Below are 136,084 nucleotides of genomic sequence, written 5' to 3'. Positions count from 1 at the left end.
CTGCGTCCAGGAACGATTTGGTGCAGCTATCTGCACATAACTGCAGGTAATCGCAGTGCACTGTTTCAGCTGCGTTTGGTATGAATCATGAGGGGAACTCCACGCCAAATTTTAAATAAAAAACCGGCATGGTTCCCCCATCCAGGCCCTTGGGTCTGGTATGGATTTAAAGGGGAACCCCTACTCCATAAAAATGGTGTGGGGGTTCCCCCAAAAGCCATACCAGACCCTTATCCGAGCACGCAGCCCGGCCGGTCAGGATAGGGGGTAGGGATGAGCGAGCGCCCCCCGCCTGAACCGTACCAGGCCACATGCCCTTAACATGGTGGGGTGGGCGCTTTGGTGCAGGGGGGGCGCCGTGAGGCCCCCCCACCCCAAAGCACCTTGTCCCCATGTTGATGAGGACAAGGGCCTCTTCCCGACAACCCTGGCTATTGGTTGTCAGGGTCTGCAGGCGGGGGACTTATTGGAATCCGGGAGCCCCCTTTAATAAGGGGGCCCCAAGATCCCGGCCCCCTCACCCTATGTGAATGAGTATGGGGTACATCGTATCCCTACCCATTCACCTGGGGGAAAAAGTGTCAAGGAAAAAAACACTAGACAGGTTTTTAAAGTAATTTATTAGGCAGCACCGGGGTTCGTCTTCCGACTTTGAGGGGTCTTCTTCTTCCGACTTCTCCGCTCTCTGGTGGTGGCCCGGTCCTCAACCTTCTTCCGACTTCGGGGGTCTTCTTTTGACTTCTCCACTCTCTTCTCGCGCTCTCCGGTTCTTTCTGCCTTCTGCCGGGCTCCTGCGCTATCTTCTTCCAGCTCTTTTACTAACGGTGGCCCGGTCTTCTCCTTCTCTGACTTCAAGGGTATTCTTCCAACTTCTCTGGTTCTTGCTGCCTTCTGCCGGGCTTCTCCGCTATCTTCTTCCAGCTCTTTTACTAGCGGTGGCCCTGTCTTCTGCGTCGTCTTCTTCCCTCTTCTCTCGATGTTGACTCGACGATCTCTCCCGCTGTAATGCCGTGTGAATGGTGCGCAACGATTTATATAGGCCTCTTATGACGTTGCAGTCCCATCATGCTCCGGGTGGCAACGACATAAGGGGCAGGGTCACCGGGTGATATCACCCGGTGACCACGCCCCATGCCTATATAAATCATTGTGCACCGTGCACCTGGCATTACAGTGGGAGGAAACGTTGTGTTAACATCGAAGTAAAGAAGATTACAAAGAAGACCGGGCCGCCGTTAGTAAAAGAGCTGGGAGAAGAGAGCTGAGGAGCCCGGCAGAAGGCAGAAAGAACCGGAGAGCGGGAGAAGAGAGTGTAGAAGTCGGAAGAAGACCCCCGAAGTTGGAAGAAGGGAGAAGACCGGGCCGCCGCTAGTAAAAGAGCTGGAAGAAGATGGTGGAGGAGCCCGGCAGAAGGAAGAAAGAACCACAGAGCGGAGAAGTCAGAAGAAGACCCCAGAAGTCGGAAGAAGACCCCCGGAGCTGCCTAATAAATTACTTTAAAAACCTGTCTAGTGTTTTTTTTTTTTTCTTGACACTTTTCCCCCCCAAGTGAATGGGTAGGGGTACGATGTACCCCATACTCATTCACATAGGGTGGGGGGGCCGGGATCTGGGGGCCCCTTAATAAAGGGGCTCCTGAAATATGATAAGCCCCCGCCCGCAGACCCCTGACAACCAACGGCCAGGGTTGTCGGGAAGAGGCCCTTGTCCTCATCCGCAGCTCTCCTGTCCTCCTCTGTCATCTATCCCTCCTCCCTGCCTGTCAGCTTGTGACAGTGCCGCCCCCTCCCCTCCTGCTGCAGAAATAAAATTTATTGTGTCATATAATGCTATGTGTTTTATTATACTATGTGCCCCAGTGTCTGTGTTTTATTAAAAAAAAAATGCAGACTATACCTGATTTCAAAATGCTGTTTGGTGCTCACGTGACTGGTCGCCTCTCTCCTCCTCTCATCCCTACTGACGTCAGTGGGGGATTCTCAGCCCCTCTCTAGATCTAGAGGGGAGAGTGGCGGATGGTCACTTGAGCGGCGTTCTGAAATCGTGTATAGATGGCATTTTTTTTAAAATAAAGCACAGAGACTGGGGCACATAGCATAACGAAAACACACAGGATTATATAAAGATGTCACAGGGGCTTAACAACCACTGTAAGTTACCTTTTAGCAGTTATGTATACCCACGCTGATTGTTTAACAAAGGTACTGAAATTATTTGCATCATTTAGAAATCAAGCTTTATGAGTTGATCTAATCTTCAGACATGACTTGCATGTTCACAAGAATATATCATCGCAAATGTAAATTTAACTGTATGAGTGATGTCTTTAGCATCTAGATTATTAAAAACATGCAGGTTTTACAATACACAGTGGGCATTTGGCGCCTAATTAAGCTCAAAAATCAATCAATCAATCAATGATTACATTGTATTACAAAGTAGAGGTTCTAGAAAATTGCATGTTCGATCTGGTCATAATAGGCAATAATTCAAAGCATCAGTACATATCTGTATAGTAATTGGGAGTTGATAACAAATTCTGACCTGATTTGATTTTCTTTCTGCAAGAGGGGTTGTGGGTGATCCTTTGCTATCATAGCATAAAGTTGAATGCTGTTGGCCCTGAATTGTACATGGCGACATCATTGTGTGACCATGGCCCAAAATTGGCGTATATTTTTGATTTCCCACCTCACTACCTATCACCGTTTTGGAGGCCATGAAATGCCCAGATAGCACAAACCCCCCCCCCCCCCCCAAATGACCCCATTTTGGAAACAATTTTCTGAGAGGCATGGTGAGTATTTTGCAGATCTTACTTTTTGTCACAAAGTTTTGAAAAATAATATATTTTTTTTATATTTCTTAATTTTCAAAATACTCGCCATGCCTCTTAGCAAATACCTTTAGGTGTCTACTTTCCACAATTGGGTCATTTGTCCTATCTTGACATTTCAGGTCCTCCATAACTGTGATGGGTAAGTGAGGAGTGAAATTACCATTTTACACCCTTAGAAAGCCTGAAGGCGGTGATTGTTTTTTGTGGTCCTGTACGCAGCTAGGCTTCAAAAATGTCCCACACATGTAGTATCCCCATACTCAGGAGATGCAGCAGAATGTATTAAGTGGTGTAATTTCACATATGGCATGTTTGAGCAATATATCATTTAGTGACAACTTTGTGAAAAAAAACTAAAATATGTATTGTCATTTTCCCAAAACTTGTGGCAAAATATAAAATATTCCATGGACTCAACATGCTTATCGGCAAAAAGCTTAGGTTGTCTACTTTCCAAAAAGCGGTCATTTTGGGGGGGGGGGGGGGGGGGGTTTGACTTGTCCTGGTATTTTATGCACAACATTAGAAGCATATGCCACACATCACCCATGTGAAATTGGGGTCTATTAGAGTCTAGATCTCTCCTCTGCCCTCGAAGCATCTGACCAGTGACCACACCAAGATTGGTGTGAACAGATGCTTTCCCCATTTAACCAATGGCACCGTTTATATCCGGCAAAACCAAAGTCATGAAATGCGCATAGCTTCCAGTTTCTTAAACCATATAGATGATTGGAGCCATTCTGGTTTTCAAACAGCTCTATGGTCAGCTGGTGGAACCACAGGCTGCATTCTTGGGTTCCCTGGTGGGACAGAAGAGCCAGAGAAAAACATCGAAGACGGCGAGAGGGGGGACGACAATGTTCCCTCCAATTACTTGTAAAAGCAGTCTAGCGGCTAATTAGCCGCTAGGATTGCTTTTACATGAAAGCTAACCACTGGCATAAAAGAAAGATACCAAGATGATACCTAAACCTGCAGCCATCATTCTGATATAATGACTCAAAGTCCAGCAACATACCAGTACATTGCTGATCCTTGTTGGGCATATATTGTAATGTTCTTTTTTTTTTTTTTCATGCAGCCACCCACTTCTAATGATGGGCATACATGCCCCATTTTGTTTTTTTTAACTGTGGTGGTGAAATACACAAATCAGCGACTCCAGCAATGTAAGAGGTTATCATAAGAGCAAACGCTGTTGCTGTCAAGATGAATAAATCAGAGCTGCAGCTGAATGGTGTACCTGAAAAGCAAACAATGGTAACAATAAAACATTAACTCAATAAAACAACAATCTGTGCCAAAAAAGAGTAAAAATAATCGCCCCATGCTTCAGCATATATGCTCTTCTTTTCTTTCTTTCTTTTTTAACTGTAATAGGGTGAAATCACTTCCTACAACACGTGAGTTGCTGATTTTAAGTTTCCTGAGAACAAACACTGTTGCTGTCAAGATAGATAAATCAGTGCTGCAGCTGAATTGCGTACCTGAAAATAAAATAATGGTTAACAATAAAACAGAGTAAAGTATAAAAGAATTACATACCTGAAAAGCAAACATTATAACACATAGTAACAATAAAACATTGCAGTTAAAAAATACAGTAAAACAGAGAAGAACATTTTTTTTTTTTTTTTACTACACTTTTATTTGTAACTGTAACGGTTACAGGTTTGGGTCTCTCAAATTGCGATGGCATCTTTGGAGACCCTGTAAAAGTGTGCCCTAGACTGTACAGTGCTGTACCCTACGCTAATACTCCACTAGTGTGTGGTAGTGTTCGAAACATTCACCGATGCAAAGGCAAGGTTGGCCAGGACATGAGGACAATAATAGCGGGTGTTATCCGCATTTTCCACAGACATTACATCTTTTTTGGTTTTATTGATTGGTAGGGGTAACAGGGAGGAAATAAAGACTATGCCTCTCATGTAGCCGACTCACTGCATTTGCGTTGGGATGTTGGGGCACAGCACCGTCTGGAAACAGAAGGGCTGTGGTGATCTCTTCCTGGAATTTAAGGAAGGATACAGTTCATCCTGAAGCTTTGTATAGAACATAAGCGTTCAGCAGAGTCAATTGAAATAGTTATACAGACACTTTTATACCAGCGTCTGGCCTTGTGGGCAATTAAGTACGGCGCCATCAACTGGTCGTTAAGGTCCATCCCTCCCATATTAAGGTTGTATTCATGGACACAGAGGGGTTTGTCCACAACACCAGTCGCCGTTGGAATTTGGACTGTTGTATCTGCGTGAAGGGAAGACAGAACAAAAACATTCCGAATATTACTCCACTTCACTGCGAGCAAATTATTACTTTTCAAGCAGGCTTTCTCCCCTAGTCTGTTGGGACTCTACAAGCCGCTGGTGTAAGCCCCGGCGATTAGATTGCACGGTGCCAATTCCATGATCAAGCAAGTGACTAAAAAGTGGCACGCTCGTGTAATAATAATTGTCCACGTACAAGTGATAACCCTTTCTGAAGAAGGGTGACACCAAGTCCCAAACAATCTTGCCATCGCTCCCTATGTAGTCTGGGCAGTTCTCTGGCTCCACGTGACTATCTTTTACCTCATAAACCATAAGGCCAGGTTCACACCTATGCGAATTGAGTGCGGATTAAACCGCATCAAATTCGCAGGACATTTCAAAATACATTGTTTTCAATGAGGCTGGTTCACATATGTGAGATGCATTCGCACTGCGCATTGCAGTAAAAACGTGTGCGTTTTTTATGTCTTGCGGTGCGGCTCAGGTGCGAATTCAGTCCCATTATCTTCTATGGGTATGCATCTAATTCGCAGATGTGTTCAGTTCTCTTCAGGAATTTCTCTCATTCAGCTCAATACACTTCTCCCCCACTCTCCTCTCACCCGGAACTTCTCCCAGGTCTCCAAATTTGCATCTAAAACATTGCTAATCTGCTGAACACTTCTCTTATCTCTCTGCAGAGATAAGAGAGCTGAAATTTGCACCGCACTAGTGTGATTCCAGCCTAAAACTATATGTATAGCCTGTTGCCCTGTCACAGCGCTTATACATCTTGACCCCATCTCTGGCATGCTTGCTGGAAGATACTGTTTGAATGACAATGGGCCAGAAAACGTAATCGGGGACTCATCAACGCAGACAACTTGATCGGGAGTAAACAAGGCTGCGAACTGTTGGTTGAAGTGGTTTTACGAGGGGCTGAATTTTGTGGAGCCGATTGTATCCAGGGTCACCCTGAGGATGAGAGAGTTCATTGTCATTAAAATGCATGAACCGCAAGATCTGCTCGTATCATGTCATGAAAAAAAATAGGTACCGTATATACTCGAGTATAAGCCGACCCGAATATAAGCCGAGGCACCTAATTTTACCACAAAAAAGGGAAAACGTACTGACTCGAGTATAAGCCTAGGGTGTTCATCTGCATGCCTCTCTGTGCCTCACTGTGTCAATGTGCATGCCTCACTGTGCCCATGCCTCACTGTGTCCATGACTAGACTTACGTTTAACATGGGAGTATATAGAAGGGGTACCCGGGTTTGAAAAATCGGTGCTCCCTGGTCGTAGATCCCCAGACAGCAAACTTTGCATACTTGTAGAGGAGAAGTGTGGCTACATGTGTGCTAAGTTTTGGGTCCAGGGGACCTATGGCCGGCCGGTACCGGGTCCCCAAATTTACCAGAGAAATTACCATTTAACATAGGAGTCTATGGAAGGAGTGCCCGACTTTGAAAAATTGGTGTTCTCTGGCCGTAGGTCACCTGGACAACAAACTTTGCACACTTGTAGAGGAAGAAGGGGGCTATATGTGTGCCAAGTACTGGGTTCCCAAAGTCCAGGAGATCCGGTGCAAAAAGGTGACTCGTGTTTAAGCCGAGGGGGGCATTTTCAGCAACAAAAAATGTGCTGAAAAACTTGGCTTATACTCCAGTATATACGATATGTTTCCTACACAGTGATTTACATTATAGAACTACGTTTCTATACATAAAGAAGTTATGTTGACAACACAGCTTATGTATTTAACCTTTTGCCGACCGCGCCATAGCAGAAATACTGCTGCAGCGCGGTCGAGTTATCCCGGGAGGACGTCCGCGTGTTTCGCGCGCGCCCTGCGGCGCGCTCGCGGGAGTGTGCGTGTTCGCCGGGTCCAGGAGACCTGGCGCAACACAGATCGCGGTGAAGAGCCAATGATAGCGGCTCTTCACCACCTGATCGCTCCCTCCAATGAGGGAGCGATCAAAAAGTAAACAAAGTAAGGTCATTCTAAGGTCTCCATTCTCTCCTCACACCGTTACAGAGTGTGAGGAGAGAAGACATTTTAAAGTGAGTGTCATTATTTTCTTGTGCCCAGCAGTGCCTAACAGTGCCACACAGTACCCATCTGTGCCACACAGTACCCATCTGTGCCCTTACAGTACCCATCTGTGCCCCTACAGTGCCAATACAGTCCCCACCAGTGCCAATACAGTCCCCATCAGTGCCACCTCTGCCACTTCAGTGCCACCTCTGCCACTTCAGTGCCCATTGGTGCTGCTAGTGTCCATAAGTGCCACTACAGTGCCGCCAGTGTCACTACCGTGCCCAGTGCCACTACAGTGCTCATCGGTGCTGCCAGTGTCCATCAGTGCCACACCAGTGCCCAGTGCCACTACAGTACTCATCAGTGCCAATCAGTGCACCACCAGTGCCACTACAGTGCTCATCAGTGCCACTAACGTGCCCAGTGCCACTACAGTGCTCATCGGTGCTGCCAGTGTCCATCAGTGCCACACCAGTGCCCAGTGCCACTACAGTACTCATCAGTGCCAATCAGTGCACCTACAGTGTTCATCAGTGCCGTCAGTGCTCATCAGTGCCACACCAGTGCTCATCTGTGCCACACCAGTGTCCGTCAGTGCACCATCAGTGCCACTACAGTGCCCATTTGTGCCACCAGTGCTCCATCAGTGCCACCAGTGCTCAGTCAGTGCCACTACCGTGCCCAGTGTCACTACAGTGCCCATCGGTGCCATCTGCACCACTACAGCGCTCATCAGTGCCACTAGAGTGCCCAATAGTGCCCATAAGTGAGTGCTCATCAGTGGATCCTCATCACCGCCGCCTTATCAGTGCATATCAGTGGCAGATAATCAGTGCACCCTCAGTACCCATCAGTGCACACTCATTAGACCAGCTTCATCTCATCAGCACCCATCAGTGCAGCCATATCTGTTCCAGTTTCCCTACCATAGTTTGTCACCACAGCCCACAGTCACCAGTATGGCAAAAAGGTTTTTCACCACTCAGCAGGCATACGAACATATGTGCTTGACCGACGAGAGCAGCGGGGAGCTCTCTGGTTCAGAATATGAACCGGTTGGAAGCAGTGGGTCTTCTACAGATTCAGAGGAAGAGCAAAGTGTGCCCATGAAACGAAGGCGTTCTGACATGGGGCAGCAGGCTACCACAAGTAGCGCTGTGGCATCAACCAGCAGCTCGTAGCCATCCACCAGAAATACAGTGGCATCAACTAGCAGCTCAGTACCATCCAGGAGAAATGAAGTACCACTGCAGCAAAGGCCAATAACCAGCAGAGTGTCATCTCAGCCCCAAAGGGTTAGGACCCATGCCAGCCTTCCCTATGCCCTTGAAAACCCTACGTGGCTTCCCCCCAATTCCGGAGCAGCAAACATCCCCCCTTTCACCGCCCAGCCAGGTGTTAAGGTGAACACAAAGAACTTTACCCCTATTGATTTTTTTAATTTAGTTTTTACCCAAGACCTATTATCCTCCATCGTGGCCCAGTGCAACCTCTATGCACAGCAATTCATAAGAGACAACCCTGATTCATATTACGCCCGTCCCTATGAATGGAAAGCATTGACAGTGGAGGAATTTAAATTATTTTTAGGCCTAACGTTCAACATGGGGCTCTCAAAAAAAAATTAATCATACTCATATTGGTCCAAAAAACCCATCCACCATATGCCAGTCTTTTCATCCACTATGTCAAGAACCAGATACCACATGATAATGCATTTCCTCCATTACAACGACAACACCCAGTGCCCTCCCCGAAATGACCCATCACATGACAAATTATTTAAAATTCGGCCACTTCTAAATTTTTCTCAGAGAAATTTCCCCAGTTATTTGTCCCCGACCAAAATATTTCCGTGGATGAGTCATTGGTCCACTTCACAGGCAGGCTTGGCATCAAGCAGTTTATCCCAAACAAAAGGGCCCGATATGGGGTTAAGTTCTACAAGCTATGTGACCGGGTCACGGGGTATGTCTACGCCTTCCGGGTGTACGAAGGGAAGGACACCCAACTGCATCCCCCTGAATGTCCAGAATATATCAGAGCCAGCGGAAAGATTGTTTGGGATCTTGTATATCCACTACTTGGAAAGGGTTACCACCTTTATGTGGATAACTTCTATACTAGCTTGCCCCTCTTCCGCAACCTTCACCGGATGGGCACTCCAGCGTGTGGTACAGTGCGACCCAATAGGAAGGGTTTCCCGCAAAGGCTCATTATGGAAAGACTGCGAAAAGGGGAGACGGCGTCTTTGCGGAATGAAGAAGTTTTGGCTCTCCGGTGGAGGGACAAACGAAATGTACACATGCTCTCAACGATACATAATGACACCTACGTGGAAATCCCCAAAAGAAACGGCCCTGTCCAAAAACCGGCATGTGTTCAAGACTATAATCTGTTCATGGGGGGAGTCGATTTCAATGATCAGATGCTCGAACCATACCTTCCCACAGGAAAAAGCCGCTATTGGTACAAAAAGGTCTCCATATATCTTTTCAGTTTGGCCATTTACAACACTTATGTCGTTTACCGTAAATCTACAAGGAACCCCTTATCTTATCTTTATTACCAAGAAGAAATTTTCTCCTCCCTTTTGTACCCTGAAGACTCACCAGATGGCATTCGCTCTGATTGCGTGAGCAGACTCCATGAACGACACTTTATTGATAAACCCCCCCCCCATGAATCAGGCCGAAAACGTCAGAAGAGATGCCGTGTGTGCACCAAAGCAGGAACTAGAAGAGACACTACATATTATTGCCCGGATTGTCCTTCCCAACCAGGCCTTTGTTTCAATCAATGTTTCCGCCGTTACCATACTTTACTAGATTATTAGGAAAGTATGGTAAACGTAATTATCATTTACGGCCACACCTCTTATGCCACTGTACATACCGCTGCCTGCTCCTGAACTGACCCTGGCTTGTTATACGACTACTCTTCTGCCTAACGATAAACTGTACCTACTCTGCCTGCTCTGGAACTGACCCTGGCCTGTTATACGACTACTCTTCTGCCTAACGATAAACTGTACCTACTCTGCCTGCTCTGGAACTGACCCTGGCCTGTTATACGACTACGCTTCTGCCTAATGCTAAACTGTACCTACTTCTGCCCGCTCTGGAACTGACCCTGGACTGTTTGACCACGCTTTTTGCCTGCCCCTTGGATTGATCTTTTACCCTGCTATGCTAGTGGGAACACAGGGGTCTCACATATGTGAGGTGCTCCAGAATTGTTTTTCTGGATGAAAAAACTAAATCTTTAGTTTTCTCATTCCCAGATTAGGGTCTGGTTGCCCGGAGGCTTCAAAGAGATTTGGGTGGGAGAAGCCTCTACCCCTGTCCCCATTCTTTCCTGGCCTGCTACTTGGACCATGTTCCTGCTTACTACCAGGACCAATATTTTGGCACTGCTGGCAATGTTTCTACTTGCACTGGCCCTGGACTATATATGGACAGTATACCTGCCTGTACTGACTATGGACAATATTCCTGCCTGCTGCCTGGACAATTCCATTCACTGTCGCTGACCACGTCCCTGCCTGCTGCCTGGATCAGGGCTCTCCTCCTGTGGACAATTGCACTACTAAAACCACAGGTAATCCTTTTTTTTTTACCCATTACTCAGCAGAATGTATTTTAGGGTGTAATTCTTGGTATGTACATGCTGTGTTAGAAATATGAAGGGCCTTCAAAAATGTGATAGATTGTAAGGAAATTGGATGTGTAATTTGTGTCCCTACAACACCTGATGGTGCTTCTTGGATGTTGGGTCTCTATGTGGCCACGCTATGTAAAAGTCTCACACATGTGGTATCGCCATACTCAGGAGGAGCAGGAGAATATATTTTGGGGTGTCATTTTTGCTATGTACATGCTATGTGTTGGAAATATCCTATAAATGGACAGCTTTGTGTAAAAAAAATGCATTTTAATTTTTTTTCCACATTTTCCAAAAACATTGGCAAAAAAATTAACTGTTCAAAAGACTCATTATGCCTCATAGATTATACGTTGGGGTGTTAGCTTTCCAAAATGGGGTCACTTTGTGGGCGTTTCCATTGTCCTGGTTCTCCATGGCCTTCAAAAGTGTAATAGGTGGTTGAGAGATTAGATGTGTAATTTATGCTCCTAGAATGCTTGAAGTTGCTACTTCGGTGTTGGGCCTCTGTATGTGGCCACGCTGTGTAAAAGTCTCACACATGTGGTATCGCCATACTCAGTAGGAGCAGCAGAATATATTTTGGGGTGTAATTTTTGCTATGTACATGCTATGTGTTGGAAATATCCTATAAATGGACAACTTTGTGTAAAAAAAATGCATTTTCATTTTTTTCCCACATTTTCCAAAAACATTGGCAAAAAAATGAACTGTTCAAAAGACTCATTATGCCTCATAGATTATACGTTGGGGTGTTAGCTTTCCAAAATGGGGTCACTTTGTGGGCGTTTCCATTGTCCTGGTGCTCCAGGGCCTTCAAAAGTGTAATAGGTGGTTGAGAGATTAGATGTGTAATTTATGCTCCTAGAATGCTTGAAGTTGCTACTTCAGTGTTGCGCCTCTGTATGTGGCCACGCTGTGTAAAAGTCTCACACGTGGTATCGCCATACTCAGGAGGAGCAGCAGAATATATTTTGTGGTGTCATTTGTGGAATATACATGCCAGGTGAGAGAAATAACCTGTTATAATGACAATATGGTGTGAAGAAAAAAAACAAATCCTAATTTTGCAAAGAATTGTGGGAACAAATGACAACTTCAAAAAACTAACTATGCCTCTTACTAACTACCTTGGAATGTCTACTTTCCAAAAAGGGGTCATTTGGGGGGTATTTGTACTTTACTGTCTTGTTAGGGTCTCAAGAAATGAGAGAAGCTGTCAGTATTCAGGTGTGATCAAATTGTTCAATTTTCAGAAATTGGTACCATAGCTTGTAGACCCTATAACTTTCACCCAGACTAAATAATTTCCCAATTTTTTTTTTTACCAAAAATATGTAGCAGTATACATTTTAGGCCAAATTTATGAGGAAAAATTACTTTTTTGCAAAATGTTATGATAGAAATGAAGAAGAATTAATTTTTTTTACAAGATTTTCGTTCTTTTTTCATTAATAGCAAAAAAAATAAAAACCCGCAGAGGTGATCAAATACCACCAAAAGAAAGCTCTATTTGTGGGAAAAAAAGGACAAAAATTTCATTTGGTTACAGTGTTGTATGACTGAGTTATTGTCATTCAAAATGTAAGAGCACCGAAAGCTGAAAATTGGTCTGGTTAGGAAGGGTGTTTAAGTGCCCAGTGGTCAAGTGGTTAAAGGGTCACTAAAGGATTTTTTTTTTTAGCAAAATAGCTTCCTTTACCTTACTGCAGTCCTGTTTTCGTGTCCTCACTGTTCGTTTTTGCTATGATGTTGCTGTAATCCTTCTCTGTTCTGAACAGTCTGTTTCCTGATGAAAAAAGTCATGGGAGCTTTCTCTCTGTGGCACTAATCAAGGAGGTGTGATTACTGTGTGTCTTAAACCCCTCAGAACCAATCACTTTCGATTTACAAACCATCACTGCCCTCTATTGGCTCTGTGTCTCTGTACTTCACAGAAGCATGAAACTAGATGCATAAACGAAACTGAAAATACAGGTACATTATATGATTGATTTTTATCTATTTTTGATCATTTTTAAAAGGAATCGGTTAACTATTATGTCTCTATACCCTGTTAACAGTTATTTCAGCAAAAAAAATGTTTCCTTTACAACTCCTTTAAGTGGCACCAATATAGAAAAGTGGGCTGCTCAGGGTCATACAGATTGTTGAAGCATAAACATGTCCACTGCCCCCGTCTATAGCTGGCCATAACAGTAAGTAGCATTGGAAGGCTAAAGCAGATAACAACAAAAACCTGGGGAATGCCCAGGGAAAAACCAAGCCTACTTACCGACCAGCTTCCAATGCTACTTACTGTTATGGCCAGCTATAGACGGGGGCAGTGGACATGTTTATGCTTCACCTGTGGTGTTTATATTGGTCCATCAGTGCACCAACACCTTTGCAGCCATTGTGCTATATGCTGGGTGCTTGGTGTGCTCTTGTACCTTTAAAGGAGGGGTGGCTTCCCTTCAGTTCACCTGCCCCTGTCTATCCATTAAAATGCATGTGCCTCCACTGTGGGGACGCTCATTGTTTAGTGTTAGGACCACAGATATTACAGGGTGCCTTGGCGCGGCTCTGTGGCTCACGCATGCGTTTGCAAATGCGTGCGGACTGAACCCCTGTTTTTAACGCATACTGTAGACAGGTTAATTGGTTTTCTGCAAGCTGGTCGGTAAGTAGGCTTGGTTTTTCCCTGGGCATTCCCCAGGTTTTTGTTGTTATCATACAGATTGTTGTCATAGTCGAAGAGGACATTCTTGTCTATAGCTGACCATTTGGAACCCTCTTAAAAAAACAATGTGGATGCTTACCGTATGTTGCATGCTTTTGCATGTAATAAAGTCTATTGGTGCTTGTAATGTCACAGGTGGCAATGCCACCAGATGTGTCCATGAACAAATTTGGCAGCCTTTCTACAAACACGACTATTATATTATTGTAGGTGCCTTATGGGTTTTCATTAAGAAAAATGTACTCTCTATAATGGCAACCTTTGCTAATTGCAAAACAACAGGATGTTGCAGGTTACAGAGCATTTCCACGTCCCTCTAAAAGCACAAGGTTGGGATCACTGCATTGACTTTCTTTGTTTTAAATGGAGTGGGAAAGAATTAGAACTCATCCAGTCAAGTTTTCACTGCTATTTGCAGCTCACTTACTGACCCCAAGAAAATGGTTTAATCAGACAGGAAATTAGCAGAATTTATTTTTTTGTATTACTGTCTACCTGCTTGGTGACACTGTTGTCACAGAGACTGTAAGCGATCTCTTTAGATAGAGTCCTGAATTGCAGTAAAAACAGACAAGGGTTTTAATTCTGCAGCAGCATAACACAATTAAGCATGCCTTCATGCAGGAGCTTTATCAAGGCATGCATCTAAACCCAGGACATCTGCTGTATATGACAGTAACTGTTTTTGTTGAGCCAACTGAGATGCTGGACAGCTCCCCGTCTGATCCATTAGACCAGTGGTTCCCAACCAATCTTTTTTTTGTGGGCAATTTATCGGGGGAATAGCTGGTGTTGGCGCTTCAATTATCAAGGCACCATGGTTGGTATGGTGTCAGGATGATTGAAGCGCATAATTTCTATTATTACATTGTAATATAAATTTAAATAGTTCAACTCACCATAATGCAGAAACAGTGGGAGCCCTGAGTGTGTCACTTGCCACAACGCCTGCCACCAGATGAGGAATGTCACTTGTCACGCTGCCTGCCACAAGATGAGGAATGTCACTTTCCATGCTGCCTGCCACCAGATGAGGAATGTCACTTGCCACACCCCTGCCACCAGATGAGGAATTTCACTTGCCATGCTGCCTGCCACCAGATGAGGACTGTCACTTGCCATGTTCCCTGCCACCAGATGAGGAATTTCACTTGCCATGCTGCCTGCCACCAGATGAGGACTGTCACTTGCCATGTTCCCTGCCACCAGATGAGGAATTTCACTTGCCATGCTGCCTGCCACCAGATGAGGACTGTCACTTGCCATGTTCCCTGCCACCAGATGAGGAATGTCACTTGCCACACTGCCTGCCCCCAGCTGTGGATTGTCACTGCTGCGGCCTGCTCTCAGATGTGGATTGTCACTTCCCCCCCCCCCCCCACGGGTGTGGATTTTCACTGCTGTGGCCTCCCACTACTGTGGCCAGTCACCAGATGTTGATTGTCGCTGTCACTCGCCCCCCTCTCCCCTGCAGTGCAGAGTACACTGTACAGTAAAACCTTGGTTTTGAGAGTAACTTGGTTTGCAAGACAAGCTAATTTTTTTACAAGCGATGTCTTGTGTAGCAATATGGTTACATTTAATGAAGGTACAACATTTAGAAACTCACATGGTTGATGATTAAAACAGGCACATCTAAGTATGCAGGCATCAGGGGTAAAGCTGTCCACATAGACCAGGGATAGACCATCCTCCACACCACCACTGATGTCGTACTTTCCACGAGCGGTTCAAGCCTCCCTTTCAGATCGCTCTACTGCAGGGTAGTCTTCCAGGTCACAATTGCAGACTGACAGTGATGAGAGCTGGCGGTGAGGAGGATGGTCTATGTGGATCGCTTTACCCCGGATCCCTGCATACTTAGATGTGCCTCTTTTAATCATCAGCCATGTGAGTCGCTAAATGTTGAACCTTCATTAAATGTAACCATATTGCTATACTCAGGCCTTGTACACACGGTCGGACCAAACCGATGAGAATGGTCCGACGGACCGTTTTCATCGGTTCACCGCTGAAGTGGCACGATGGTCATATGTGTGTACACACCATCGTTCCAAAAACCAATCGGGTCAGAACGCGGAGACGTCAAACACACGACGTACTGAATAAAAGAAAGTTCAATGCTTCCAAGCATGAGTCAACTTGATTCTGAGCATGCGCGGGTTTTGAACCAATGCTTTCTGTACTAACCATCGGTTCGGACCGATCGGGCAGCGGTCCATCGGTTCGGTTTTGAAGCATGTTTTAAAATTTTGGACCGAAGGAAAACAGACCGATGGGCTATACACACGGTCGGTTTGGACCGATGAAACTGAACCTCGGTCCATTCTCATCGGTTTTGTCCTTTGGCCTTAGAGGTGCCTCTCTTCTCTTTTATACTCTGTAGCTCCTGCTGGATCTTGCTTCTAATCCCCTTGGGGAGGCTGCCGTTTGTGGATGGACATTTTATGGTTACACAACTTATCACATTGCTATATTCTTTTTATAAGGACTATAGACTGAAGGACTTATGAATAAATGGTTGTGGAATGAATCATGTGAGTTTCCATTATTTCTTATGGGAAAATTTGCTTTGATATACAAGTGCTTTGAATTACAAGCATGCTTCTGGAACAAATTATGCTTGCAATCCAAGGTTTTACTGTACTTACAGTCTCTCAGTGTGGATCTCAAGTAAAGGTAGCTGAGCACATGGTTTGGTTGACAATATTATTCTATTAATCTTCCTCCTTGACTCCATGTCCGGATTCTTAAAGCCGAGATCCGCCGAAAAAAACTATTTAAAAGTCAGCAGCTACAAATACTGTAGCTGCTGACTTTTAAAATAAGGACACTTACCTGTCCAGGGCGCCCGCAAAGTTCTTACCTGAACCCGACTCGTCACTCGCCTCCCGGGTGGAGGCGCCGGCATCTTCAGTAAGGGAAACAGGAAGTGAAGCCTTGCGACTTTACAGCCTGTTTTCCTGCTGCGTATGTGCGAGTTGCGATGCGCGTCCTTACTGGTCTCTACTGTCTTCTAGGACATTTGTGGCTCCCAGAAGACAGTGGGCGGGGGGGGCAGAAGAGGGGCAGGACATGGCATAGATAGCCGGAAGTGGGAGAAAATGCCTGTATTAGACAGGTATCTGCCCCCTCTGAAAGGTGTCAAATGTGACACCGGAGGTGGGGAGGAACAGATAAGCGGAAGTTCAATTTTTGGGTGGAATTCCGCTTTAACTCGCTTGCTTTTTGGATTCTCTGACATCTTATCTTCAGTCAATACAACACACACATTATACTTGTATACCATCCCTGGTATGGTCTTTTTTTTTTTTTTATAATGACTGATAAATCATCAATATTGCTTCTGTGAATGAAAAACGATCGATGAATGGTGGACGGACAGATAAATGAAAGTTTATCCTCCTTCATTCATAGATAGCTTTTTATTCTATAGTACAGCTTCTATGAATGGGGGAGCAGGTGGCAAGTACAGTATATTCGGCACTCTTGGTCTTTTAGACCCTGCAGCACTGAAAAAAATGACATAAGGAGGGTGGATAGGAGATTTACAATGACACAGGAGCCAGCAGCACAGGGGATACTTTGGATTGCTTGATCAAAGTAATATCCCTTGTGCTGATTTTTCTTTAACTGGACGTAGACTTTAAGGGGCATTAAAAGTAAACAGTAAAATAATAGTGAACAGCTCATGTGAAAAACAGGCACATGAATGGAGCTCTCACTTCACATTGCAGTGGGATCTGTTTTGTGTAAACAGTAGAATAACCATGTCTGACTCCCTGGCTATTCATTCCATTGCTGAGCCACCTGATGATTTTTCATTGACATCAACATATTCCACAATTTGAACAGCAATCTAATTGAGGCAGTTCATTTTTCATTTCTGGATAAGAGGGTCAAGAAATGGGCATTGCATGAAGGTGATCTGATCAAGTTTCAACCTAGCCTGAGATTATAAATATACATTATTTAAAGGCCTAGTATTGCAAAAATATAAATTTTCCCCCCAAAGGTAAAGTGAAGGCCCATTGATTGATTTTAATATTTCTTTACAGCGCCACATACACCCTGAAGGGTGTGTCTAAGCGCTGGAAGGAGGTCCGCTGGTCTATTCTGGACCAAAAAGCAATCCAAGAGAAGAAAGAAAAAAGACTTCGTAGACGAACTGATGGCTCGTGTACAAATAAAAAGAGAAACCATATAAAATATCAACAATAAAAACAAACGGTAGCAAGGGGGTTTGGAGTGAGGGGGACATAGGGTGAGGGAAGGAGGGGCCAGGTCAGTTTAATTAGGCGTGGTCATAATCAACTTGCCCCAAAGAGGAAGGTTTTTAGAGCCTTTCTGAAGGTAATAAGAACAGTGTACTTCCTCAAAGACAACGGGAGAAGGTTCCAAAGCGAGGCGGCTCTGGCTCTGAAAGATCGGCCACCGAACGAAATCAACCTTACTAGAGGGATGACAGCAAAGTCCTGATCGGCCGATCTCAGTGCCCTGGGGGGGTGGTAATGTATGGCCATGTTATTAATGAACAGTGGGCCATGTTGTTTGAAGGCCCTGAACATAACACACAAAGCCTTGAATTCAATCCTCCTTGCGCATGGGAGCCAATGAAGTAGTCTGAGAACGGGTGATATATGGTCCCATCTTGAGGTCCCCGTAATCAACCTAGCTGCCTGGTTCTGCACCAGCTGCAGCTTGGAGAGCCATTTAGTATGGAGTCCAAGGTATACCACATTGCAAAAGTCAAGACGTGAGATGACTAAGGCCTGTACTAGTGTATTTCTGTGTGTTTGGGAGAGCAGATGTTTTACCCGTCGCATCATCCGAAGATAGTAAAGGGCATTCTTGGTACAATTCCTCACCTGTGGAATCCATGAAAGTTTATTGTCAAATATGACGCCCAGGTTTCTTACTTGGCTGGATGGAGTGGGGCACGGGCCCATTGATACGGGCCACTCTGCAAGCAGGTTTAAACTTTGTGTTGGACCTGTAAGAAGTACCTCAGTTTTAGATACGTTCAGGGCCAAACGATTGTCCTTCATCCATGTCTGGATAGATGAGAGGCAGCAGGAAAGAAGGTGGGCTGCCGTGGGGTTGAGAGCATCACTGGCCACAATTTGTATGTCGTCAGCGTATACCTGAGTGGCCAATCCCCATGAAGAGATGATATCTACCACGGGCCTCACATAGCAATTAAACAGCCACGGTGAAATTGCCGAGCCCTGAGGGACCCCGCAGAGAAGGGGCACCCTCGCTGACCTAAATGAGCCCAATATTACTTGGAATGTTCTGCCTGTCAGGAAATTGCGTATCCAAGTAAGGGGTACGCCTGTAATATAGAACTCGTCCTGCAGCCGAGCCAGGAGGATCTTGTGGCTGACAGTATCGAAAGCCGTGGAGAGGTCAAGCAGTACCAAGGCCGCCGACCCCCCCGCGTCTCTCGACTCCAGCAGCCTTTCTCTAGTGGCCAGGATGGATAGCTCGATCCCTCTTTTGGGCCTAAACCCCGATTGAGCATCGTGAAAGAGATTTTGTAATTCACAATGTGCTTGAAGTTGCATAAGAGCCTCATGTTCCACCAGCTTAGCCAGAAAGCATAGTCCTGAAATGGGGCGGTAGTTGGACATAACTTTGGCATCCAGCGTGCTTTTTTTCAAGATTGGTGTGACCAGGGCATGTTTCCAGTTATCTGGAAACTCTCCAGTTGTCAAAGAGAGGTTAACCATGATCAGAATCTCATCGATGACTGTGTTGATGTTATCCTTAAGCAACCATGCTGGGCAGGTGTCATCGGCATAATAAGAGGGTTTTAGATGTTTAATGGAGCTGAAGAGCTGAGTTTTCGTTACTGGCTGAAAGGAGCAAAAGGGAATGATGTGATTGGGCCGGTTGATCTTAATAGTGAGGTTTGCTGAGGGGACAAGGACTGGGGGACCTAGGCCAGCTTGGATGTCACAAACTTTGTTGACAAAGGCCTCAAGTAGATTGTCACATAGAGCTTGAGAATGGACAATTTGTTGGGAGGCCAGTGGTGGATTAAACAGCTCCTTACTGATTTTAAATAGTTCCGCTTGGCTATTGGCCGCTAATTCGATGCGGGATGCTAGGGCTATTCTCTTATGCTTCCTTACTAACTGGAAGTAAGCACGGGCCTGTATTCTATAGAGGATTTTATTAGCCTTAGTTTTATTTTTTTGCCATTTCCTTTCTAGCTTCCGGCAGTTATTTTTGAAGGTGGCTAATTTGGGGGTGTACCAACGATTGGATTTGTACATTTTTGGCCTGAAGTTCGATTGGGTGAAGGGTGCCACTATGTCCAAAGTGGCCTTAAGTTTACCATCAAAAGCATTGAGTTTCTCATCTAACTGCTTGATGCTTTCCTCGAAGTCGTCAGGTAAAGCCTCATAGCTATCTTTCTCAAGAGGGTTTGTGTAGGATTCGAGGTTCGAATAAGTATTGTGGAATAAATCAGGTGTGATTTTTTTCAAATTTCTGTACGGGAGGGAGGGTTGCATAAGGGCTCCTTTTGGTTTATCCGTGGTGTTTAGGGTAAGAATTTGAAATTGCACTAGGTAATGATCAGACCAGACCACTTGCTTGATTGTGGGAATGGTGGATTCTCCCACTGCCGAGAATACTGCATCAAGCAGATGCCCCTTTTCATGTGTATGTTCCCTTACTATCTGTTTGAGGCCTAAGCTGTCCATGTCTGCTAAAATCTCTTGAGCTGATAGATCGAGAGGGTCCTCAAACCAAAGGTTGAGGTCACCCATGACAATTAATGAAGGGTATTTAGTAGCACAGTCGGTAATAAGGGTCATGAACTCGCTAATAAAGCGGGAATCATAGCCTGGTGGACGGTATATGATAATTACCAACATGGAGTTTGTAACCTTTGTACTGCATTTAATTGTCAGATGTTCAAAAGATGGTATAGTATGTGAGGGGATCACAGTACAGGTAAGCTCCTCCCGATGGACCAATGCCACCCCCCACCTTTTTTAGTGGGTCTGCTGTTAGATGTGATATTATATCCCTCGGGAAGGAGTTCGTCAATTATGTCTAGACAGCCTGGTACAAACCAAGTTTCCGTAATGGCTAGAAGGTCCAGCCCTGTTTCCAAGATAACATCGTAAATTTCCGTTGCATGCTTGTTAGCGGACCTGGCGTTGATCAAGCCAGTGCAGAGACCCTGCTTCGACCCAGTGGGCCTACCGAGAGACATCCTTGATTTTTTAACAATATGTAACACTTGACATATGTCAATGATGTCAGGGTGTAGGGTAGTTATCGGATTAATTAATTCAAGTAGGCGATCTTTAGTGTAGAATAAGTGTTGAGACTTGATGGCCCCCCTACCTGTAGGACTGATACACAGCCTGGGCGGAGATGTTATCGTGAGTGGAGCAAGCTTCCTGGCCCTGGCCCTGGTCCGAGCCGACGGGCACAGACGCGGGGCGTCCATGTCTGAAGAGCAACCCATGGGTGGGCGGGGCCTAGCCAGCCGGTCAATCAGCACACTGGAGGAGGGGTTGCCGGGTGTTGCCGTAGCAAGTGCAGGGTCACAGAAAGTCACAGAGAGCAAAAACGCACAGCTGTGCAAAACAATCCAGCAGGCTATTTAGGAACAGCAGATCGGAGCAGCAGATCAGCAGCACAGTCCTTCACTTCCTGGGTAGGGGGCGCGGGGCGTCCATGTCTGAAGAGCAACCCATGGGTGGGCGGGGCCTAGCCAGCCGGTCAATCAGCACACTGGAGGAGGGGTTGCCGGGTGTTGCCGTAGCAAGTGCAGGGTCACAGAAAGTCACAGAGAGCAAAAACGCACAGCTGTGCAAAACAATCCAGCAGGCTATTTAGGAACAGCAGATCGGAGCAGCAGATCAGCAGCACAGTCCTTCACTTCCTGGGTAGGGGGCGCGGGGCGTCCATGTCTGAAGAGCAACCCATGGGTGGGCGGGGCCTAGCCAGCCGGTCAATCAGCACACTGGAGGAGGGGTTGCCGGGTGTTGCCGTAGCAAGTGCAGGGTCACAGAAAGTCACAGAGAGCAAAAACGCACAGCTGTGCAAAACAATCCAGCAGGCTATTTAGGAACAGCAGATCGGAGCAGCAGATCAGCAGCACAGTCCTTCACTTCCTGGGTAGGGGGCGCGGGGCGTCCATGTCTGAAGAGCAACCCATGGGTGGGCGGGGCCTAGCCAGCCGGTCAATCAGCACACTGGAGGAGGGGTTGCCGGGTGTTGCCGTAGCAAGTGCAGGGTCACAGAAAGTCACAGAGAGCAAAAACGCACAGCTGTGCAAAACAATACAGCAGGCTATTTAGGAACAGCAGATCGGAGCAGCAGATCAGCAGCACAGTCCTTCACTTCCTGCCCATACACAAATTCGGAAGTAAAATTTCGTCCGACGAACGATCTGACGGTTTTCGGATCGTTAGTATGGTGCTTTCGACAGCCGATATTGGTTATTCGTCCCATATAACCTGGATGTAAAGACTATAAAACTCTAGTTGGACATGAACTTAACGTCTGATTTTCATATAATTAGTACGGTTTTCGTATGAAAAAAAATCGTAAGAGCAAGACTGCGCATGCTCCGAAATGAAAGAACACATACAAAACTATTCATCACATGATGTCACATCTGAAGTTGTATTCTGTCGTACGAGAATTTTTGTATTGTGAGTAACCTCTTCACCCTCGACATGAGACTAGCGTGTAGCAAAAAACAGACAAACGTTCGTCCAAAAATCTGATCGTGTGTACAAGGCTTTACACTTTAAAGGCACAAAACCTTTATTCTTTAGCAAAGTGTACTTTTAATACATCTGAGGCCCCGTACACACGACCGAGTTTCTCGGCAGAATTCAGCCAGAAACTCGATCGGAGCTGGATTCTGCCGAGAAACTCGGTCGTGTGTACACTTTTCACCGAGGAAGCCGACGAGGAACTCGTCGGGCCAAATAGAGAACATGTTCTCTATTTCCTCGTTGTTCAATGAGGAAAGTTGGCTCGCCGAGATTCTCGGCGGCTTCAACACAGAACTCGACGAGGAACTTGATGTGTTTGGCACGTCGAGTTCCTCGGACGTGTGTACGGGGCCTGACACAGATTCCTGTCATCTGTTGTGTAACCAGTTTACAGAGCTTGCTTGGCATGCTGATTCGACATGTTTGCAATTGCACAATTGGCAACAGTATCTTGTATTTACGTTTACAAGGTGTTTTTCCACACTGGATCAAGCACTCATTTCTGGATACAACTTCCTGAAAGTTTAATTTATAGACTAGCTTTCTGCCCGACTTCCATAATGACTTTCCCTATTTTTTTATTTTATATTGTATCCTGTGTATACTTTAGTTATGCTGAAGAGAAATTCATTGCAGCAGTCTACGAGCATGTGCCCTTCTTTCCAAATTCCATACAGGCTCCTGTATCGCAAGAGGAGGCTTTGTCTCTTATGAACAAAAATCTTGATGTTTTGGAGACTGCAGTTATAAGTGCAGCACAAAAGGTAATGATTGATTTGAATCAGTATTAGTAGTAATACACGCATTTAAGAAATCTGTTACTTAGTTACTTCTAAAATGAAATTCTCTTAGTTGTTCCCTTTTTTGTTTCAATCCTTTTTATTACGTTTTGTTTGAATATAAAGAATTCTATATATCAATATCTCTCTTCTCTTTCTCTTCTTTCTCTCATTATCCTTTTTCTCTTGGTCTTCTCTTTCTCGCTCTCCTCTCCCTACCTCTTTTCTCCCTTCTCTCTCTAAAAATGTATTCAAATAGGCTTTAAAGAGGAAGTAAACCCTCACATTAAAAAATAAATAAAAATACACCCTGTAAGACAAAGGCATAATGAGCTAGTATACATAGCATACTAGCTCATTATGAATTACTTACCTGAGATCGAAGCCCCCACAGCAGACTTTGTTCGCCTCCTCCAACGCCGCCATCTCCCGCCGGAGCCGCGATACAAGGAAGTCACTCCGGTAGAGATACGCGGATGCCGCCACTGACGGCATGATAGCGGTTAGAAATGGCACGCTCAGTGTGTCTGCGCCCGATGTCTACGGCGCATGCGCCGTAGACATCGGTGCCGCTATTTCTGCAATAATCTCCTAAACCTTTTAATCTAGGCTTACCTGTAAGTTAAAGTGGTTGTAATGGGTTTACAACCACTTTAACCAAAAGACCAAAATATTTGGCATTTCTATAGTGATTGGAGAGCTTGTATGAACTGGACGGAAATGGAGTGGGAGGTGGTGGGATGTTAGGAGTGGCTTTTAGGGCAATCTAATGGGGGAAGTAAGGCTTAACATAAAGGGGATGGAGGGTCCTTGTAGAGGATTTAAAAGTCCAAAGTTGTACATGTCCCTCTCAGTCTGTGACATGCTGTGACATATTGTGCATACCATTGGCTCCTCTTTTCTCAGGAGAATTTGAAGTTTACGCTTTTCTATAGAAGTGAAATCCAGGATGAGAGCAGAGAGCAAGTTTCCCCCCTGCTGAGTACTTGAAGCACCGCAGCAGGAAGTGGTTCTCATCTTCCAGGACCCTCTGGACACTTTGCTAGCACAGTCTGCTCTGCTTGGGTTTGTAGATCTTACTGTGCCATCCTGATTCAATATTCAGGTTCTGGGCACTCAGTCTGTACAGGCTCAGGGTCTGTCTGTCTTTGGGGTCTTGTAACACCTCCAGGTATGGGGCCAGTTTGTAGTTACCGTATTTATCGGGGTATTGCGCGCGTGGACCCGACATTCCTGTAAAAAAACATTTTAGTACTTACAGTTTTGGTGTCTTGCGCGGCATCCATCGGCGGCCTCGTGGGGTCCGGCGTCCGTCTGCGGCTTCGGGTGTCCTCTTCGTCGGGTCCGGCATCCTTCTGCGGCGTCCTCCCCGCTCGATCCCCGCTTTCCCGCGCCGAGTTTGAATACTGCGCCGGCATATACCGAGCGCAGTACACTTGTGTATAGTTGGGCAGGCTTGGCTACTCTCGCGCTCACGTCCTGTACGTCCAGGACGTGAGCGTGAGAGGAGCCGAGCCTGCCCGACTATACACGAGTGCACTGCGTTCGGTATATGCCGGCGCAGTGTTCAAACTCGGCGCGGGAAAGCGGGTATCGGTGTATATCGCGCACCCACGATTTTGCCCTGATTTTCAGGGCAAAAAAGTGCGCGGTATACGCCGATAAATACGAATATATATGAATTTTATATTTATTCTAGCGCTACACTGTTTTATATAATAGAATACTGCAATCACTGAGCAGCAAATGATATCACCTGTGAAGTATTTCAGTTATCTTGTAAACCTGGCCTGTTCGTGGGTCCTGAGGACAGGAGTTTAGAACCTCTGGTGTAAGGAAACGTGCTGAGGGGTGTGGCTTTTACTCAGCTATACTAGCCTAGAACAGTGGATTGAGAGGGTAGAAATCAGAAATGTTACTGGGTGAAAAATACTTTAGGGCTGATTCACACCAAAATGCATTGGAAAGGGCATGTTTAGTGCATGTTTCTTGCACCATGCTCAAAATGCACTGGCTTTTTGATCTGCTGTGGGTACCAGTACATTATTAATAGCACCCCAAGTTCAGAATGTAAATGCAGTGAGTTTGCAGGCACCAGATTTTTACCACAGTACCGTGCGATTTGGTGCTGAGCATCTTTCGAAATATAAAGAATTATCTGCCCTGCTTCAGGGACCTCCCCACCCAGTATACCATAATTGTTGGCTGTGATTTACAATATACTTAGAGAAAAAGTCGACAGCTGTAGCTGTCAAAAAAGCAATCTGAACTAGGTGTGTATAAACAACACTACTTCAGATGTGATTATACAAATATACAAAGTAACATATTGTTTCTTTTGTATCTTTCAGTTCATTGAAAATAAATCATGAAAAGAAAGCCTTGTTTGTTCTTAACCTCTTTCCACCCGTAGGACATCATATGGCGTCCTTAGGTTAAAGTGGTGATATCTGAATGATGCCTGCAGCTGCACGTATCAACCAGATATCTCTGTTTTCAGCCGGTGATTCCCTCACTTGTAAGATGCCGTCCTAGCAGCTCTTCAGCTGCTAGATGGCTTTTACAGGCAGTGGGAGGGGTCATCCCCCTCCCCTCCCGCCGCCTTCCGAAGCCTCTCCATGCTCTCCCGTGCGATCAGGAAGCCAGAGATCTGGCGGCTGCGGTTTAGAGTTGATATCTGGGATCTTATTGACCCCTAATGTCTCCATAAAGAGGACCTATCATGCCTTACTCCCATTACAAGGGCTGTTTATATTTCTTGTAATAGGAATACAAGTTATAAAAAAAATATTATAGGGACAGTGTAAAAATAAAAAATAAAAATATTTTTTTTTTTAAAAGCACCCCCGTCCCCTCATGCTTACACGCAGAAGCGAACGCATATGTAGGTCACATATGTAAACAGTGTTCGCACCACACATGTGAGGTATCGCCACTAATGTTAGAGCAAGAGCAATAATTCCTCTGTAACTCTAAAATGGTAACCTGTAAAAATCTTTAAAGCGTAGCCTATGGATATTTTTAAGTACTGAAGTTTGGCGCCATTCCACAAGTGTGCACAATTTTAAAGCATGACATGTTAGGTATCTATTTACTCAGCGTAACATCATCTTTTATATTTTACCAAAAATTGGGTTATACATTACTTTCTTTAAATTAAAATGATTTAAAGGGTATTTGAAAAATCACTGTGAAAATACCATGTGACAAAACAAATTGCAACAATCGTCGCCATTTTATTCTTTAGGGTCTCTGCTATAAAAAAACACTGTTTACGATATTCCCATTCCATCAACCACGACAGCTTATCTGACACTCCACAATCCGACAGGCACGATCCATTCCATTCCCCAGAATAACCGAGACTCACACAGCTCTGGTACTGGTTTCAAAATGCATGAACGAACTTTAATGGTATCTTAGCTCTCTTATATACAGTGCAGGCATGTTTACAGTAATCAAAGGAACAAATTAACTCTCCACCCACACATCACACAATGGGGGGGCTTCAATCACATTCTTTTAGAGAATGACATTCAGAGAAGTTAATTATTCCCCAGACGTCCGGACTCCGATACTAAGTGATTCACCTGCATAATACATATTTCTATGTCAGACGTTTTGGAACCGATTTAACATGACCTAATTACTACAGCTGAGAAGTCACATTCCTTTTACTAAACATAATTGACATGCTAATTCCGTACCCCTGAAAGGAGACGTCTGACCCTTAGACTGCTAACTCACAACACATAACTATCATCAATAGCATCTTCACACAAACAGTGTTATTAGCATACATAATGAAAGGTCTTGGAGCAGACCCAATTAAGACCTCAAAAGCATGTGTCCTCACATTGAAGGAGACACTCCACTGACCTGGTGTGGGTTAGAATAACCACTTGAATATCTCAAGATATCCTGCAATATGAATTATCAGTTATCAGTCACATCTCATGTAATTTATAATTAATATTTCTCAGTCACCCTATGCCCAAAAGGGGCACAGGGTGAACCTAGACCCAAGAGTTATTAGTGACGCTGGCACAGGAGTACCCCCTCATCCTTCAAAAGTATCTGGGTGTCATGGGTCATTCTGTTACAAATATATATATATATTGTTTTGGGAGTTCCAAGTTTTTTTAGCAAAAAAATATGTTTTTTTTACATGTAGGAGAGAAATGCCAGAATTGGCCTGGGTTGGAAGTGGTTAAAAAAACAAACAAAAAAAAACAATATACTGTATGTATTACCTTGTTATCTGTAGTATTGACAAAATGACGCCGATTAAGCAGATCCATAGAAGAAATGTAAAAATTGCTCCATAGGGGTGAATGGGTGTGAGAGGTGAAGTGAAGTGGTTACACAAAAAATAAACACAAACAGTTGCAATGTGTTGTAAAGGTTTTGATTCACATATTAATTTGCATATTTGCAGAAATCACACATCATTGTGACTCCTGAATATGCTATATGTTGTTTTGGTTTGAGCCGAGAAGCAGTGTATCCTTACCTTGAAGATATACCAGAACCTGCAGTTAACTGGACTCCATGCAATGATCCACAAAGGTGAGCCTTAAAGTGATACTAAAGTCTTGTTTTTTTTTTTTTGGGGGGGGGGGGGGTTAAAAATAACAAACATGTCATACTTACCTGCTCTGTTGAAGTGGTTTTCCCCCGAATCCTCTTTTTCTCGGGTCCCTATTCCGCGCGCCTGGTCCCTCCCTCCTGTTGAGTGCCCCCACAGTAAGCAGCTTGCTATGGGGGCACCCGAGCCGAGCCACAGCTCCCTGTGTCTATTCAGCCCGGCCCTGCCCCCTTCTCTCCTCATTAGCTCACTAGAAAGAGCCAGGAGCCAATGGTGCAGCTGCTGTCTTAGCCAATGAGGGCGGGAGTCCCGGACAGCCAAGTCTCTCATGCATAATTGCTCGATCTAGATCAGGGATCTCAAACTGGTGGGCCTCCAGCAGTTGCAGAACTACAAGTCCCATCATGCCTCTGCCTTAGGGAGTCATGCTTGTAACCATCAGCTTTGAAATGCCTCATGTGACTTCTGGTTTTGCAACAGTTGGAGGGCCGCCAGTTCGAGACCCCTGTTCTTGATGGATCTCAGGTAAGTATTAGGGGGGATGGGGGGTGCTGCACACAGAAGGCTTTTTATCTTAAAGCGTTAGTAAAGGAAAAATATATATTTTTTTAAATAACAAACATGTCATACTTACCTCCACTGTGCAGTTTGTTTTGCACAGAGTGCCCCGGATCCACGTCTTCTGGGGTCCCTCTGTGGCTGTCTCTGGTCCTCCCCACAATTAGTCACCACAGTCATGCGAGAGCTCGCATGGTGGTCACTAATTGCGGGCGCGCTCCCGTGATACAGCGAGTGGCCATAGCCGCTCGCTGTATCACTCGGCCCTGCCCCTCGGCGCGCAGTCATGGATGTGATTGACAGCAGTGCCAGCCAATGGCTGCACTACTCTCAATCAATCCGCTCCTGCCAATCAGCGGCCAGGCTGAGTGGCAAAGAGGAAAGCGGGACTGCGCACGGGACTTTCGAGGGGTCAGGTAAGTATAAGGGGGGCTCGAGGGGGGGGGTGGTAGTATCAGATGTTTTTTCACCTTAATGCATAGATTGCATTAAGGTGAAAAAACATTTTCCTTTACAACTCCTTTAACGCATTGAATGCATTAAGATAAAAAAAAACTTCTGCCTTTACAACCACTTTATTTCAACTAAGGATATTATCAGAGCTTTTTTTCTCAGGAAATAGGTGCAGGAACTCAACCACGACCCCGTTCAGATTTCACAAACAGTAAAAGGGTCTTAAAGGGGCATTAAATACAAGGTTTGCATTACATACAGAGTGCAGTGTTCAGGGGAGTTACACACAGAGTGCAGAGCTGTCACTTGTAAACACAGAAGCCAGACTTCTGTGTTTACAAGTGATTGTGGTGAGCAGGCACCAAAGGGTCTGAGCCAGAGGTGGTGGAACTGAGTTCCCCAAAGTTCCCCCTAAAAAAAAGCCCTGGATATTATTAAAGAGAGAATAAAAGCATTGGATATCTCACACTGAGTGATACAAATATGTGAGGATTATATATAGTGACCACTAACAGACCATGTTTTGTCAAACAGGCTTCCAGTTATGACCACAGGTGTGTTCTAAAAGTACATTTATTATGTTTCATTCTTCTGTAAAGAGAGGTGAGAGAACTGTTAGTGGTTTTCAAGGATATGATTAGAAGATCTGCAGTATGTACTGTAGAAGCATGAAGAGGCATGTGTAAAAAAAATTATAATAACTGCTAAACTTCACTCATCTGGAATTGCATTGGTGTTTATAAGTCTGGATAATTTCTAATGTAACTGAGTCTAACACAGCCTTTTATATGTGAAATGCAGTCCTTGATTCAGAATATTAAAGAACGCTTGTTTCCTTCTATTCGTACAATGATCTTGTTCATCCCACAGACTAATCATGTGGGTACTTTGGATCATCAGATGACAATAAAGCTTTGTCTTTTTCCATCAGGTGACAACAGACATCATGGCTTTGTAAGGCCCCTTAAATCTTGTTTTGACAAAATTTGCTACTTAAATAGTTTGTTGCTTTTAGGTATCAGCCTTGCTTTACCCCTTCTCTCCACCCCACAGCTCATATATATCACCCTCACTCCTACCCTCTCCCTATTACTGCACATATCACTTCCTGCAAATACTGAACCCACATGCTGACCTGAACACCAGGACAGTGAAGTATGTGCACTCATATACATTCCACTCCTAGCTTACTTTGCTCACTCTCTTACAGTGATGAAAATAAGTATTTGAACACCCTGCTATTTTGCAAGTTCTCCCACTTGGAAATCATGGAGGGGTCTGAAATGGTTATAAATTGTAATCGTAGGTGCATGTCCACTGTGAGAGACATAATAAAAAAAAAAATCCAGAAATCACAATGTATGATTTTTTTAAACTATTTATTTGTATGATACAGCTGCAAATAAGTATTTGAACACCTGAGAAAATCAATGTTAATATTTGGTACAGTAGCCTTTGTTTGCAATTACAGAGGTCAAACGTTTCTTGTAGTTTTTCACCAGGTTTGCACACACTGGAGGAGGGATTTTGGCCCACTCCTCCACACAGATCTTCTCTAGATCAGTCAGGTTTCTGGGCTGTCGCTGAGAAACACAAAGTTTGAGCTCCCTCCAAAGATTCTCTATTGGGTTTAGGTCTGGAGACTGGCTAGGCCACGCCAGAACCTTGATATGCTTCTTACAGAGCCACTCCTTGGTTATCCTGGCTGTGTGCTTTGGGTCATTGTCATGTTGGAAGACCCAGCCTCGACCCATCTTCAAAGCTCTAACTGAGGGAAGGAGGTTGTTGCCCAAAATCTCGCAATACATGCCCCCGGTCATCCTCTCCTTAATACAGTGCAGTCGCCCTGTCCCATGTGCAGAAAAACACCCCCAAAGCATGATGCTACCACCCCCATGCTTCACAGTAGGGATGGTGTTCTTGGGATGGTATTCATCATTCTTCTTTCTCCAAACACGGTTAGTGGAATTATGACCAAAAAGTTCTATTTTGGTCTCATCTGACCACATGACTTTCTCCCATGACTCCTCTGGATCATCCAAATGGTCATTGGCAAACTTAAGACGGGCCTTGACATGTGCTGGTTTAAGCAGGGGAACCTTCCGTGCCATGCATGATTTCAAACCATGACGTCTTAGTGTATTACCAACAGTAACCTTGGAAACGGTGGTCCCAGCTCTTTTCAGGTCATTGACCAGCTCCTCCCGTGTAGTCCTGGGCTGATTTCTCACCTTTCTTAGGATCATTGAGACCCCACGAGGTGAGATTTTGCATGGAGCCCCAGTCCGAGGGAGATTGACAGTCATGTTTAGCTTCTTCCATTTTCTAATGATTGCTCCAACAGTGGACCTTTTTTCACCAAGCTGCTTGGCAATTTCCCCGTAGCCCTTTCCAGCCTTGTGGAGGTGTACAATTTTGTCTCTAGTGTCTTTGGACAGCTCTTTGGTCTTGGCCATGTTAGTAGTTCGATTCTTACTGATTGTATGGGGTGGACAGGTGTCTTTATGCAGCTAATGACCTCAAACAGGTGCATCTAATTTAGGATAATAAATGGAGTGGAGGTGGACATTTTAAAGGCAGACTAACAGATCTTTGAGGGTCAGAATTCTAGCTGATAGACAGGTGTTCAAATACTTATTTGCAGCTGTATCATACAAATAAATAGTTAAAAAATCATAAATTGTGATTTCTGGAATTTTTTTTTTGATTATGTCTCTCACAGTGGACATGCACCTACGATGACAATTTCAGACCCCTCCATGATTTCCAAGTGGGAGAACTTGCAAAATAGCAGGGTGTTCAAATTCTTATTTTCCTCACTGTAATTCCTGGGGACATTTCCCCCAACCCTGACTGCCTGTTTTCTAACTGCAACTCCCACATCCAGCAACCTTTCTCCCCTGGCAACAGCTGCAATCCACTCAGTTTCTATACTCTTGCTTCCAAAAACCTGCCCCCATCTCATGTGTCTTCTGGGATGCCGGCTCTGTCTGTAACCTTTTTATCTCGCATTGCTTTAACATACTTGCCATTACTGAAACCTGACTCTGCTTTTCCTGCTGCCCTCTCCAATGGTGGTCCCCACTGGACTCACCCAGACCCAGTGGATGGAAAGTAGGTTGAGTTGGATTCCTTCTCTCCCCACTGAGCACCTTTCAAGTCCTTCCTACCTATCTCTCTCTCAGGCCCGTCGCAACAGGACAGGCAAGGCAAGCAATTGCTTGGGGCCCCGAGCTAGAGGGGGGCCCCCAAGCTGGCTCGCCTGTCTGCCTGCTGCTATGTTCACAGGCTCCCCGCGAGCCCCCCTCCTCCCCCACGGAGAGCCGCACAGCTGAATCCTGGAGTTCAGTGCCGAAGCGTGCAGTTGCACTGAACTCCAGGATTCAGCTGTGTGGCTCTCCGTGCGGGAGGAGGGGGGCTCGCGGGGGGGGGCGTTTCTCCGCCCCCCGCAAAGTGGCGCGGTCACCGGGGACAGTGCAGCCGTCCCTCTCTCTCCACTGACTGCAATACATTACAGTCACACTTCGGCTCCTCCCCCCCTCATGGCTCAATGTGTACACAGCCAGGAGGAGGAGCCGAGGAGAGACACGAGTGCTGCACAGTAAGCAGGAGGTAAGGGGCCCCCCTTAAGCAGATTCGAGGTGAACTATTGAAGTGATGGGAGAGGAGAGGGTGGTATGGTGATATGTGCTGGGGACTGATTTGAGAGGGAAGATGATATGTGCTAGTGTGTGTGTGTGTGTGTGTGGGGGGGGGGGGTCCGATTCCCCCCCCCACTATCACATATCATCTTCCCTCTCAAATCAGTCCCCAGCACATATCCCCATACCACCCTCTACCCCCCCCCCCAAATTAAGATGCTCTGTTCCCCTGTGCCCATCCCACCCTGTCCCCATCCCACCCTGTCCTCATCCCACCCTGTCCCCATCCCACCCTGTGCTCATCCCACCCTGTCCCCATCCCACCCTGTCCTCATCCCACCCTGTGCTCATCCCACCCTGTCCCCATCCCACCCTGTACCCATCCCACCCTGTCCTCATCCCACCCTGTGCTCATCCCACCCTGTACTCATCCCACCCTGTGCTCATCCCACCCTGTCCCCATCCCACCCTGTCCTCATCCCACCCTGTGCTCATCCCACCCTGTCCCCATCCCACCCTGTCCCCATCCCACCCTGTGCTCATCCCACCCTGTGCTCACCCCACCCTGTCCTCATCCCACCCTGTGCTCATCCCACCCTGTCCCCATCCCACCCTGTCCCCATCCCACCCTGTCCTCATCCCACCCTGTCCTCATCCCACCCTGTCCTCATCCCACCCTGTACTCATCCCACCCTGTCCCCTTCCCACCCTGTGCTCATCCCACCCTGTCCCCATCCCACCCTGTCCTCATCCCACCCTGTGCTCATCCCACCCTGTCCCCATCCCACCCTGTCCTCATCCCACCCTGTGCTCATCCCACCCTGTCCTCATCCCACCCTGTCCTCATCCCACCCTGTATTCATCCCACCCTGTCCCCTTCCCACCCTGTGCTCATCCCACCCTGTCCCCATCCCACCCTGTGCTCATCCCACCCTGTGCTCATCCCACCCTGTCCTCATCCCACCCTGTACTCATCCCACCCTGTCCCCTTCCCACCCTGTGCTCATCCCACCCTGTCCCCATCCCACCCTGTCCTCATCCCACCCTGTGCTCATCCCACCCTGTGCTCATCCCACCCTGTCCCCATCCCACCCTGTCCTCATCCCACCCTGTGCTCATCCCACCCTGTCCCCATCCCACCCTGTCCCCATCCCACCCTGTGCTCATCCCACCCTGTGCTCATCCCACCCTGTCCCCCTATGCTCACCCCACCCTGTCCCCCTATGCTCATCCCACCCTGTTCCAATCCCACCCTGTGCTCATCCCACCCTGTCCCCTTCCCACCCTGTCCCCATCTCACCCTGTCCTCATCCCACCCTGTCCCCATCCCACCCTGTCCCCATCCCACCCTGTCCCCATCCCACCCTGTGCTCATCCCACCCTGTGCTCATCCCACCCTGTCCCCATCCCACCCTGTGCTCATCCCACCCTGTGCTCATCCCACCCTGTCCCCATCCCACCCTGTGCTCATCCCACCCTGTCCCCATCCCACCCTGTGCTCACCCCACCCTGTCCCCCTATGCTCACCCCACCCTGTCCCCCTATGCTCACCCCACCCTGTCCCCCTGTGCTCATCCCACCCTGTCCCCCTATGCTCACCCCACCCTGTCCACCTGTGCTCATCCCACCTTGTCCCCCTCCCACCCTGTCCCTCTGTCCTCATCCCATGAAAATGACAGGACGAGTCTTAAAAAGGAAGGGGTGCGCGAGTTTCACCAGGCCTAGGGCAGCACAAAACCTAAATACACGAGTGTGTCCTGCCTGGCTCCCTCTCCCCTCCTCCTCCCTCTCCCCTCCTCCTCCCTCCCTCACAGTCCAGAGCCGCCAGTAGGAGGCCGCCCACCGGTTCCTGTAGGCTTTTGCTTGGGGCCCCCAAATTCCTTCAAACGGCCCTGCTCTCTCTATCCCTTTCCTCTTTTAAAATCCAATGTATTTGTCTGTTTTCTCCAAATTCTCTGAGAATTGCAGTGATTTATGGGCCTCCTGGACCAGTATCAAGCTTTTCTGATGACTTCTTTGCCTGGTTGCCATACATTCTCTCCTCTGAAATACCCACTTGGTGACTTTAACATCCCAGTCAATGTTAATAGCCCAGCTACATTTTAACTTCTCAACTTAACCTCCATCTTTTGACCTAACCCAATGGACACAAATGTCCACTCACTCCAATAGTAACACCCTTGACCTTGTATTCTTTCATCTCTGCACTCTGGCAACCTCACCATCACCCCTTTCCTCTCTCTGATCATAATTTCATCAGTTTTTCCATGTCATTGTCTTCAACCACCTATAAAATGTATACTCATAGAAACCTTTGCCACTTTACACCACTTTCACATCCTTGGCAAACTGAAAACACCAGAAATCTCAAGAGACATAGCCGTGTTCTTGAGCGAATCCTGTCTAATGCCCCGTACACTCCGATGTGAGTTTTTGAACAGAAATTCGGACCGTGTGTATGCTCCATCGGACTGTTGGAATTTCCACCAGCAAAAGATTGAGAGCTGGTTCTCAAATTTTCAGACAGAAAAAATTCCTATCGGAAAATCCGGTCTTCTGTAGCAATTCCGACGCGCAAAATTCTGATGCATGCTCGTAAACAATTTGAGGCATGCTCGGAAGCATTGAACTTCATTTTCTCGGCTCGTCGTAGTGTTGTACGTCACCGCGTTCTTCACGGACAAAAGTCCGAGAACTTTTGTGTGACTGTGTGTATACAAGCCAAGCTTCAGCAGAATTCTGTCGGAGAAAACATCCAAGGTTCCTTCGACGGAAAATCCTGTCGTGTGTATGGGGCATTACAGCACATTCAACACTTTCTACTTTTGATCTGTCTACTACAGAAGAGGTAGATGCCCACCTAAGTGTCCCCATGATACGGTTTTCTTGCCACTACTCGCCTTCTTATTCTATCCTATGCCTCACTCACATCTTCAATCTCTCCCTATCTACTGGAACCTTCCTCTCCCTCTAAAACATGCACAGATCACCCCCCCATACATAAAAAAAACCTTATTGGACCCCACCAACCTGAACAACTTAAGTTCTATCTCTTTGCTCCCATTCACCTCTAAACTTTTAGAACACATAGTCTAAAACTGTCGGAGATCCTACTGCACTGAGCACTCCACAGAAATTACCCTACTATAACTCACTAATGATTTACTAACTGCTAAAAGCAATGGCCACTACTCCATACTCTTACTGCTAGACCTCTCTGCGGCCTTTGATACTGTTGAACATCCACTCCTTTTCAAAAAACTCCACCCATTGGCCTCCAAGATTCTGCTCTTTCCTGGTTCACAGCGCTCCTTCAATGTTACCTATAATTTCTGTAAGGTCCCCCAACGCTCTGCTCTTGGACCCCTTTTTTTCTCTATCTACACCTCCTCTCTTGGTCACCTGATAACCTCCCACGGTTTCCAATACCGTCTTTACCTCAATGACACCAAATCTTTCTCTTTACTCCTCTCCTCACTCCTTCAGTCTCCTCTCGCATTACAAACTTACTAACTGACATCACTTCCTCAAACTAAATCTTTTTAAAACCGAGCTTGTAATATTTCAACCCTCCATTCCCCCCCCTCCCACACTCATGTCCATCCTCCCTGGATTTTCCATCAAGATCAATAATACAACTTTCAGTCCTACTCCCTCACACCAGGGTACTAGTTGTAATTCTAGACTCTAACCTGTCCTTCAGCCCCAAATACAATTACTATCAAAAGCTTGTAGCTTTCAGCTCCGTAACATTAAACTTAAAATGTGTTCCTTTTTAATGAAAGAATCCGCCAAGCTGCTCATTCACTCCCTCGTTATCTCTCACCTTGACTATTGCAACTCCCTTCTCATAGTCCAAACCTCTTTATAGGCTGTCCCCTCTTCAGTTTTTTATGAATGCTGCTGCCAGACTCATCAAGTAATTAGTGCAGCGCAATAAAATTGAGAGAAAAAAGTGCATCCAACATTAGTGAGGAACTACAAATCCCAGAATGGAAGACGAGATCCTTTGTGAGGAAAGGTGAAAGTCCAATCCACTGGTGATATATAGGTGACAAACCTCCACCACAAAGCCAATGCGCTCACCAGAGAAGGTGGACCCCTGAAAACAGGTCATATACACTTTGTCCACACAGGGATGATGGTAGTCTCCAGCACAGTAATAGTCTCCAGCGTGTCAATAGGACCGAACACTCCAAAGTGAGTATGAAAAAATAAGAGGACACTCTCTAATGCCGCGTACACACGAGCGGACATTCCGACAACAAATGTTCGATGTGAGCTTGTTGTCTGAAAATCCGACTGTGTATATGCTCCATCGGAACATTTGCAGTCGGAATTTACGACAACAAACGTTTGAGAGCTAGTTCTCAAATTTCCCGACAGCAAAAGTTCTTGTCGGAAATTCCGATCGTGTGTAGGCAATCCAACGCACAAAAATCCTACGCATGCTCGGAATCATTGAACTTTATTTTTCTTGGCTCGTCGTAGTGTTGTATGTCACCGCATTCTTGGCGATCGGAATTTCCGACAACATTTGTGTGACAGTGTGTATGCAAGACAAGATTGAGCGAACATCAGTCGGAAAAAAAATCCACAGTTTTGATGTCGGAATGTCCGATCATTTGTACGCGGCATTTTTGTTCTCCGTATATATTAAAAGTTAGCAACAAGGCATTAAATAATGGCGCAAGTTGGTGTGCTCGATATAAAATTTGCTAGCGAAAAAATTGTCAATAAGAACAATGCTGCGGGATCCAAAGATCCAGAGATGGCAGCAGGTGATGTCTGTGCACTAGCTCCTCCCCCCGTATGCGGCATTACGTCCTTGCAGTACTTCGTCAGCCTTCTACCTTACCAACCATTCAATGTCTGCCACCCCTCTCTGCCAATTCCTCCACTGGTTTCCGATTGGCCAGCAAATGAAATTCAAAATACTATCAGCAACATACAAATATTCACAACTCTTTTGTTCTCCAATTATCACCTAAATCATTCTCTACACTCCTCCCAAGACCTCCTGCTCTTATGTCTCTGGATTGTATGCTCTTATGAGCAGGGCCCTCTTAACACTCTGGTTTTCTATTGCATTGTCACTGTACTGTCTCCTTATGAATTTTAAAGCACTGCACACACTGTTGGCACTGTATAAATCCTGTATAATAATAATAATAATAATAATAATAATAATCATCATAATTTATTTCTAATTAAAAGTAATTAATTAATTTTAAATATTTATTTAGATTTGGAAGAACACCAGTACAGAACAGACTAAGTTGCATGGCCAAAAAGAGCCATATTTATCTAGTGGCAAATCTGGGAGACAAGAAACAATGCAATTCTAGTGATTCCCGCTGTCCTGAGGATGGGCATTTTTTTTATGACACCACCGTTGCATTTGATCCTGAGGGAAAGCTCATAGCACGATATCACAAGGTAAAAACTGTATACGTATGAATATGATAAGAAGGGATTGAAAAATCCTCAAAAATATATTCCTCTTTCTCCGTTTAATAATTTTTATTGAAATTTTGCAATAATACAAAATAAGGCAAACAATGTCCAGAGCAAAAGAGTGACAACAAGTAACACTGACCAAAAGTTCATGACATAATAGGTCACCCGGTGACTTATGGGAAAAGTAGGGATTTCCGCCCCATTCGCCCCCCCCCCCCCGTCAGGGATCAAGCTGTGCAGGAGGCGTCTGGGTCGAGCCACACCCAGAACAAGCGCTTCAGAGAGATCATCTGAGATGTGGTCAGGTAAACAGATAGTTGTATAGCAGAGGTCTGGACCAGAAGTGCAAAAAGCTCAGGGGTTAAGTGAACCTGTGAGCCAGGGTAGGAGAGGAAATACAATCCCGCTCTGGCTCAAGTGAACAATGTTGAAACAAAAAAGAGACAATAGAACCCCAACTTAGGAACAACGCAATAAACACCTATGGGGGTTCAAGCCTGCACCAGGTGCAGGTGTAAATTGACAATTAGAAAAGAAAAATTAGAAAAGCAAAGAGGAAAGGGTGGGGAGAACAGAAAAGAAAGAGAAGGGTAGGAGGAAGTACATGGAAGGCTAGAGACCAAGGGGGCGTGGACAAGAGGGTAAAAAGTGAATCTCTTGTTTACATCAGAACAGGATCAGATGAGGACCCCGATATGCGTGGCCCAGGGTTCCCAGATGAGTTTAAATTTGTCAACTGTGTCGAGGATAATGTTGGAAATCTTTTCATGAGACATTATCCATGAGATTTTTCTTTTGGCTAATCGATATGAAACTGACGGAGACTTCCAGACCCTGGCAATAGTCATCTTGGCACCCAACAGAATGAAGCAGATCAGAGTCTGAGTAGGTTTGGGGGTTTTAGGATTTAGTTTGTTGAGTAAAGCAGTAGCGGGGTCTCGTTCAATCACAATTCCTGTGATTTTCCGAATGAGATTGAAAATTTTGTTCCAAAAAGATCTGATTCTGGGACACTCCCACAAAGTGTGGAGGAGGGTGCCCATATGGCCACATCCTCTGAAACATAAGGGGGAGGATTGTGGGTAACATTTTGCAAGGCAGGTAGGTACTAGGTGCCAGCGGGTCATGACTTTGAGACTCGCTTCAGCCAGTGAAACATTCAAAATGCCCTTATATGATCTGGCAAAGAATTGCCAAGAATCTAAATTCCAATCAAGTTCAAGGTCCTGGTCCCAATTCCTCGTATAAGGCGCTTTCTCCAATATTCCTCTTTCTAATACATATACACAATTCTCACTTTATGCGTCTTTTAAAACAATTCAAGTACTAAAAAAAAACTATTAATTCTGCCAGAAATCTATTGATACCCTAAATTCCTGTAAAGGTGCGTCTGTTGCATGGAATTCTAAGCTGTGTTTTCATCCCTGCCCGAGTTGTTCTTTGCTGGACTACATCAGCACACCCTCCATCTCCTCATCTCCATATTTCTGTTTGCCTGCTGTTTCTCCTAGCCTACTGTTACTACAGTGCTGCAGTGGAACTGTTGTCAGGACAGTCAAAACACTACAAGAAGTTAGTAGCTAATTGTGTTTCTGGCAGGATCATTAGATATTTGTTACTACTTGCACTAGTGAAAAGATAATATAGGCAAATGTGCATTGATTTTTTTTTTTAAGCTGTGCTTTTTTTTTGCCCACAAATACACTTTAAAGCGGAGGTTCACCCTCAATAGAGAATTTATATAATTAAGACCGGCACACTGAATATATCTAAAGTCTGCTGTTAATTTTTTTTTGAACCATTACAGTACCTTTATTCTCCTCCGAATAACAGGCACTTCCAGGTATCTCTCCCGCGGGAGTGGGCGTGTCATTCAGTTAGTAAGCGCCTCAGTGTTTTCTGGGACTCGATCGCAAAGTCTCCTGGGAGCACAACGTCATGCTTCCCAGGAGAGGAGTCATTAGCTGATTAAAAAGATGTTGCACTTGTCGTCACAACGGGGCTTGACCTTTTCAGTACGCCAGCCGTTGCTTCAGAGTGCCCACAAGCAAGATGGAACCATGCAGCAAAGAATTTAATAATCATTGTTTGCGGCAGAATGTCCATGCCGAGGGCTAAGAATGTCAGAAACGTGAATACAGTAACAAGTTTATTATGAGCGGCAGATGCACTTAAAAAAAAAAAAACAACAATTCCCGCGGAACCCCCGCTTTTAAATTTTAGTTTCCTTCTCAGTGACTCAGTGATATTAAAAGAGGGGGAGCTTTACTAAAGAAAGTAATTTATACCATTGCTTATCTAGATCTGTGAGGCCTTGTACACACGAGCAGACATGTCCGATGAAAACGGTCCGCGGACCGTTTTCATCGGACATGTCTGCTGGCATCTTTTGGTCTGATGTGTGTACACACAATCAGACCAAAATCCCCGCAGACAGAGAACGCGGTGACGTAGAAAACACCGACGTTCTCTGACACGGGAGTTCAATGCTTCCACGCATGCGTCAAAGCAATTCGACGCATGCGCGGGATTTCAGGTCAGCGGACATGTCCGATGAGTTGTACTAACCATCGGACATGTCCGACGGACAGGCTTCCAGCGGACAAGTTTCTTAGCATGCTCGGTCGTGTGTACAAGGCTTGAGAGGCAATATATATACATACATTATCAATGGGTCTAAAATGAGTACTGTATCTCTCGAGGAAATTGGGGGAAAAGGATTTTACATTGCTATTTTCTGTTCTTGACACCAACTTAGCAAACCTGTAACCTGTGTTAGCTATAAACAGTATCAATATATGTATTGACTTTTTCTACTTAAGTGGTAGAAGCGCAGCAGAAGCAATATGTAGTATGCCAAACCTACCTTACCACGCTCCAGCGATGACAGCTCCACACTCTCCCTTGCCAATCTACAACTAGTGCCATCTTCACAGAAGTTTCTACTGCTGCCGAAGTCTTCCTCTGCTAGTGATAATACAACTACTTGCATGCACTAGGCTTCACTCTTCAGGATCTTCTCAGTTCAACCTGATTGAGTCTTTTAATAGAACACATAATTATCTTACTGTTTTACCTTTTGTCCTGAAAAATTGGATTGCCAAACAAAACCTCTCTCTGTAATTTTCTTGCATTTAAAAGCATAGCTCCAAAAGCTAGATCATTATGCATGATCCTCTCATTACATGACTATAAAACAAAATCATGGCCTGTGGCTTTTTCATTTCTGAGCCTGTGGTATTCTTGGAAACTAAGCATTCGGAATACAAATTCCTGTAATTGCAATCCACTTCAATATGTTTAACAAAAAATGTAGTTCTATCCCAGACTCTTAAACAATGGCTGTCATAGACTAGTAACATTTTTATGCAGCCTGACACATTTTTTTATTTCAATGAAGGCCAAAAAGATTAAAAGATTAATGTATGTAGAAGACATGTGCACTGCCAAAAAATTTGTTTTTTATTTTTAGTTTTCAGTTTCAATCATTTTTTTTGTTTTTTTTTTTCAGATTATTAGTTGAATGATCATTTGTTGAATTTGTTACGTTTCATGAGTATAGACGCGGTATTCGTTATTTCGATAATTCGAAAATTCGTAAAATTTTGAATTTGTTACATTCCATTCGTAGAGATGCGATATTCGTTATTTTGATAAATGGTAAATTCGGATAAATTCGTATCATGTTGCGTTCATCAACAGCCAAATTTGAAAGGAAATTCCAATACCTATAATTTAATAGTTTATAACTATTATTAAAAACTTTATTATTATTATTTATTATTAATAAATAATACTAATAATAATAATAATACAAAAATCTATAATAATGGTTGATAAACATAATAATCTAACTACTTCCAGACTGCCCAATCCATATAATGCGGTCCAGCTGCGCGAAAGAACGTACCTGTGCGTTGTTCTCAGTCGGTGACCTGCTCCCGCTGTGATCGGGTCTGGCAGCCGCGATTGACTGCCGGCCACCCGCGATCATTAGGGGGAATGTATTCAAGGCAAACCGTCGCTCTGTCACAGAGGAAGAGAGAGATCTGTGATTTCTGCTAATCAGGAACACCGATCTCTCTCCATCTAGTGTCAGCATCCCCCAAACAATGAGAATGCAAACATAGAGAAGGGAACACATTTAACCCTTTGATTACCCCTGATTTTAACCCCTTCCCTGCCAGTGTCATTTATAAAGTGTCAGTGCATTTTTTTTTAGCACTGATCACTTTATTGGTGATACTAGTCCCCAAAAAGTGCCACTTGTAGGCAGATTCACGTAGAGATACGATGGTGTATCAGTAGATACGCCGTCGTAACTCCGAATCTGCGCCGTTGTATATTTAAGCGTATTCTCAAATAGAGATACGCTTAAAAGAGCTAAGATACGACCGCCGGCGCCGTCGTATCTTAGCTGTCTGTTTACGCTGGCCGCTAGGGGCGTGTACGCTGATTTACGCCTAGAAGGCATAAATCAGCGAGATACGCCTATTCACGAATGTACGCTTGCCCGTCGCAGTACGCCGTTTACGTAAGGCGCTTTCAGGCGTAAAGATAAACCACCAAAAAGATGGCGCAGCCAATGTTAAGTATGGACGTCGGAACCGCGTCAAATTTTGAAATTTTTACGTTGTTTGCGTAAGTTGTCCGTGAATGGGGCTGGCCGTAATTTATGTTCACGTCGAAACCAATGAGTCTTAGCGGCGTAATTTGGAGCATGCGCACTGGGATACGTCCAAGTGCTTTGTGAATACAGCACTTGCCTCTCTAACTTAGGGCGGCGTAGCGTATATGAGATACGCTTCGCCTGCCTAACGTTAGGCAGGTCTACGTGAATCTGGCTATATGTGTCCAGTTTGTCCGTCGCAATGTCGCAGTGCCACTAAAAATCCCTGATCACCACTATTACTAGTAAAAAATAAAAAATAAAAGGTCCTTAAATCCATCCCATAGCTTGTAGACTTTTGCGCAAACCAATCAATTTACGCTAATTGGCATTTTTTTTACCAAAAATATGTAGCAGAATATATTTCAGCCTAAACTGATGAATAAATTTGATTTTTTACATACAGTACTTTTATTATAATAGAATGTTTTTTGTTCTTTCGGATTTTCGTCCTTATTTTTGGATTTTCGGATTTTCGCTCTTTCTGATTTTTGGACTTTCTAATTTCGGATTTTGGTTCTTTCAAAATTTTGTTTTTAGAAAATGTGTTTTTTTTAAAACTTGCTAAATGGTCTTTCGTTAATTTGGATGTTTTCGAATTAACGAATATGATGAATTTTAATGAAAAACAAATTTGGAACAAAACAAATGTCACATATCTAGTACCTAATTAGGTATGAGGCTGGATTTGCTGCATCCTTGGTTTCTTGGGTTCAAAGCAAACCTGTTGGTTTAAAATTTGTAGTGCTGGAGAATTTTTGCCAGGATTCATCTGAACATTTTTTCCCCAAATCAGAATGATTTGCATGATCTTTAAACCATGGCCAGCAGGGGGGAGGGGGGATATTGAGCAGCCAGATTGTAAATGTATTGAAAAGATAATAATTTAGCAAACTGTGCTTTATGTCCATGAATTGCAGTGGTGGGGTCTTGTTTCACCCCTCCTCATGTTCACAGTTTTTTCATTTTACCCCAAATTCCTTAATAGGATTGCTGTCTGTACATTGATATTTGGGCATTCACACCCCTTGTGTCCTTTTGTTTTCTTAATATTGGAGGCTTTTTTATTTAATTATACAACATACAATAGTCTGTGGTTAATTTAAAGGCAGCAGTCACTTTAAGCGTTGTTCTGTCCAAAAAATAAATAGTGAGCTCCTAAACTACCCCTAATTGTTGTATCACTCAAACTCACCACACTCCTCAATCATCATAGTAAAAATAAAAGTTAGGCATACACTGGTTTGGCCTATTCTCCCCTGTTGACTCTGTACTGCTGTTGGTCACTTTTCTACTACAGTACTCTAAAATCTGTAGGCTGATGCTGCTAATTCTTGTATAAAAATATCAGCTTATGCCATGTACCCACATTGGAGCCTAGTCTTGCTCAATAAAACTGTCCTGCTGCAGGTCAATGCTTGCACTAAATTATCTGTAAACTTCTAATTCTTGTACAAAAACACCTGCCTTTGCCTGCGTTATCAGCTCTATTTATTCTTAAAGCGGTAGTAAACTGCAAAAAAAAAAAAGTCTCCCTGCAAATCAGTATCATAATTAACAGCCGTGGCACTGGTTCTCCTCTATGAACAGCAGGTCATGTATTGAGAGCGCACTGCCTATGCGCCGGTGACATCACTGGCACTGCTAAAGTAAATATCTCCTAAATGGTGCACATTTATGAGATATTTACTGTACCTACAGGTAATCCCTTTTATAGGCTTACCTGTAGGTATAAATTATTAAAAAGCCTTTACTACCACTTTAATGCACGTTGGATAGAATTTGGACAATGGCAAAACAGATTTCTAGTAGCAATAACAGGAACAGCCACAGTGAACTACTGGCCAATTTGTATCTGCTAATCAAGGAGACTTAGGCCCCATACACACGAGAGGATTTATCCGCAGATACGGTCCAGCGGACCGTATCCGCGGATAAATCCTCTCGAGGATTTCAGAAGATTTCAATGCGATGGCGTGTACACACCATCGCATTGAAATCCGCGCTGAAATCCTCTGCCGATGACGTGTCGCGCCGTCGCCGCTATTATGACGCGGCGACGGGCGCGACGCTGTCATATAAGGAATTCCACGCATGCGTCAAATCATTACGACGCGTGCGGGGAATCCCTTTGGGCGGATGGATCCGGTAAGTCTGTACAGACGAGCGGATCCATCCGTTGGAATGGATTCCAGCAGATGGATTTGTTGAGCATGTCAGCAAATATCCATCTGCTGGAAATCCATCCCAGGGGAGATTTATCTGCGGATAAATATCCGACGGAGTGTACACACCATAGGATCTATCCGCAGAAACCCATTTGATGGGATTTATCTGCGGATAGATTCTATGGTGTGTATGGGGCCTTAGTGCCACTTGATGAAAAAACTGATGTTACCAATAATACTCCCTGAAAAGAATCAGACTGCTGTGCTAACTGTACTGTATGTAGACCAAGCTTCTCATGTTTTATTTTTTTATTTTTATGTTTCAATCGTTTTTTTGGGGTTCGAAAGAGTACAATGTACATAGAGTATACACAGGAACAGCTGCAGTAAGTGTGATTCTGTACCTTACAGAGGAGAATTAGAGCAAATGTAATGAAAGGACACAATAAATAGAGGAAAAAACATTTAAGGCACATAAGTATGGGTTGGCAACTCAGGTTTGGTGCTGCATGCATCACAATCACAGAAGAAAACGCTACTTCCAGGACAGGTAAAAGTAAAAAGCATTTAACAGAGAATGTATTTTTCTAAAGGCATATCCACTTTGCACTACTGAAAGTGCACTTGGAAGGGGCACATGCAAGGAAAATAAAAAAACAACATTTTAGCTTGCACATGATTGGATGATAAAATCAGCAGAGCTTCCCCTAATTTCAGATCTTCCCCTCAGATCTACAGCGACTGCACTTCCAAGTCCACTTGCAGTGGTATGCTCAAATTGAGATACACTTCTCTGTTGCTAAGATACGACCGGCGTAAGTCTCCTACGCCGTCGTATCTTAGTTGCATATTTACGCTGGCCGCTAGGGGCATGTACGTCGATTTGCGCCGAGAATATGCAAATGATCATGATACGCCTATTCATGAACGTACGCACGGCCGTCGCATGTAAGATACGCCGTTTACGTAAGGCGTTTTCAGACGTAAAGAATATTCCACGTTTTACGTCGTTTGCGTAAGTCGTCCGTGAATGGGGCTGGGCGTAAGTTACGTTCACGTCGAAAAGCATTGAGTATTTGCGACGTGATACTGAGCATGCGCACGCATGCGCCGTAGATCGGCGCTTCATTTACATGTATGGTAATGAATCGTGAATTCATTACTATACAACACGCCCCCTACCTGCCTATTTTGAATTAGACGGGGTTACGCCGGGCCATTTGCGCTACGCCGATGTAACTCAGGAGGCAAGTGCTTTGTGAATACAGTACTTGCCTCACTATGTTACGTTGGCGTAGTGCAAATGGGATGGGCTACGCCGACCTAAATATAGGCTGTACCTGAATCTAGCTATATCAGTATAGCGCATTGCTTGTTGCCATTGGGTATGAGTTGAGTTCTCCATCCCATTTGAGCATATATTTACTTCTTAAGAAAACAGATTTGTCATTCAACAAATTATACAGCAAAGATATACCTGTTTGGGGTCTGTCATTATGGGATATGCAGTGTCAGACTTTGGGGTGCATTTTTGGAATTGGAGAAGTCACCAAGACGTTTCTAATAAGTAAAAGGATGAAATAGGCGTACAAGGTAAATGAAAACTCCTGATGATATTTTCTGGGGTATCAGGTGATAAGAAGGTCCTCAACTCAGTGAATACTACAGCAACCCCAATCACCAATGCGCAAATTTGGGATTAAAGTAGAAGTCCAGCCTAACACTAAAATCTCTCCAGCGGCGGAAGCTCTGCAGAGGACACAGCCGACAACGGCTGTGAAATGAATGGAAAGAGTTACCCATAGGCCCCGTACACACGACCAAACATGTATGCTGAAACTGGTCCGCGGGCCAGTTTCAGCATACATGTTCGGTCGTGTGTGGGCGCGAGCGGGCCGAATTCCAGCAAACATTTGCCCGCCGGGCCTTTTCCCAGCAGACAAATATTCCTGGACGTGTTTTAAAACCGTCCGCTGGAATCCTGCCCGCTCGGACATGTACGGTCGTCAGTACAGACCTACCGTACATGTCCAGGCGCCCGCCGTCCCTCGCATGCGTCGAATGACTTTGACGCATGCGTGGAAGCCTTTAAATGGCAGGCCCGCCCACGTCTCCGCGTCATCGCCGCGTCATCGTCGCGGCGTTTACGCACGGACTTCTGTACGATGGTGTGTACAACCATCGTACAGAAGCCCTCTGGCAGACATGTACGGTGAAAACGGTCCGACGGACCGCTTTCACCGTACATGTTTGTTCGTGTGTACCCGGCCATAGAGTTACTATTGGGCTCCTGTTGTCGGTTGCCTTGTCTGCATCTGCCTTCACAACGAAGCCGTAACTGACAGCTCAGCATGGGATTGGGTCGGATCAGCTTCAGAAAAGGTATGTATATTGATTTCTTCTTTACAGGGCTAGATAGGTTAGTGTTAGATCGTGGATGTCTACAGATTCAGGGATTTTAGTGTTCGGATGGACTTCTACTTTAAGGTTTATAATAGAGTATGCTAATAGGGAGGCGTTCTGCCTCAGGGTGCTCTAGATTTCTAATAAATTGGTTGAGCGTCCTCCAAGCAAGGATGGATGCTCTAGTGGTGAAGGATAGATCCGTAAGTGGTATTGGATTCCAGAGATCTGCGAGCAGCATATTCCCCAATGAGTTAGTGTTGGTGAGGTATTTTTCAATATCGACCCATAAGGAGCTTTTCATGTTTTTTGACAAAAGCTTGCATGGTCTACTATAGCTTAGGGCACCCTTTGGCAGTAACATGCATCGTGAAGGGAAAGTTTCAGTTTTTTAGCAATCGTTGCGTTTTTTTAATGTTTAAGCCTTCGATTACAAAAATGTTTCAGCTTGCTGGATAATTTCTGCAACATGTACTAGAAATTCATGTCATTGACAAATGCTCCTTCTGGTTAATGGACAAATATACTGTATACAGTAAAACCTTGGTTTAAGAGCGTTTTGCAAGACAAGCTAATTTTTTTTTTTATAAACTTTGACTTGATATACAAGCGATGTCTTGATATACAAGTAGTGTCAATGTCACAACTGAGTAGAAAAGAGAAGCACCTCTAAGTGTAGCAATATGGTTACATTTAATGAAGGTGCAACATATTGCTACAGTTAGAGGCGCCTCTTCTCTTTTATACTCAGTTGTGACTTTGACTTTGCTTCTAATCCCCTTGTGGAGGCTTCCATTTGTGGACAGACATTTTATAGTTACTCAATCTATCACATTGCTATAATTCTTTTTATATGAACTATAAACAGAAGGACCTAGGAATAAATGGCTGTGGAACGAATCATTTGAGTTTCCATTATTTCCAATGAGGAAATTTGCTTTGATATACAAGTGCTTTGGATTACAAGCATGTTTCTGGAACAAATTATGCTTGCAATCCAAGGTTTTACTGTATATAGAAGATATTTTTTCATGATTTTAGAACAATAACTGAACTGATATTTAATAATTGATGGCACAAATATATCTTCATAGTATTCTTCACAGCATGCGTTAATAAATGTGTGATTTCCTTTCCATAAATGTACTAGAGCTCATTGGGATAGGGTTGTTCACCTAGCTAGCATACCATATGTAAAAATTACTGATATATTTTGAACATCAATATATAGAACAGGGGTCAAGTCCAGGGGAAAAAAGTGTGGGAACTCCCACCCAAGATCCACTCCCCCACCAAAAAAAAAAAAAATGATACCCTCATATGCATAATTACTAAACCACATGTTTTTTGTTTTTTTTCGATCCACTGTACCTTAGTAATCCTTTATGTTACTGGCCGCTTCCTGTATATGGATTCATCGGGTAGTGTGCGGGTATTCCGCCACTTCCTCGATGCCGCAATGTCTCCTGGGAGCTAATGTCTCCTGGGAACAATGACAAAAGCTCCCAGGAGACATTGCAGCATCGAGGAAGTGACGGAATACCCGCACACTACCCGATGAATCCATATACAGGAAGCGGGGAGTAACAAAGAATTACTAAGGTTCGCCTGATCCTAACTGGGCATCGCCGCTTAGTGAAGGATTGGCTCGGGCGGCTTGGCTGCTCTCGGCTGCTCTAGTCCTGCAAATGGAACTGCGTTCCTGCTGTGAAAAAAGTGCAGGAACTCCGTTCCCACGCGTTCCCGCAGGACTTGAGCCCTGATATAGAATGATAAAAGCATATTGCATAGTTAGATTTTCTTTATGACCCCACAAACTTGTGAATTTATCTTTGTATTGTGATAGTAAATATTTTGCTTTTGTCATCCTTTGTTCTTGCAGTATCACCTCTTTTTGGGGGAAATGCAGTTCAATGTCCCAGAGGAACCAGAAATCAGTACCTTTAACACACCATTCGGAAAGTTTGGAATTTTTATCTGCTATGATATACTGTTTTATAATCCTGCTGTACCTTTAGTGAGTCAACACAATGTAGATACTATTATTTTTACTACAGCTTGGTTTAATTTATTGCCTCACTACAGCGCTATTCAGTTTCATTCAGCATGGGCGATGGCAATGAGAACCAACCTTCTGTCATCTAATATACACAACACCAGCTTGGGAATGACCGGTATGGTATTTAAATAACTATTTAAAACTGTTTATTGATAAGAATTCATTTACATTGAAGGCCTTTTTTTTCCCCTGGACATTAACTTGTGTAAACATTTTTTTTTTTTTCTCGTAAGCTATTTGGGAGATTTCACCTCACTTTCTGTCCCTGTGGTGGCAGGACAGGAGGGAACCATGGATAGTGAGGCAGGAATACAGTAAAAATGACCTGGCAGAAGATCTATCTCTTCCCCGTTTTTCTAGAAACAAAATGTTATTTCTAACACTGTTTGACAGTAATTGGAGGGAAATTTCACCAAGGGGTACACAGACAACAATAAATATGGTTCTGACTACTTTCATATTCTGTCCTAAAGTTTTGACTAGCGTTGAGCTTTTAATTGTGAATGTCAATGCATATTTTCCAATATAAAATCAAGCTGCTGTTTTCACATTCTCTAAGCTAGATTGTTGTATTAATGCAAGACAGTTGTGAGGTAATATTGAGACTGCTGATACCCAAACTAGTAAAAATAATAATTCAGAACTTTGCCACTAGATGGCAAAGAATCACCAAAGATATAAGCACACTTGGGCGGTTTGCAAAGTCATCTGACAAATGAATAGCTGATTGTCTATGCATTACCAAATCAAATATTGTACATTGCTATAGTTTTGTGCTATATGATTTTGTTTTGGTTTAGCATGTAGGCTTAACTTTTAATAACTTCAGCTGCTTACAGAGTTTAAATCTAGCTTGTAGCTATCAAAATTGCACCTTTAGGATTGGTTGATTAACCCTTTTAGGATCTTTGCTTGACAGCCCTTCATTACAACCTGATATGGGGAATTTTTATTATATTTTACATTTTGTTTTTACTAAAATAAGCATCAACATAAAAATGATTTATTAATCATTTTATCAAACTATTAAAGCTTTTATCTCTGTTCTGTTGCCCACACTGGGCATTCTGAGTAAACAAGGTAGAAAGCCTAGCACAGCTTGCTTGCATTCACAGTAGTCCGACATTAGCTTTTGGGGTGATTTCCAGAGACTAATGTTAAGAAGACAATCCGTATGAGCAAACTGGGGACATGGCTTCTACAAACAAATGAAGAATGGCATATCCCATACATGCCAGTCTGTTCCACAAACAGTACTAAGTATACAAAGTACTGAAGAGTGAGGTTTTAATGGCATTGAAGGTTAATTTTTATGGCCCGGATTCACAAAGACTTACGCCGACGTATCTAATGATACGCCGCGTAAGTCCACAGATGCGCCGTCGTATCTATACGCTTGATTCTGCAAAGGAGATGCACCTGAATTTCGGCTCCATCCGACCGACGTAAGTCTCCTACGCCATCGTATCTTGGGCGCATATTTACGCTGGCCGCTAGGGGCGCTTCCATTGATTTACGTGTCGAATATGTAAATGACCTAGATACGCCGATTCACGAGCGTACTTGCGCCCGTCGCAGTAAGCTACGCCGTTTACATAAGGCGTACGTTCGGCATAAAGATAAACCACCAAATAGCAGGTGTAAGTCATGTTAGGGTATGGACGTCGGAACTGCCGTCGGATTTTACGTCGTTTGCGTAAGTCGTACGTGAATGGGGCTGGGCGTAGGTTACGTTCACGTCTTATGAATTGAGCCGGCGTATCTTAGGGAGTAAATTCAACGTGATTCTGAGCATGCGCGCACATGCGCCGTTCGTTCGGCGCTTCATTTACATGGGGTCACGATTCATTTTAATACAACACGCCCACTACCTGCCTACTTTGAACTAGGCGGACTTACGCCGGCCCATTTACGCTACGCAGCCGTAACTTAAAGAGCAAGTGCTTTGTGAATACTGGCCTTGCCTCTCTATGTTACGTCGGCGTAGTGCATATGAGATGCGCTACGCCGGCCAAAAGATGCGCCCTCTACGTGAATCTGGGCCTATGTATCTTATATTTTTGCTTTCTGGGTTTGCAAAGATGTTTGGTGCACACAAAGTACATTTATATCCCCAGTTAATTTAAGCTTCAAGTCTTCCTGAGTAACAAGTTTCCAACAAAGTGTATAAACTGGTAATAGGCAATGTGCTTGTCTTCAGATTTATTTGTGCTTGGTGCTGTTCTAAACCTTACCCCACTGTCATGATCCAAATGCAAGTCTATATATATATATATATATATATATATATATATATATATATATATATATATATATATATACTGTATCTATATCTCCTTACAAATATGTTGTGGCTATATGGAGACCCCTAGTGGTTCTATGAGAGAAGCACATTTTATATTATCACTGTACAATATATATATTTTTTTATATATACAAGCTAATTATAATAAATTATGAGAACTCTTTTTAATAGGAGATAAACTGGTATATGTGTATTAAATGTGTCTATCACCTATAAAGTCCCAAATGATAGAGAATACAATTTGTGTATAAATAATTGGGGAATTGGGGATGTGGCACATTAATTTCTGGGGCAAGGTCTAAGTTAAAATAATAGCACAAACAAACAGAAGTTTTCCAAGAGCACACACCAGCTAGCCTGCAAAAAAAGCAAAACAACAATTTGCATTAAAAATCGTTTTTTTTTTTTTAAACTGCTTAACTACTGGGCACCTATACCCCCTTCCTGTCCAGATCAATTTTCAGCTGTCAGTGCTCTCAGACTTTGAATGACAATTACTCAGTAATGCAACAATGTACCCATATGAATTTTTTTTAACACAGAGCTTTCTTTTGATGGTATTTATTTTTGGCGCTATAAATGAAAAAAGACTAAAAATCTGCTAATGGGAGGATGTGTAATGGGTATTCTGCTGATGGGAGGCTGTAGGACAGGTACTCTGGTGATGGGCAACTGTGTGATGGGTATACTTATCGACAATGTGCGACAGGTACTGACTGGCAACAGGTGTACTTCTGATGAGCTACAGGTGCACTGCTGAGGGCACTGATGGGCAGACAGGGACTTTTTATTGCAGAGCAGTGGGGTATTGTGTGCTCACAGTTCCCTGGCTCTTCTCCTCACACTGATCTGTGTGTGAGGAAAAAAAGCTGGGAACAGCGAGTTACTGGTCTTTGTTTACATTTGTGATCAGCTGTGATTGGACGCAGCTGATCACGTGGTAAAGAGCTGTTGTCATTGGCTCTTTACCACGATTGGTGATGCGCTGTATCCGAGGGACACGGCTCACCGCCAATCTCTACTCTGCGCACAAATAATGGGAGGATGTCATATGTCACCCTCCCAGAAACATAGTGGTCCTGCCTAGCGGTCATTTGACTATACACTGGGCAGGAATCGGTTAAGCCGCTCTGTAATGTGTGGTCCTAACTTTTATATTTAAGAGTCTCTTGTGTAGTCTCATCTAATAGAGCTACTGTAGCTCAATTTTCTAAAAAAGTTAATGCTTGTTCTGAGGTTTCAGAACACAGTGCATCCCAGTTTGTTGTGTATGGGGCTGTGTAGCTTCAGACTAGTCAAGGTTCCCATTCTGACCTATGTCATACATCTCAAGTCTCCCACGAGGTGCGAGAGTCTCCCGCATTTCTGCAGGGGCTCCCGCACACCTGCAAGCGCCTTGCGATCTCCTAGGAATGCACAGTGCGGCGGGGAACAGCTGTGAACACCGATCTCCCTAGTATAGATTTTTAGCTTACAGCCATTGGAGATCGGGATTCACAGCCGTTCTCTGCTGCACCGAGCATTCACAGCTGTTTCTTCCTGTGTGCTCCTCCCTCAGCCTCCCCCGTGTGCTTCTCCGCCCCCACCGTTCACCACCGGTCCCGTGTTCTCCTCCTCCACCCAGTGTCATCTTAAGAGCATTATAGGCCCCCGGGCAATACAGTGCACAGGGGCCCTGTCTACACAATCACGCACGAGAATTACTGACAAAAATCATAAAATTTACTGGCAGAACCACATTTTTTACTGCCACTGCAAAAAAAGTACCTAAAATTACAGTTTTCAGTGCCCAACAATGCAAATGTCAGTATTTAAACTATACACATATAGCTAGTGCTATTAGAAATGTGTTTAAGTTAAACAAAAGTAAAACAAAAAAATGTCTTCATTGACATGAAAGTTAGGTTACTATAACCCAGACAGCACAGAGTTTCCTCTTACATCAGAGTCTACAGGATTCCCCCTTACAGTGAAAGGGAACTCTTATGTAAAGGGGAACGCTGCAGATCATGATCTAAGGGGGGAACTCTGATGTGAAGGGGGGCTATGGTGACCAGAGTCCACCTTATATCAGAGTCCACTGCTTTCTCTTTCCCACTTACATCAGGGTCCGCAGACTGAGTTCCCCCCTTGCATTGTAAGGGGGAATCCTGCAGACTCTGATGTGGGGGGTACTCTGGTGACCAGAGACCACCTTCCTTAGATTAAATACACTAAGGTAAGGGGGGTCACTAATATAGGAGGGGGAACCTTTATATCAGTGCCCCCTTACATTTTTGCATTCACTCCCCCCTTACATCAGCAACCCCCCGCACTCGTGGAGGACCGGATCTTCTCTGTGATTTCCCGCGAACTGGACATGGGCAGTTCTAACCCGTCACTCTCCATAATTTTTTACTGGGGTTGCTGGGCAGCCGGTGGGGCCCCCCAGGCAAGCGGGGCCCCCGGGCAACTGCCCAGCGTGCCCAATGGAAAAGATGGCCCTGCCTCCACCCTCCCTCGCCCCCCGCATCTCGCTCCCCTCCTCTCCCGCCGGCTGTGGGAGGAACTGTTAGGAATTGGACACAGTGAGTGAGATCGCTCCTGTGTGCTGTGATAACTGAGCAGAGAAAACTGTGTTTACTCTGCTCAGTTTATGAATGAACAGAAGCCTCCTGTTCATTCATCTTTAGTGCTGAGAAAGGAACTGGGGAATCTGTGTCCTCAGTCCCTATGTTTGTCTCAAAGGGTAGATGTCAGGGATCTGTTTAGACCCCTGACATCTCACCAAAGCCCCCCAAAAAATATAAAAAAAAAATATTGTAAACATTTTCTAAAAAAGTGTAAAAAATTTTAATAAAAAAATGATTATAAAACAAATCTATTATTAAAAAAAATAAAAATGACAGCGTCCACTGCCACATACCACCCACTCCCACTCCCTTCCCCGGAAGCGAAGCGCCACCTCCCTGAAATGAGTTTACCACCTCCCTGAAATTTGTTTTTGCAGGTTGGGATGTCTGCCATGTCCAAAGCAAAAAGTAAACACAAAAGTGCAGCACTTAATATGTATAACCAATATTGTACCATATGAAAAAATCTGTGCTAGAAGTGAAAATATTATATGTTACAATAGTAAATTATAAAGTGCCATGCAGAAAAAGATTTATAAAGTCCCATACAAAAGATCCCGGGTGATTGGTAATCTATTGACACAGTAAAAGGGTGTATCTCAGAAGGAACTTTACTTCCAAACCCCAGTGAATCCCCACAGTGTAGGTAAGATGGGAGTTTACCAGATATTAACGACACTCAATGAATAGATGTCACACTGTATCACAACATATGCTGGAAAATAGGGCTCCATACTGTATATTGACATTTCCATAAAAAAAATAAAAAATGCTCTCTATAAAGTGAATCAATTTACAACAAAGTGGTTTATTAAAAGAGTTGCACTTACAATATTTGTGGTGTTCGCAGGCATTCAAACAAAGCGAGCTCTGTTTTTTCCCCACAAATAAAACGAGCATGGCTGGTTGGCGCATGCGCAGTGGCGTTTATTCTGGCTCCACCTTATGTGTTTCGTCATATGGTTCATAATCCACAGCCAAAAGTGGGTACAATGGGCACATTAGCTTTAGAACTGGAGCATGGAGCAATGGAAGAAGGTGTCTTTTGAGATGTTTACTTGGCCTCCAAATTCTCCAGGTCTCAATCCGATTGAGCATCTTCGGGATTGGCTTGAAAAACAAGTCCAATCCATGCAGGCCCCACCTCACAACTTACAGGACTTAAAGGATCTTCTAATGACAGCTTGATGCCAGATACCACAGCATACCTTCAGAGGTCAAGTGGAGTCCATGCCTCGACAGGTCAGGGCTGTTTTGATAGCAATTGCGGGACTTACTCAGTATTAGGTGGGTGGTCATGTTATAGTGGTGGTTAAAATGTTATGGCTAATCAGTTTAATATAGCAATGGATAAATTAAGGGCAGGTATGAGAAGTACCTTTGTTTTTTAACACAAGTTGTTAGTAAAAATGTTTGTTTTTGTTTTTGCAGGCTAGCTGGTAAGTGTGCTGTTAAAGGTTTTGTTTGTGCTGTACATTGTCCTTCCATGTGCACATTACTTCAAAAGCTGGTTATAGATTGTGGTATTTGCGATTTTTGTATACAAATCTATCTGATAGCGCTGCTTATGAAATTTAATGCTATATGTGAGTATACAAACATAAAATTTGTCACTCCATGTTACGCCACCATCCTCTTGGCTTCATCTAGAGAAACATAAGCCACAAGGCATGTGGCGTACCGCATAGAGGTAGAGCCTGGCGGTGGGATTTTACACGCATTACGCAATATCTACTGGTCTCTGTTTTTATGGAGAATCACACTGTGTTCAGAGCGTGTTTGACCCTTTTAGGGTCTAAGAAGGAGGTGAACTTGCATTTCACCCGGTGAAGGGGGCACTAGTCACGGAGTGGAGTAGAGTTATTTGTGAAGCAAAAACATATATAGTGAAAACAACGTAAGTGTTCATGCAGGAGCAGCAGGCTGGACACTACTGGAACGCATGTAATAGAGTGCTGGTGCTGGTGCCCAGTGTTCAAACATATAGTGCTTGCCGGGGAAAGGTTCCAATTTCCTTAAAGGTAGTGCAGATGTCCCCTTACCTTACTGCTGTAAGCAGGGGCGGACTGACCATTGGGGCTCTCGGGCACTGCCCCATGCCACTAGGGGGCCCCATCAGGGTTGCCAGGCTCAATAAATCCAGGCACAGTATGTAAAAATCTGTGTTTTCTTTACATCTGTCCCTAATATGTCAGAAACCGACATGCTTTTGATGTGAAAATCCTGCGATTTTAGCTGCCCTGCCTCTGCACTGCCTCCTGGCATGGTGGCCATCTGTAAGCCCGGGGGGCCCCACAATCTTCTATTGCCCGGGGGCCCCATGAGTTGTCAGTCCGCCCCTGGCTGTAAGGTAACAGCATAAAACAACTCTATATGGATAAGTGCAGCAACAAAATTCCGTTGGAAGTGGCAATGGTCCTCACACGGGAAGATAAAGGAGAGCACCAATAGTGTAATAACGTAGGAGCAATTTAATAGTATAAAAAACAACTTATACACTAGGTACTCACAAAAGTAGTTTAAAATTAGGCATATTCTTCAGGAGTCCTGAAGAAGTCACTTGTGAGTGACGAATGCGCGCAAGAGTCCAGTAAAGAGGTACCGGATGTGATGCCAGCGAGTCCGCCACTCGTTTTTTATATGCCTAATTTTAAACTACCTTTGTGAGTACCTAGTGTATAAGTTGTTTTTTATACTATTAAAGGGGTTGTAAAGGTTTGTTTTTTATTTTCTAAATAGGTTCCTTTAGGCTAGTGCATTGTTGGTTCACTTATCTTTTCCTTCCATTTCCCTTCTAAATGTTTTTTTTCTTTGTTTTCTTTGTCTGAATTTCTCACTTTTTGTTCCTCCTCAGTAAGGTGTTCAGTAAGCTGTTCTAAATGACTTTCCACCGCTCAGGTGATGGTGGAAAGCTTACTGAGGAGAAACGGGAAGTGAGAAATTCAAACAAAGAAAAAAAACATTTAGAAGGGAAATCGTAGGAAAAAGTAAGTGAACCAACAATGCACTAGCTTAAAGGAACCAATTTAGAAAATAAAAGATGAACCTTTACAACCCCTTTAAATTGCTCCTACGTTATTACACTTTTGGTGCTCTCCTTTATCTTCCTGTGTGAGGACCATTGCCACTTTCAATGGAATTTTGTTGCTGCACTTATCCATATAGAGTTGTTTTATGCTGTTACCTTACAGCAGTAAGGTAAGGGGACATCTGCACTACCTTTAAGGAAATTGGAACCTTTCCCCGGCAAGCACTATATGTTTGAACACTTGGCACCAGCACCAGCACTCTATTACATGCGTTCCAGTAGCGTCCAGCCTGCTGCTCCTGCATGAACACTTACGTTGTTTTCACTATATATGCTTTTTATGTGTATAGTTTTGTAGCCTTGTGGCTTTAGCAGCGTTAGCTGTCTTATTCACCCAGCACTTATTGTTTTCACCTTGGATTTGGACAAACATTCTACTTAACAACAAACCTACAGTGCCTGTCTTGTTTGCACCGTCTGTATAATGCTGTTCAAAGTATATAGGGCCAAAGGGGCTTGTAATGACCTGGGGGGAGTGGGGTGAAACCCATGCTTTTTTTTCTCAATGATTTTCATCCATATTGCAGGGACCAGACATTACATTAAAGCCGCAATCAGTTTTTAATTACCTTTTTCTTATAGTAATCTCATTTTGTGCAGGGACAGTTCTAAACATGTGCCACTTCACAGGCATACTATAGACACCCAGCAGATACGATATTTAAAGGAATTTTTCATTTTTTTTCACTTTAAGCATCATTAAAATCACTGCTCCAGAAAAAAAAAAAGTTTTTAAAACTTTTTTTTCCATTGATACATGTTCCCTGGGGCAAGACTCGGGTTCTCAAACCCGTTTTCCGACAATAACTTGCATATTAGGCTTTAAAATTAGCACTTTTGAATTCGAACGTTCGAGTCCCATTGACGTCAATGGGGTTCTAAGTGTTCGCGCGAACGTTCGGTCCGTTCGAAGGTTCTGGTGCGAACCGAATGGGGGGGTGTTTGGCTCATCCCTAATAGACTTTATAAAGGAGAAGTTGTTTTGAAGTCAAGTGGGCATCCCATAATTTCTCAATCCCTATCCAAGTTATAATCCCTCAATAAAACAAAACCAAAGCACTGGACTGTTCTCTGACTCTGGAGTGCCTGTGAAGATTCAGTGTGTCTGGCTGTGCAGGGTGGGGGGGATCCCAGTCCTACTTGCGGCTCCTTAGGGGGTGCGCTACTCTTCATTTAGGTCTATTCCATTACAACATCAGGTCATTGCCTTTTGACACAGTCTCGTTCCTCTCCGTTCTCACAACAGAGCACTTTATGTGACTTTGGGTAGTTAGCATAAGCATAATGCTTAACTCCCTCACAAATAATAAATAAAATAATATAAATAATTCTATTTTGTGGGAACTACACTAGAAACAGGATAACTTTAGAGTGATCAGACATCCCTGCTTTATTAGGGCTGTCCCTGAATGTACAAGATCTCAAATTGAAGGCCTGGGAATTAAAATCTGGTCCTGACAACTGTAGAGACAAATTACTTTTTTTATTTAGAACAACTCTGTCCCAAAATATGTATGGTCTGTCTGGGAGCCAGAGCGTGTATCTTTGATCTGTGGCAAAAGCTGGCCAATAAGGTGAAAGTGGAATAGAGTGCAAAACTGAAAGACAGGAACACCCTATATGTTTCTCGTTTATTTTATTGTGCAAGACAAACACCACTGGAAGCCTTATCAGATGGGGGCAGTCCCCCTGATTATTACATTTTTTCCAAGCTTTTTTTCTCAGAAAATAGGTGCAGGAACTCAACCATGACCCCGTTAAGATTTCAAAAACAGTAGAAGTGTCTTAAAGGGGTATTACATACAGAGTGCAGAGTTCAGGTGGTTACACACAGAGTGCAGAGCTGTCACTTGTAAACACAGAAACCAGACTTCTGTGTTTACAAGTGATTTTAGTGAGCGGGCATCAAAGGGTGTGAGCCAGAGGTAGTGGAACTTTTTGCAATGAAGAGAACTTTTTTTCTGACCGTTAGCAGCTCATCTAAACACAACAATAGTAATTGCTTTTATAATAATGGAGGTTTCTGCTAAGATTGTCAAGTAGGTCAATGGGGTTCAATTCATTTTGAATAAGCTGTTCAATTTGCAAGAAAATGATCCCAAGAGCTTACTGAATGTGGTAAAATTTTACTTTGCAAAAAATACCCAATCACGTGCAAGGAAAATTAAAAAAAAAAACAGCCTATTTGCTTGCACATGATTGGATGGTGGAAGCCAACAGAGCTTCAACTCATTCACTAAGCTCTACGCAAAATTCCCCTACAAAGTGAACAACATTTTTTGCCTTTAGTAAACCAACCTCAATAAGTCCAATGCTCTACAAAACAGCTGCCACTCTGTAGGTGATCACATGTAACAGGCCGCTTACACGTGGGGCAGATTCCTTCCTGGTCAGCAGGGGATCAGCACATGGATCCCCTGTCCTGCTGATCGGTGCAGAGCGGGCAGATGATACATACCATATTTATCGGGGTATAGCGCGCTCCCGCGTATAGCGCGCACCCCTAAACTTGCCCGAATTCCTGTGGAAAAAAGATGATTTGTACTTACAGTTTTGGTGTCTTGCGCGGCGTCCATCGGCGGCCTCGTCGGGTCCGGTGTCCGTCTGCGGCTTCGGGTGTCCTCTTTGTCGGGTCTGGCGTTCTTCTGCAGCGTCCTCGCGTCCTCCCCACTCGTTTCCCATGCCGAGTTTGAATACTGCGCCGACATATACCGAGCGCAGTACACTCGTGTATCGTCAGGCAGGCTTGGCAACTCTCGCGCTGACGTCCTGTACGCTCAGGACGTCAGCGCGAGAGGCACCCACGATTTTGCCCTGATTTTCAGGGCAAAATAGTGCGCGGTATACACCGATAAATACGGTACATTTCTGCTCAGTTTCTGCAGAGAAGACACTAACAGAGTCCGATCTGCTCTATAGGGGGCCAGGAGTAAACCCATCAGATCTGCCTGAATGGAAGAGGAGGGATCCCTTCCATTTTTTTTTTAAGTAAGCCAGATTGGATCCAGAGGTTGGCTGGTGTAAATGGACACAAGCTAAATTCAGCAAAGAAGTTGCAGCCAATAAGGTAGGAGAAATGCTGGACAGAAGAAGGGGCAAAATGGAAATGGGGATCTAACACCCCCAGAAGTATAGGATTTCTGTGAAATTTGTAGCTCATCTATCAAGAAGATTACAGAGTATAATTTCACAAGAATAGACATAGTACCTGGTGTACTTAATAGCTGAATTTAACTGTGGACTTTTTAATGTGGTGGTCTCCTTATTAATATCCTATATAGGCTCCCATCCATTTTTGAATAGACACCTACAGTGTGTAATTCCCACTCTAAGGGCCAGATTCACGTAGCCCGGGCGCAACTTAACTTTTCCGATTTAAGTTACACCGCCGCAATTTTTCCAAGTAAGTGCCCGATCCACAAAGCACTTACCTGGAAATTTGCGGCGGTGTATCCTAAATCCGGCCAGCGCAAGGCGGGCCAATTCAAATGGGGCGAGTCCCATTTAAATTAGGCGCGCTCCCGCGCCGGCCGTACTGCGCATGATCCGACGCAAATTTCCCGACGTGCTTTGCGAGAAGTTACGATGCGCCAAGGTTTTGTGAATCGCGACGGGTAAAAAAAAGTTGCGTCGGGAAATTTTTTCTTAACGAAGAGAAAAAGCTTTGTGGATCTCCGTAAGTGCTAATTTGCATACCCGACGCTGGTTTACGACGAGAACTCCCCCCAGCAGCGGCGGCGGTACTGCATCCTAAGATCCGACAGTGTAAAACAATTACACCTGTCGGATCTTAGGGATATCTATGCGTAACTGATTCTATGAATCAGCCGCATAGATAGAAACAGGGATACAACGGCGTATCAGCAGATACGCCTGCGTATCCCTTTTGTGAATCTGGCCCTAAATCTCTGATCCTCTCCATATTTAGTGCCCTACACTCTTCTGAGACTCGCTATAATCATTCTCATGTATAAAGTGCCAGGTCATAAGACAATATCACTGGCAGCTATAGACAGACACATTAAGATAATCTGAAAAGACACATTGGGCCAGATCCACAGACGAAGTACGCCGGCGTATCTACTGATACGCCGGCGTACTTTCAAATTTCCAGCGTCGTATCTTTAGTTTGAATCCTCAAACCAAGATACGACGGCATCTGGGTAAGATCCGACAGGCGTACGGCTTCGTACGCCTTCGGATCTTAGATGCAATACTTCGGCGCCCGCTGGGTGGAGTTCGCGTCGGTTTCCGCGTCGGGTATGCAAATGAGCGATTTACGACGATCCACGAACGTACGCGCGGCCGTCGCATTTTCTAACGTTGTCTGTAGTCGGCCTTTTCCGGCGTATAGTTAAAGCTGGTATTTTGCGGCGTATAGATAGACTTGCCATGTTAAGATGTTAAGTATGGCCGTCGTTCCCGCGTCAACATTTAAAATTTTTTTTTTTTTGCGTAAGTCGTCCGTGAATAGGGATGGACGTAACTCACGTCTAAGTTAAAAAAATGACGTCCTAGCAACGTCATTTAGCACAATGCACTGCCGGAAATTTTGGGACGACGCATGCGCAGTTCATTCGGCGCGGGGACGTGCTTCATTTAAATGAAACCTGCCCCCAACCCGCCCAATTTGAAATCCACCGCCAGAAATACACTACGCCGCCGTAACTTATGGCGCAAACTCGCTGAGATTTCGAATATACGCCAGGTAAGGTACGGTGGCGTAGTGTATCTCTGATACGCTGTGCCGATCGAAATGTATGTGGATCTGGCCCATTATTTTTTGTCACAAACCACAAATAGCTCCTTCCAGAGGGCTGAATTTCCCAGCAAAATTCAGTGTTTACTGATGTTCCATAAATGTGCCACAGTCCTGTTACTGTTAGGAGCTGCCTTCTGCCAATAACCCTTCTCCCTTTACCATAGCTTTGTTGTGGCTGGAAAGGTTTAACCACTTACAGTGATTTCAAAGGATCATCTTGTAAAACCCATTATTTTCAAAATAGAAATGAAGGGCAAAATAAAAATTTTTCTAGATATAAAAAAATAAAAATTTAATAAAATTATAAATACTTCTTTCCCTTTAGTTATTAAGCTGTGTACATACGATCGGTTTGTCCGATGAAAACATTAGTGGAAAAAAAAAGAACATGTTTTAAATTTTTCCTATGGATAAAAAAACGATAGAAAAATCTGATTGTCTGTGTGGAACTCCATCGGACAAAAATCCATGTTTGCTCAGAATCAAGTCGACACATGCTCGGAAGCATTGAACTTAATTTTTTTGGACTCGAAAGTGAATGGCTTCCCAGTGAATGGCTTTGCAGCTGGGGGGGGGGGGGGGGTGTCAGGACAGATCTAATTATTGGAGGAGAGAGTACAGTGAGTTCCCAGCATAGCTAGAGAACTGACCACACTGTGCCTGCATGCCGAGTGTGGTCAGTTTTTAAACACACAGATCCATGTCCTGTCAGAGGTAAGGAGACCGATGTGTGTTCCCAGTACAGAGGAACACAGTTCGGTCTTCTCCCCTTGTGAGTCCCCTCCCTCTACAGTTAGAATCACTCCCTAGGGAACATATTTAACTCCTTCAGCGCCCCCCCTAGTGTTAACCCCTTCCCTGTCAGCCAGGACAATATTGCCAAAAGAAAGCCTAGTTTGCCACCAAAAGAGCAATTTATGTATTACTTTGTTATTTTAGGTATTGATAAGGTTATTGCTCAATAAACAAACCCATAATGGAAATGTAAAAAATTGCTATGTTCCATGAGGGATATGGATGTATAAGAGCTGAAGAAGGTAAATATCAAGAGATAGTGTATGAGCTGTTTTTCTGCACATACTCAAAGCATACTATAGTTACAACAGTTATTAAATCATATCTTGTGCCCTTCATAGCAATACATCAATCAAAATGAGTCAAGATTTGTAATATAGCTTAAAACAGGGATATGCAATTACCGGACCTCCAGCTGTTGCAGAACTACAACTCCCATGAGGCATAGCAAGACTCTGACAGCCACCAGCATGACACCTGGAGGCCGAGGCATGATGGGACTTGTAGTTTTGCAACAGCTGGAGGTCCGCCAATTGCTTATCCCTGGCTTAAAACATTGAATGCTAACTGAACTGCTCCATTTTGTCACTCACAAATGTATTTGTAGGGTATGTTGTAATGTTGTTTATATGCATATAACCTGAACTTGTTTTAGATTTTAGTCATTCATGTACTAATTTATTTCCTAATAAAGGGAGTGGAGTGTTCTCACCAGATAAACTTGGACCATACTATTATAACAAAGATCTAGATGAAGGACAGCTGGTGATATCAGAACTGAGATCCCATCCAAGACATAATGCAAACTGTTCACTGGTCAGCTGGAATTTATTTGCATCTAAAATGAATAAACCACTATCAAAAAACAAAGTCTTCAGAGGAAAGGTTTTTCTAGATGTATTTAATCTTACTGAACTGAAAGACTCCAATGGGAATGTTACAGTTTGTCATAATAATCTTTGCTGCCACCTCAGCTACAGTATGTTGGAGAAGAGGAATGATGAAGTATATGTGTTTGGGGCCTATGATGGCTTGCATGGACCTCACCAAGTCTTTTATGTAGAGGTAATCCTTTATCTATCAATAACAGAAATGATTAAACCGATTCCCCAGATTTGATATGCAACATGGATCAGGTTGATTTGCAAACAGTCACTATGTGAGAATATTGTCTGATACGCTAGATAAGCTATGCTCTTTTTGATCAGGCCGGGTTTTCATATGTGTGGCCGCGGGTTCGTGCCTGGGGTCCAGTGCATCCCTGTGCACCAGTTAAGGTGCAATTCAAGTCCGAATTTCTGCCTGAATTCGCACCTGAATCGGACCCAAAGACGCATAGGACCCTTTTTGAATGCAGACCGCGGTTGCCCCGGACATGTGTGAAGCGGTTCTATTTTAAACCAGTCACACTTGCCTGTCATGCGAATTGTGGGGAAACCCGCAATAAATTTGCATATGTGTGAACTAGCCTCACTTTTTGCATGTGCAGCATGGTAAGGTACACTATAGGGGTTTATTTACTAAAGCTGGAGAGTGCAAAATCAGTCTTACCTCTACAAAGAAACTAATCAGCTTCCAGGTTATTGTTATGTACCACGTACCTGGTAGCCAGAGCCTGGTCACAGGAGAAGGCCTCTCTTACGGCTCCGGCTCGCGAGCCGCTGAAGTGGAGACAGCAGGCTCGGGAGCGCGGCGGGGTAGGAGTGCCGCTAAGCGTGTAGTTGCTGCGGGGTGCTGATTCCTTCTGGAGTGGTGGACTGGAAACCACTGAAGCGGAGGAAGTGGGTCAGCGACCCTAACTGTAGGTGCAGGTACAACGGCAACAAGCTGGTAGGATAAGCTGGTTAGTGAACAGCAGATGATAGCAGAGTCAGGCAAGCCGGGTCACAATGGATAATCAGGCAATCAGGTACGGAAGGCTGGAGCATAGTCGGGGTACAGGCAGGAGGGTCTGGCAGCGGTGGATCAATCAGATAAGCAAGGTCAACGGAAGCCAAAGTCAGAGGTTGGAGAGGTACGGATGGTCAACAAGCCGGGTCAGAAGGTTCAAACAAACAATCAGGTTTTCAGATGCAAATTAACACTAATGCCGCATACACACCATCACTTTATGTGATGAAAAAAAACGACACTTTCTGTGAAGTAAAAAATGACGTTTTTGAAACTTCAATTTTCAAAGACGAAGTTGCCTACACACCATCGTTTTTCTCACAATGTTCTTGCAAAGTGAGGTTACGTTCCACCACGTTTTACCATTGAAGCTAGCTTCTGGGCATGCGTGGATGAAAAAACGTCTTAGAAAACGACGTTTTTTGCTACACACGGTCAATTTCTGTGAAGTAAAAAGTGCACTTTTGAAAAACGACACATAAAATTGAAGCATGCTTCAATTTTTTTTGGTCGTTTTTTACAAGACATAAAACGACGTTTTCCCCCACACACAGTCAATTAAAGTGACGTTTTTAAAAACGTCATTTTTTTTCATCACATAAAGTGATGGTGTGTACGGGGCATTAGAAGCTGCAGATCAGACAGCAATGTGCTGGGGAAACAAGTGAGCTTTTAAAGGGAGTTTTGGTGCCAAGCCGAATTAACGTGCACGCGCGCGCTCCCGCGCCTTCCTGTTGTGCACACACGCGTGCCATTGGCGCATGCGCCCACGCAATGAACGCGCGCCGTTACAGGTGAGCACTGCTGTCTCAACCGAATGGTGGTCCGGCGGGATTGAGAGGTAAGTCCCTGACAGTTATATTGCCAAAGCTTAATTGAACAACCTGAGGTTAGAAGCTGATTTCCTGACGCATTCATGGCAGCACACAATGGGTTGTGACTCCGCCCCCACAACCTGACAGGATTGGTTACCTATAAATTTGAAGAGGGAACACCCCGCACCATTCTCTTTTTTATCCTCACCTGACAAGACTGGACGTTACAAGAAGATTTGCCTCTTACCGCAATCGCCCCAGCAGGTTCAGGCCTCTCCTGTTTGGAAGTCCTGTACAGTCTCTAATAGAGCTATATGGTGGGAACCCCGCTCTGGTGGTCTCAGGGGTCTGTTCAAGGTCTCATCCTGGCAATTTATCCTGGCTGTTTTACAAGCTTTAAATAGCTTAATATGGCATGGCTCCCCATTCCTTTTTTGCTAGCTTCTGTGCTTCCTCCAGAGGCTGCTGTTCAGGCTTCTATCTAGGCTGCTGCTCTGGCTCATTATTAGTGGTCTTATTTTTACTTCTAGTTCCCAGTTTCCCAATAGTTTACCTGGGCTTTGCTGTCCCTCTCGCCGCCGCGTCTCCTGGTCGCTCTGCGCATGCGCGCAGCAGGCTGATGGCGTCGGCGGTTCCCTTCGCCCTCACCCAAGATGGCGGCGGTCGGCGCGGGACGCTACTGCGCATGCGCGGCCGCGTCATCAGCGCCGCGACTACGGCGCCAGTTTTAAAATAGGGAAATCTGTTTTTCCTCCCTCTAGGCTGCTGCTCTGCCTAAAAAATTTCAGGAAAGCTCTCCAGGTACTTGGGGGCTTCTCTCCTTTCAGGCCCTTCTGCTCCTTTATCCTTCTCCTAAGCCTAACATCTTCCTTTCTCCTTTCAGACACCTTCTGCTGTCCCTGCATCCTTTTCATGGAGCCCACTGCCCTAGCAGACCACCACCAGCAAACAAGGTAAGGAGGCCGTCCAAGTTGGTAAGTAGTGAAGAGACAAAAGAGTGCCGGCCACTAACACTGCATTGTTTTTGCAGTCCCATCAGGCCTAGAGATGCAAGTCCACGGCAAAGAAGGAGATCCAGCCATGCATCTAGCAAACGCTCACGCAGAAGTCGGTCAAGATCACCCTCTCGTCATTATCGGTCTAGGCATAGCCGATCACATCGCAGCCGCTCCCGTCGAAGCCGGTCTCACCGCAGACGGTCACCTTCAGTTCACCACGAGCATTTTCATACCCGTCCTGCAGCAAATACTTGCTGGGTGTGCGGTGCTGCTGCATTGCCAGGAAAACTAGCCTGTCGCTCCTGTTTTGCCGAGGGTTAATTCAGAAAGAGGCAGTTATAGAGGTTCCTCCGCACCTAAGGGGCAGGGGATTTTATTCCCCTTTATTCTTGGTGCGAAAGAAGTCGGGGGATCTTCGGCCCGTTCTGGACCTCAAGCGGCTCAACGCAAGAATCAGAATAGAGGCCTTCAAGATGGAGAGCCTCCAGTCCATCCTTCTGGCAGTGAATCTGGGAGACTGGATGCTGTCCGTAGATTTGTCGGACGCCTATCTCCATGTGCCAATCCATCCAGCCTTCCAAAAATTTCTCAGTTTTTCCATCAACAAGTGCCACTTCCAGTTCCGATGTCTACCATTCGGCATCTCCTCGGCACCCAGAACGTTCACGAAGGTTCTCCTTCCCCTCATTGCACTCCTCAGGGAAAAGGGGCTACGGGTGCACCACTACCTAGACGACATTCTCCTTTTGGCAGAAGATCGGGAGACTCTGCTCCTCCAGCGGGAGACCCTAATATTGACCCTCCAGAACTTTGGCTGGTTGATCGACTGGCGGAAGAGCAGCCTGCAACCTTCACAGGTCATGATATTCCTGGGGGCAGAGCTGGATACCAAGCGGAACAGGGTACAGCTCCCGTTAGAGAAGGTAGTACCTTTGGTGCAGAAAGTACAAAATCTAATGTCCTCCAGACGTCCGTCAGCCAGAACCTGCCTGAGCATGCTGGGCTCCATGGCGTCAACCATACCCATGGTGCAGTGGTCCCAGTGGCACATGAGAACGTTGCAGAACGCATTCCTCAGACAGTGGAACGGGACCTCAATGTCCCAGTCCATCCGTATTCCCGACTGGGTGAAGCACTCGCTTTGGTGGTGGACTCACCCCCCCAACCTCAGAAGATTCAGGCCTATAGCCCCTCCAAGTCCGGAGATAGTGACAACAGACGCCAGTCAGAGAGGTTGGGGGGCTCATTATCAGGACCATGCGGTCCAGGGTCAGTGGCACTTTCCAGCTCAGGGTGTAGTCTCCAACGTATTGGAGCTACGAGCAGCCTTCCAAGCCCTCTTAGCCTTCGCACCTCTACTACGAGGGAGGAGTGTCCTTCTCCGGATAGACAACAAGGTCGCGGTGGCCTACATTCGAAGACAGGGTGGTACCCGGAGTCGTACGCTGTTGGAAGAAGTTCGTCCCATAGTGGAGTGGGCTCAGGTACACCTTCCTGACCTGAATGCAGTATATGTCCCGGCGGCGCAGAATGTGCTAGCCGACTATCTGAGCCACCAAGCATTCTCCCTCCTAACGAAGGCATGGGGCATCCCAGAGGTCGACTTGGCAGCAACACCAGCGAATGCCAAATGCCCGAGGTTCCTCTCCAGAGCACCCTTTCGGTCAGCCGAGGGGACAGACTGCCTAGTACACCCTTGGGACTTCAACCTGGGGTACATCTTTCCCCCAACTCCTCTAATAGCGAGGTTCCTAGCCAGGCTCCGGAGGTCCTCAGTCACAGTAATCATGGTGGTGCCATTCTGGCCGAGGAGGCCGTGGTTCACGACCCTCTTGCAGCTCAACACCCGGCCTCCAATCCACCTGCCGTTCTCAGCAGATCTCCTATATCAAGGCCAGTTCCTCCATCCGGCCCCGGACAGACTGCACCTAACAGCATGGAGGTTGAGAGGATTAGGCTGAGAGAACAAGGTTGCTCCCAAGAGGTGATAGCGACACTGATGCAAGCCAGGAAAAATTCCACAAATACCACCTACACTAAGGTTTGGGAAAGATTCATTCTGATGGCACAATTAAAAGGCTGGGATCCTGTCTCTCCAGCTCCATCCCAAATTCTGGAGTTCCTGCAGTCGGGCGTTGATAAGGGACTGAATTCAAGTACCCTCAAGGTACAGATATCCGCCCTGTCTGCCAAAACAGGCACTAGATGGGCTATTCACCCTCTGGTTATTCAATTCATGAGAGCTTGTCTGAAGATCAGACCCCCCAGAAGACCATCCTTTCCTACATGGGACCTTTCGGTGGTTCTAGAGGCCCTCTCCTTACCACCCTTTTTTCCGTTTGACTCCATTTCCCTGTGGGACTTGACTCTGAAATTATCCTTCCTCATCGCTATTTCTTCAGCCAGAAGGGTGTCAGAGATCCAGGCTCTGATGGCCAAGGAGCCCTATTTAGTCTTCCTATCCGACAGAGTGGTACTAAGGCCTTCAGACCGTTTCCTACCAAAGGTTTCTTCGGCCTTCCACTACAACCAGGATATCGTCCTTCCACATCTTACGGACGAGAACGGCGAACCTAACGCCTTGGACATTAAAACTACCATATCCAGCTACCTTTCGGCTACCACTCACCTTCGAAAGACAGAGGCTCTCCTGATCATTCCACACGGAGCCAGACGCGGCCAAGCAGCTACTTCTCGTACCATCGCCTCCTGGCTAGTCAAAACTATTGAGAAGGCCTACTCTGTTCAACAACTTACAGTTCCGGAAGGCATCAGAGCGCACTCGACCAGGGCAGTGGCAACATCCTGGGCAGCATATTGTGGTGTCTCATCAGAATCCGTCTGCAGGGCAGCAACCTGGTCTTCCAGGCATACGTTTATATCCCACTATAGAGTGGACGCTGCTCTTTTGTCTACAGCCGACTTTGGTAGATCCATCATCAGGGCCAATTCTTCCGCTCACTAGGAAATAAATACTATTGCATTAAACCCTCCCGACTGGCGAGTTATTTCCCATTGTGTGCTGCCATGAATGCGTCAGGAAAACGGAAAATTGTATACTCACCTTTCCGTAATTTTCCTTTCCTGACGCATCTTCATGGCAGCACACAGATCCCACCCTGCTGTTTAATGATGATATATACAGAGAATGGTGCGGGGTGTTCCCTCTTCAAATTTATAGGTAACCAATCCTGTCAGGTTGTGGGGGCGGAGTCACAACCCATTGTGTGCTGCCATGAAGATGCGTCAGGAAAGGAAAATTACGGAAAGGTGAGTATACAATTTTCCGTTTTCTCTGCAGAAGTGAGACTGATTGTGCACCAGCTTTAGTAAATAAACCTCTATGGCATCTTAAAACCTGCCCATATATCCTTAAAGGAGTTGTAAAAGAAAAAAATTGTTTTTGCTCAAATGACTGTTTACAGGGTATAGAGACATAATAGTTAACTGATTCCTTTTAAAAACGATTAAAAATAGATAAAAAACAATCATATAATGTACCTTTAGTTTCAGTTTTTGCATTTTATGCTGCCTCTGTGCTGTATAGAGCCATAGAGAAGTGAGGGTTTAAAACGAAACTAGAAGCTCCCAGTACTGTGGTTCAAAGGAAACAGACAACCAGGAAGTGTCCAGAACAGAGCAGAATTACAGCAACATCAGAGCAAAAACGAACAATGAGGACATGAAACCAGGACTGCAGTAAGGTAAAGGAAGCTATTTAGCGAAAAAATTCCTTTAGTGACCCTTTAACATGTCAAAAAGGGAGTTCAGGAAAAGCTTAAATCGCAAGCCAGGAAAATTACTAGCTGATGCCCTAGTAAACTGATAATAAGACTTATGCCCTGTACACACGATCAGTTCATCCGATGAAAACGGACCGATGGATTTTTTCATCAGATATCCGATGAAGCTGACTTTCATCAGTCTTGCCTACACACCATCGGTTAAAAATCCGATCGAGTCCAACGCGGTGACATAAAACACAACGACGTGCAGAGAAAAATGAAGTTCAATGCTTCCGAGCATGCGTCAACTTGATTCTGAGCATGCGTGGATTTTTGACCGATGGATTTCCCCACAGACAATGTTTTTTTTTCTATCGTTTTTTTAACCATCAGAAATTTTTTAAACAGGTTCTATTTTTTTTTCACCAATTGGGGAAAAAAAACGATGGGGCCCACACACGATCGGTTCGTCCGATGAAAACGGTCCCGTTTTTATCAGATCGTGTGTACAGGGCATTATTATTTCTATACCTATTTATAAGCACACAGCATAAAATATACTGGTGTGTGTGTATATATATATATATATATATATATATATATATATATATATATATATATATATATATATATATATATATATATAAATTTGTGTTTGCAGGGCTTGGCTGGGTCCCTCCTTACTGGGCAGATCGATAGCAGTGGGAGCCATTGGCTCCCACTCCTGTCAATCAACTCCAGTGACAAGGGAGCAGGGGGCAGGGCCGAGTTCCCACTGTCTGTGTCAATGGATGCAGCAGTTGGTCCTGGGAGCAAGCCAGCACAAGTGCTCCTATGGATATTTATTATAGCAAAAAGTACAAAATATTGTGTTTTTTCAAAATTGTCGCTTTTTTTTGGTTTATAGCGCAAAAAGTAAAAATCGTAGAGATGATCAAATACCACCAAAAGAAAGCTCTATTTGTGGGAAAAAAAGGACATCGATTTTGTTTGGGTACAGCATCACATGACTGCACAATTGTCAGTTAAAGCGACGCAGTGCTGAATCGCAAAAAAATTGGCCTGGTCATTGGTCAGCCAATTCTTCCGGGGCTGAAGTGGTTAACCAACCATGTTCTTATTTAGTTTGTTTATTTGAGCTTCTGAAAGACAGTAGAAATCAAAGGCCAAGGACCCTACGCATTGGTATATTATACTGACTTAACCTGGAATAACCAGGGTAAGGGGTCTGTATCCATGGTGGAAGCACAGAGGAATGGGCATATTTTTACTCAGAAAACATAACAGAAGAAGTTTTCATAAAATATCTCTTAATAAGAGAAAAAACAAAAATAAATTGAATAAAATAAAATAAATCCAATAAACTAACATCAACAACTGTCTCAAGTAGTAGATTGTGCATTGTATCTGTATAGTATTTGTATAAGTGTTTAGGGCCAAATCCACAAAGCAGATAACTCGAGATTTCTAATTTTACACGGCGCGTATCTTTGCGCCTGATCCTCAAAACGAGATACGCATGAAATTCCGGTATTTCCGTCCTACCTAAAATAATTACACCGGCGCTTCTTTGTGCGCAAATTACGCTAGACACGCCGCTGTATTTGATAGGCAAAGATGCAAATGAGGGAGATAGGGCGATCCACAAAATTAAGTGTGTGCGGCGTAGATTACGACCTGTGCGCTTCTGTTAGTTTCCCGGAGCAATTTTACACTTTATAAAAGCAGCCCTAATTTTACACATGCCGTGTAAAGGTCAGCTAAAGCAATACCATGAAGGAAGAGCTGACCACACACACTTGCTGGACTACAATCTGTATGCCACCATGCCAGGGGCATCCATGCCCCTATCTATAATAGTGACTTTAGTAACCCAGGGTACCCCCTCTTCTGAGGGAACAGCAGTCAGGAGACGCCTCGCAGAATGCATATTTGCAGAGTAAACGCACATTAATGATGTCACAATGAATTCTCATTGTGACATCATTAATGTGCGTTTACTCTGCACGCCACTGTGGTCCCTAGCACAGACACATCACATGCACATCAAATTGGATTAGATCCAAGTCCCCCCCCCCTTTGGTACTTGGGAGCAGCAACGCCACGCCACGGCTCCAATTATGTCACTGTGCATTCATACACCATTCAGGAACCTGGGATCACTTCTCCCTGGTCCTGGGGATCCCTACTCCACCAAAACTGAGGGTGACACCCTTATTTTATCAGGAATGCCACCCCCCACATTCACACATCATTCACACACATAAATCAAATCATAAGTACAGAATACCAAATGAAATAATAAAAATAAAAAAAAACATAAAAATAAAAAAACAAAAGTATCCCTGCTAATTAATTATCGGTGGCGATTGCTACGCCTTGGCTGACCACGGGTATGGCCACGCCCTCGCGGAGGATGTCCATTGGGGGGGGGGTGTGAGCTGGGGAAGGAGGAGCCTCCTGGGGGGAGGGTAAGGAGGAGCCTCCTGGGGGGGTGAGCAGGGGAAGGAGGAGCCTCCTGGGGGGGTGAGCAGGGGAAGGAGGAGCCTCCCCTGCTGGCCTGCCCTCCAAGGCCACTGCAATTCTACTGAGACAGGCAGTGAGGGCAGCCGCATTGGCCTGGCCAGACCTAGTATTGTCCTGCACAGCCTGGGTCAGGGCAGTCACCTCCCGGGCCACGCCTGTTGTGGCGGTCTGTAGGTCGTTCATGCATGTAATGACTGCCTCCATCATTACACCCAGGCTGTGCTCCATCTGGGTAATTTTTTGGAGCATTTTAGCCAGAGTGCGGGTCTGCCGGGCATTGTACCTCAGCAGACTGACCGGCAGACGCTCGGTCACCTCCATGGTGTCCTGGGTCGCCATCCTGCTTGCCCCTGAGGCTTGTGGCCTGGGAGGAGGGGATAGAGTGACCCTTGTGGGTGGAGGCCTGTTGGGGGAGAAGTGGGAGGGGCTACCCCTGATGGTGGCCTGACTGGTGCCAGCCTCTGGGGTAGCCTCAGGGGAAGACTCAAAGGTCATCATATCAGAGGCCAACAGGACTTCCCGCCCAATCTGAATATTTTTTTCCTCCTCCCCCTCATCCTCCTCCCCCTCAACCTCCTCATGAGGGGAGGTTTGGCCACTCCCCTCCCCTGGGGAATCCTGCCCTTCTTGGGAGTCATCAGCAGCCTGTCTTGGGGGTGGTGCAGCAGCCTGGCCTGATGGGCCAGCAACCTCCTGGCCTGATGGGCCAGCAACCTCCTGGCCATCTGTGGAGGACACAAAACAATCACAGGTTTGGGGATCCACACACTTGGCACATCTTCCCTTCCCCCACCCACACATGCTAATCACCAGAGAGAAAAAAACAAAAACTTACCTGTCCTCACAGGAACATCTGACTGATAGCCAGGCAGGCCCACCACCTGCTGTGGGTGGAAACACTGGGCCACTGCCCATTCCTCCTCCGTCAGTCTGACTGGGCAGGGTCCCCCTCCTCCAGTACCCCTGGTATGGGCATCCATCTTTGCCATCTTATTGCGGACGATGCTCCTAAGGTCGTTAATCTTTTTCTGTATGCCAGCGGGGGTCCTGGTCTCCCCCCCCTGCCGCATTTACCTGATCCGTTATCCATTTAAGGAGCTCCTTCCTCCTGGCGGGGGGGGGGTTTCCGGCTCTCAGGGCCATGCAGATATCGCCCATATCGCACGATGCCCCGAACAAGAATTCGCTTCTCTCCCAGGGTGAAATTAAGCTTCCTGCGCTTGGGGGCCATCACAGACACCACCCAGCACCAAGAAACTCACCCAAAAAACAATCACCAATACACACCCAACAAACAGACAAAAATACACACCCAAAAAACAGACAAAAATATACACCCAAAAAACAGACAAAAATATACATCCAAAAAACAGACAAAAATATACACCCAACAAACAGACAAAAATATACACCCAAAAAACAGACAAAAATATACACCCAAAAAACAGACAAAAAACTAAACACACAAGCAGACAGCTACTATAAATTCTAAATAAAACACGAACAAAAAACAAACAAAATACAAGCACAAAAAAAAAAATCAGCAAAAACAATAACAAACAAATTAACAAAATACACTTATCTAAAACAAACACCAACTAGACTCTAACTCCTCAAACACTTTTCTCACAAACACAACTTAACAACACACCAACAAACGTTAAGAGCAGAAGCAAATTGCTCATGGAAGGGAAACACTGGGATATACTTTTGCAATGGAAGTGTGTTTGACTGGGGCTTTTTATACACAGGGCGATCCTCAAACTAAGTACGCTTGGCCTTTTACCTATCTCACTGATTGCGCCGAGCAAAGTTCTGCACATGCGCAGTGAGCAGCAGATTAGTGCGCGCATGCGCAGTACGGCCGGCCCTTCATTTGCATGGGGTCACGGCTCATTACAATGAAGCACGCCCACTTCCTTCCCACTTGCAATAACCCCGCCTTGGAATTTAGGTTACGCTGGCGCAATTTTGTGCACAAATGCGCTGTGGATACGGCACTTACGACACCAACTTAGGGCGCCGTAACTTAAATGACATAAGTTTTGAGTAACTTAATTTGCGCTGCTGGCTGTGGATTTGGCCCTTAGTTTCCATATTCTCTTAATGGGTAAGAGTTGCGAAATGTGGGGAATGATTTTGTAAGATCTTTAACCTTCCCAATCGGTTATTTGAGTTTGCCCTAGTATAACATTCAGTTAATTGAAAATAAGTCATTAATTGGGAAATTTCAGAATCCGATAAAAAATATTCTATGAAGGATTTCCATGTGGTGAAAAATAAATTTTCCCTTTTCTGTGGAGAAAATTGAATGAAGTGTTTACAACACATGATCTGAATCCAGACCTCAGCCATGTTTAGTAGAATACTGTGTCTAGTCTCAATGCTTCAGCATTGCATATGTGGATGGGCAGATCTCTCATTGCATGTCACTCAACTTGAAACTTATACCTGTCAATGAATTGTCCAGTACAGTTGTTGATTTTTATATATGATCAGTTGACAATATGACAATTTAGTTTAGAAAAGGAGTTCATCCGAAAAAAAAGTTGATTTCTGAAAAATCGTAAAATTTTCTAATTGTTAATGGGGTTAAATTGTTTTCAACCTTAGTGATGAACAAAATCAAAAGGAGCAGGATGGGAAATTTCAATTAAATGAGTAAAATTCTAACTGTTAATGTGGTTTTCATTTGAAAAATTCCATTGATTTCAAGATTGAAAGTTAAAACTAAATCGTATTTTGAAGTAATTTTCGAATGATGTTTTTGATGCCATTATTGAATGTAGAGACAATTTTTTTTTCATATGCAACATTCCCACAAAAACTTATTAGTGTATGCCCATTTTAAAAGGTTAACTTTTTGTGTTTTCTTCCTAAAGGTAGAAATGACAGCAATACTGTCAGATAAGAATTTTCACTGATGGTGCTCATCTATCCCTTTACAGTACTATTAGATAAAGTAATTGATAGACTTCTATGGGTCTGTCTACTGAGTCAGGAGATGCTTTGGTGATGACTCTATAGAAGCCTATGACGCACATAAAAATGTACCGTACTTTAAATGAATGATTGCAATAGTTGCTCAAAATACTGTACACCAACTACAAATTCACTTAACTTTCAAAGTGTGTTATGCATTCATGGTAAGTAAAGTGTGTGAAACAAACAAGAGCCTCACTAATTAATGCTGAGAAACTTTACAGTGGAAATCAGCTGCTGGGAGCTAACACATTTTTCAAGTCATGTCTTGTGAAATATTCTATTACTTCATTGTACGGTAAGCCAGTGTCTCTGATATGCATCTCTTTGGCAAACATTGGGCAGCCTTGGTGTACACATTACACATTAACAAATTTAAGCTTTTGTAAAAACTTTGGCATTTGAACTGATAAGTGAATTGGGAAATAGATCCCTTATTTGATTTTCAGAGTTACATTTTTTTTAATGTCTTTTATTTTTTGGCATTTATTCAAAATGTATTTTCTTCTTAATTAGGTGTGTACTTTACTAAAGTATAACAGCCTTGAGTCGCTTGCTGAGGCTCCAGAAACTGCTTTCACCAAATTTGAATCATTTTCTGTTGGCGGTACATTCAACTCCTCTCATGTGTTTCCAGAGGTTCTGCTAAGTGGTGTTAAACTGGCACCTGAACTGTTTGAGGTAACTACCATGAGTCACTCATTATGTATTGGTGCTTTATTGGAATATTAACCCTTTCACTACCTGAGCATTTTTTGCATGATATTATGCAACAATATCATCCCTAATATAATAATATATAAGGCGATGTTGTGTTGAGTAAATATATACCAAGTATTTCAAACCTAAATTTGCAAAACATAAAAAAAAAAATGTTGTAGCCTAAATTAACAATGTGTAGCACATTAATAGCGTAGGATGCTAGGAATATCTCGTTTTGTCTCTTTCTGTAATTAGGGGAGCAGTGATCGTTTTTCCTGATCTGTTCAGGGTTTCACAGGCTGGGAGTTTGATTGGTTCCCCCTGCCTCTGGAAGAAACTTCCAGAGCTTAGGGTGGGAGATTCAAAATAACTTGCCTGAATATGTAACAGGTTTCAGCCAATCCCTGGAAAGGAGGTCTGGAATGGTGATAAATGGTCTGAAGCACTGAAGAGCTGGGTTCTTTCTCCTCAGGAGGGTTCCAGAGCCAATGGGACTGATGCCCTCAGGCAGCCCATGGACGATACAGCTGCTCTAGAGACCTCAGTGATGTCAGGGCTAAGAGCCTGAATGGACTTTGCTTGGAACCAATTGCAGAACCTCACCACATGGTGTCTGATCCAGAGAGGTGCCGTTTCACTCATTGAGGAGGAAGCTGGAAGGAGGCTGCTGTCCTGGGGGCTAATTAGTAAAGACACTAAACTGATCCCTGTGACTGTGTAGTGTTTTGGAAACTGCACTGGGTACCAGCAGTTGTGCATTAGCGCAAGATAACCAGATGCCTAAAAGACTTGCCCCATGGTCTTCAGTGGTGGGACCTTAGACTGTTCAAGGCACTCTATTACTCAAGAAGCAGGTTGTCCCATAAACACTGCCGATCATTTTTAAGTATCCCATGCTCTAGCCCCTCTACTGTTAAGCCCTGTACACACGATCGGTTCGCCTGATGAAAACGGACCGATGGACCGTTTTCATCACTCAGAATCAAGTCGACGCATGCTCGGAAGCATTGAACTTCATTTTTCTCAGCACGTCGTAGTGTTTTACATCACAGCGTTTGGACACGGTCGGATTTTTGACCGATAGTGTGTAGGCAAGACTGATCGAAAGTCAGCTTTATCGGATATCTGTTGAAAAAATCCGTCGGATTAGATTCCATCAGATATCCGATCGTGTGTGCAGGGCATTAGAGTTCTCTAAGCAATACATTACAAAACGACATCCCCTAAACTCATTTATAGGCGCTGGAGTGTATGAACCGGTGCAAAGGCATAATGAGCTAGTATGCACCACATACTAGCTCATTATTAAATACTTGCCTTAGAATGAAGCGCCTGCACTGCCTCCCGGTCACCACTGAAGGAACTGACATATTCCCTCTGTGTTTCTTCCGGGTTCGCGACTCCAGCCCTGTGAGTGGCCAGAGCCGCAATGATTTCACTCCTGCGCATGGTAGTCCTCCGCTCCTGCAAGGTCTAGCAGCTTATAGGCTTTTTTTTTTAATCTCTTTTTTCCTTAAAAAATATACATATTCATTCTACAACTTACATTTATCTGCTCTCTCCGGAGCTTCGATAAAATTCCACTTAACATTAATTTCATCTAACATACATAACATTTATACATTCATTTAACCCCTTTATTCTATGGTGTAGTTTATCCGCTCTTCTTACCCTATTTATGCTGAAGCCGTCATAGGATTCTCTATCCAGCTTGCCCATACTCTTTCATATTTCTTTAATTTCTTTCATATTTCTCCCCATATCCTCTATTGCAATATGTCTCCCTTTTCAGTGGTAGGTTACTGTTTCCAATTTTTTTCCAATGTATCACCGAAGGGGAATATCTCTTAAACCGTACAGGTTTAGGAGATATTCATTTTACCTACAGGTAAGCTTTATTATAGGCTTACCTGTAGGTAAAAATGTGCAAGAGGGGTATACAACTGCTTTAAGAGTTAAAGTGACCTGCAGGTGATCATACGGTCTGGATTGGCTGGGGGTCCAAGGAGGTATGTTAATGCATAAAGTGGCATTTGGAACAGAATATTTTGGAATGGATGATGTTTCAAAAGTTTTTTTACTTAAGTTTTAGTACAAATTTTCTTTTGCATTATAGGTATATTTTTCACTTTTTTCTGTACCCCTCCCTATACGTAATCTGTCTTTTTAAAGGGACACATTCCCTGCACTTATATTATTATTTTGTACTCTCTCCTAGATCTCACACTAAAATCCAACCAGTCTAGCACATAGGGAAATCATCAGTTGAGGCAATTCTTTAAAGGTCTCTAAAGGCATATGGCCCAGACATGACTGCTTTTCTTCTTTATTTCAGCTTTACAATAAGAGGCTACTTTAGATAAATTCACCTTCATCTAGTACAGTGGTTCTCAACTCCTGTCCTCAGGACCCACTAACAGGCCAGATTTGCCCCCTTAGGGAGATGCAGACTAGAATACTGCTATCACTGAGCAGCAAATTATATCACCTGTGATGTATTTCAGTTATCTTGCAAACCTGGCCTGTTAGTGGGTCCTGAGGACAGGCAGTGAGAACTACTGATCTAGTACATATAGAGATGTGGACATAGGAATTCTTGTCATTCATATGATGCACAATTGGTAATACAAGGTCTAATATGTGCCAGAACATATTCCCCACACAATTACACCACTACCAGACTTAGTCCGTTGCCACAACACAGGTCGGGTCTATGGCAACAGACTTGAATGGTGAGATCAGGTAACAGTTTTACAGGCCAGCTGTCCAGTTTTGGTGATGCAGTGCTTTCTATGTTCCTGGGTACAGGTTAAATAACATATGAGTTTTGATTGTGGTTTGCTTGCATTTTGCTTCTGCATTCTTCAGGTTTGTATGTATTTTGATTCTGGTTTACATACATTAATTTCCACTGTGTGTGCTGGCCCAGATCCAGAGTGTATTTCTTCTAAAACCAATAGATGCAGTGTTCTGTTTCAAGTGCTGCTTTATCCATTGACATACCTCCTTAGACCCAGTCTGTCCAGACAGTATGGCCACCTGCTGACTTAAAACCAACCATTAGCAGCTTAAGTCCTTAATAGGACACAGGAATTGAATCCAACACAATTTTACACCAACAAATTGCAGTACAGAGAATGTTTACCAAGTCTTTAGAAGTGTAAGTAGACAATGACTTCCCTGTGCCCTGTCTGTAGTAACGCTAAAATGCAATGCAAGGTAAAACATACCACTTATCCTGAATGGCACACTATACACGTATGCTTGGTGCTAATGGACGTGCATTGGTTACATTAAAGATTTACTTCAGGTCAAATTTTTGTTGTGTTGTGGTGTGTTGGAAGCCCATTGAAAAGCAGCATAATGCAATGCTAAATTATGAATTGGTCCTAAACTGTAGTAAATATAGGCCCAGATTCTCAAAGGCGTTACGACGGCGCAACACCATTAGCGCCGTCGTAACACCTCATCTGGCCCCGGGTATCTATGCGACTGATTCTTAGAATCAGTTGCGCATAGGTACCCATTAGATCTGACAAGCGTAAGGCTGTTACGCTGTCAGATCTTAAAAGTAATTTTTTTTCCCGCCGCTAGGTGTCGCATCGTCGCTTTTCCCCGTCGTCTATGCAAATTAGGTAAGTACGGCGATTCCCGAACATACGCGAGGTCGACGCAGCGAATTAACGTCGTTTGCGTAGCGTACCCGACGCGTAAGGTTGCCCCTGCTAATTAGCAGGCGCAACCAATGTTAACGATGGCCGTCGTTCCCGCGTCAAATTCAATAAAAATTACGTCGTTTGCGTAAGACGTCCGTGAATGGCGCTGGACGCCATTTACGTATACATCTAGGCAAATGACGTCGGGGCGACGTCATTTAGCGCAATGCACGTCGGGTAATTTACCCGACGGAGCATGCGCAGTACGCTCGGCGCGGGAGCGCGCCTAATTTAAATGGTGCCCTCCCCATTTGAATTGGGCGGGCTTGCGACGAGCAATCTAACGCTACACCGCCGCAAGTTTACAGGTAAGTGTTCTGAGAATCAGGATGTAAACCTGTAGACCTGCGGCGGTGTAACGTAGATCTCATATATTACGCTGCCCAGGAGCAGCGCGAATGTATGAGAATCTGCCCCATAGTGTGCAAATATTTTTAGGCGGTAACCTGTTTCAGAGATACTAAAACCACCTTGTCTGAAACCAATAATCATTACATGGTTGCTTAGCATATTTTGCTTTGCATTACTGATGCTAACCTCTTTAACATATCTGCATGTATAGGTATTGGGCTGCTGCATAATTAAAATTTGTTGGAATACATCTTTTTTGGTTTTATAGTTTAAATTACAGCATTAAAGTGTGTCTGATTTGACATAAACAATGAAACCCATCTTTACAAAATTAACTGCATAACTCATTTAAATTTAGAACATCAAATAGATACAATAACACATGCTTGGACATCTTTTCTAACCATCCCTCTCCCTTAATACGACTGCTCACATTGGACAACCATTCAAGTTTAGGCCTATGTAGAGAGGTTGAGAACAAATTGTAGATACCTTCAGCATTAACTTATTAGAAGGGAAAACAACAGCAACCATACAAGTAGATTTTACAGATTGGAACTTTTTATGGCCAACTTTAGCTGCACTTCTACATACATTTACTCTGTAACAGTGTTCTTTTCATTTGACAAGTTCTCCACATAATACTTACTATAAACTTGTATTTCTTGTTCACACGTTTTATTAAAGATAAAGAGTAGAGTACACATACAAAAGTAGAGGAATAACAAAAATTATCTAGAGAAAATATATAAACTTGTTTTACTACGTGACATCTTTGAATGCTTTCTTAATTTTATCATTGGGTTTGTTACAATTTAACAATATTTCTAATAATTGATAGTCACTGTAAAATAGATTTAGGGTTTACATACACTTTATTTTATTATTTAGATTGTTACAATTTAATAATATATTTCATAATTACAAGTAAAATGGAAGATCAGCTGCTAATGAAATTATTTTCTTTGTGTTACTCTAGGTATTAAACGATGGGCGCTTAGTAAGCAATGCAAATATATCTTCACATGCACTTCTCAGCGTCACTCTCCTGGGTAGAAATTATCAGAAGGATCCAGAAGATTTAAATGTTTCTTTGCTGTCTTAAAATAATGGCTTAAAACAATAACTGGAGGAAAGATCAATATTAGCCAGTTTAAAAAAAATATTAATAAATCTATTATCTATTATTTTTTACAGTGTTTTGTATTGTTGTTGGTGATGAAAGTGACCAAAGATGGCCTTCATACAGGACTGATGTGGTGCTCACCCCTGAAGGAGTCGTTATTTTGTCTGGTCCCAGATTCCCAGTTTCCACAACTCTAGAGAGAAACAACACACTCCCCACCACACACATGGCTTTAAATTGGCTTTAATGAACAGACAAAAGCCCTGAAGAGAAGAAAATGAGTGGAACAACCACTAAAGCAGCACAAAATTGTAACAAGAGATACAATATACAAATCTGTTATAAAGAACCTGAACTGAAAGTTAAAGAAAACACTGGCCAGTGAGTCTAAGTACAGTTAGCCAGCACTGGGGGCCTGGATCTCTCCTTGGAGTGCTTAATCTCTATTTATAATCCAATAGAAAAAAGTAAAGGAGACTAATTCATCACCTGTCATTACCGAAAGGGGCTTCTCTTAAGGATGACATTGATGGTTCCTCAACTTCAGTTTCATATGTCTCCTTTAATGCAGCAATAAACAAAATTTAAAGGATTTGGTAAGAAGGCTCTTTTAGCTAAAGCAGATATTAAGTCTGCCTTTAGGCATTTACCTATTGCCCCAGAAGCCTTCAATTTATTGGGTTTTTATTTTGATAATTCATACCTTTTAAATGCCTACAAATGGGTTGCTCTGTTTCATGCTCTTATTTTAAAACTATTTCCACTTTTCTAGGATGGGTATTTGTTTTTGAATCAGGTTTTATAGTGTGGTACATTTTATTTCAGGCCTAGTTCACGCCCAAGCAATTTTCTGCTTGAAGCTTTGAACTCTAATAGGCTCAACAAACAAAAGCCCATCCACGTAAAATAGACTTTGTTCACATCTGAGCAAGCAGTTCTCCGCCCCTAATCTCCTTCCCCTAGTGTTTTCTATTGGCTAACGTAAAAACACCTGAAGTTTGAATACACATGTAAAATGCTTGTAATACACTTCTAAAATGCTTGCAAAACACTTACAAAACTCTCAAATTAAAACGCCTGAAAATCGCTCTGCTCAAGTGTGATTGGGGCCTCATTCAGATATCAAAGGGGTGATTCTTGCTATCAATTGCCTTTCTTAAAAATTCCCATTTATTATCAAGTTATTAAGAAATGTTGTTCTCCTTAAAACCTAAACCTAAAAATTAAATATTTGGGTGAAGTCTAAATATATTCCTGATAAAAGTAAACAAGAGGCAGATGCCTCTGGAGCTTTTGCCAGAGGCAGACCAAGATGGTCATGTCTGTCCTAACCACCTTTGGGAATTAATGTAGCTATCATCAATGATTCCATCATAAATTTAGCTTAGCTCCCAATACTTGGGCAGATTATTCTGTAGCTTGGAATAAGTGGAAAGTTTTAAAGTCTTTATCAGATTTTACATCATACAGGGGATTATCTGGGTCTACATGCTCCCACAAAACAACAATCAGCATGGGCAAGGAGCATGGTTCACATAGAGAAATAAAGTCAACAGTAAAAACACTGCAGATAAACAAATACAAGGTCAATACAAACAGTAGAAGTAGAGTTCCTTTCACCCAAGGAACCTTGATAAGCTTATATCCTAGAAAAACTTTGTAGTAAAAATGGAAAAACTAGACAAAAAGAAACTAGAAAAAAAGAAAGAAAAAGGGGTAAGCAGGAAAGAAAGGGAAAAGGGGGAGGGGGAAGGGGATTGGGGAAAATAGAGTATGTGTGCTGCCCAAGTGTAGCTGGTGTTCTGTCAGATTAGGCAACCCATCAAATTAGGAAACTAAAGTAAGGGTTCCGTCACTTACTTACTGCGAATGACATAACACTTGCAGTCATAAGGCACAAGTGGACATCTTCCTACACCCAGCTACATCTTGAATTTCATAGTCATTGTCACGTCCCTGGCGGTAGAGCCTGATGTGCGGAGGACAGCCTCTCTTACAGCTCTGACTCAGAGCCCCTGGTAGAGCAGACAGGAAGCGCAAGATTGCATGGTCGCACGAGTGCCTGGCAGGATCGCTGATGAAGTCGCTGGGCTGGAACCTCTGAAGAAACCGCAGGAGGACACCGGTGCAGGAGAAGCCCAGGAGCAGCTGTCAGCAGATAGCAGAAATGGCTTTGTGCAGGAGCACCACAGGCAGGAGGGCAGAAGAAGCTGCGGATGGATGGGTGCACAACAGGACTGAGAAGGACTGGAGAGAAAGTGGATGCAGGCAGGCCGGGTCATACACTAGCGGGCACGTCAGGAACCAAAGCAAAGGCAGGAGCGGAGTCAAGGTGCAGCCCGGGTATTGGGCTGGCAGCGAGGTAGCAGGAGCGGCAGGCAGGAACAAGGTCAAACAAGCCAGGTCAGATGCAGGTAGAAGGCAGGAGTGTCAGAGACAAGCCGGGTGGGGTAACAGGAACAGGATTCGGATACCAGAATCAGGATACACAAAACGCTGTAGAACGGACAGCACTTGAGCCCGGGAAGTGGCCCAGTTTAAATGGCCTGTCTGGCGCCAAACGATCATGGGGTGCACGCCACGGCGCGCACACGCACGGGCGCACGCATGCACGCTAACGGCGCTCTCACAGGAACAGGAGTCACTGGCCGTCTTCTACGGCCGCCATCTTGGACGTTGGCATGCCCTTCCTGACAGTCATTTAGCGAATAACGTGGGAAAATATAAATCAATATAGTATATTGAGATCTGTCATGCTGTTTTCATTTTAAATTTTCAAAGCCTAAAGCCCCATACACACTATCAGTTTCCCTGCAGGTTTTCTCTTTAGGTTTACTAAAACCATGTAGTGCAAGGGCCTGCCTGATTGAATACAAATTGAAACTCTTGAGGTTTGATCTCATATTAGATGGTTTTGGTAAATCTGAGGAGAAAACCTGCAGGAAAACTGATAGTGTGTATGGTGCTTAAAGGTTTAGCACTGACCAGTAGAGATCTACAGAACTGTTCGCCGGCGAATAGTTTGCGGCGATTTTCGCTTGTTCGCGTTCGCCGTTGCGGGCGAACATATGCGATGGTCGATCCACCTCCTATTAATTAACATTGAGCAAACTTTGACCCTCTACCTCACAGTCAGCAGACACATTCCAGCCAATCAGCAGCATACCCTCCCTCCCAGACCCTCCCACCTCTAGGGCAGCATCCATTTTTTATTCATTCTGAACTTGCATTCTTAGTGAGAGGAGGGACAGAGTTGCTGCTGCTGATTTTATAGGGAAAGCACTAGCTTAGGCCAGTGTACTCCAGTCCTGAAAGACTCATCTGATCTCTGCTGTTAGAACAGCACCCCAAACAGCCCTTGTTAGGGCTAATCAATCAGTCTGCTTTTTTTCCCTCTGTAATCTGTGCTGCGTGGTTTACAGGGAGAGACAGAGAGAGAGAGAGAGTGTAATTTTTTGGAGTTAGATAGAGCAGGCAGGCTAGTCAGTTAATGTTACGGTGTGTAGAGGATATATATACATCACCAGGAGTTGTACATATATTTATACACTGTATAGTTTAGTTAGATTAGAGGTGCAGGGTGCTGTGTAATATAAAGGGGTCCAGTGGTGCAGTGCTGTGTAATGTAAAGGGGTCCAGAGGTGCAGTGCTGTGTAATGTAAAGGGGTCCAGTGGTGCAGTGCTGTGTAATGTAAAGGGGTCCAGTGGTGCAGTGCTGTGTAATGTAAAGGGGTCTAGTGGTGCAGTGCTGTGTAATGTAAAGGGGTCCAGTGGTGCAGTGCTGTGTAATGTAAAGGGGTCCAGTGGTGCAGTGCTGTGAAATGTAAAGGGGTCCAGAGGTGCAGTGCTGTGTATTGTAAAGGGGTCCAGTGGTGCAGTGCTGTGTAATGTAAAGGGGTCCAGAGGTGCAGTGCTGTGTAATGTAAAGGGGTCCAGTGGTGCAGTGCTGTGTAATGTAAAGGGGTCCAGTGGTGCAGTGCTGTGTAATGTAAAGGGGTCCAGTGATGCAGTGCTGTGTAATGTAAAGGGGTCCAGTGGTGCAGTGCTGTGTAACGTAAAGGGGTACAGAGGTGCAGTGCTGTGTAATGTAAAGGGGTCCAGTGGTGCAGTGCTGTGTAATGTAAAGGCGTCCAGAGGTGCAGGGTACTGTTCAATGTAAAGGGGTCCAGAGGTGCAAGGGGCTGTGTAATGTAAGGGGCCCAGTGGTGCAGGGGGCTGTGTAATGTAAAGGGGTCCAGTGGTGCAGGGTGCTGTGTAATATAAAGGGGTCCAGTGGTGCAGGGTGCTGTGTAATGTAAGGGGCCCAGTGGTGCAAGCTGCTGTGTAATATAAAGGGGGTCCAGTGGTGCAGGGTGCTATGTAAAGGGGCCCAGAGCTGTGGGGTGCTGTGTAATGTAAGGGGCCCAGGCTCACAGGGTAAACTGTGTCCACATGTCCAGTGCCACATCTCATCTATACTGTGTTGGCACAGTTGATAAGATATAAATACAAAATTCACTGCAATACATAATAGTAGTCATTTGTCTGCCAGGGTGTTATTGCCTCACAGGGTAAACTGTGCCCACCTGTCCAGTGCCACATCTCATATCTGGTGGCACAGTAGCTTGCACGCATAGAACAACTAAACTAATCTAAAAAAAATTACAGGCAGAGGCAGGCCACCCCGCAGGGGCCGTCGTGGTCATGGTGCTGTGATTCCCTTTGGCCCTAGAATAATGCCCTGTGTTCAGAGGCCACGTACCCTGAACTCGAAAAGTTCTGAGGACATAGTCAGAGTTTGGTCTTTCACTGTGAACCCTAACCCTATTACAGACAGAGTTAGGGTTACAGATAGGGTTAGGGTTACAGATAGGGTTAGGGTTACAGATAGGGTTAGGGTTAGGGTTTCAGATAGGGTTAGTGTTAAGGTTACAGACAGGGTTAGGGTTAGGGTTACAGACTGTAACCCTAACCCTATCTGTAACCCTAACCCTGTCTGTAACCCTAAACCTAACCCTAACCCTATCTGTAACCCTAACCCTAACCCTGTCTGTAACCCTAACCCTATCTGTAACCCTAACCCTATCTGTAACCCTAACCCTAACCCTAACCCTTACAATACCTGATGGATACAACATCATACCTGATGTTTTAAAGCACGTTATTCCAAACAATTTAAGAATGTTAGGTGACTTATGCCCTTTATGGATTAAAACCAGACTCTGCGTCAACTACGTAATTTTCCATGGAAGTTTAGCCATGGATACCCCTCCGGCATGCCACAGTCCAGGTGTTAGTCCCCTTGAAACAACTTTTCCATCACTATTGTGGCCAGAAAGTGTCCCTGTGGGTTTTTAAGATTCGCCTGCCCATTGAAGTCTATGGCGGTTCGCCCGGTTCGCGAACTTTTGCAGAAGTTCGCGTTCGCCGTTCGCGAACCGAAAATTTTAGGTTCGCGACATCACTACTGACCAGTGTGGGGTGTACCAAGATGGCCTCCGCCACCTTTCTATTGCTGGCCTCTAGCTTCTTTCAAAAGGTAACATTGAAAACAGCATCACAGATGTCAATATACGATACTGTATTTATGTATATCGGCTCAGTTTATTGCTAAAATGACAGTGAAATTCAAGACGTAGCTGGGTGTAGTAACATGTCCGCTGCCACCTTCTGACTGCAGGTGTTCTGTCCCATTAGCAAACCTGCTACGCATGCGCAGTAAGTATTTAGCTGATGAAACATCAATTATGTTACCTAATCTGACGGGTTGCCTATTCTGGGAAGTCTGTTGGGGAAAAAGCAGTTAGCATCCAAACAAACCATTTTAGCTTTTTTATTCAATTTGATGCATTGTAAATTGCCCTATGATCATTACAGTTAAAACTCGGATTTAACCACTTAAGACCCTGACCAATATGCAGGTTAAGGACCTTGCCCCTTTTTGCGATTCGGCACTGCGTCACTTTAACTGACAATTGCGCGGTCGTGCGACGTGGCTTCCAAACAAAATTGGCATCCTTTTTTTTCCCACAAATAGAGCTTTCTTTTGGTGGTATTTGATCACCTCTGCGGTTTTAATTTTTTGTGCTATAAACAAAAATAGAGCGACAATTTTGAAAAAAAAATCAATATTTTCTACTTTTTGCTATAATAAATATCCCCAAAAAAGATATATATATATAAAAAAAAAATGTTTTCCTCAGTTCAGGCGTATTCTTCTATCTATTTTTGGTAAAAAAAATTGCATTAAGCATTTAACGATTGGTTTGTGCAAAATTTATAGCGTTTACAAATTAGGGGATAGTTTTATGGCATTTTTTTTTTACTACTAATGGCGGCAATCAGCGATTTTTTTCGTGACTGCAACATTATGGCAGACACAAATGCATTGATTACTGTGAAAATGACAATTGCAGTTTAGGAGTTAACCACTAGAGGGTGCTGTAGGGGTTAAGTGTGACCTCATATGTGTTTTTAACTGTAGGGGGGCGGGGCTGGACGTGTGACGTTATTGATCGTCTTTCCCTATATCAGGGAACAGACGATCAATGACAGTGCGACTGTGAAGAACGGGGAAGGTGTGTTTACATACACCTCTCCCCGTTCTTCAGCTCCTGTGACTGTTCGCGGGACACCGGCAGCGATCGGGTCTGCGGGTCCCGCAGCCGTGGTCATGGATTTTCGGACCGGGTTGCTTGCGAGATCACGATTCAGCCAATAGGGGCGCGTGACGGGCACCCGTGATCGCTTGTTACAGAGCGAGAACCGGGAGCTGTGTGTGTAAACACACAGCTCCTGTTCCTGTCAGGGGGAGAAATGCCTGATCGTCTGTTCATACAATTTATGAACAGCGATCAGTCATTTTCCCTAGTCAGTCCCACCTCCCCTTCAGTTAGAACACACACAGGGAACATAATTAACCCCTTCCTCGCCCCCTAGTGTTAACCCCTTCCCTGCCAGTGGCATTTTTATAGTAATCAATGCATTTTTATAGCACTGATCGCTATAAAAATGCCAATGGTCCTAAAAATGTGTCAAAAGTGTCCGAAGTGTCCGCCATAAGGTCGTAGTACTGATAAAAATCGCTGATCACCACCATTACTAGTAAAAAAAAAATTCTAATAAAAATGCCATAAAACTATGCCCTATTTTGTATTTTGTAGACGCTATAACTTTTGCGCAAACCAATCAATAAACGCTTATTGCGATTTTTTTAATGAAAAATATGAAGAATAATACGTATCGGCCTAAACTGAGGGGAAAAAAATGTTTTTTTATATATATTTAGGGGGATATTTATTACAGCAAAAAGTAAAAAATATTATTTTTTTTTCTAAATTGTCACTCTATTTTTGTTTATAGCGCAAAAAATAAAAACCGCAGAGGTGATCAAATACCACCAAAAGAAATCTCTATTTGTGGGGAAAAAAAGGACGCCAATTTTGTTTGGGAGCCACCTCGCACGTCCGCGCAATTGTCAGTAAAAGCGACGCAGTGCCGAATCGCAAAAAAGTGGCCCGTCATTGACCAGCAATATGGTCCGGGGCTGAAGTGGTTAAAAAAAAGATAATGATATGTACTCCTTTGCAAGCAAAGCTGCTCCAGATCTTCATAAACAAGATGAAGCTTCACTTTGCAAAGAATACCCAATCACATGCAAGGAAACCTAAAAAAACAACATCATTTTTGTTTGCTTACTGCGACCTGTAAGAACTTTTTTGAAATGCTGCACACATGATCCACAACCAAAGAGGGGGCTGGCATCTAAAATGCTCATCCCAGCAGCCTAACAAGATATGCCATATGGAGGCACCACACACCGTCAGCTGAATGTGTATCAAATAGTGAAGAGCGGCCTCAGCCCCAGCATCACCTGAGACCAAGCCCTGTCCTGATGCATTTCGCCCTGTCTCTGGGGCTTTGTCCTAGGAGTCTATCCGTCAGAAGCCAGAGTTGCTTGAGGAGAAAAAATTGTGAGACTTGCCAAAACTATGCCAGTAAATAAATAAACAAAAACGACATAATATTTTAAATGCATAGAAATAAAAATCATATATAAAGTATCCAATATTGATGTCTTTTGTTATTCAAAAAACTGCAAAGCATGTATATGGTGTCCTCTGCAAAAGTGCAAATACAATGCCTCACTCTAATTAATAGTCTGTGCCACTCTCAAAGTGCTAACAAGCTAAATCTATAATCATCTTCAGAGCTGACAAAGGGTGTGTTGTGCAGAAGGTAATAGAAGAAATTTCACAGTGCTAGCTTGTTTTCTGTGCAATAAACTTTCAAACTGATGTAAAAAAAAACACTTGCATAACCAGAACTGATAAAAGTGTAAAGGTCTGAAATCCACCTGACATTCCTTCAGGAATACACAAGCATACAACATGATCGCTACCTATGTTTTGTTTTCATTGATGCTCTGTGCTGCAGAGAGCCAAACTTTAAAGAAATTCATTGGTGCAGTCTATGAACATGCTGTTATACTTCCAGAAGACACAACGATACCTGTTTCAGCACAGGAGGCCCTGGACTTAATGAATAAAAACATGGATATTCTAGAGAAAGCAGTGAAGGCTGCAGCTGAACAGGTAACCTCACTTCCTTTCTTACAGTAAAATTCTCAGTTTACTCTGAGGTGTGATGATTAATATTTAGCAAGTTCATTTTTTTTAATTATTTAATATTTTTGCACTGACTTTAATATAAGGATAAATAGTACCCTAAACTAATTGACAAAGTTCTATATTTTCTCTGCCTCTGAAGTGTCATCGGTTGTAACTGAATCATTCACACTAACATATGCAAAGAGAGAATAATGCCGCATACACACCATCACTTTATGTGATGAAAAAAAATGACATTTTCTGTGAAGTAAAAAACAACATTTTTGAAACTTAAATTTTCAAAGACGAAGTTGCCTACACACCATCGTTTTTCTCACAATGTTCTAGAAAAGCGAGGTTACGTTCACCACGTTTTTCCATTGAAGCTCGCTTCATAACTAGCTTCTGGGCATGCGCGGGTGTAAAAACGTCGTTTTAAACAACGTTTTTTGCTACACACGGTCAATTTCTGTGAAGTAAAAAACGACGTTTTGAAAAACGACACATAAAATTGAAGCATGCTTCAATTTTTTTTTGTCGTTTTTCAGAAGACATAAAACGACGTTTTAAAAACGTAATTTTTTTTCATCACATAAAGTGATGGTGTGTACGCAGCATTAGGCTAAATGGGGGGTACCTCATCCATACAGAATGTATACTAAAAAAATAGAAAATATTGGACTTTACTGGTACAAAGAGAAGGATGGCCATGTGTAATTTAGATAAAACAAAATATTTATTACAAAAATGTGAAAGACATTAATATAACCATACATTCATGTCGCCTAGATCTCTGATATATATCATTGTATTGATTATTGAAATCCTTTTTTTCTTGGGTAGGCAAAATGTATTTTGCTGCCAAGATATTGAGGTCCAGAGGAAGCATATATGCAAAACACGTTGACCTCTTGGCATTACTGTGGAGAGAACTGATCCAAAAAGACAGAAACTACTCAAAATTGCCTATTATTATGTTTTTACATTTCCTAAATACTGCATGCCTGGACCACTACTTAACTACAGCATGCATTTAACAAATAAATTCCTTCTGTGAATTGAGTTTGAAGCAGTGGTTCCGTGGGTTGTGGATTTCTTCTTAATATCTCAAATGCTTATTAATGTAGATTGCAATCTACCACTCACCTTCTAGCCGCTTGTAGGTCTATCCGTTCTTTTTCTGTGATAAATAGTAACTTATAAAAACAAATCCAGGTAATTTCCATCTTGCTTGTGAGCAGTGTGAAGCCCACAAGCAAATACTTCCTGGATTGATGACGGTGTTGACGGTGACCAGCGTGAGGCTCGCCGTCAACACTCGCCAACGGGTCACGTCATTTAGGATACACGCCCCGTTGTACTCCCAGGAGACTTTGAGTCGTTGGGGTAAAGGAGCGCCACGCCCACTCCCCGCAGGGAAGAAGACCCGGAAGTCATGCTGTATAGAGGTAAGGGTACAGATGTAGAAAAAAATTAAAACGCTACAGGCATTTATTAGGGTGGAAGAAATGATAGATAGAAAGTTCTGTTTGAGGGTGAACCTCAAACAGAACAGTTTGGCATCTACATCCTGGGCACTGTATGACCTTTACTGGTAATGGACACAGTGGTAAGTTTCGGTGGACTTTTATAAAAAAGATGGAAGAAAGCCCTTCAATTAAAAGTACAGCATTAAATCTGATAATATACACAAGCACAAGCAATATCAATACAAAATGGTAAACAACACAGTAAAACATTGTCTCTAAAGAGAGTTGCTGGGTAGATAATCAACAGCAGTACCTACATTTTTAAGGCCCTAACTAAACCACTAGCCAGTGGAATTATAAATATACGCCTGCCAGCAGTGGAACGCTTAAAGGGGAACTTTACCCACAACAGTTTGATAAAAATAAAGTTCTTTAGCAAGGATTAGGGTTGGGCTTGGGCGTGTTCGAAATCCTGCATGCCTGATCCTGCCAGGAAGCTGGCACTGCACCCCGCTAATCACAGCGAGTGAGACATTTCCCGATCTGTGCAGCTGTGGACCAGGAAATGACTCACTGCCTGTGATTAGCCTTGTGCAGTGCAGTTTTAAATGCCTTTTTTTTTCTTTAGAAATTAAATTTTGTGCAGGGACAGTTCTAAGCATGGGAAACATGCGCTAATTTACAGGTATACTATAGACAGCCCCCAGGTATGAAATTTAAAGGAATATTTCACTTTTATTCTTTCACTTTAAGCATTAATAAAATCACTGCTCCCGAAAAAAACGGACGTTTTTAAAACTTGTTTTTGCATTGATACATGTCCCCTGGGGCAGGACCCAGGTCCCCAAACACTTGACTATAACAATAACTTGCATATTAACCTTTAAAATTAGCACTTTAAATTTTTCATGTTCGTGTCCCATAGACTTTAACGGTGTTCACGTGTTTGAATTTTTTTTTTGCCTGTTCGCATGTTTTGGTGCGAACCGAACCGGGGGTGTTCGGCTTATCCCTACTCCCAATGCAGTTTCTCATAGATTTGTACACCACAGCTGTCACCACAGTGCAGCTCACAGCACTCCACACACCAGCCTTATGGCTCTCCCCTAGGTTTTTTCCACATATGTGCTGTTGTGCAAGGCTAAGGCCCCGTACACACGGTGGGACCGAACCGATGAGAATGAAACGAAGTTCAGTTTCATCGGACCAAACCGACCGTGTGTATAGGCCATCGGTCTGTTTTCCTTCTGTCCAAAATTTTAAAACATGCTTCAAAACCGAACCGATGGACCGCTGCCCCATCGGACCAAACCGATGGGGCATGCTCAGAATCAAGTCGACGCATGCTTGGAAGCTTTGAACTTCGTTTTATTCAGCACGTTGTGTGTTTGACGTCACCGCGTTCCTACCCGATCGGATTTTGGACTGACGGTGTGTACACATATCAGGCCGTACGGCCACTTCAGAGGTGAACCAATGAAAACGGTCCGACGGACCAGTCACATCGGTTTGGTCCGACCGTGTGTACAAGGCCTGAAGGTCAGTCCACCTAATGCAGCCAATCAGTACCCTTCTCTGGTCTCAAACAAAATAGCCCCTCCTATACTGAGGAAACTTCCATCTCTCACATGGAACTCCTGATAAATTGACACCAGATTTCCTAGTCTCTGTTCTGCTGTAACAAGCAGCATGTTTAAACAGGTTTGCTTTTTATGTTACAGAAACACATCATGTTGAAGGCTTATAATGCATTATCTTCACTATTTTGTATCTTACTACCTTTTCAGGGTGCTCACTTGATTGTCACACCAGAAGATGGTATCTATGGTTGGAGATTTACTAGAGAAACAATTTTACCATATCTTGAAGACATTCCAGACCCCAGTGTCAACTGGATTCCGTGTACTGATCCTGAAAGGTGCTTTGTCTGTTGGTGACATAAACAATTACATTTTTGTATAGAAAAGAGCTTGCTATCAAAAACCTTCCAACTGGAATTCAGGAGAATTGAATGTCAAGTTAACAAAATTAAAGTGACTATAAAGTCTTGTTTTTTATCCTATAAAAATAACAAACATGTAGGGCCATGTAGGGCGCATATATAGACCGGCGTAGCGCATCTCTGTTACGTTACGCCGGCGCATGATTCTGTACCTCTCTGCGCATGCTCAGAACTCGGCCCGGCGCAATCAGTGAGATAGGAACTAGGCCCGGCGTACTTAGTGAGATACGACCTGTGCATAAATAGGCCCAGACAAACGCCCTTCCATTGCAAAAGTACATCCTCGTGTTTCCCTTCCTGAAGCAAGGTGCTTTTGTTCTGTTGTCTGTTGGTGTTTGTTGGTTTGTGTAGCAGTGTTAGAGGAAAGTTTTATTGGAGAGTGTTATAGGAGATTGTATTAGCTGTCTGTTTTTTCTGTGTGTTTTTTGTGTCTGTTTTTGCTGTGTGTTTTTTGGTGTCTGTATTAGCTGTCTGTTTGTGCTGTCTGATTTTGGTGTCTGGTTTTTGCTGTCTGTTTTTGTGTCTGTGTGTGCTGTCTGTTTTTTGTGTCTGTTTGTGCTGAGGGTTTGGTGGTGATATGGCACCAAAGAAGAGGAAGCTAAACTTCTCTGTCCGTGAGAAGGAGATCCTTGCCAGGGCCATTACCCTAAATGGGCGGTTTTTGCATGGCCCTGAGAGCCGGGACATCAGCCCAGCCAGGAAGAGGCAGATCCTGCAGGACATTGTTGATGACATCAATGTTTTGGGGAGGGAGACGAGGACCGTCAGTGGGATCACCAAAAAGATCAACGATCTGAGGCGCGTGGTCCGTGAGAAGCTGGCCAAGCTTACAGCACATTCCAGGGGCACTGGAGGGGGACCACATTGCACCATCAGGCTGACTGCCGAGGAGCGTGCAGTGGCCCAGTGCTTCAACAGGCAGCAAGTGGTGGTCCTGCCTGGCTTTGACTCTTGACTTTTTTTTTCTATCTGGCGAGTAGCATGTGTGGGGGGGGGAATATGTGACAAGTGTGTGGATTCTCCAACCTGTGTATGTTTTGTGTCATCCACAGATGGCCAGGAGGGTGCTGGGCCATCTGGCCAGTCTGCACCATCCCCCCGGACATCAGGCTGATGAAGACCCCCAGGAAAGGCAGGAGTCCTCAGGGGAGGGGAGTGGCCACAACTCACCTCATGAGGAGGATGAGGGGGAGGAGGTTGAGGAGGAGGAGGTTGAGGATTTAGGAGGTCACCATTGCCAGTGAGATACTTTGCCTTTTGGATGAGGCTCCCCCTGTGGCTGGCAGCAGTCAGGCCTCCATCAGGGGTAGCCCCTCCCATTCCTCCCCCAACAGGCCCCCCCCCAGGGGGCTCTCCTTCTCCCATGCCACAAGCCACATCTGCAGGCAGGAAGGCCACACACAAGACCAGGGGGTGGCAGACTTTCTGCCTGCTAATCTGCGGAGGGACCAGGCCCGTCAGACCCGCCATCTGGGTCAGGTCACCCAGACTTTGGCCCAGATGGAGGACAGCCTGGCCTCCATAAAGGACTCCTTGGCATTCATAAACTGCTTTAACGACCTGCAGACTGCCACAGCAGGCGTGGGTCAGGAGGTGAATGCCCTGACCCAGGCTGTCCAGGCCAATACGACAGCCCTGAATGTTGGCCTCACCAGGATAGCCGTGGCCTTGGAGGGCAGGTCAGCAGGTGGGCAGACACCAGGGGAGGCTCCTCCTTCCCCTGATTCCCCCCCATGAGTCTCTCCCGAGGGGCCGGGGCCGTGGCCGTGCCGGCCCAAGCGTGGGTCACGCCGACGTTGATTTGTGGTGTACTTTTGTTTTCAGTGTTTTATAAAAACATTTTTGTTTTTACTGTGATTATGCTTTGTTTTATGTTTGTGAATGATGTATGAATGTGGGGGTGACATTCCTGCCGGAAAAGGGGTGTCACCCTCAGTTTTGGTGGAGAAGGGTTCATGTGCCCCTCGTGATGTCTGAATCATGGGGGGGGGGGGGAACAGTCATGCCTGACACCCATGTCACTCACCAACCAGCCAGCTGTCCCCATACATGTTCTGTTCGAATTCTGTTGGGATGTGGCTCTGACGGTATATGTAGCTGTCATGGCTGGATCCTGGGTGTTTGGCACGGACGTGCCATATGAGGTATTGGGCATCGGCTATCACCTGTACGTTGATGGAATGCCAATGCTTCCGATTGCGGTATATGTTCTCTGTCTCACGGGGGGGCTGTAGTGCCACATGTGTGCAATCAATGGCCCCCACAGTGCGTGGGAATCTGACAATTCTGTAGAAATCACGCATTGTCTTCAGCCGCAGGTCCTCCTGGGTGGGTTTGATGATTTGGTTGGCCATGCGTCTCAGGATTGCGGGGACAACCTGGTGCACACATCTGCTAATGGAGGATTGTGACATCCCAGCCACAGCTCCACTTGTGCGCTGAAAAGAGCCAGTGGCAAGGAAATGCAGTGTTGCTATTACCTTGACCAGTGGCTCCACTGCATGTGAGCGTTGTGTTGGGCTGGTGATGTCATCTTTTAGGGTTGTGGTTAATTCCACGATGGCTTCCGGGCTGAATCTGAAGATGCAAAACACCTCAGAAGCAGCCATGCCAAAGACATCTATGCGTGTGCGGTATATCCTCTCCTGTGCACTCCTCCTCTGTTCCCTCCTCCTTCTGCGCGCCTCTAAAGTCACTAGTATAGCTATGAGCATGGATGCCCCTGGCATGTTGGCATACAGATTGTTGTCCTGCAAGTGTGTGTGCTCAGCTCGTCCCTAACGGTGTTGCTTTAGCTGACCTGCACACGTCTGATGCAAAGTTAAGCCTGCTTTTATAAGGGGTAACTTTAGACCGGACATTCGGCTGATGCACACAGGGCGTAGCCTGCGCCGCACAAACGTACTTTTGTGGATCACCGTATCTCCCTCATTTGCATATTTGACTAGCAAAACAATGGTGCGTCTAGCATATTTTTGCGCCCCACGATGCGCCGGTGTAATGGTTTTACGTCGGTCGGAAAAAGCTGTTTTTCAGGCGTATCTCGTTTTGGGGATACGGCGCATTAATACGCACGGCGCATATTTACAATTACGCCGCGCATCTCTAGATACGCCGGCGTAAGTGCTTTGTGAATCTGGTCCGTAATACTTACCTGCCCTGTGTAGTGGTTTTGCAGCCCAGATCATCCTCTTGTCGGATCCCTCTTCAGCTCTCCTGGCCCGCCTTCTTGTCGAGTGTCCCCACAGCAAGCAGACAGCTATGGGGGCACCTAAACCGAGCTGCAGCTCCATGTGTCCATTCAGTTCGGCCCTGTCTCCTCTATCTCCTTATTGGCTAACTGACAGCAGTGGGAGCCAATGGTGCCGCTGCTGTGTCTCAGCCAATCAGGAGGGAGAGAGATGGGGCTCAGGTAAGTATTAGGGGTGCTGGGGCAGCTGTTGCACACAAAAGGCTTTTTATCGAAATGCATAGAATTAGGGCTGTGGAAATTAACTATTAATTCCTCGATTAATCGTTAATTTTTTTGATCGATCAAAATTCTTTTGATCGGTACTCACCTCTCCGCTGTCTTCAGGGTGTTCCGTCTGAGATCCGGTGACGTCACCGACACCAACAGGGCTTGCCGTGTCCAACTCAAGGGCTCCTTTGCTGTGCCTTCATATCTGCATGCTGGCGGGACCTTACTATCTGCCACACGCAAGGGCTGTTACACTTCCCTCTATCACTTCCCTCTATCAATCTGGGATTCTACAGCCATCCACTGGGAGTTGTGATAGGTCACTTCACGGGACATCTACATGCCGAAGGACTGATGTTAACCCCTCCTCATCTGGATTCAGCAGTGGTATCGTTGTACACATTTTTATACCAGTATTATACTTGGCTACATGTTTTTATGACTGCTTTTGCTACCGTTTTGGTATTACTCGCACCATTTTTACAGTTTATGTAGCTACATCGATTTTATCTCCAGTGCAATATTTATTTTGTTACCTACTTGAAGACTATAAAAGTTTTAATGCGATTCTCATCGAGCGCTGCCTTTGTGTGTTTTTTGTATCCTGCTATCCAATTTTTCCAGTGGTTGGTAGCTGCACTGGCAATCAGCCTGCAAGGAGATCAGCAGCTTAAAGTAGTTGGATCTGTATGTGCGTTATAATTAATTGAAATTAGTCGTTTAACCGATTAAAAAAAAAATCGATTAATCGCACACAACATTTTTAATCAGTAACAGCCTTACATAGAATGCATTAAGATTAATAAACCTTCTGCCTTTACAACGCCTTTAATTGTTCTTAAAGTAGAACTATAGACACAACTTTTTTTTTTCATTTTAGATAGAGCAAGGGAGGGTTAAAACTCCTGTCAGGTTTTTTTCTCACAATCTGTCCCACAGGACGTGAGAGGAAATCCCTGCACATTAACAGAATTCCTTGGGAACCCCCAGATCACCAGAATTCTAATGCTATAAGAACTCTAATGCACCGTACACATGATCGGAATTTACAATAGAAAAAGTCAGATGGACTTTTTCCATCGGATTTTCCGTACGTGTGTAGCACCATCTGAGTTTTTCATCGGAAATTCCAATGAATTCCATCGGAGTTTAGATATAGAACATGTTCTATTTTTTTCCGCTGGAATTCCGTCGGAATTGCGATGTGATTTGGCCGGGCAAAAGCCTGATCGTGTGTACGCGGCATATTACTTCGCGATTTTCTTTTACTTTTGCTTTCAATGGTAATGGTAAACAGGACAAAGAGAGGGTAAATCTCCTTAACGGGGACACAGAAAACAATAAAAACTGACAAGTGCTCTAACCTCTCTCCATTCTATCCAAAACAAAAAAAAGTCTTGCCTTCAGTGATACATGTACATAACACTATACAAATAAAATTTGGAATTGGGTTGCTAAAGAATTATATGCAAATCCGTATCTTTTGTAGTCAGACCTGGTTTTAATGTTATACTAGATTTAATACAGGTATTTATATAGTGAAAATTTAGACTGATTTAAATAGTGTATAGTATATATTTTTTTGTAATTCCTTTATTTAACAAAAAGTTGCATTTTCAAACATACACAACTCGGTCACGTGAATAGACAGACTTGCAAAATCAATGGTAATAAAATAAGGTCTGCACAGCATCGAGAACTACCCAAGAAATGACAATCTGCAAAGCAAGCTACTACCGACATAAAACATAAAAGTCTCAGAAAGAGGTGGCATGTGTGAGTTTCCAACATGTACAGATGAAGTGCAGCATAGGGATGCAACAACATTCAATATGAAAAAATTAAATAAAGACCGGGGGCGTCAGAGAGGCCCGAGAGGCTATAATGACCAAGGCATGGCCTACAGCCAGATGGACAAAATATAATGGCCGTGTAACTACCGAAACTCCAAAGGATATATAACCAAACTTCATAAATGGTATGGGAGGGGAATAAGGGAGGTAGGGGAAGGGGGTAGTGAGAGGAGGGAAAAGGAAGTAATGAAAAAAATGTGAAGGGAGGAACTAGGAAAAGCAGTCTCTCTCACCCGGACCACAAAAAATCCACAAGCCCTGGGGGCTCAGCCGGGTTGTAGGACCACCTGCAAATAGGCATCAGTGTACACAAAATATTGCCTCACAGAAGATCTCCTCCCTGTTATGTAGGGTAGCTGTAAGGTCCTCCATGTCCCTGAGTTCATTGATTTTGGAAAACCAAAGAGACTTTGAAGGCGGATTTACAGATCTCCAGCGCAAAGGGATACATGCCTTTGCTGCATTCAGCAAGTGAATTGTAAGGGAATCTTTATATTTTTTAATGGGTCATTCTGTGATGTGCAGCAAGCATGCCGGGGGCTTCCCCGCCAGGTCAACATTTGTCAAGTGTTTAACAGTCCTGGCCAATGCTTGTCAAAACTGTAATTTTTGGACAGTCCCAAAAACTATGTAGCATTGTACCCTGTCCCACACCACATCACCAGCAGGTGTTTAAAAACCTGACAAAAGAAACAATGCAGTCATGGACACCCTGTGTCTTCTGGTTAGGATCTTGTAATTGGTTGCCTGAACCTCTGTGGCAATAAACGACTTCTGTGCAAAGTGGAGAATTTTCTTTTGTGAATAATTGCTTGGCCAAATCAGATACCCATTTAGAGAGAAAGACAGTTTTGAAGTCTGCGTATATGATAGAAAGACTATGAAAAATTAATTCCTGTCTGTGACAGATAGTCTCAAGTTCCGTGAGTGGACAAAAAATACCAGGAGAGCAAGAGCATTTACAAAGAAAATGTCGGAGCCGGAGACCACTCCAGAAATCTAAAGGGGGATCTGAGGTGGTGACCAGGGCAGAAGTGAGCTTACTATCAGGCCCCAGGAAGTCCCAGAGCTGGGGATGACCACCGGACACCAGGCACTGAAACTGGGGAAGGCCCGAGTCAAATTCTGGGGTATGGGGGAAGGTATTGAAGAGACCAAAGAGCTGAGAAAGGTGTTTCTGGAAACCTTCAATGTGTCACCAAGAGTGGAATGATCACTGAGATCCTTTGGCAATGAAAGAGTGATCCATGGCCAGCTTTTTGCAGTTCCACAAGAGTCCTCCATTTTCATAGCCACCCAGTGTTTGGCTTTGGTATGTTAATGCCAGTCGATCAGCCTAGTGAGATGTGCTGCCGCCTTGTAGTACACCCGTATATCTGGAAGGCCGACTCCACCCTAGCGTTTGGGAAGGTGGGTATGTTGGAGCTGAATGCAAGGTTTCCGGTTGGACCATGCAAACTCCCAAAAGGGAGTTGACACATTTGAAGAAAATGGGAGGTAACTGGATAGGAAGTGTACAGTATATTGACATTATTCCCTGCCCACAAGGAGCTTACAATATGTACACACATGCATACTAGGGCCAATATAGACAGGAGCCAAGTAACCCACCAGCTTGTCTTTGGAGTGTGCCAGGAAACCAGAGTATTTGGGGAAACCCTGCGCAAACACATGCAAACTCCAAATAAAATACATGTTTATTTTGGTTAGGTATATAACAAACTGCTGTAGAGGTAATGACTGAACCTCTGAAGATTCAAGCTATTGGGGTATAACAGTCCATGCAAGAGTAACACCTTTCTGTAGAGGTTCATGCGGAATATATCATATGTAACACATAATCTACATAAGACAAGTGCTATTGTGGACACAGGATGGTGCTATTATTGCCCTATCCCTGTAATGATGTCACTGCTGTAATACAAAAAGTTTGTGTTAATGTTTTGGGTGTATGTAACTTTAGCCCTTTCAACAAAATACATCTTAAAGTGAATCTAAAGCCCAAATTGTTTTGTTTAGTGTTGAATAAAGTAAGTGAACCCCATGTCATGTTTTTATACATGCTCAATGCTTTATCAAAAATATAGCTATAACTATAATTCATTGACGGATACCCTACATTTCAGTTAAATATTAATATAGGATATGAAATCACAACATCATCTATAGAAAAAAAATACAAGGAAGTTATTTCTCATACAAAAGATTCTTCTTCACTTTGAATTAACCACTTCCGGACCGCCCACCGTCGGTCTATGTAATCTGTTTGAAGAGGAATACTGTTATGGTAGCAGCTAGCTACCATAAGCCCGGTATCCTCTTCTTCAGTGGGCGGTCCGCTACAAGATAAAAGTAGTCTCTGCGGCGGATATGCCGCAAGATCACTTTTTTTGGCGATCCGGTCCTGTCACAGGCCCGTCTTCATATCACTCCAGGTCGGAAGCAACGTCAAATCGTCACTTCCGCCCATACGTCTTAAAGGGCCATTTTTGTTGTTGTAATTTTTTCAAATTCCACTTTTTTTATTATTATTATTATTGCATTTAAGCCCAAATATGAGATCTGAGGTCTTTTTGACCCCATATCTCATATTTTAGAGGACCTGTCATGCTTTTTTCTATTACAAGGGATGTTTTCATTCCTTGTAATAGGAAAAAAAGTGACCCAATTTTTTTTTTAAAAAACAGTGTTAAAATAAAAAAAATAAAGTAAAATAAATAAGAAAGAAAATAAAAACTGTTAAAGCCCCCGTGACGAACACACGCGCAGAGGCGAATGCATACGTGAGCAGCGCCCGCATATTAAAATGGTGTTCAAATCACACATGTGAGGTAATGCCACGATCGTCAGAGTGAGAGCAATAATTCTACCCCTAGACCTCCTCTGTAACTCAAAACATGCAACCTGTAGAATTTTTAAACGTCGCCTATGGACAAAAGTTTGACGCCATTCCACGAGCGGACGCAATTTTGAAGCGTGACATGTTGGGTATCAATTTACTCTGTGTAACATTATCTTTCACAATATAAAAAAAAATGGGCTAACTTTACTTATTTTTTAATTCAAAAGAGTGATTTTTCCCAAAAAAAGTGTGCTTGTAAGACCGCTGTGACAAAAAGTATTGCAATGACCACCATTTTATTCTCTAGGGCAGTGATGGCAAACCTTGGCACCCCAGATGTTTTGGAACTACATTTCCCATGATGCTCAACTACACTGCAGAGTGCATGAGCATCATGGGAAATGTAGTTCCAAAACATCTGGGGTGCCAAGGTTCGCCATCACTGCTCTAGGGTGTTGGATTTTTTTTTTATAATGTTTGGGAGTTCAAAGTAATTTTCTAGCAAAAAAACTTGTTTTTAACTTGTAAACACTGAGTCTGAAAAACAGACTCGGTCCTTAAGGGGTTAAAAAATAATTAAAAAGCCATACTTTAGAAAAACCTCCTAAAATAAAATATCCATATACTGTATACATGTGTATGGATAGCAACCTCCAAAATAATATTATCTTTGCCATAAGGAAGTCCCCAAATGAACAAATGCAAGTTAAATGCTTTAGGCCGCGTACAAACGATCAGTCCATCCAATGAGAATGGTCCGACAGACCGTTTTCATCGGTTCACCGCTGAATCAGACTGATGGTCTGATGTGCGTACACACCATCGTTTCCAAAACCGATCGGGTCAGAACGCGGTGACGTAAAACACACGATGTGCTGAAAAAAATGAAGTTCAATGCTTCCAAGCATGCGTCGACTTGATTTCTAAGCATGCGCGGGTTTTGAACCGATGCTTTTGTGTACTAACCATCGGTTTTGACCTATCGGTCAGGAGTCCATCGGTTCGATTTTAAAGTAAGTTCTCTTTTTTTGGACCGAAGGACAACTGACCGATGGGGCGTACACACGGTCGGTTTGGACCGGTGAAACTGAACTTCAGTCCGTTTTCATCGGTTTGGACTGATCGTGTGTACGCGGCCTCAGTGTGTTATAAAGTCTCAAGGTTAAAGAAAACATCTGTGTGCTGCAGCAGCCCCCAGTCCCCCCCCCTCAATACATACCTAAGCCCCATCTCGATCCAGCGATGGGAAGACCTTCGACTTTTCCGGGTCTCTTCCTCCTCATTGATTAAGACAGCGGCAGGAGCCATTGGCAGGGCTTATACATGCAGTACAGTGGCTTTTTCATTTTTGCCTGGTAACACTAGGGTCATTGTCTTTAAATCCTAACCATGACACTACTTGCATGTTCTCCCTGTGCCTGCGTACATTTATTCCCACATTTAAAGGACATGTTGGTTAAGCTGCTGCTTAATTGGCTCCTGTCCAAATTGGCCATAGTATATGTACAATGCTGTGAAAAAGTATTTGCCCCTTTCTGATTTTTTATTTTTTGCATATTTGTCACACAAAAGTGACTCAGATCATCAAACACATTTTATTATTACACAAAGATAACCTGAGTAAATACAAAATGCAGTTTTTAAATGGTGGTTTCATTTATGAATTCAAAAAAGTGGTCTAAACCTGCCTGACCTTATGTGAAAAAGTAATTGCCCCCTAACCCTAATAACTGGTTGTACCACCCTTTGTGGCAACAACTGCAACCAAGCATTTGCGATAAATGCAAATGAGTCTTTCACATTGCTGTGGAACAATTTTGTCCCACTCTGCAGAATTGTTTTAATTCAGCCACATTTGAGGGTTTTCCAGCATGAACGGCCTGTGTGAGGTCATGATACAGCATCTCAATTGGATTTGGGTCGGGGCTTTGACTAGGCCACTCCAAAATTTTGCTTTTTTTTCAACCATTTGGAGGTGGACTTGCGGTTGTGTTTCGGATCTTTGCCTGCTGCATAACCCAAGTGCACTTGAGCTTGAGGTCGCGAACTGATAACTGGACATTCTCCTTCAGGATTTTCTGATAGAGATGGTTCTATCAATCATGGTAAGTTGTCCAGGTCCTGAAGCTGCAAAGCAGCCCCAGACCATCACGCTACCACCACCATGTATGACTGTTGGTATGATGTTCTTGTTATGAAATGCTGTATTTGTTTTATGCCAGATGTAGCTGGATGCTCACCTTACAAAAAGTACAAGTTTGGTCTCATCAGTCCACAGAAAATTTGCCTAAAAGTCTTGGGGATAATCAAGATGTTTTTTGGTAAATGTGAGATGAGCCTTTGTGTTCTTTTTAGTCAGCAATGGCTTTGGCCTTGGAACTCTCCCATGGATGCCATTTTTGCCCAGTCTCTTTCTTATTGTTGAATCATGAACACTGATCTTACCTAAGGCAAGTGAGGCCTGCAGTTCATTAGATGTTGTCCTGGGTTCTTTTATAACCTCCTGGATGAGTCGTCATCATGCTCTTGGAGTCATTTTTGTAGGCCCAGCCACTCCTGGGAAGGTTCACCACTGTTTCATAGTTATCTCTATTTGTGGATAATGGCTCCCCCCAATGTTCACTGGAGTTCCAAAGCCTTAAAAATGACTTTGAAACCTTTCCTAGACTGATACATGTACATTACTTTTTTTATACTCTGTACTATTTTTTAATGATCTGTGAGAATGCTTCACCTTGTCAGACAGCTTCTATTTATGTGATTTCTTGATTCAACAGGTCTGGCAGTAATCAGGCCTGGGTGTGGCAAGTGATCATCAGAATTAGAGCAATAATTCTAGCACTAGACCTCCTCTGTAACTCTAAGGCCCCATACACACGAGAGGATTTATCCGCGGATACGGTCCAGCGGACCGTATCCGCGGATAAATCCTCTCGAGGATTTGAGCGGATTTCCATGCGATGGAGTGTACTCACCATCGAATCTAAATCCGCGCCAAAATCCTCTGGCGATGACGTGTCGCGCCGTCGCCGCGATTATGACGCGGCGACGTGCGCGACGCTGTCATATAAGGAATTCCACGCATGCGTCGAATCATTACGACGCATGCGGGGGATCCCTTCGGACGGATGGATCCGGTGAGTCTGTACAGACCAGCGGATCCATCCGTTGGGATGGATTTCAGCGGATAGATTTGATAGCATGTCATCAAATATTTATCCGCTGGAAATCCATCCCAGGGGATAAATATCCGCGGAAACAGATCCGCTGGAGTGTACACACCATAGGATCTATCCGCTGAAACCCATTTGCTGGGATTTTTCAGCGGATGGATTCTATCATGTGTATGGGGCCTAACATGATAACCGTTAATTGTTTTTAAAGCCTCGCCTATTGAGATTTTTAGGTACCGTAGTTTGTCGCCATTCCACGAGTGTGCGCAAATTTAAAGCGTGACATGCTTGGTATCTATTTACTCGGCGTAACATCTTTCACATTATACAAAAAAATTGTGCTAACTTTACTGTTTTGTTTTTTTCCAATTCATGAAAGTGTCTTATTCCCCAAAAAGTTGCTTTTAAAAGACCTCTGTGTGACATAAAATATTGCAACAATCGCCATTTCGTTCTCTAGATTCTCTGCTAATATATATATATATATATATATATATATATATATATATATATATATTGTAAAGTTCGGAGAATCAGCTAGATCGCAGGACACAGGCTTTTAAAGCAAAACTAAGGTTTAATAAACTTAAATGGCTTCACAGCAGCAAAAACAAAAGAAATAACAGTCTCACCGACTTGTAGAGCTCAGAACTGCTATTGCAGTTAAACTGTCCTTGCAGGTAAGTTCCCCAGCTAGCAGGCTTCCAGGCAGGACACTGCCAAGTGCTTTCACAGCTTTCCACAGCTTTCACTTGTCCACCATTCACCATGCACAGTCTCCACTATACTCCTCCACACCCACCTACAACTTCCTGTCTTGCTTTAAGCTATTTCCTTGGACAGGTGCGTTAACCCTTCCTGTTCCCTTTAAGGGACCACAGTCCAAACAGAGGGGAAATATAGCATCCTTACAGGACCCAGCCACGGCGTCCTGTACAATATACTGTATATATATATATATATATATATATATATATATATATATATATATATATATATATATATATATATATATATATAAATAAATAAAATGTTTGGGGGTTCTAAGTCATTTTCTAGCAAAAAAATACATATTTTAACTTGTAATCCACAAATGTCAGAAATAGGCTTAGTCATGAAAGGTTTAAAGTCAAAACATTTTTTTTCTTCTTTTGCCTTTAAAGGTAAATGAGATATCTGGGGTCTTTTTGACCCCAGATCTCTCAATAAAGAGAAACTGTCATGCTTATTTCTATTACGGGGATATGCAATTAGCGGACCTCCAGCTGTTGCAGAACTACAATTCCCATGAGGCATAGCAAGACTCTGACAGCCACAAGCATGACACCAGAGTCAGAAGCATGATGGGACTTGTTGTTTTGCAACAGCTGGAGGTCCGCTAATTGCATATCCCTGTTCTATTACAAGGAATATTTACATTCCTTGTATTATGAATAAAGTGATAAAAAATAAAAATAAAATAAAGTGACAGTGTAAAAATAAAAAATAAATAGGAAAAAAAAAATTAAAGTGCCCCATCCCTCCATCCTCCAATCCCTACGTAAGTTGTGCCAGAATATGTAAATGGTATTCAAACCACACATGTGAGGTGTCGTTGCAATCATTCTAGTGTAGGACCTCTTCTGTAAATCCAAACAGGTAACCTGTAAAAAAAATTAAAGCGTCGCTTATGGAGATTTTTAAGTACCGTAGTTTGTCGCCATTCCACAAGCGTGGTCAATTTTAAAGCATGACATGTTAGGTGTCTATTTACTTGGCGTAATTATTATCTTTCACATTATACACAAAAAATTGTGGTAGCTATTGTGCTTTGTTTTTTTTTAAATTCATTAAAGTGTATTTTTTCCAAAACAATTGTGTTTGAAAGACTGCTGCGCAAATACAATATGACATAAACTGTTGCAACAACCACCATTTTATTCTTTAGGGTCGCTGCTAAATATATATATATATATATATATATATATATATATATATATATATATATATATATATACACACAATATTTGGGTGTTCTAAGTAATTTCCTAGCAAAAAATACTATATGTAACTAGTAAGCAACAAATGTCAGAAAAAGGCAAGTGGTTAAAGTGTATTTTCTCCTGAAAATTTGTGTTTGATAAATCACTGTGCAAATATGGTGTGACATAAAAACAAAAATTGCAACTATCGCAATTTTTTTCTCCATGGTCTTTGCTTTCAGAAAATATATAATATTTGGGGATTCTTAGTAAATTTTTTTTAGAAATTTTAGAATTAACCTGGTTTTTGAAGTGGATAAAAATGTTCTTGAGGGCAGTGACTTATTTAAATATATGTAAAGCACTGCTTTATGCTTACAGTTTAAAGTGGTATTAAACCCCAAATCAAAAATGTAACATATTGCAGCTTATCCTTACTTAGATGTGGCTATAATAGTGTAGCACTACCCCCGTAGGAGCTGCTGGATTAGATTTGGGCCTTGCACGTTACCTTAACATTCGTTGTCTAGGGGAAGAAAGTCTGTAAAGAACTCCAATGTCCACACAAGTTGTAAAACCTTTAGCTGTTAGGTTTTATTTTTTTCTTATAACTTGCAAGAAAGTAGAAGGATGGAGGAGCAGGGGAAGGTTCAGGCACATAGTACAGATCACTGGGGAAAACTTCTAAGTTCCAAAAAAGTCACATACCACTTCCTCTCGAGTGGGCATTGCTCACCCGGATAGACCCCTCTTACCTGGCCTAGCAGTCGGAATTATGCAACAACAATGATCAGTAACAGTCTCTGCCACAGACTGGTTGCAAGCAAAAGTGAACAGTCCGGAATCCTCTGCCACAGGATTTGGTACCCAAACTTCCAGCCATACAGTTTAAGAGCCTTTAAGCCGACCCGGCGAAACTGTAGGGTAACATGGATTGTAGATCATCCCTTAATAGAGTCACCAGGCCTATCCCGAGACATCAGCCTTCCGCTCGCTCCCATCCTGGGCAGGTCCTCCCCTGGTTTCCTCCATTAAGTAGCTTCCTCCTGTGAGACGGACAGCTCAGGATCATTTGAAATCATAGGCCCTAGTCAGGATGGCTGGTCCTACTTGGTAGAAGTACAGCCTCAAGCCAACAAGGCCCCAAGGCTAAAGAACCATCATGGACCTCGAGCCAGGAGGGCCTCGAGGCAGAGCCTCTCACAACATGGAGTCCCTAAAGGGGTTGTAAAGGTAATTTTTTTTTCCCTAAATAGCTTCCTTTACCTTAGTGCAGTCCTCCTTCACTTACCTCATCCTTTGATTTTGCTTTTAAATGTCCTTATTTCTTCTGAGAAATCTTCACGTCCTGTTCTTCTGTCTGTAACTACACACAGTAATGCAAGGCTTTCTCATTGGTGTGGAGAAAGCCTCTTGAGTGGGGAGGGGGCGAGCAGGAGGGTCAGGACACTCTCTACTTTGCAGATAAAGAAAGGAGCTGTGTGTTAGTGGGTGTCATGACACTCCTGCTCGCCCCTTCTAAGCTATTTAGGGATAAGTATCTTTCCTCAGCATGCCAAGCGGGGAGACCACTCCCACTGGGCTGCTCCCGGCAAAAGACACCTGATGCACCGTAGCCTGCCTGAGTTCCAACATTGGCTGGTGGTAGTACCGCCACCTACAGGCAACAGTGGGAAAATCCCTCCAAGCACAGCCACAGCCAGAACAGAGGCTGATTTTGTATCAATTATCAGCTCGGACACCCACTAAATTTAACATAGCGCCTGGTCATCAGGAGCAGGGCGCTACATTAGTTTTATTTTTTTAGGCCTTTTCCTCTGTTTTCACATTGTGATCTGGTCAGTAACACACCTCCTGTATTAGAGTGCCCCCACCCTGGATGAAGGAGTACAGGGGGCAGCAGCATTGGCAGTCTGGGGGGGGGGGAGTGTTAATTATACTAGCATATTTAAAAACACAAACAAATTGAAGCTAAATTCCAGCAAAACAGTTACAGCTGTTTTCTTCCTTTTGGGATAAAGGTTTCACGTTAATAAATAAAAATTGTTCTTTGTAAGCACCTCTGCCAGTGGCAAATGGTTTGTCTAAACCCTGTAACTGATGCACCTGCAAGAGAGCTTGTTTGTTTGAAAAACAACATACCTACTGGCTGGATCATAAGATGAAAGTAAAAGAAATAAAATCCTAAACAACAAATCTAATGCAGCCATCACATTTAAAAATTGATAAGCTGCAATATAACAAATGTTTGCTTGTGGGTTTAATACTGCCTTAACCAACCTGCACATTTGTTATTACTGATAGGCATAATCCAACTGATCAATGCTGTACATAAGCCAACTAAGACCAAAGAATTACTGCCAATATTCATGGAAAATTCTAGTATTAAAGTTTATATACTCATTATAGTCTTATTTGTTTATGTAGGTATGGCCCAGCACCAGTGCAGACAAGGTTGAGCTGTATGGCTAAACATAACTCTATATACGTGGTTGCAAACTTTGGAGACAAAAAGTTGTGTACTACCTTTGATGCTGAATGCCCAGATGATGGTCAGTATAATTATAACACTGCTGTAGTGTACGACTCTCAAGGAAAGTTAGTAGCACGCTACCACAAGGTATGTAGTTTCACAACATTGCTATTATTATTATTATTGCTATTATTTTTATGTTTTGGTCCATCAAGTCAGATTATTCATGTTAAATTTGATATCCTTTTGGTTTAATTAAAGAAAAAATAATATTGTTCTTTTAACATGAGCTGTACTAACAATACAAACTTTCAGTATAGTATTTATTGTCTGACCTGAATAATTTAGTTTCATTTAGCAGTTGTTTTATAAGTATTGATGATTTTTTTTATATAATTTACAGTATAACTTGTTCCTTGGGGAAAAGCAGTTCAACGCGCCCAGTGAACCCGAGCTTGTGACATTTGACACACCTTTTGGAAAATTTGGCATTTTTATTTGCTTTGATCTGCTATTTTATAACCCAGCTGTTGCTCTGGTTGTCGAGCACAATGTAGACACTATTCTTTTCCCTACTGCATGGATGAACCTTCTCCCTCATCTGACCGCTGTAGAATTTCACTCTGCATGGGCCATGGGAATGGGTGTAAATCTGCTGTCTGCAAATACCCATAATACTAGCATGAGGATGACAGGTAAGCAGCATTAAGTATTTCACTTAGGCCTCTTTCACACCTTGGTGTTTTTGGAATGTGAACAGAAACAAGTGAAAAATGTGCATCATGCTTTCGATGACTTCACGGTACTCCAAACGTTGGCAACAGCTGAGTGACAAAACACATTAGAGGCTCAATGCAAAAAAAAGTGCAGGAGGTACTTTGGTGTATTTTTCACATAGTGCAGTGTATCCCTCTATCCCATCTCAAAGAGTTAAGAGGTATGCAAATAATTAGTCATCGTTATTGCCTGTGGTCCCCCTGCAACTGATCGTTTTTCTACTAGTGACTTACCATGCCTTGTTCTACACTGTGTCCCTGTGTGGAGGCAGCCATCTTGGTAGAGACATGGCTTTTCTACCTCATTTCAATGTCTGGAGGCAGCCATCTTGATAGAGACATGGCTTTTCTTCCTCATTTCAGAGTCTGGAGGCAGCCATCTTAATAGAGACATGGCTTTGCTTCCTTATTTCAGTGTCTCCAGCAAGGAGAGCAGTAAAAGGCACAGTGGTGACATCACCAAATCTCACTCCATATCTCCTTGGGCTGGCAGTCAGAGACAGCAGTGCCTTAGATTTCACACTACCAAAATACAGCTATAAGGCTGTAGGCACACTCACATACCAGGATGTGCACTGCTATTTCCACAAGGTTGTACTGTATAGGCACAATTAACATTTTAAATGTTCCCTTTGTAGCACTACTCCCAGAAGGAACTGCTTGATAATTATGGATTCTATATTTTGCGCCTCATCTGCAAAAACAACCTCAGCTCCTCTGGCACACCTGATTGAATGAAAATCACTGCAAGCACATATAAGGATATGAGTATAGATACCTTTAACCTGGCAGTAAGCTACTGCCAGAAAATAAACACAAGATCATTTAGTGGTACCTTTATATCTGAGACACTAGGGGGAGATTTAATAAAACTGGTGCACACAAAAACTGGTGCAGCTGTGCATAGTAACCAATGAACAGGCACAGTCCCACACGCACCGACAATTCAGGCTCAGTCTAGGGGATGTCTTTTTAGTATTTATTGCTGAAAAACTTAAACAGGGGAGGGCTTTTGAGTCGCAGGATACCCCAGTTGCAACACCAGAAGGGCAAACTTCTCTCTAGTCTTCCAATAGCAGCTTTTCTCGATGTAACAGGAAATAGCCTGTATATCTAGGATATACAGCAGCAGTCCATCTGTCAAAATATGACACGTGTACAACCAATAGTCGCTAGCTAGGTTTTAACTGACAGTGTCCCAAAGGCTGTCTGACACACAGAAGTACCCTCCTGAGTCCAGAAACCACACATTGGTAATCTCCTCCAGTCCCTCAGTCTAGCAACTGCTAAGGCCTAGCCTGCAGTTTCGTGTCTCAGTAAGACTTCCTGCAGGGGCATCTGATCCAAAAGACCCGGAACCATTCCTGGAGGGAAAAGAAAACCCTAGTGAGGCTTCCAAAACATCCATCAACTCCCCAGCCACCTTCTGGATGCCTCCTTCCAGGGATTGAATGGGGCATGATAAAATTCCTACTGATCATTTGAATCTCCCGCTCTATACTCTGTAAACTTCTTTCTAAGGCAAGTGTGGGGAATCATACCCTCAACACAGGAGATCCAGAACAGATGAAAACAATCACTGCTCCACTCACTACAGTAGAATCAAAGCCTAAATTTAACCTAGCGACCTAACTGGAGGAGGGAGCTACATACCTAATGGATTTTTGTTATATTGCATGGTATTTGAAAAGGTAAAGACTGTATTCCGAATTGGAAAGTCCCTTGTATAATCTGTATTTTAATTCTGTTTTAGTTTGTATTTCCTGCTTGAAAAAAACTGGCACATTTCCCAGAAATTCTCAAGCTAATTAATTTATTGTTTCCTGTTTTCAGGCAGTGGAATCTTTTCCCCAGATAAAGTTGTGCCATACTTCTATAATATGGAAAATGAGGAAGGCCAACTGCTTATCTCTGAACTGAGCTCCCATCCACGGAAATCTGCAACCTACTCCCCTACCAAATGGAACTTGCATGCCTCTATAATTCAGAATTTCCCCTCTGGCAGCAATGTTTTTAAAGGATACCTCTTTTCTGATAACTACACTTTCACAGAGCTCACAGACCTACAAGGGAAATATACGGTTTGTCAAAACCAACTGTGCTGTCATTTAGACTTTAAAATGGCAGACAAACACGAGAGTGAGATTTACGTATTGGGTGTTTTCGATGGTCTACATGTAGTTGAAGGGGAATACTATCTACAGGTAATATAACTGTAATTACGAATAATGCTTGCCTATTGTGCTCAAAGTTAATAATTTTGCCTTTACTAATGAACTGGTCAACATAAAGTAGCAATTATACTTGAATTCAAAATAGGAAACTGCTACAGTCTGGACTCACTGTCTTTGAATACTTTTTTTCTCAGGAGTGGTTAGACTGGTGGAAGACTAGAACTCTTTTTTGGTGTTTGCTGTTTAAGATCTTGTTGAGGAGAATTATTTTCACTTCCAATCCCAGTAACAACACGGGGATACAGATGACAATAAAATACTAAAAGGGGTTCTAGCCTTCTCCTACTCAATAAAAAATAAGCGTGGACAAGTTTGCTTCAGGGCAGAAAAAAACACAAAATGGCTCTGCCCTAACTAACTGTAACCTTATCTCCCTTTGGATCCAGTAGGCCATTCTATGTTATGTGAAGAATGACTCTACCTCTATTTACAGCAGTTTGATAATTATTTCTACCCTCTGGATGACAGGCACATTGTTTCATAGGGCCAGCTGTATTTATATCTGCTAATTGGTTATTACTTGAAAGTGGCAGGTCGATGACTTATGTGGTGGCATTTATTTTAAGTAAACAGTTTACTGAAGCCAAGGTAGTGTGCTGGAATAATATTTAGGCATAAACACACTAGGTAAATTAAATGGGTGCAACCACAGTTATGTCATACATGGGCCTCTTTACATTGACTTGGGTCAAAATAACACACTGGGGGGGATTTACTAAAACTGGAGTGTGCAAAATCTGGTGCAGCTCTGCACAGAAAGGATTTGGCTGCCAATTTTTTTCCTCAGTTTAGGCCGATATGTATTCTTCTACTTATTTTTGGTAAAAAAATTGCAATAAGCGTATATTGATAGGTTTGTACAAAAGTTATAGGCCCAGATTCACAAAGGACTTACGACGGCGTATCTCTAGATATGTGAGGCGTCGTATCTCGGTGCCTGATTTAAAGAATCAGATACGCCAGAATTTGTCTAAGATATGACTGACGTAAGTCTCTTACGCCGTCATATCTTAGGTGCATATTTACACTGGTGGCTAGGTGGCGCTTCCGTTGATTTCCGCGTCGAATATGCAAATGAGCTAGATACGCCGATTCACGAACGTACTTGCGCCCGGCGTATTAAAATACGCTGTTATCGTAAGGCGTCCGACCGGCGTAACTTTACCCCTCATAAAGCAGGGGTAAGTCATGTTAGGTATGGACATCGGAAACGTCGGAACAGCGTCGTATTTTACGACGTTTGCGTAAGTCGTCCGTGAATGGGGATGGGCATAGGTTACGTTCATGTCGACTAAACATTGAGTCGGTGTAATTCACGGAGGAAATTCGACGTGATACTGAGCATGCGCGCGCATGCGCCATTCGTTAGGTGCGTCATTTACGCGGGGTCACGATTCATTACCATACAACACGCCCCCTACAAGCCTAGTTTGAATTAGGCGGGCTTACGCCGGCCTATATACGCTACGCTGCCGTAACTTCGGGCGCAACTTCTTTCTGAGTACACTATTCGCCTGACTAAGTTACAGTGGCGTAGCGCATATGAGATGCGCTACGCCCGCCTAAAGATACGCGCATCTTTCTGAATCCGGGCCATAGTGTCTACAAAATAGGGGGTGGTTTTATGGCATTTTTATTATTATTTTTTTACTAGTTATGGGGGCGATCTGCGATTTTTATCGTGACTGACATTATGGCGAACACATCGGACACTGTTTTGGGACCATTGCCATTTATACAGCGATCGGTGCTATAAAAATTCACTGATTACTGTGTAAATTCCACTGGCAGTGAAGGGGTTAACCAGTAGGGGGCGGGGAAGGGGTTAAGTGTGTCCTAGGGTGTGATTCTAACTGTGGGGGGGTGGGTCTTACTGTGACACAACATTGATCACGGCTGCCGATGAGAGAGAGCAGACGATCAGTGTCCTGTCACTAGGCAGAACAGGGAGAACAGATTCAGTGCAACATATATATATACGTTGCTTTGCCTGCCCGTACCATTCTGCTGACGTATAAGTGCGTGAGGCAGTTGGCAAGAGGTTAACACTTAAACGACCTAACCGCTAAACATTAACATTGCCATTTTGCCCATGTAGGAATACTATTTGCAATTCAGTTCGGGTAAACATAGGAGAAGATGTGTAACCTAGAAATAATATGGTTAGAAATGGCAAGTTAATATGAAAGAAAAGAATACTAGTTATATGCTACTATCATATTTGCTCCATAGCGTTCTAAAATCAGTTGCTAATAACACAACTTTGTAAGTATTTTAAAGATAAGCCTTATATATATATTATGACTTTTGTTTTGCAGGTATGCACATTATTGAAGTGTCAAAGCACAGATATTGCATCATGTGGAGAATCTGTTGAGCAAGCTTCTACTAGATTTGAATCATTTTCTCTCAGTGGGAATTTCTCCACTTCCTATGTCTTCCCAGAAGTTTTGTTGACTCAAATTCATTTGGCTCCTGACCTGTTTCAGGTTTGTAACTGCATATACTTTATAGTTTTGTTTTACTTTTTTTTTATGTGTGATTTGGACCCAATATCCTGAAATAAGTACTAATCCCATTTGTTTTGGGTTATGTGATGCAATAGGAATAGAACATGTAAATACCTTCTGTACTAAGAAAACTCTAGTGTACCACAGTGGTTTAGCGGTGGGCTTTTTGGTTCCTTTCATCCCTTCTCACCTTAACCTTCTAGGTTTTACTACAATTTGCCGTTTAGACCTTGCAGCACTAGGGTTATTAGTTTGAATCCCAACCATGACATTACCTGCACTGAATTTGCATATTTTCCTATGTTAGCATGGGTTTCCTCCTAAATTCCAAATACATTTTTTGGTGGATTAATTGGTTCCCATCCAAATGATGAATAATTTGGAGGTTCCCATCCAAATGATGAATAATAAATAAATAAATAAATAAATAAATAAATAATGAATTTCAGCACATTTTAACTTGTGAAACCTTATATATGTTTGTGGTGGGTAATAGCAATATGCACATTATCACTGATCATTTTAAAGTTAGTCTGTGTTCAGTCACACACTGCCAATGCAATATTTGGGTAACATACAGTATACCTGTTCATTTCCATATGGCAATATTTTAACATAATTATTGTAATTACATTGTTTTTATTCAGGTTTTAAATGATGGACGGCTTATTAGTAAAGTTGGTATTTCTTCTCATCCACTACTAAGTGCAACTCTGTTTGGAAGATGGTATGAACAAGACCCAAGGGAGAAGTTAAAGAAAGTGAAAACTGATAAACATTCAAAAAATATGCTGCTTGATGAGTAGAATCTGCTGCTTGTTTGTTATGTTCACCTTTAAAGTCACTTTAAAGTATTTGAACCAGAACCTTTGTACAATAAAGAATGTATGCTTCAATATATAATTACTGGTATTTTCATAAATGCGCATTTATCGCTTACTTCTTAGTAGCCGTTGAAAATGTGCCCAGGTTCCCTTTTCCCAGTAATTGCCCTGCAGCCAGGCACACACTCACAGTCACTCCTTGGCTCAATGATCAGTCTAGGGGTGTTCCTTTTGGTGTTTTTATTTTTGGGTAACTTGGATAGGGTTGGGGAATTGAGTGGGATACTCAAAAAAGAACAAGTACAAAGTGAGGACTGTAAACTTCCTTCCTGTAGAATTGTCATGTAAGCAAAGTCCTTGTAAAAGCAGTCAGTGGACCTTGAAGAAGTTGTAGCTAAATGCACAGACTCTCAGCAGCCTTCAGGGCCACCCTTTGCTAAACTGGCCAAGATTCGATCTGTCTATGGCTGGCTTTACTCACTTATTCAAACTTTCTTTAGAAAGATTGTACATGCTACAATGCAATACTTATCTCTCCTGCTGCCTGCACCACCAAACACCTCACCACTCCAGTTTTGAAATAAATTGGAAAATTTATTCATCTGGGGATTACTCTGCATCTTACTGATATGGGCAGGGCAGGGTGAGTAAGTATTAAATTTGCTTCATTGCAGGTACAGTCTTTTTAAAGAAATGTTGGGTAAGCTTCACAACTGATCTCTGGACTCCCCTTTCACTGCACTACTTGCATGACAAGGGCACTTCTTTCTTGCTGTCCAGTGGTGGGGATCCCTCAAGATGCATAAAACAAAATGTATGGTAATGACATCAGTACAATGGGCTGTTGGGGACTGGTCAGTGCAGGCACATCTACAGCACTGGATCAGTAGACCACAGCACCCAGTAATGGTGCTGGCAAGGGACCTAGATGGCAAATATATATAAGGTGCAGGATGGGTTTTTTCAATATTTGCTCAGAGCTGAGGTTTAAGGATGTTTTGACTTGTGGCCTGACATTACCTTATCTGCAACCTACAGACGATAATTCAGCTAATGCTTGCATCACTCTTGCTTCCTCCTGAAAGAACAGAGTAAATAATAGACTAGTTTCTGTAATACGTGGAAGGAAAGATAAAAATGTTGCTGTAAAAACAAATATGTATTGTTTAAACCTTCTTTACGTAGATTTAAACAGATGCAACATTTTCCATAAACCCAGAAATCATTCTGAGTTTGAATGATAATCATTGACTAAATTGTGCACTACAAATCATTTTATAGAGCACAGTTCATCATGATTTTTTAGAACATGAAAATGTACCTAATTGGATTTATTTAAAAGGAAGTTAGAAAACAAAGTGTATCTTGTTGGTTAAATATTAAAGGAGATGTGCGGTGTAAATGTAAATCCCATATGTGATTGGGGCTTGATAACTCAGAAGTTTCTGTTTTTCAGGCATTTAGAGCTGTAATTCTAGTTATTAGAAGCAGCATTACTATTGCTAAGAAGCATGACGTTAAGGCTGGGTTCACATATGCTTCGTCAGCGGCTCACAGCAGGGGGCTCATTGTGTCCCTGTTCACTGATTCAGGTGCGAATCAGGTCTGAATTTTTGCCTGAATTTGCACCTGAATCAGAACCAAAGACACACAGCACCCTTTCCAAATGCCGACTGCGGCCGTTCCAAGGTGTGTGAATTAGCTCCATTGCGAGCCAGGCTGTCAGAGACCCAGTGCTGCAAAACAGCAAGGAATTACCGGCCTGTGAGCGCTAATGCGCATTCGCGGACACTTAGAATGGGTCATATAGGACTCAGCACGGACATGCGCATTCGCACACCCCCACCAATCCCGGCGTGCGGCGCCCTATATAAATGTGAATCCCCTGAGCGTCAGTGCTGGATTGTCTCTTCAGCTATACCTGTGTTCCTGTTTACCTGTTATTGGATTGACCTGTCCCTGAAATACCTGGCTTGTTTGACTACCCTTCTCGGATCCTCCTTACCTGCCTGCCTGCCTCTGCCTGTTATACTGACCCCGGCCTGGACTTTGACTACGATCTTGTTTCCTGATTTGGTACCTCACCGCCTGTCTGCTGCCGACTCCTGCCTGCAGCTGTTTACCCTATTGATCTTCCCTGAACTGATCTGACGTTTGTTTGCTGAAGCTCCTGTACTTGAAGAGGCTCCCAGCACCTTCGAGAGACTATTTCTGAACCAGCAGGCACCTGCACCCTCTTGTGCCCCTGCATTCCCTGTCCTCACCTCCAGGGGGTGACGGGACTGTGCGAGAGGCCGCCCCCACTTTCTCGGCTCCACTGTAAGGTACGTAAGGTACGTGACAGTACAATCCAGCCAACATGGAGTCTGAGTCTGTGGATTTGCCTCTGGACACGTTGTGCCAGCAGATATCTAACCTCACCCAAGCAGTCCAAGGCCTTCAAGAGGGCTATCACCGACTGGAGCAAAGAGTGGAATCTGTAGTCCCAGGTGCCTCACCACAACCTGTCGCAGCATCTGCATCTTCAGCATCCACAGCATCAGCTCCCACTGCCACAGTAGTGCTGCCACCCCTGAAACAACGTGTTCCTGCTCCAGAGAGATTCTCGGGAGGTTGCAGCAAGTTCCGTGCGTTGAAAAATGCCTGTCGGCTTTACTTCCTACTTCAACCTTGTACCTTCTCTCTAGAAAGCACTAAGGTGGGTTTCCTCGTCTCACTTCTCCAGGGATAACCCCAAACCTGGGCACATCGCTTGATGCAAAAGGCCAGGGGGGGGGCGTGGCTTGGCGCGCAATGTGGATGGCTGCATTCTAGAGGAGCTCTGTTTTCCAGGGAGAAAAAAAGCCTCATTACAACCCGTTTCTCGGCTAAAAATGTCCAACCTCACAAAGAAGGGACATCACAATCGCTCCCTACGCTCAAAGGGCACCCCGAAAGGCAAGCTCACCCAGGCGAACCTAGTAAGATTCAGCTTCGGCGGAGGCGGCAAGAGTCCCAAGATGGCGCCGACCCGAAGCCCGGAGCGAGGAGACGACAGGGAGGACGACAGGGAGGATGATGAGATCTCGCTCCCAGCCTCTGAGGGCTCATCAAGAGGTAACATACCTAACGATCACCCACTGAACTAAGCCATTATGACTGACATCGCAGCGGACATTAAAAACTTGTTTGCAGTGGCCATTACAGACATCAAGTCTGAATTGATGAGACTCTCAGAGCAGATGGCAGTAAACGACAGGGTGGGCAAACAGAGAGACCGGGCCTTAGTCAGGCTGGATGACATAGCAACAGCCCACTCCACTCATCTTATAACCATGAACAGACAATTCGAAGATTTAGACAATAGGGGACGCAGAAACAATATTAGGGTGAGAGGGGTCCCCGAATCCATCGCCCCTGACCAGATCAAACCCACCCTCACCTCCATCTTCAATAGCCTCATGGATAGGCCCGAGGCCTCCCCCATCGAGTTCGACAGAGCACACAGAGCTCTCAGGCCTAAAGCCCTTGATGATAATCCACCGTGAGATATAATTTGTTGCCTCCCAAATTATACTTTGAAAGAGGACATACTACAGAAGGCGAGGCAGAATGACCAGATCACCTTTAATGAGACCACGATTCAGCTCTTCCAGGACTTGTCCCCTATAACGCTGCAGAACAGGAGAGCTCTACGTCCTTTGCTGGATGTTCTGAGGGGAAAGGGACTTACATACAGATGGAAGTTTCCATTCGCGCTACAAACTACATACAATGGCAGACAATATCTGCTCAAGACCCCTGATGACCTCCAGAAATTCTGTGAATGTGTACAAATTGCCCCGGTGGAGCTGCCTGAATGGTATGCAGACTTCCGTCTTCCACCAGAAATCAACAACCACCCGCCCAGGCAGGGTCCGTCTCCCGCTAAATCCCCTTACAGACAGGGCAATCCCAGAAGAAACGCTGGCTGGAATGATTATAACTCTCCGGCTGCTAAAAGCCCTAGGATGTGAAGACTGTAAGGAAAATCCCCAGTTCATTGACTAGACCATTCTTTCTTTCTCCTGTTCCCCCAGGACGACCCTCATTGGGCTAAACAGAAATGCCTCCATGCTCTATTCTTTAAACCCGCTTTGAACTTTCGATTGAAGTGTTGGAACCTTACACTTATTTTGGAGGTGATTTGAACTCTCTCCACTAGATGGCAGCGGTCTGTCGAAAGTGCAGAGCTAGCACGCAATCTTCATACTGTTCAATAACATAGCATCGACAGTCTCTGCCGGACTGCCCTCTCAGGCAATCCTCGTCTTAAGATCGGCACAATGTCATATCCCGGATGGTCAATAATTTTTCTCAATCCAACGCATATGAAACTTTCTTACTTGCAGGGAGTTCATATGGAACTGCAGAACTAGTTGCGGCTTACAACGGCTCCCAAGGCCACAGAGATGATGATCCCCTTTCCCTCGCATGTATCACGCACCTCAGAGCTAGAGCCTAGACCGAAATGTTTGGGTCGAGTTTCGATACGTCCTTTCCACCCAGGAGAAAGGTTGTTTAATAGGGGGTCATTTTCACTTTATAACCCCAATATCAGACTTACATGCAACTTTACTAGATCACTCAGGAACCCTTTCCCTAACAATCCTCGTTTCTTTTTTTTTTCTTTATTTATTTTGCCTGTTTTGTATTTTTTCTGCTTGTTCTTCACCTTCTGACAGGTCTGAGGCCTAAGGAAATTTGTCACTTCAGGAAGCTCCAGGACTCTTCCGACCAAACCGGTCCCGCTACAGATCCCAACGTCAGGCATTTCCTGAACATTGTCTGGTATAGTACCTGAGGCACCCCTTATATACATTTTGAATGTTGGGTTATACCTTAACAGGGACACTGAAGATAAAGGGGTTATAAACTACTCCCACAAGTGGGCAGACCACTGCTATTTTTGCCGCTTGGACACTTTCTCTAAAGCGGTTAGGTTGATTTAAAACTTGTGACTACTGACACATGGAGGGTCATTTTGCTCCTGAATCCATCTGCCAGTTCCTTCAAGACGCAGATACGAGGCTGCCCCTCATTTGGTCACTCCTGGGGAAATGTTATTTTGGTTTTAATGTTATTTTGGCTTTAATACAAAAGTTATCTACAAATGTTAGCAATACCCAGAGTACAGTCTCTACTTCAGTGTAAATCCTTTCTTGGCTGCCCTACACACATCTCCCCTCCTCCCTTTCCCTCCCTATCTGACCCATCCCTCCCCTTACCTCCCTACGTTAGATACTCTTGCTGATTTCCTGCGCCAACTTCTCTACCTCCCCTTTCCAAGATGTCATATTCCCACTTGGGCAAATCCCCTACAGTCATCTCCCATAATGTTAACGGCCTCAATATACCCGAGAAGTGAACAAAACTTCTGAGAGAACTCAAAAAGGCGAACCCTCAGTAATTTTCCTACAGGAAACTCATTTTAAAGGGCCATTCACCCCTAAACTCACAAACGACTTCTTTACCAAGGCATACCATGCCACAAACCCCCTGGCAAAAACTAAAGGAGTTTCTATTCTGCTAAGCAAACATGCCCCATTTGAACTGTCTAACCAATTATCTGATCCAGAGGGTAGATTTATTTTCCTCAAGGGTACTTGGGGAGGGACACCGGTTACATTGGCAAATGTGTACTTTCCAAATTCTGCCCACATTACATTTTGTACCAAAATTATTTCGGAACTAAAATGGTTCGCGGAGGGTTGTATTATACTTGGCGGGGATTTTAACATCCCCCTTTCCCCTTCACAAGACTCTTCCAATGGACACTCTCATGTCTCCTATAAGATCCTGAAGAGGATTAAGTCCTTACTTCAGTCACTTAAAGCGGTGGTTCACCCTCCATAGCAACATTTTTGCATAAAATGAGGCATAGTAGCGCGAGCTACAGTATGCCTGTCTTTATTTTTTTAGCCCCGTACTCACTGTGCAATCGTAGAGACAAGATTCCGACTCCCCGCGGGGAATGGGCGTTCCTATGGAGAGGGAAGGTGATTGATGGCTGGCTCTGGCACGTCACGCTCCCCGAAGACAGCTGGAACAGGTCTCGGCTCTTCACGGCGCTATACGGCGCCTGCGCACAGACTATGCGCAGGCGTCGTGAAGCGCCAAGTCCTATTTCGGCTATTTCCGGAGAAGCGTGCCAGAGCCGGCCGTCAATCACCTTCCCTCTCCATAGGAACGCCCATTCCCCGCGGGGAGTCGGAATCTTGTCTCTACGATTGCACAGTGAGTACGGGGCTAAAAAAATAAAGACAGGCATACTGTAGCTCGCGCTACTATGCCTCATTTTATGCTAGAGGAAATTTTTTATTTTTTTTATCAATAGGGTGAACCCCCACTTTAAGCTAGTAGACACCTGGAGACTCCTACACCCCACAGGCAGAGATTACTCCTTCTTCTCCCCTCCCCACAAGAAATATTCTAGACTGGACTTGATCTTTGTTTCTCAAAGGAATTTAACAGCACTATCAAAGACCAAAATTGGCATTATTGCACTCTCTGATCATGCCCTAGTAGCTGCAACACTATCACTAGGAACTAAACAGAGATATCCATTCAATTGGAGGCTCAACGCATCTCTGCTTACTGACCCGATCATCCATGACAGCATCCGAGACTCCATCGAAACATACTTCAGATTGAACAGAGACTCTGATACAAACCCGCTCAACAACTGGGAGGCACACAAGAGTGTTATAAGAGGAGAGCTCAGTTGGGGAGCAAGACGTAAGAGGGAGAGAATGGAAGAGATCACACGCCTTTCAAACACCATAGCCACACTTGAAGCACTACACAAGAAATCACTCTCTGACGGGGTAATGGACGATCTGATTAGACATAGAAAATCCCTTACACAAATACTGACCTTCCAGACTCAAAAATCCCTATTCTTTAAAAGAAACATCTTTTATGAAAAAGGAGACAAGGGGGGGGAAACAGCTTGCCAGGGCCCTTAAAGATGCCACCTTGGCGAACCAAATTTTCTCGATTCGGAACAGCTCAGGCGCCCTCGAACACTCCTTGGAAAAAATAGCCGCAATTTTCCATGACTTTTATGCAGGCCTCTATGACCTCCCACCACAACACAAACCAAATCACATACATTCCTCTAAAGAAGAAACGATCCGTCAATTTTTGATTGACAGTAAACTCCCCTCACTTTCCCCTGCAGAAACTTCCATACTAAATGAGCCTATTACCACCACTGAACTGCAACTGATGATTAAAGAACTGAAATCGGGGAAGAGCCCAGGTCCTGACGGTTACACATCACAATACTATAAAATATATTCTCTTATCCTCACTGACCCATTACTTAAGTCCCTGAATCACCTGGCACTGCAACCGCACGATTCCAGATCCTTACTCTCAGCCCACATTGCCGTAGTCCCAAAACCAGACAAGGACCATACCGAAACTGCGAATTATAGGCCCATTTCCCTCCTAAATTTGGATATAAAAATCTTGGCAAAAATTATAACAAACAGGATCAAACCCCTCCTATCAAAAATCATAGGCTCTGAGCAGGTGGGCTTTATGCCTGGTAGGGAAGCCAGGGACAACATAACTAAATCATTAAACCTAATCCACCATGCAAACATCTCAAAAATCTAGGGCCTTCTCCTGTCCACAGATGCGGAGAAGGCCTTCGATAGGATCTCGTGGGACTATCTGTTCGCAATGTGCTCCCATATAGGTCTTAGAGGGAATGTCACAAATTGGATTAAAGCCCTCTATCAAAACCCGACTGCTCAGATCAAAGTTAACACCACCCTATCTGACCCTATAAGTATACGAAATTGCACCCGCCGAGGTTGCCCCTTATCCCCTTTACTTTTTATATTATCATTGGAACCACTCATTAGAACCATAAACCTTTCCCCAGACATGAGAGGCTTCACGGTTCGAGATAGGGAATTTAAACTGGCGGCCTACGCCGACGACCTTCTATTTTTCATTACCCAACCACATATTTCCATGCCAAACCTATCCAAAATATTTAAAACATTCGGTTTCATCTCGAACTTCAAGATCAACCCGACCAAATCCGAGGCGCTTAATCTTACCCTTCCCCCAGATAAACTCAAGTCACTTAAACAAAATTTCAAATTTAAATGGGAGAAAGATTCCCTGAAATATTTGGGAATCAAACTCACCCCTGATTTAAATTCCTTGTTCAAAACTAACTTCCTCCCTCTGCTAAACTCGATCTCAGGAGACCTGAGGAGATGGAACTCCAAATTCTTCTCTTGGTGCTCCCACGATTGCTGTACCTCTTCAATGCTCTCCCAATTCACATCCCAAATTCCTTCTTTGCCAAGCTACAATCAGCCCAAAGGGGATTCCTCTGGTCAAATAGGAAATCTAGGATCTCACTGAAAATTCTTAATTTTCCCAAGAACAGAGGAGGCCTAGGTCTACCAGATTACAAAAAATATCACTTCGCCTCTCACATTACAAGGGTAATAGATTGGCACTGTAATGGCCCTAATAAAGACTGGGTACAATTGGAACTGGCCTACTCTTCACAGTCTCTCCTTTACTACCCATGGACCCTCCATTCTAAATCCTTCAAAAGCTCTGCCAACCCTCTCATAGCTAACACCTTAAAAATCTGGCACAAACTAGCTGCACCCTACAATTTAGCTACGATCCCAGGCCCTCTGACACCGATAGCGGGAAACCCTGACTTTCCCCCAGGACAGAATCAAAAATGTATTCCACACCCTACCCCTTTCAAAAAAATTCTGGTTACTCACTGTATGTCGGGCAATGTGGTTAAATCATTATCTTCCCTTCAATCCGATTTTGGGGACTCAGCACCAAGCCCTTGGTTTTACTTACAACTTAGGAATTTCCTAGTAAACAGCAATCACAAAACCTCTTATCTCCGGGGTTTGACACCCCTAGAAGAAATCTGCCGCAAGAGATCCCCTGTACTTAAGACTACTTCTTTGGCATACAAATGGCTGATCTCGCGTGATTCTGTAGATACTAGCAAACACAAGGAGAGATGGGAAGGGGACTTGGATAGACAAATCAGTGATCGCCAATGGGAAAACCCTTGCATATTTGCACACAAATGTTCGTTAAGTACCAAACACCAAGAGACCTCATATAAAGTACTGACACAGTGGTACATTACACCTGTGAAAGCTCACAAATGGTCTCCGGCAATCTCTGACACCTGCTGGCGCTGTAAAACGGAAGTGGGCACCTTTCTGCATATTTGGTGGGGGTGCCCCCTGATCCGCAGTTTCTGGGATGAGGTTTCCACATGGATCAAGCACATAACTGACACGAAAATCACCCTGGATGCCGCAGCATGTCTATTGCATATTAATTCTTTTTCCATAAAACGATATAAAATGTCCTTAACCAGACACCTGCTCACAGCAGCAAAATCATTGATCCCACTATACTGGAAAACAGATAGAGCCCCAGGGGGTCAGAGATTGGTTGGAAAAAGTGAGCTATATCTACAAAATGGAGGAGTTGGTGGCAATGAAGAACAAACGTAGTTCCGCCTTCATTGAGAACTGGTCCCCCTGGGTGGCCTTCACCTACTCAAAAGAGTATGAATCCCTCTCTCCTCGTTGACCTGCCCTTCTTTGGCCTTATTCCCCCTGACTTTGTATCAGTGCCTTTTGGAATTGTGACCCTTACAAAGACCCCTACTCTTTGGTAGTAATGACTATTGTTGTGCCTCTCTCACTCGCCTCTCGGTCTCCTTCAGAAGGATACCGATCCTTTTGCCTTTCAGATCAGTTCCCACTCCTTGTCCTTGTTTCCATTCTCTCCCCCCCCCCTGCCTCCCCCCTTCTCCCCACCCATTCCCTTTTCCTATATGCCTTTCTAATGTGTTATATACAAGTTCATGTATAAGATATTGCACATTTATCTGTGATATTCAAATATATTCAAATGTATGCTATATTCGAATGTTGTTATATTCCAATCTCTGTACAATCATATTTTTGCTTTAATAAACCTTGAATTGTGAAAAAATAAAGGAAAAGGCCAGTCCCTGCCTGAATACTCTGGACAACTTCCTCGATGAAATGGCCAAGTTATACGACGCTTAGAGTTTGGTTTGCGCATTAGTTTACCCTATTTACAAGTTATACCACGATCCTCAGCGTAACCGCCAGGTATTTGAAAAAATACCTGGAGGGAGGCAGTAGATAGGGGAGAGGCTTTTGACGTCAAACCCCAGGGTAAAGCTCTTAAGTCTAAATGTGATAAGTCCAGCTCCACCATAATATAATTTTTAGTAAAAGGATGTAGGAACCACTCCAAAATAAGAACAATCAAGGCTGAAGGATGGTAGAGCTCAAAGTCAGGAAAGCCAACTCCTCCAACCAATTTGGGACTTTAATCAAGAAAATCAATGATCTAGACAACATGGATAGCTAAGCAATGGAGTATGCAGGAAAGGGAATATGGGAGATAAATGGGAATGGGAAAAGTATAGGAGCTTAGGAAATGTGTCCATTTTATGTGTGGTATTTCTACTGTACCAAGGTAGTGAAGATAAGGTCCATCCATTGCATCCAATTCATTCTGAATTACAATAATAGGCTAAAATCAAGGGAGAAGGGGCCACTTCTAAGGTATGGTTGTCCCTGGGTAAGAAATCCCTCAGGATTGCCATTGGAATGAAAAATTAGCTATGAAAGGGAAAGAGAGGTCTGAGGAAGTGAAATGTTTAAGTCCTCAGCATTAGAGATGTTTAACTTAAAGTTACAGAATGCTCCAAATCTTTGGAACTCCTGCAGGATTGGTGGAATAGAAATATGGGGTTGTTGCACATCCAAAATTAAATAATCAGGGTACAGGGAGAGTTTGTGATGAGCGAAAGGGGTTTGTATGCCCGAGATGGAGTTGTGAAGTATAAGAGCTTAGGCAAAGTGCTATATGACAATGACAAATAAAAGGGGAGATAATGGGCACCCATATTTAGGAGCATGAAAGGGTCAGAGATCATCCTATTTACAAACACCTAGGCCGAGGGAGGGAAGTCATGTGAGTAGAGAAATCTCCAGTCAACTCTATCAAAGGCCCTTTTGGCATCAAATGATAAAAGACAATCTTTCAACTTGTGTCGTTGTATATAAGAGATGATGAGATTTGTTGTGTTGTCCCAAGTTTCACAACCCAAAAGCCACCTGGTCTCGGTGTATTATGTCAGGCAGGAGAGGGGAGAGTCGGGAAGCGGGCACCTTGGCAAAGACCTTCAAGTCAGAATTGAGGAGTGAGATTGGGTAGTAACTACCGCATAAGGATGGTTCTTTTCTGGGTTTTGATATAACTGCTATGTGGGCTTTGAGGAGTTGAGTTGAAGTGGTAGAGTGGTTAAACCTGTATTTATTATATAAACCCCTAGGCGCTGATGGTACACAAATATGTGGCCTCTCAGCAGCTGCATACTACAAATTTGCAGACACAGTTGTGCTGGGAGCAACTGACAGAATGCTCTCAATCACAAGAATCGATCCGATGGTAATGATGGTTACAGGATCATAAATCCGCCTCCCGCCATGTGAAACCCTTGAAAGGGCCAATAGGCGCCAGCCCCAAGGGGTTAATTTAAAAGCGTATTGGACAGATGTTTACTGGCAAGTATGGTTGAGGAAGTATGTGTTGTTCGATTGACTTGAATTACCCCTCCCATTGTTCACCACAAGCACTAAGATTAAATTGAGCATCTGACATTTATTCTGTCTTACAGCTTTTAATTGTTTTTATAGCAAAGGTTGCAGCAGAATTGATTGAGCTTTTGAAACAGGAAAATACATCATAAATAAAAGGTATGTTTCCGTACATCTTGAGGAAGTTATATTTTTATAGAACATATTCAAACAGAACTCTGCATAATAGAAAATTGCATAGATTTACACAGGTGTTTTTTTTTTTTACTTAACAGATCAGTGTTTTAAGCAGATGGACACGTTCTCATATTGGTTACAAGCCAATCGTCATATATTTGCTTTTACATTTATCTACAATAACAGGTAACTGAGTTAGAATCATATCTTAAAATCATACTACTGTATAATCAGCTCACTGTGCTCTCTTGCCAGTATGCACGATACATTCAGTAGCAGTAGTTGAAGCTTAAAGTATATTTACACTTTTGCAGATAAATTGGGATAACACCTATTTTGTTTATGCAGCGCCCTGCTACTGTTGAGTAGGCACTATTTTGTAAATTTAGTTATCTGAGCTGTAGTTTAGCTCAGATTTTCATGCCAAATTATGGGTCTCTGTTCCAGCTCGGCTGTGTTGCGCATCTTCCACCTGACTGTGGGTGTCGCTCTCTCCAGGGGTCAAGGTTGGAATTGCAATGGGCTGGGTGTATTGGGTGCCTCTTGCCCAGAAACAGCTCAGTGGCGTGGTCCCCGTCGCTGTGCATTCTGGGGAGGGGTACTTAAGGGGCAGACGCCGTTCTGGCGGGTCTTCCGATCCTGACCTGCTGGCCCTCCTGGCTATTAGGGATGTATTAGCTGTGGCAGAGACTGTTGAGCGAGTTTTGCACCGGCTGATAGGCCAGTAAGGGAGGCCTACCTGGTGGTGGGCGAATCCAGTGTGGGACAGTAGCCCTTTGGATCCAAGATTATACCCGCAATTCGCAAAGCCAGGTACCTGAATCTTCTCTAACCCTCTGTCCCTCTAAAAGAACTTGTTAATACAATGTTTGAAGGAAAGGAAACCAAGTGTTGGTGTGAACATTTGTAACTCTTCAAGAAGGAACCCTAGGACAAACATGGTGAACAGTAAGGTAACGGTAGACCCAAATCTAATCAAGCAGCTCCTTCGGGAGTAGTGCTACATTACATTTTCCCATTCACATAGCATAACTTAAAAATATTTAAAAATTGCTGCTTACCTTTTCAGATTCTCTTTTCTGATAACTCTCTGGCAGCTGTCATTATCAATTGTAAACTATATCTGAACAATGTTTTTCCTAACAAAGGGTTAAAGATTTAGAAGCTGCATTGTATGTTCATGAGAAGGAAGTAAGGCTGACCATACCTTATACAATTTTCTTGTACAATTTTCCTTTATATTTACCAAAACCATATAATATGAGGTCAAATCTAAAAACTTTCATTGTATACAGACACACTTACACTACATAGTTGAAGGTAAATCTAAAGGAAATTGAATAAGAAAATTGTATAATGTATGGCCCACTTAAAAGAGAACTAAAGGAATGATTTTTTTTTCAGTATCATACTTACCTTGGTGGATTCAGCGTAGATCCAATGCTGCGCCTGTCCCCTAATGTCGATGGCTCGGTTCTTACAGATCCCCGAGCAGAGAGCTGCTGACTGTCAATCAGCAGCTCTGTGCTCAGCTGGCTGAGAGCCTGAGATGGGCAGACTTCTATTGTTGGGGTTTGACATGGTGCCTGGACTGATTTCTGTGATGTCAGCAGAGAGAGGACTTCAGCCCGCTCTCTGCAGAAAATGGATCACAGGAGAGCAAAACAAATTGCACTCCTGTGATCCATATGAGAAGCCCAGCCAAACAAGCTTTGGCTGGACTTCTCCTTTAAGCCAATCATTGAGACTGTCTCACTCTGAAAATGTCCAGAAATACTTCCAGTCAGCCATAAGGCCCTCTGAGAAACATATAAAGAAAAAAGACAGAGCCAAGGAGACGGACAGTCAAGGAGCCACAAGAGAGAGACACTGGGATGTAGCAATCATGAGTGCAGGACAACGATGTAACAAATTGAAAAACACAAATTTATTAATAAAAATACAGAATAAAAAATAAAAACCATATTCCTCCACCTACAACCATCTAAAAAGACACTGTTGTCTAGGACAAAAACATCTGGGCACAGTCATGCATCCACATACCCATACAATAAACAATGACCATATAACATGGAATGTATAGCTAGGTGTAACAGATGGGTGTAACCCATGCTGGCAAAAATCCCTATAGGCCGATAGATTGAAGGGCAATGAAGGATGCAATAGTTCAGATATCCAAAGGGACACATATCATGGCAGGATCACTAGCACATCAAGCAGATAATGCAATTATATATGTGTGCCTCAGTGAGGTTCACCTAGACTTCAAAATTGGAAATATACTTTTTTGAAGTTTGAAGTGAAACCATCTGGTGATCTGGCTGTAACACACCTCCTGTGTTAGAGCGTCCCCACTCTGGATGAAGGAGCACAGGGGCCACAGCAGACAGCAGCATTTTCAGTCTGGGGGAGAGGAGTGTTAGATGCAGCAAATTTAAATAGCACACGCATAGTTGCCAACCTTTTTCCAGGGACACTTTGCAGCACAGCCACCAATCAACCACCACACCCACCTCCCCGAAGCTCCACCCACCATGCACAACCCCCGCCAGGCGAAGATCATGCGGAGCGGGCCGGAGCCCCGGAGAAGCCAGTGCGGCAACCAACCAATAGCCGCGCCGCAAAGTGTCCCTGGAAATTTTTTAAAAACGTTGGCAACTATGCACACGCTTTATAAATAGTTACAGGAAACAGTTTTCTTTTTGGGATAAAAGCTTTACACAAATAAATAAAAGCTGCCCATGTGTTAAATGGTTTATGTCATCTCTGTTACTTATACATTCTCCTGGAGAGCTGGTTCCTTTCAAAAACAAGAGACTTATGCTGGCCATACACTATACGAAAATTCGGCCGAAATTCGGTCGTTCAGACAGTTTGTTCGTTTTTCGAACAGTTAGTGGTCACAAAAACGATAATCGGGACGTTTTTGAGCCAAAAAAACAAAGGACAAGTTTGGAAATTTTCTGCCGATGGAACGATAAATCGGAAGGTTAATGTGTTTCCCGTCCGAACTTTCCTTACTAGGTATATGTAAAAAAAAAAAAAAAAGTTTTATTTATGTCCACTGAACGATTTATCGGTCATTACATGATGGCAATATCGTTTGCGCTCACGACCGAACATTCGTTTTTCGAAAGTTCGTTTGGATGATTCTTCGTAGAAAAGGCTAAAAAAGAAAGAAAATGAATGCAGCCATGACATCTAAGGCCTCGTACACACGACCGAACATGTCTGCTGAAACTGGTCTGCGGACCAGTTCCCGCGGACATGTTCGGTCGTCTGTACGGCCGACCGGACCGTTTTCCAGCGGACATTTGTCCAGCCGACTGTTTTTCGCTGAAACGATGTCCGCCGGACATGTCTGATGGTCAGTATGACCGATCGGACATGTCCACTGGCCCGAGAACCCGCGTATGACGTCGAAGTGATTCAACGCATGCGTGGAAGCATTTAACTTCCGGGTTCGCGCACGTCGCCGCGTCATCGTCGCCATCACGTCGCCTTCACGTCGTCGTCACGTCACCGCGTATTCTGTCCGCGCGGATTTTTGTTTGATGGTGTGTACAACCATCAGACCAAAATCTCTGAGCGGACATGTCCGATGAAAACGGTCCGCGGACCGTTTTCATCGGACATGTCCCCTCGTCTGTACGAGGCCTAAGAAGTGGTGAGCTGCAATATAATAAACTTTGCTTTTGGGTTTAATACTGCTGTTTTCACACCACGCCTTTTCAGAAGAAATTCAAGTTTTCTGGGTTTATGAAACTGGGAGGTAATGGGAGTGCCTGCTTTCATTATAATCACCTGAGATATTCCAGTGCTGTATTAAAAAACGAAGCATCAGCTGTATCACTTTAGCCACGAAGAATCTTAGGCTTGGGCTTAGAATCTTAGAATCTTAGGCTTAGGCTTGATGCTTTTTGCATTTTGCAGAAATGCAGGTAATTTTTTTAACATGGGTTCCTATGTAGCACGTTCACGTCAATGCATTTTTGTGACTCTGCATTTTTGCAAAGGGTCTGGGACTTTTTTCCTGCACAATGCAGCGTTTTGCATGTGTAGCGCCCCCTTACTTTTAGTATGGGCACTACGCTAAAGTTAGTGAAATGGGAGAGTTAGTTTGCTCCTATTTATAATTTATTGTAGTTTGGGCTGTTGTCAATTCAGAACTGTCCTGTGGTTCAGTCTGCGCTCCAGGGGTGCGGTACCACCCCTGGGCGACAGTTGGCGCTAGAGGGGTTCTGACAGACCCACCTTCCCCAGCAGCCAATCAGAGGAGTGCTTCCCTCGTGGGGCATGCTGGAGGGGGGTATATCTGTGGCAACCACCATTAGTTGTTCTGTTCTGTGCAGGGCCCGAGTTCCAGGTGCGGCATCCACCTTCAGGGTGCACGCATCCATGGGCCCCGGCACCGTGGCCTACTTCACCGAGGTTGTGCACCATACGGAGCCTCATCCAAACATTGAGAGGGGCCCCAGCGGCTTGCTGGGTCCTAACCCTTTGCTGAGAGGATCCCAAGCTGGGAGCTGTGCGATGTGTATCAGCTTGGGGAGAACCTAGAATTAGAGGTTGTCCAGGAGGCCTGGATGAACCATCGGGGATCCGGTCACCACACCGCATGACAGGTATGCTTAAAGCTGTCAATTGGTGACACTATTTGAACTGACTGGGAGGATTCACTCTATCTAATCTATGATATCTCAAATTGCTAGGCCTGTGGCAGAGACCTGTTTCCTCCCAGTGATTTGCAAGTGACGCTCCGGCTGCCAGGCCTGTGAATACTGCCTGTCCGGGGGCACTTTACCCACTCTGGCTGGAGTGGCGACGAGTTGAGCTTAATTATTGCCGAGAGCAGGCTTGCTCTCTTTCATATCCAAGGCCTGATACTAAAGTTCTCTCCCCGCTCATCAACCTTTCTCTATTGTGTGCCATGTTGATGTTGGCCATGGTGGGCCTTGGAATAAAGCATTGAAAACGTATTTGATGTCTGGACACTCGCTCTGTACCTACACTCACAAGTATCACCCTAGACAAAAACAAGAGGGCAACTTAATACGCCGATCCCAAACTAATCAGCGACTCCTTCGGGGGTGAGCGCTACACATGTAATAGACTTTAATCGACCCGCATCCAAATGCAAGTACTGCGTTTTTACCGCAATTTGTGATTTGTGTCTTTACTTTTTTTTACATTCACTGTATATAGCTGGTTGTTAAGGAGCGGGTCGGGAAGCCGGATGCCAATTCTTAGCAATAGATGAGTCATGAGCTGTCAGCGGGTTTTTATTTTTTGCGCTATAAACAAAAATAGGGCGACAATTTTTAAAAAAAATCGATATTTTTTACTTTTTGCTATAATAAATATATTTTTGGTAAAGAAATTGCAATAAGCGTTTATTGATTGGTTTGCGCAAATGTTATAGCGTTTACAAAATAGGGGATAATTTTATGGCATTTTTATTAATATTTTTTTTTACTAGTAATGGCGGCGATCAGTGATGGTGGACCCATCGGATACGTTTGGCACATTTTTTGGGACCATTGTCATTTTCACAGCGAAAAGTGCTATAAAAATGCACTGTTTACTGTGAAAATAACACTGGCAGTGAAGGAGTTAACCAGGAGGGGGCGCTGTAGGGGTTAAGTGTGCCCTAAAGTAGTGTTCTTACTGTGGGGGGGCGTGGCTGTGCTTGTGACATCACTGATCGTCGTTCCCTAACACAGGGAACAGACGATCAGTGACAGCCACACTAGGAAGAACGGGGAAAGGTTTGTTTACACTTACCTCTCCCCGTTCTTCAGCTCTGTGACCCAATCGCGGGACACCGCCGGCAATCGGGTTAACAGGGACCGTGGGTGTGGTCACGGAAAACAGGACCAGGTCGCAAAAATGGCACCGGCGCCGTGCTCGTGACCCATGGCTGGGATTTTAAAGGTGACGTACAGGTACGTGCCTGTGCCCAGCCGCGCCCTTCTGCCAACGTATATCGGCGTGAAGGGGTCCTTAAGTGGTTAAAGGGGGCTTCCAGATTCTGATAAGCCCCCCACGCGCAGACCCCGACAACCACCGGCCAGGGTTGTCGGGAAGAGGCCCTTGACCCCATCAACATATGGCAAGGTGCTTTAGGGTGGGGGGGGCGCAGGCCCCCCTGCCCCAAAGCACTCACCCCCCCATGTTAAAGACATGCGGTCTGATATGGTTCGGTAGGGGGGCGCTCGCTCATCCCCTCCCTTTCCTGACCTACTGGGCTGCATGCTCGGATAAGGGTCTGTTATGGATTTTGGGGGGGAACCCACACTATTTTATTTAAATTGGCATGGGGGTGTCCCCTCCAAATCCATACCAGACTGAAGGGCCTGATATGGACTGGGGAAGGGACCCCACACCGTTTCTTTTGAGGTTTTTTTTTGGCCGCCATTTTTCTTTTACATTCAGCTGTCAGCGGGGAAGCCTGTTGACAGCTGATGACTCATCGGTTGTTAAAGACACATTGGCCGGCTTCTCGACCTGCTCTTTAGCAACCAGCTATATACAGTAAATGTAAAAAATATATATACACAAATCGCAAAACGCAAATCACGGTAAAACGCGGTTACAACAAAGAAGAAAGCACAGCAAAAAGCACTGCAGAAATGCTCAAAAGCAACATGCATAGGTGTGAATCAAGTCTTATCAAGTATCTCAGCAAAAATTAAACACCTGTTGCAGGGGATGCCTCTAATTTTATTAACAGCTTCAAACACACTTCTGGAAAATGGAGTGAGCCTATCACACTAGATAATTTTTCTGGGAGTCCTGTTTATGCATACAATGTAAAGAACACCTCTAAACTGTTATACTGCAAATGAGAAACACCTGGACTGAAGTCCATTTAAAAAGAAATTATGACAGAAGATACTTTGTAGGTCTTTCTTTTAGGCCCCGTACTCACGACCAAACATGTCTGCTGAAACTGGTCCGCAGACCAGTTTCAGCAGACATGTTTGGCCGTGTGTTGGCCCGAGCGGACCATTTTGGGACGGATCGGACAGGTTTCCAGCGGACAACTGTTTCCCGGACTTGTTTTAAAACAGTCCGCTGGAAACCTGTCCGCCCGGACATGTACGGTCGTCTGTACAGACCTACCGTACATGTCCTGCCGCCCGCATCCCTCGCATGCGTCGAATGACTTCGACGCATGCGTGGAAGCATATTTAAGGCGGCCCGCCCACGTCGCCGCGTCATTGTCGCGGCGACACCGCGTCATCGACGCGGCGACACCGCGGACACGCCCCGCGTAATGTTTACGCGCGGGCTTCTGTTCGATGGTGTGTATAGCCATCGAACAGAAGTCCCCGGGCAGTCCCCGGCCAGACATGTCCGATGGAAACGGTCTGCAGACCGTTTTCATCGGACATGTCCTGCCGTGAGTACAAGGCCTTAGAAATGCTACTCCTTGCTTGTCAGCATTTGTTATGTGTTTTTTCTCTAAGATGATGTAACTTTTGCACATGGGAGTTATGTTTTCCTAATCCACAGTTGTACAGTATCTTGTTCCTGGGTTGCAAGATTCAGCCAACTAATGGCGGGGCCCAATCTATATGGTAGTGCAATTGATCACCGTGGGCCAGATTCACAGAAGAGATACGATGGAGTATCTCAGATACACCATCGTATCTCTGATTTTTACTGGTCCTATCTATGCGTCTGATTCATAGAATCAGATACGCATAGATAGGGCTGAGATGCGACAGTGTCACACTGTGTTACACTGTCGGATCTTTTTTTGGATTTAAAAATGGCGCCGGGGGCGTTCCCGCTGATTTACACTGAATAATATGTAAATCAGCAAGATACGCGAAATTCACGAACGTACGCGGACCCGACGCTGTGTTCTTACGTCGTTTCCGTAGCGCGGTACCCGTCGTATACTTACCCCTGCTAAAAGCAGGGGTAAGTAGTGTTAAGTATGGCCGTCGTTCCCGCGTCGAATTTGAAATTTCCTACGTCGTTTGCGTACGCCGATTCACGAACACGCGCGTCGCAAGTCCCGCTCACGTCGCAACCACTGACGTCCTATTGACGTCAGTGGGAGCAATGCACACCGGGAAATTCCCCGGACGGCGCATGCGTATTTAAATCGGCGCGGGAGCGCGCCTGATTTAAATAGTACACTCCCCCAGCTGCGGAATTAGAATTCCGCCGGGGGAGTTAGGATCCGCCGTCGCAAGTTTGGAGGTAAGTGTGTTGTGAATTTGACACTTTCCTCACAAACTTGCGAGGGCGGATCTTAAAACACATAGGTTACACGGATCTAAAGATCCGCTAACCTTTGTGAATCTGGCCCCATCTTTTTAAATCTGCATTCAGTGGATTGTATCCTCTGCGTCTCAGTCCTTGCTATTAGGTCCTCAAAACCTCCCCTCAGCTCCCCAGTCCTCACAAACTCAGTCTCTTTACTCCAGTCTCTGCACAGTCTCAGCAACAGTGCTCCAGTCTCTGAACAGGCTCAGTCTTGGCAAATCAAGGACCTCACAGACCCAGTTTCAGCACACTGACCCTGGCACACAAAAGGTACAGGCATACCCCACTTTTAAGTACACAATGGGACCAGAGCATGTATGTAAAACGAAAA

The 136,084-nt window shown here is 44.0% G+C and overlaps 2 protein-coding genes across 2 annotated transcripts; both read left to right on the top strand.

Annotated features, from left to right (window-relative positions):
* Nucleotides 1-22,729: 22,729 nt before the first annotated feature.
* On the top strand, nucleotides 22,730-81,508 carry LOC120937326 (pantetheinase-like). The gene is made up of 7 exons (XM_040350447.1): nucleotides 22,730-23,040; nucleotides 27,494-27,624; nucleotides 37,542-37,734; nucleotides 48,878-49,169; nucleotides 63,311-63,681; nucleotides 76,069-76,233; nucleotides 81,301-81,508. The coding sequence occupies exons 1-7, from the start codon at nucleotides 22,837-22,839 to the stop codon at nucleotides 81,424-81,426; spliced, it is 1,482 nt and encodes a 493-aa protein (XP_040206381.1). The 5' UTR covers nucleotides 22,730-22,836; the 3' UTR covers nucleotides 81,427-81,508.
* An 8,263-nt stretch (nucleotides 81,509-89,771) lies between these two features.
* LOC120937325 (pantetheinase-like) lies at nucleotides 89,772-115,691 on the top strand. The gene is made up of 7 exons (XM_040350446.1): nucleotides 89,772-90,020; nucleotides 93,292-93,422; nucleotides 109,223-109,415; nucleotides 109,672-109,963; nucleotides 111,878-112,248; nucleotides 114,597-114,767; nucleotides 115,436-115,691. The coding sequence occupies exons 1-7, from the start codon at nucleotides 89,817-89,819 to the stop codon at nucleotides 115,592-115,594; spliced, it is 1,521 nt and encodes a 506-aa protein (XP_040206380.1). The 5' UTR covers nucleotides 89,772-89,816; the 3' UTR covers nucleotides 115,595-115,691.
* The last annotated feature ends 20,393 nt before the right edge of the window (nucleotides 115,692-136,084 follow it).

This window comes from Rana temporaria, chromosome 4, assembly GCF_905171775.1.
Source record: "Rana temporaria chromosome 4, aRanTem1.1, whole genome shotgun sequence".
Lineage (NCBI taxonomy): Eukaryota > Metazoa > Chordata > Amphibia > Anura > Ranidae > Rana > Rana temporaria.
The sequence above is the reverse complement of the archived record's forward strand: the minus strand, read 5'-3'. Positions and strand labels throughout refer to the sequence as shown.

What these genes read in the sequence shown, in the direction of transcription:
- LOC120937326 (XM_040350447.1), top strand. Translation starts at nt 22,837, where the DNA reads ATGACTTTCCCTATTTTTTTATTTTATATTGTATCCTGTGTATACTTT. An exon ending in CCATGCAATGATCCACAAAG is followed by an intron (nt 27,625 to 37,541) that starts GTGAGCCTTAAA and finishes ATATTTATTTAG; the next exon opens with ATTTGGAAGAACACCAGTAC. An exon ending in TGGCACCTGAACTGTTTGAG is followed by an intron (nt 76,234 to 81,300) that starts GTAACTACCATG and finishes GTGTTACTCTAG; the next exon opens with GTATTAAACGATGGGCGCTT.
- LOC120937325 (XM_040350446.1), top strand. Translation starts at nt 89,817, where the DNA reads ATGATCGCTACCTATGTTTTGTTTTCATTGATGCTCTGTGCTGCAGAG. An exon ending in TACTAGCATGAGGATGACAG is followed by an intron (nt 109,964 to 111,877) that starts GTAAGCAGCATT and finishes TCCTGTTTTCAG; the next exon opens with GCAGTGGAATCTTTTCCCCA. An exon ending in TGGCTCCTGACCTGTTTCAG is followed by an intron (nt 114,768 to 115,435) that starts GTTTGTAACTGC and finishes GTTTTTATTCAG; the next exon opens with GTTTTAAATGATGGACGGCT.